Genomic DNA, 144,179 nt, shown 5'->3' on the forward strand with positions numbered 1-144,179 from the left:
TCAATAAGAAGGTCCAAGGGATACAGAAACCTGAAGTGAAGCATCGGAATCTAAAACTGGACTCACAGGAGAGGTTCAAATCATAGAATGTGAGAGTGTCAGTCCTCTTGTACTTAAGTCGGCATTGTGCCATTTGTATTAAATTCGGGTGCAATTTCTGTGTTTCTCGTCAATAAGAAGGTCCAAGGGATACAGTAAACCTGAAGTGAAGCATCTGAATCTAAAACTGGACTCACAGGAGAGGTTCGAATCATAGAAAGTGAGAGTGTCAGTCCTCTTTTACTTAAGTCGGCATTGTGCCTTTTGAATTTAATTCCGATGCAATTTGTGTGTTTCATCGTCAATAAGAAGGTACAAGGTATACAGTTAACCTGAAGTGAAGCATCAGAATCTAAAACTGGACTCACAGGAAAGGTTCAATTCACAGAAAGTGAAAGTGTCAGTCCTCTTGTACTTAAGTCGGCATTGTGGCATTTGTATTAAATTCGCATGCAATTTCTGTGTTTCATTGTCAATAAGAAGGTCCAAGGGAATGAGTATACCTGAAGTGAAGCATCGGAATCTAAAACTGGACTCACAGGAAAAGGTCAAATCATAGACAGTGAGAGTATCAGTGCTCTTTTACTTTAGTCAGCATTGTGCGTTTGAATTTAATTCCGATGCAATTTCTGTGTTTCATCGTCAATAGGAAGGTCCAAGGGATACAGAAACCTGAAGTGAAGCATCGGAATCTAAAACTGGACTCACAGGAGAGGTTCAAATCATAGAAAGTGAGAGTGTCAGTCCTCTTGTAATTAAGTCGGCATTGTGCCATTTGTATTAAATTCGGGTGCAATTTCTGTGTTTCATCATCAATAAGAAGGTCCAAGGGATACAGTAAACCTGAAGTGAAGCATCGGAATCAAAAACTGGACTCACAGGAGAGATTCAAATCATAGAAAGTTAGAGTGTCACTCCTCTTGTACTTGAGTCGGTATTGTGCCTTTTGTTGAAATTCGGGTGCAATTTCTGTGTTTTATCGTCAATAAGAACGACCAAGGGATACAGTGAACCTAAAGTGAAGCATCGGAATCTAAAACTGGACTCACAGGAGAGGTTCAAATCATAGAGAGTTAGAGTGTCACTCCTCTTGTGTCAAGTCGGTATTGTTCCATTTGTATTAAATTCCGATGCAATTTCTGTGTTTCATCGTCATTAAGAAGGTCCAAGTGATACAGTAAACCTGAAGTGAAGCATCGGAATCTAAAACTGGACTTACAGGTGAGGTTCAAATCATAGAAAGTTTGAGTGTCAGTCCTCTTGTACTTAAGTCGGCATTGTGCCTTTTGAAATTAACTCCGATGCAATTTCTGTGTTTCATCGTCAATAAGCAGGTGCAAAGTATACAGTAAACCTTAAGTGAAGCATCGGAATCTGAAACTGGACTCACAGGAATGGTTCAAATCATAGAAAGTGAGAGTGTCAGTCCTCTTGTACTTGAGTCGCCATTGTGCTTTTTGTATTAAATTCGGAAGCAGTATCTGTGTTTCATCGTCATTAAGAAGGTCCAAGGGTTACAGTAAACCTGAAGTGAAGCATCGGAATCTAAAACTGGACTCACAGGAGAGGTTCAAATCATAGAAAATTATAAAGTCAGTCCTCTTGTCCTTAAGTCGGCATTGTGCCTTTTGTATTAAATTCGGATGCATACTCTGTGTTTCATCTTCAATAAGAAGGTCCAAGAGATACAGTATACTTGAAGTGAAGCATCTGAATGTAAAACTGGACTCACAGGAGAGGATCAAATCATAGAATGTTAGAGTGTCAGTCCTCTTGTACTTAAGTCGGCATTGTGATTTTTGAATTTAATTCAGATGCAATTTCTGCGTTTCATCGTCAATAAGAAGGTCCAAGGGATCCAGTAAACCTGAAGTTAAGCATCGGAATCTAAAACTGGACTCACAGGAGAGGTTCAAATCATAGAAACTTAGAGTGTCAGTCCTCTTTTCCTAAAGCCGGCATTGTGCGTTTTGAATTTAATTCCGATGCAATTTTATGTGTTTCATCGTCAATAAGAATGTCCAAGGGATACAGTAAACCTGAAGTGAAGCATCGGAATCTAAAACTGGACCCACAGGAGAGGTTCAAATCATATAAAGTGAGAGTGTCAGTCCTCTTGTACTTAAGTTGGCATTGTGCCATTTGTATTAAATTCGGGTGCAATTTCTGTGTTTCATCATCAATAAGAAGGTATAAGGGATACAGTAAACCTGAAGTGAAGCATCGGAATCAAAAACTGGACTCACAAGAGGGATTCAAATCATAGAAAGGTAGAGTGTCACTCCTCTTGTACTTGAGTCGGTATTGTGCATTTTGTATTAAATTCGCGTGCAATTTCTGTGTTTCATCGTCAATAAGAAGGTCCATGGGATACAGTGAACCTAAAGTGAAGCATCGCAATCTAAAACTGGACTCACAGGAGAGTTCAAATCATAGAAAGTTAGAATGTCAGTACTCTTTTACTTAAGTCGGCATTGTGCCTTTTGTATTAAATTCGGATTCAATTTCTGTGTTTCATCGTCAATAAGAAGGTGCAAGGTATACAGTAAACCTGAAGAGAAGCATCAGAATCTAAAACTGGACTCACAGGAGAGGTTCAAATCATAGGAAGTGAGGGTGTCAGGCCTCTTGTACTTAAGTCGGCATTGTGGCATTTGTATTAAATTCGGATGCAATTTCAGTGTTTCATCGTCAATAAGAAGGTCCAAGGGATACAGAAACCTGAAGTGAAGCATCGGAATCTAAAACTGGACTCACAGGAGAGGTTCAAATCATAGAATGTGAGAGTGTCAGTCCTCTTGTACTTAAGTCGGCATTGTGCCATTTGTATTAAATTCGGGTGCAATTTCTGTGTTTCTCGTCAATAAGAAGGTCCAAGGGATACAGTAAACCTGAAGTGAAGCATCTGAATCTAAAACTGGACTCACAGGAGAGGTTCGAATCATAGAAAGTGAGAGTGTCAGTCCTCTTTTACTTAAGTCGGCATTGTGCCTTTTGAATTTAATTCCGATGCAATTTGTGTGTTTCATCGTCAATAAGAAGGTACAAGGTATACAGTTAACCTGAAGTGAAGCATCAGAATCTAAAACTGGACTCACAGGAAAGGTTCAATTCACAGAAAGTGAAAGTGTCAGTCCTCTTGTACTTAAGTCGGCATTGTGGCATTTGTATTAAATTCGCATGCAATTTCTGTGTTTCATTGTCAATAAGAAGGTCCAAGGGAATGAGTATACCTGAAGTGAAGCATCGGAATCTAAAACTGGACTCACAGGAAAAGGTCAAATCATAGACAGTGAGAGAATCAGTGCTCTTTTACTTTAGTCAGCATTGTGCGTTTGAATTTAATTCCGATGCAATTTCTGTGTTTCATCGTCAATAGGAAGGTCCAAGGGATACAGAAACCTGAAGTGAAGCATCGGAATCTAAAACTGGACTCACAGGAGAGGTTCAAATCATAGAAAGTGAGAGTGTCAGTCCTCTTGTACTTAAGTCGGCATTGTGCCATTTGTATTAAATTCGGGTGCAATTTCTGTGTTTCATCATCAATAAGAAGGTCCAAGGGATACAGTAAACCTGAAGTGAAGCATCGGAATCAAAAACTGGACTCACAGGAGAGATTCAAATCATAGAAAGTTAGAGTGTCACTCCTCTTGTACTTGAGTCGGTATTGTGCCTTTTGTTGAAATTCGGGTGCAATTTCTGTGTTTTATCGTCAATAAGAACGACCAAGGGATACAGTGAACCTAAAGTGAAGCATCGGAATCTAAAACTGGACTCACAGGAGAGTTCAAACCATAGAAAGTTACAGTGTCGGTCCTCTTGTACTTAAGTCGGCATTGTGCCTTTTATATTATATTCGGATGCAAACTCTGTGTTTCATCGTCAATAAGAAGGTCGAAGGGATACAGTAAACCTGAAGTGAAGCATCGGAACCTAAAACCGGACTCACAGGAGAGGTTCAAATCATAGAAAGTTTGAGTGTCAGTCCTGTTGTACTTAACTCGGCATTGTGCCTTTTGAATTTAATTCCGATGCAATTTCTGTGTTTCATCGTCAATAAGATGGTCCAAGGGATACAGTAAACCTGAAGCGAAGCTTCGGAATCTAAAACTGGACTCACAGGAGAGGTTCAAATCATAGAAAATGAGACTGTCAGTCCTCTTTTACTTAAGTCGGCATTGTGCCATTTCAATTTAATTCCGATGCAATTTCTGTGATTCATCGTCAATAAGAAGGGCCAAGGGATACAGTAAACCTGAAGTGAAGCATCGGAATCGAAAACTGGACTCACGGGAGAGTTTCAGATCATAGACTGTGAGAGTGTCGGTCCTCTTGTACTTAAGTCGGCATTGTGCCATTTGTATTAAATTCTGATGCAATTTCTGTGTTTCATCGTCAATAAGCACGTCCAAGGGATACAGTAAACCTGAAGTGAAGCATCGGAATCTAAAACTGGACTCACAGGAGAGATTCAAATCATAGATAGTTAGAGTGTCACTTCTCTTGTACTTAAGTCGGTATTGTGCCTTTTTTATTAAATTCGGATGCAATTTATGTGTTTCATCGTCAATAAGAAGGTCCAAGGGATACAGTAAACCTGCAGTGAAGCATCGGAATCTAAAACTGGACTCACAGGAGAGGTTCAAATCATAGAAAGTGAGAGTGTCAGTCCTTTTGTACTTAAGTCGGCATTGTGCCATTTGTATTAAATTCGGATGCAATTTCTGTGTCTCATTTTCAATAAGAAGGTCCAAGGGATACAGTAAACCTGAAGTGAAGCATCGGAATCTAAAACTAGACTCACAGGAGAGGTTCCAATCATAGAAAGTGAGAGTGTCAGTCCTGTTGTACTTAAGTCGGCTTTGTGCCTTTTGTATTAAATTCGGATGCAATTTCTGTGATTCTTCGTTAATAAGAAGGTTTAAGGGATACAGTAAACCTGAAGTGAAGCATCAGAATCTAAAACTGGACTCACAGGAGAGGTTCAAATCATAGAGAGTTAGAGTGTCACTCCTCTTGTACCATGTCGGTATTGTGCCATTTGTATTAAATTCGGATGCAATTTCTGTGATTCATCGTCATTAATAAGGTCCAAGTGATACAGTAAACCTGAAGTGAAGCATCGGAATCTAAAACTGGACTTACAGGTGAGGTTCAAATCATAGAAAGTTTCAGTGTCAGTCCTCTTGTACTTAAGTCGGCATTGTGCCTTTTGAAATTAACTCCGATGCAATTTCTGTGTTTCATCGTCAATAAGAAGGTGCTAAGTATACAGTAAACCTGAAGTGAAGCATCGGAATCTGAAACTGGACTCACAGGAAAGGTTCAAATCATAGAAAGTGAGAGTGTCAGTCCTCTTGTACTTGAGTCGCCATTGTGCTTTTTGTATTAAATTCGGATGCAGTATCTGTGTTTCATCGTCAATAAGAAGGTCCAATGGTTACAGTAAACCTTAAGTGAAGCATCGGAATCTAAAACTGGACTCACAGGAGAGGTTCAAATCATAGAAAATTATAATGTCAGTCCTCTTGTCCTTAAGTCGGCATTGTGCCTTTTGTATTAAATTCGGATGCATACTCTGTGTTTCATCTTCAATAAGAAGGTCCAAGGGATACAGTATACTTGATGTGAAGCATCGGAATCTAAAACTGGACTCACAGGAGAGGATCAAATCATAGAATGTTAGAATGTCAGTCCTCTTGTACTTATGTCGGCATTGTGATTTTTGAATTTAATTCAGATTCAATTTCTGCGTTTCATCGTCAATAAGAAGGTCCAAGGGATCCAGTAAACCTGAAGTTAAGCATCGGAATCTAAAACTGGACTCACAGGAGAGGTTCAATACATAGAAACTTAGAGTGTCAGTCCTCTTTTACTTAAGTCGGCATTGTGCGTTTTGAATTTAATTCCGATGCAATTTCTGTGTTTCATCGTCAATAAGAAGGTCCAAGGGATACAGTAAACCTGAAGTGAAGCATCGGAATCTAAAACTGGACTCACAGGAGAGTTCAAATCATAGAAAGTTAGAATGTCAGTCCTCTTTTACTTAAGTCGGCATTGTGCCTTTTGTATTAAATTCGGATGCAATTTCTGTGTTTCATCTTCAATAAGAAGGTCCAAGGGATACAGTAAACCTGAAGTGAAGCATCGGAATCTAAAACTGGACTCACAGGAGAGGTTCAAATCAGAGGATGTGAGAGTGTCAGTCCTCTTGTACTTAAGTCGGCATTGTGCCATTTGTATTAAATTCGATTAAGAAGGTCCAAGGGATACAGTAAACCTGAAGTGATGCATCGGAATCTAAAACTGGACCCACAGGAGAGGTTCCATTCACAGAAAGTGAGAGTGTCAGTCCTCTTGTACTTAAGTCGGCTTTGTGCCTTTTGTATTAATTTCGGATTCAATTTCTGTGATTCTTCGTTAATAAGAGGGTTTAAGGGATACAGTAAACCTGAAGTGAAGCATCAGAATCTAAAACTGGACTCACAGGAGAAGTTCAAATCATAGAGAGTTAGAGTGTCACTCCTCTTGTACCAAGTTGGTATTGTGCCATTTGTATTAAATTCGGATGCAATTTCTGTGTTTCATTGTCAATAAGAAGGTCCAAGGGATACAGTAAACCTGAAGAGAAGCATCGGAATCTAAAACTGGACTCACAGGAGAGGTTTAAATCATAGAAAGTTAGAGTGTCAGTCCTCTTGTACTTAAGTCGGCATTGTGCCTTTTGAAATTAATTCCGATGCAATTTCTGTGTTTCATCGTCAATAAGAAGGTACAAGGTATACAGTTAACCTGAAGTGAAGCATCGGAATCTGAAACTGGACTCACGGGAAAGGTTCAAATCTTAGAAAGTGAGAGTGTCAGTCCTCTTGTACTTAAGTCGCCATTGTGCCTTTTGTATTATATTCGGATGCAGTATCTGTGTTTCATCGTCAATAAGAAGGTCCAAGGGATACAGTAAACCTGAAGTGAAGCATCGGAATCTAAAACTGGACTCACAGGAGAGGTTCAAATCATAGAAAGTTAGAGTGTCAGTCCTCTTGTACTTAAGTCGGCATTGTGCCTTTTGTATTAAATTCGGATGCATACTCTGTGTTTCATCTTCAATAAGAAGGTCCAAGGGATACAGTAAACCTGAAGTGAAGCATCGGAATCGTAAACTGGACTCACAGGCGAGGATCAAATCATAGATTGTTAGAGCGTCTGTCCTCTAGTACTTAAGTCGGCATAGTGATTTTTGAATTTAATTCAGATGCGATTTCTGTGTTTCATCGTCAATAAGAAGGTGCAAGGGATACAGTAAACCTGAAATTAAGCATCGGAATCTAAAACTGGACTCACAGGAGAGGTTCAAATCATAGAAAGTTAGAGTGTCAGTCCTCTTGTACTTAAGTCGGCATTGTGCCATTTGTATTAAATTCGGGTGCAATTTCTGTACTTCATCATCAATAAGATAGTCCAAGGGATACAGTAAACCTGAAATTAAGCATCGGAATCAAAAACTGGACTCACAGGAGAGATTCAAATCATAGAAGGTTAGAGTGCCACTCCTCTTGTACTTGAGTCGGTATTGTGCATTTTGTTGAAATTCGGGTGCAATTTCTGTGTTTCATCGTCAATAAGGTGGTCCAAGGGATACAGTAACCTAAAGTGAAGCATCGGAATCTAAAACTGGACTCACAGGAGAGTTCAAATAATAGAAAGTTAGAATGTCAGTCCTCTTGTTCTTAAGACGGCATTGTGCCTTTTGTATAAAATTCGGATTCAATTTCTGTGTTTCATCGTCAATAAGAAGGTGCAAGGGATACAGTAAACCTGAAGTGAAGCATCGGAAACTAAAACTGGACTCACAGGAGAGGTTCAAATCATAGAAAGTGAGAGTGTCAGTACTCTTGTACTTGAGTGGGCATTGTAGCATTTGTATTAAATTCGGATGCAATTTCTGTGTTTCATCATCAATAAGAAGGCCCAAGCGATACAGTAAACCTGAAGTAAAGCATCGGAATCTAAAACTGGACTCACAAGAGAGATTCAAATCATAGAAAGGTAGAGTGTCACTCATCTTGTACTTGAGTCGGTATTGTGCCTTTTGTATTAAATTCGCGTGCAATTTCTGTGTTTCATCGTCAATAAGAAGGTCCATGGGATACAGTGAACCTAAAGTGAAGCATCGCAATCTAAAACTGGACTCACAGGAGAGTTCAAATCATAGAAAGTAAGAATGTCAGTCCTCTTTTACTTAAGTCGGCATTGTGCCTTTTGTATTAAATTCGGATGCAATTTCTGTGTTTCATCTTCAATAAGAAGGACCAAGGGATACAGTAAACCTGAAGTGAAGCATCGGAATCTAAAACTGGACTCACAGGAGAGGTTCAAATCAGAGGATGTGAGAGTGTCAGTCCTCTTGTACTTAAGTCGGCATTGTGCCATTTGTATTAAATTCGGATGCAATTTCTGTGTTTCATCTTCAATAAGAAGGTCCAAGGGATACAGTAAACCTGAAGTGAAGCATCGGAATCTAAAACTGGACTCACAGGAGAGGTTGCAATCACAGAAAGTGAGAGTGTCAGTCCTCTTGTACTTAAGTCGGCTTTGTGCCTTTTGTATTAATTTCGGATTCAATTTCTGTGATTCTTCGTTAATAAGAGGGTTCAAGGGATACAGTAAACCTGAAGTGAAGCATCAGAATCTAAAACTGGACTCACAGGAGAAGTTCAAATCATAGAGAGTTAGAGTGTCACTCCTCTTGTACCAAGTTGGTATTGTGCCATTTGTATTAAATTCGGATGCAATTTCTGTGTTTCATTGTCAATATGAAGGTCCAAGGGATACAGTAAACCTGAAGAGAAGCATCGGAATCTAAAACTGGACTCACAGGAGAGGTTCAAATCATAGAAAGTTAGAGTGTCAGTCCTCTTGTACTTAAGTCGGCATTGTGCCTTTTGAAATTAATTCCGATGCAATTTCTGTGTTTCATCGTCAATAAGAAGGTACAAGGTATACAGTTAACCTGAAGTGAAGCATCGGAATCTGAAACTGGACTCACGGGAAAGGTTCAAATCATAGAAAGTGAGAGTGTCAGTCCTCTTGTACTTAAGTCGCCATTGTGCCTTTTGTATTATATTCGGATGCAGTATCTGTGTTTCATCGTCAATAAGAAGGTCCAAGGGATACAGTAAACCTGAAATTAAGCATCGGAATCTAAAACTGGACTCACAGGAGAGATTCAAATCATAGAAGTTTAGAGTGCCACTCCTCTTGTACTTGAGTCGGTATTGTGCATTTTGTTGAAATTCGGGTGCAATTTCTGTGTTTCATCGTCAATAAGGTGGTCCAAGGGATACAGTAACCTAAAGTGAAGCATCGGAATCTAAAACTGGACTCACAGGAGAGTTCAAATAATAGAAAGTTAGAATGTCAGTCCTCTTGTACTTAAGACGGCATTGTGCCTTTTGTATTAAATTCGGATTCAATTTCTGTGTTTCATCGTCAATAAGAAGGTGCAAGGGATACAGTAAACCTGAAGTGAAGCATCGGAAACTAAAACTGGACTCACAGGAGAGGTTCAAATCATAGAAAGTGAGAGTGTCAGTACTCTTGTACTTGAGTCGGCATTGTAGCATTTGTATTAAATTTGGATGAAATTTCTGTGTTTCATCATCAATAAGAAGGCCCAAGCGATACAGTAAACCTGAAGTAAAGCATCGGAATCTAAAACTGGACTCACAGGAGAGGTTCAAATCATAGGAAGTGAGGGTGTCAGGCCTCTTGTACTTAAGTCGGCATTGTGGCATTTGTATTAAATTCGGATGCAATTTCAGTGTTTCATCGTCAATAAGAAGGTCCAAGGGATACATAAACCTGAAGTGAAGCATCGGAATCTAAAACTGGACTCACAGGAGAGGTTCAAATCATAGAAAGTGAGAGTGTCAGTCCTCTTGTACTTAAGTCGGCATTGTGCCTTTTGTATTAAATTCGGATGCATACTCTGTGTTTCATCTTCAATAAGAAGGTCCAAGGGATACAGTAAACCTGATGTGAAACATCGGAATCTAAAACTGGACTCACAGGAGAGGTTCGAATCATAGAAAGTGAGAGTGTCAGTCCTCTTTTAGTTAAGTCGGCATTGTGCCTTTTGAATTTAATTCCGATGCAATTTGTGTGTTTCTTCGTCAATAAGAAGGTCCAAGGGATACAGTAAACTTGAAGTGAAGCATCGGAAACTAAAACTGGACTCACAGGAGAGGTTTAAATCATAGAAAGTGAGAGTGTCAGTCCTCTGGTACTTAAGTCGGCATTGTGCCATTTGTATTAACTTCGGGTGCAATTTCAGTGTTTTATCGTCATTAAGAAGGTCCAAGGGATACAGTAAACCTGAAGTGAAGCATCGGAATCTAAACCTGGACTCACAGGAAAGGTTCAAATCATAGAAAGAGAGAACGTTAGTCCTCTTGTACTTAAGTCGGCATTGTGGCATTTGTATTAAATTCAGATGCAATTTCTGTGTTTCATCGTCAATAAGAAGGTCCAAGGGATACAGTAAACCTGAAGTGAAGCATCGGAATCTAAAACTGGACTCGCAGGAGAGGTTCAAATCATAGAAAGTTAGAGTGTCACTCCTCTTGTACTTGAGTTGGTATTGTGATTGTTGTATTGAATTCGGGTGCAATTTCTGTGTTTCATCGTCAATACGAAGCTGCAAGGGCTACAGTAAACCTGAAGTGAAGCATCGGAATCTAAACCTGGACTCACAGGAGTTGTTCAAGTCATAGAAAATGAGAGTGTCAGTCCTCTTGTACTTAAGCCGCAATTGTGATTTTAGTATTAAATTCGGATGCAATTTCTGTGTTTCATCGTCAATAAGAAGGTCCAAGGGATATAATAAACCTGAAGTGAAGCATCGGAATCTTAAACTGGACTCACAGGAGAGGTTCAAATCATAGAAAGTTAGAGTGTCTGTCCTCTTGTACTTTAGTCGGCATTGTGCTTTTTGTATTAAATTCGGATGCAATTTCTGTGTTTCATCGTAAATAAGAAGGTGCAAGGTATACAGTAAACCGAAGTGAAACATCGGAATCTAAATCTGGACTCACAGGAGAGGTTCAAATCATAGAAAATGAGAGTGTCAGTCCTCTTGTACATAAGTCGGCATTGTGGCATTTGTATTAAATTCGGATGCAATTCCTGTGTTTCATCGTCAATAAGCAGGTCGTAGGGATACAGTAAACCTGAAGTGAAGCATCGGAATCTAAAACTGGACTCACAGGAGAGGTTCAAATCATAGAAAGTGAGAGTGTCAGTCCTCTTGTACTTAAGCCGCCATTGTGATTTTTGTATTAACTTCGGATGCAATTTCTGTGTTTCATCGTCAATAAGAAGGTCCAAGGGATACAGTAAACCTGAAGAGAAGCATCGGAATCTTAAACTGGACTCACAGGAGAGGTTTAAATCATAGAAAGTTAGAGTGTCTGTCCTGTTGTACTTAAGTCGGCATTGTACCTTTTGTATTAAATTCGGTTGCAAACTCTGTGTTTCATCGTCAATTAGAAGGTCCAAGGGATACAGCAAACCTGAAGTGAAACATCGGAATCTAAACTGGACTCACAGGAGAGGTTCAAATCATAGAAAGTGAGAGTGTCAGTCCTCTTTACTTAAGTCGGCATTGTGCCTTTTGAATTTAATTCCGATGCAATTTCTGTGTTTCATCGTCAATAAGAAGGTGCAAGGTATACAGTAAACCTGAAGTGAAGCATCGGAATCTAAAACCGGACTCACAGGAGAGGTTCAAATCATAGAAAGTGAGAGTGTCAGTCCTCTTCTACTTAGGTCGGCATTGTGCATTTTGAATTTAATTCCGATGCAATTTCTGTGTTTCAACGTCAATAAGAAGGTCCAAGGGTTACAGTAAACCTAAAGTGAAGCATCGGAACCTAAAACTGGACTCACAGGAGAGTTTCAAATCATAGAAAGTGAGAGTGTCAGTCCTCTTGTACTTAGGCCGGCATTGTGCATTTTGAATTTAATTCCGATGCAATTTCTGTGTTTCAACGTCAATAAGTAGGTCCAAGGGTTACAGTAAACCTAAAGTGAAGCATCGGAATCTAAAACTGTACTCACAGGAGAGATTCAAATCATAGAAAGTTAGAGTGTCACTCCTCTTGTACTTAAATCGGTATTGTGCCTTTTCTATTAAATTCGGATGCAATTTCTGTGTTTCATCGTCAATAAGAAGGTCCAAGGGATACAGTAAACCTTAACTGAAGCATCGGAATCTAAAACTTGACTTGCAGGAGAGGTTTAAATCATAGAATGTTAGAGTGTCAGTCCTCTTTTACTTAAGTCGGCATTGTGCCTTTTGTATTAATTTCGGATGCAATATCTGTGTTTCATCGTCTATAAGAAGGTCCAAGGAATACAGTAAACCTGAAGTGAAGCATCAGAATCTAAAACTGGACTCACAGGAGAGGTTCAAATCATAGAAAGTGAGAGTGTCAGTCCTTTTTTACTTAAGTCGGCATTGTGAGTTTCGAATTTAATTCCGATGCAATTGCAGTGTTTCATCGTCAATAAGATGGTCCAAGGGATACAGTAAACCTGAAGTGAAGCATCGGAATCTAAAACTGGACTCACAGGAGAGGTTCAAATCATAGAAAGTGAGAGTGTCGGTCCTCTTGTACTTAAGTCGCCATTGTGATTTTTGGATTAAATTCGGATGCAATTTCTGTGTTTCATCGTCAATAAGAAGGTCCAAGGGATACAGTAAACCTGAAGTGAAGCATCGGAATCTTAATCTGAACTCACAGGACAGGTTCAAAACATAGAAAGTTAGAGTGTCAGTCCTCTTGTACTTAAGTCGGCATTGTACCTTTTGCATTAAATTCGGATGCAAACACTGTGTTTCATCGTCAGTAAGAAGGTCCAAGGGATACAGCAAACATGAAGTGAAGCATCGGAATCTAAAACTGGACTCACAGGAGAGTTTCAAATCATAGAAAGTGAGAGTGGCAGTCCTCTTGTACTTAAGTCGGCATTGTGCTTTTTGAATTTAATTCTGATGCAATTTCTGTGTTTCCTCGTCAATAAGAAGGTGCAAGGTATACAGTAAACCTGAAGTGAACTGTCGGAATCTAAAACTGGACTCACAGGAGGGGTTCAAATAATAGAAAGTGAGAGTGTCAGTCCTCTTCTACTTAGGTCGGCATTGTGCCTTTTGAATTAAATTCCGATGCAATTTCTGTGTTTCATCGTCAATAAGTAGGTCCAAGGGATACAGTAAACATGAAGTGAAGCATCGGAATCTAAAACTGGACTCACAGGAGAGATTCAATCATAGAAAGTTAAAGTGTCACTCCTCTTGTACATAAGTCGGTATTGTGCCTTTTGTATTAAATTCGGATGCAATTTCTGTGTTTCATCGTCAATAAGAAGGTCCAAGGGATACAGTAAACCTTATGTGAAGCATTGGAATCTAAAACTGGACTCACTGGACAGGTTCAAATCATAGAAAGTTAGAGTGTCAGTCCTCTTTTACTTAGGTCGGCATTGTGCCTTTTGTATTAAATTCCGATGCAATTTCAGTGTTTCATCGTCAATCAGAAGGTGCAAGGTATACAGTAAACCTGAAGTGAAGCATCGGAATCTAAAACTGCACTCAAAGGAGGGGTTCAAATCATAGAAAGTGAGTGTGTCAGTCCTCTTGTACTTAAAACGGCATTGTGATATTTGTATTAAATTTGGATAAAATTTCTGTGTTTCATCGTCAATCAGATGGTCAAAGGTATACAGAAAACCTGAAGTGAAGCATCGGAATCTGAAACTAAACTCACAGGAGAGGTTCAAATCATTGAAAGTGAGAGTGTCAGTCCGCTTGTACTTAAGTCGCCATTGTGCCTTTTGTATTAAATTCGGATCCAATTTCTGTGTTTCATCGTCAATAGGAAGTTCCAAGGGATACAGTAAACCTGAAGTGAAGCATCGGAATCTAAAACTGGACTCACAGGAGGGTTTCAAATCATAGAAAGTTAGAGTGTCATTACTCTTGTACTTAAGTCGGCATTGTGCCTTTTGTATTAAATTCGGATACAAACTCTGTGTTTCATCGTCAATAAGAAGTTCCAAGTGATACAGTAAACCTGAAGTGAAGCATTGGAATCTAAAACTGGTCTCACATTAGAGGTTAAAATCATAGATAGTGAGAGTGTAAGTCCTCTTGTACTTAAGTCGGTATTGTGCCATTTGTATTAAATTAGGGTGCAATTTCTGTGTTTCATCGTCAATAAGAAGGTCCAAGGAATTCAGTAAACCTGAAGTGAAGCATCGTAATCTAAAACTGGACTCACAGGAAAGGTTCAAATCATAGAAAGTGACAGTGTCAGTCCTCTTGTACTTAAGTCGGCATTGTGGCATTTGTATTAAATTCGGATGCAATTTCTGTGTTTCATCGTCAATAAGAATGTCCAAGGGATATAGTAAACCTGAAGTGAAGCATCGGAATTAAAACTGGACTCACGGGAGAGGTTCAAATCATAGAAAGTTAGAGTGTCAGTCCTCTTGTACTTAAGTCGGCATTGTGCCTTTTGTATTAAATTCGGATGCAATTTCTGTGTTTCATCGTCAATAAGAAAGTCCAAGGGATACAGTAAACCTGAAGTGAAGCATCGGAATCTAAAACTAGACTCACAGGAGAGGTTCAAATCATAGAAAGTTAGAGTGATTGTCCTCTTTTACTTAAGTCGGCATTGTGCCTTTTGTATTAAATTCCGATGCAATTTCTATGTTTCATCGTCAATAGGAAGGTGCAAGGTATACAGTAAACCTGGAGTGAAGCATCGGAAATCAAAACCGGACTCACAGGAGAGGTTCAAATCATAGAAAGAGAGAGTGTCAGTCCTCTTGTTCTTAAGTCGGCATTGTGCCATTTGTATTAATTTCGGATGCAATTCCTGTGTTTCATAGTCAATAAGAAGGTCCAAGGGATACAGGAAACCTGAAGTGAAACATCGGAATCTAAAACTGGACTCACAGGTGAGATTCAAATCATAGAAAGTTAGAGTGTCACTCCTCTTGTACTTAAGTCGGTATTGTGCCTTTTGTTAAAAATTCGGATGCAATTTCTGTGTTTTAACGTCAATAAGGAGGTCCAAGGTATACAGTAAACCTGAAGTGAAGAATCGGAATCTAAAACTGGACTTGCAGGAGAGGTTCAAATCATAGAAAGTTAGAGTGTCAGTCCTCTTTTACTTAAGTCGTCATTGTGCCTTTTGTATTAAATTTGGATGAAATTTCTGTGTTTCATCGTCAATAAGAAGGTCCAAGGGATACAGTAAACCTGAAGTGAAGCATCAGAATCTAAAACTGGACTCACAGGAGAGGTTCAAATCATAGAAAGAGAGTGTGTCAGTCCTCTTGTACTTAAGTCGGCATTGTGCCTTTTGAATTTAATTCCGATGCAATTTCTGTGTTTCATCGTCAATAAGAATTTGCAAGGTATACAGTAAACCTGAAGTGAAGCATCGGAATCTGAAACTGGACTCACAGGAGAGGTTCAAATCATTGAAAGTGAGAGTGTCAGTCCTCTTGTACTTAAGTCGCCATTGTGCCTTTTGTATTAAATTCGGATCCAATTTCTGTGTTTCATCGTCAATAAGAAGGTCCAAGGGATACAGTAAACCTGAAGTGAAGCATCGGAATCTAAAACTGGACTCACAGGAGGGTTTCAAATCATAGAAAGTTAGAGTGTCATTACTCTTGTACTTAAGTCGGCATTGTGCCTTTTGTATTAAATTCGGATACAAACTCTGTGTTTCATCGTCAATAAGAAGGTCCAAGTGATACAGTAATCCTGAAGCGAAGCATCGGAATCTAAAACTGGTCTCACATTAGAGGTTAAAATCATAGATAGTGAGAGTGTCAGTCCTCTTGTATTTAAGTCGGTATTGTGCCGTTTGTATTAAATTCGGGTGCAATTTCTGTGTTTCATCGTCAGTAAGAAGGTCCAAGGGATACAGTAAACCTGAAGTGAAGCATCGGAATCTAAAACTGGACTCACAGGAAAGGTTCAAATCATAGAAAGTGACAGTGTCAGTCCTCTTGTACTTAAGGCGGCATTGTTGCATTTGTATTAAATTCCGATGCAATTTCTGTGTTTCATCGTCAATAAGAAGGTCCAAGGGATATAGTAAACCTGAAGTGAAGCATCGGAATCTAAAACTGGACTCACGGGAGAGGTTCAAATCATAGAAAGTTAGAGTGTCAGTCCTCTTGTACTTAAGTCGGCATTGTGCCTTTTGTATTAAATTCGGATGCAATTTCTGTGTTTCATTGTCAATAAGAAGGTCCAAGGGATACAGTAAACCTGAAGTGAATCATCGGAATCCAAAACTAGACTTACACGAGAGTTTCAAATCATAGAAAGTTAGAGTGTTTGTCCTCTTTTACTTAAGTCGGCATTGTGCCTTTTGTATTAAATTCCGATGCAATTTCTATGTTTCATCGTCAATACGAAGGTGCAAGGTATACAGTAAACCTGGAGTGAAGCATCGGAAATTAAAACCGGACTCCCAGGAGAGGTTCAAATCATAGAAAGAGAGAGTGTCAGTCCTCTTGTACTTAAGTCGGCATTGTGCCATTTGTATTAAATTCGGATGCAATTCCTGTGTTTCATAGTCAATAAGAAGGTCCAAGGGATACAGGAAACCTGAAGTGAAACATCGGAATCTAAAACTGGACTCACAGGAGAGATTCAAATCATTGAAAGTTAGAGTGTCACTCCTCTTGTACTTAAGTCGGTATTGTGCCTTTTGTATTAAATTCGGATGCAATTTCTGTGTTTTATCGTCAATAAGACGGTCCAAGGTATACAGTAAACCTAAAGTGAAGCATCGGAATCTAAAACTGGACTCAAAGGAGAGGTTCAAATCATAGAAAGTTAGAGTGTCAGTCCTCTTTTACTTAAGTCGGCATTGTGCCGTTTGCATTAAATTCGGATGAAATTTCTGTGTTTCATCGTCAATAAGAAGGTCCAAGGGATACAGTAAACCTGAAGTGAAGCATCAGAATCTAAAACTGGACTCACAGGAGAGGTTCAAATCATAAAAAAGAGAGTGTGTCAGCCCTCTTGTACTTAAGCCGCCATTGTGCCTTTTGTATTAAATTCGGATGCAATTACTGTGCTTCATCGTCAATAAGAAGGTCCAAGGATACAGTAAACCTGACGTGAAGCATCGGATTCTCAAACTGGACTCACAGGAGAGGTTCAAATCATAGAAAGTTAGTGTGTCAGTCCACTTGTACTTAAGTCGGCATTGTACCTTTTGTATTTAATTCGTATGTAAACTCTGTGTTTCATCGTCAGTAAGAAGGTCCAAGGGATACAGCAAACCTGAAGTGAAGCATCGGAATCTAAAACTGAACTCACAGGAGAGGTTCAAATCATAGAAAGTGAGAGTGTCAGTCCTCTTGTACTTAAGTCGGCATTGTGCCTTTCTAATTTAATTCCGATGTAATTTCTGTGTTTCTTCGTCAATAAGAAGGTGCAAGGTATACAGTAAACCTGAGGTGAAGCATCGGAATCTAAAACTGGACTCACAGGAGAGGTACAAATACTAGAAAGTGAGAGTGTCAGTCCTCTTCTACTTAGGTCGCATTGTGACTTTTGAATTAAATTCCGATGCAATTTCTGTGTTTCATCGTCAATAAGTAGGTCCAAGAGATACAGTAAACATGAAGTGAAGCATCGGAATCTAAAACTGGACTCACAGGAGAGATTCAAATCACAGAATGTTAAAGTGTCACTCCTCTTGTACATAAGTCGGTATTGTGCCTTTTGTATTAAATTCGGATGCAATTTCTGTGTTTCATCGTCAATAATATGGTCCAAGGGATACAGTAAACCTGAAGTGAAGCATCGGAATCTAAAACTGGACTCACAGGAGAGGTTCAAATCATAGAAAGTGAGAGTGTCAGTCCTCTTGTACTTAAGTCGGTATTGTGCCATTTGTATTACATTCGGATGCAATATCTGTGTTTCATCGTCAATAAGAAAGTCCAAGGGATACAGTAAACATGAAGTGAAGCATCTGAATCTAAAACTGGACTCACAGGATAGGTTCAAATCATAGAAAGTTAGAGTGTCACTCCTCTTGTACTTAAGTCGCTATTGTGCCATTTGTATTACATTCGGATGCAATTTCTGTGTTTTATCGTCAATAAGAAAGTCCAAGGGATATAGTAAACCTGAAGTGAAGCATCGGAATCTAAAACTGGACTCACAGGATAGGTTCAAATCATAGAAAGTTAGAATCTCAGTCCTCTTGTACTTAAGTCGGCATTGTGCCTTTTGTATTAAATTTGGATGCAATTTCTGTGTTTGATCGTCAATAAGAAGAACCAAGGGATACAGTAAACCTGAAGTGATGCATCGGAATCTAACACTGGACTCAGAGAAGAGTTTCAAATCATAGAAATTGAGAGTGTCAGTCCTCTTGTACTTAAGTCGCCATTGTGATTTTTGTATTAAATTCGGATGCAATTTTTGTGTTTCATCGTCATTAAGAAGGTCCAAGGGATACAGTAAACCTGTAGTGAAGCATCGGAATCTAAAACTGGACTCTCAGGAGAGTTTCAAATCATAGAATGTTGGAGTGTCAGCCCTCTTGTACTTAAGTCGGCATTGAAACTTTTGTATTAAATTCGGATGCAAACACTGTGTTTGATCGTCAATAAGAAGGTCCAAGGGATACAGTAAACCTGAAGTAAAGCTTCGGAATCTAAAACTGGACTCACAGGAGAGGTTCAAATCATAGAAAGTGAAAGTGTCAGTCCCCTTGTACTTAAGTCGGCATTGTGCCTTTTGAATTCAATTCCGATGCAATTTCTGTGTTTCATCGTCAATAAGAAGGTGCAAGGTATACAGTAAACCTGAAGTGAAGCATCGGAATCTGAAACTGGACTCACAGGAAAGGTTCATCATTGAAAGTGAGAGTGTCAGTCCTCTTGTACTTATGTCGGCATTGTGCCTTTTGTATTAAATTCCGATGCAATTCCTATGTTTCATCGTCAATATGAAGGTGCAAGGTATACAGTAAACCTGGAGTGAAGCATCGGAATTTAAAACCGGACTCACAGGAGAGGTTCAAATCATAGGAAGAGAGAGTGTCAGTCCTCTTGTACTTAAGTCGGCATTGTGCTATTTGAATTAAATTCGGATGCAAATCCTGTGTTTCATAGTCAATAAGAATGTCCAAGGGAAACAGTAAACCTGAAGTGAAACATCGGAATCTAAAACTGACTCACAGGAGAGATTCAAATCATAGAAAGTTAGAGTGGCACTCCTCTTGTACTTATGTCGGTATTGTGCCTATTGTATTAAATTCGGATGCAATTTCTGTGTTTTATCGTCAATAAGAAGGTCCAAGGTATACAGTAAACCTGAAGTGAAGCATCGGAATCTAAAACTGGACTTGCAGGAGAGGTTCAAATCATAGAAAGTTAGAAAGTCAGTCCTCTTTTACTTAAGTCGGCATTGTGCCTTTTGAATTTAATTCCGATGCATTTTCTGTGTTTCATCGTCAATAAGAAGGAGCAAGGTATACAGTAAACCTGAAGTGAAGCATCGGAATCTGAAACTGGACTCACAGGAAAGGTTCAAATCATTGAAAGTGAGAGTGTCAGTCCTCTTGTACTTATGTTGGCATTGTGCCTTTTGTATTAAATTCCGATGCAATTCCTCTTTTTCATCGTCAATAAGAAGGTGCAAGGTATACAGTAAACCTGGAGTGAAGCATCGGAATTTAAAACCGGACTCACAGGAGAGGTTCAAATAATAGAAAGAGAGAGTGTCAGTCCTCTTGTACTTAGGTCGGCATTGTGCCTTTAGAATTAAATTCCGATGCAATTTCTGTGTTTCATCGTCAATAAGTAGGTCCAAGAGATACAGTAAACATGAAGTGAAGCATCGGAATCTAAAACTGGACTCACAGGAGAGATTCAAATCATAGAATGTTAAAGTGTCACTCCTCTTGTACATAAGTCGCTATTGTGCCTTTTGTATTGAATTCGGATGCAATTTCTGTGTTTCATCGTGAATAAGAAGGTCCAAGAGATACAGTAAACCAGAAGTGAAGCATCGGAATCTAAAACTGGACTCACAGGAGAGGTTCAAATCATAGAAAGTGAGAGTGTCAGTCCTCTTGTACTTAAGTCGGTATTGTGCCATTTGTATTACATTCGGATGCAATATCTGTGTTTCATCGTCAATAAGAAAGTCCAAGGGATACAGTAAACCTGAAGTGAAGCATCTGAATCTAAAACTGGACTCACAGGATAGGTTCAAATCATAGAAAGTTAGAGTGTCACTCCTCTTGTACTTAAGTCGGTATTGTGCCATTTGTATTACATTCGGATGCAATTTCTGTGTTATATCGTCAATAAGAAAGTCCAAGGCATACAGTAAACCTGAAGTGAAGCATCGGAATCTAAAACTGGACTCACAGGATTGGTTCAAATCATAGAAAGTTAGAATCTCAGTCCTCTTGTAGTTAAGTCGGCATTGTGCCTTTTGTATTAATTTCGGATGCAATTTCTGTGTTTCATCGTCAATACGAAGGTGCAAGGTATACAGTAAACCTAAAGTGAAGCATCGGAATCTAAAACGGGACTCACAGGAGAGGTTCAAATCCTAGAAAGTGAGAGTGTCAGTCCTCTTGTACTTAAGTCGGCATTGTGACATTTGTATTAAATTCGGATGCAATTTCTGTGTTTCATCGTCAATAAGAAGGACCAAGGGGTACAGTAAACCTGAAGTGATGCATCGGAATCTAACACTGGACTCAGAGAAGAGTTTCAAATCATAGAAATTGAGAGTGTCAGTCCTCTTGTACTTAAGTCGCCATTGTGATTTTTGTATTAAATTCGGATGCAATTTCTGTGTTTCATCGTCAATAGGAAGGTCCAAGGGATACAGTAAACCTGTAGTGAAGCATCGGAATCTAAAACTGGACTCTCAGGAGAGTTTCAAATCATAGAATGTTGGAGTGTCAGCCCTCTTGTACTTAAGTCGGCATTGAAACTTTTGTATTAAATTCGGATGCAAACACTGTGTTTCATCGTCAATAAGAAGGTCCAAGGGATACAGTAAACCTGAAGTGAAGCTTCGGAATCTAAAACTGGACTCACAGGAGAGGTTCAAATCATAGAAAGTGAGAGTGTCAGTCCCCTTGTACTTTAGTCGGCATTGTGCCTTTTGAATTTAATTCCGATGCAATTTCTGTGTTTCATCGTCAATAAGAAGGTGCAAGGTATACAGTAATCCTGGAGTGAAGCATCGGAATTTAAAACCGGACTCACAGGAGAGGTTCAAATAATAGAAAGAGAGAGTGTCAGTCCTCTTGTACTTAAGTCGCCATTGTGATTTTTGTATTAAATTCGGATGCAATTTCTGTGTTTCATCGTCATAAGAAGGTCCAAGGGATACAGTAAACCTGTAGTGAAGCATCGGAATCTAAAACTGGACTCACAGGAGAGGTTCAAATCATAGAAAGTTAGAGTGTCAGTCCTCTTGTACTTAAGTCGGCATTGAACCTTTTGTGTTAAATTCGGATGCAAACACTGTGTTTCATCGTCAATAAGTAGGTCCAAGGGATACAGTAAACCTGAAGTGAAGCTTCGGAATCTAAAACTGGACTCACAGGAGAGTTTCAAATCATAGAAAGTGAGAGTGTCAGTCCTCTTGTACTTAAGTCGGCATTGTGCCTTTTGAATTTAATTCCGATGCAATTTCTGTGTTTCATCGTTAATAAGAAGGAGCGAGGTATACAGTAAACCTGAAGTGAAGCATCGGAATCTGAAACTAGACTCACATGAAAGGTTCAAATTATAGAAAGTGAGAGTGTCAGTCCTCTTGTACTTAAGTCGCCATTGTGCATTTTGTATTAAATTCAGATCCAATTTCTGTGTTTCATCGTCAATAAGAAGGTCCAAGGGATACAGTAAACCTGAAGTGAAGCATCGGAATCTAAAACTGGACGCACAGGAGGGGTTCAAATCATAGATAGTGAGAGTGTCAGTCCTCTTGTACTTAAGTCGGTATTGTGCCATTTGTATTAAATTCGGGTGCATTTTCTGTGTTTCATCGTCAATAAGAAGGTCCAAGGGATACAGTAAACCTGAAGTGAAGCATCAGAATCTAAAACTGGACTCACGGGAGAGGTTCAAATCATAGAAATTTAGAGTGTCAGTCCTCTTGTACTTAAGTTGGCATTGTGCCTTTTGTATTAAATTCGTATGCAATTTCTGTGTTTCATCGTCAATAAGAAGGTCCAAGGGATATAGTAAACCTGAAGTGAAGCATCGGACTCTAAAACTGGACTCACGGGAGAAGTTCAAATCATAGAAAGTTAGAGTGTCAGTCCTCTTGTACTTAAGTTGGCATTGTGCCTTTTGTATTAAATTCGGATGCAATTTCTGTGTTTTATCGTCAATAAGAAGGTCCAAGGTATACAGTAAACCTGAAGTGAAGCATCGGAATCTAAAACTGGACTTGCAGGAGAGGTTCAAATCATAGAAAGTTAGAAAGTCAGTCCTCTTTTACTTAAGTCGGAATTGTGCCTTTTGAATTTAATTCCGATGCATTTTCTGTGTTTCATCGTCAATAAGAAGGAGCAAGGTATACAGTAAACCTGAAGTGAAGCATCGGAATCTGAAACTGGACTCACAGGAAAGGTTCAAATCATTGAAAGTGAGAGTGTCAGTCCTCTTGTACTTATGTTGGCATTGTGCCTTTTGTATTAAATTCCGATGCAATTCCTCTTTTTCATCGTCAATAGGAAGGTGCAAGGTATACAGTAAACCTGGAGTGAAGCATCGGAATTTAAAACCGGACTCACAGGAGAGGTTCAAATAATAGGAAGAGAGAGTGTCAGTCCTCTTGTACTTAGGTCGGCATTGTGCCTTTAGAATTAAATTCCGATGCAATTTCTGTGTTTCATCGTCAATAAGTAGGTCCAAGAGATACAGTAAACATGAAGTGAAGCATCGGAATCTAAAACTGGACTCACAGGAGAGATTCAAATCATAGAATGTTAAAGTGTCACTCCTCTTGTACATAAGTCGCTATTGTGCCTTTTGTATTAAATTCGGATGCAATTTCTGTGTTTCATCGTGAATAAGAAGGTCCAAGAGATACAGTAAACCAGAAGTGAAGCATCGGAATCTAAAACTGGACTCACAGGAGAGGTTCAAATCATAGAAAGTGAGAGTGTCAGTCCTCTTGTACTTAAGTCGGTATTGTGCCATTTGTATTACATTCGGATGCAATATCTGTGTTTCATCGTCAATAAGAAAGTCCAAGGGATACAGTAAACCTGAAGTGAAGCATCTGAATCTAAAACTGGACTCACAGGATAGGTTCAAATCATAGAAAGTTAGAGTGTCACTCCTCTTGTACTTAAGTCGGTATTGTGCCATTTGTATTACATTCGGATGCAATTTCTGTGTTATATCGTCAATAAGAAAGTCCAAGGGATACAGTAAACCTGAAGTGAAGCATCGGAATCTAAAACTGGACTCACAGGATAGGTTCAAATCATAGAAAGTTAGAATCTCAGTCCTCTTGTAGTTAAGTCGGCATTGTGCCTTTTGTATTAATTTCGGATGCAATTTCTGTGTTTCATCGTCAATACGAAGGTGCCAGGTATACAGTAAACCTAAAGTGAAGCATCGGAATCTAAAACGGGACTCACAGGAGAGGTTCAAATCCTAGAAAGTGAGAGTGTCAGTCCTCTTGTACTTAAGTCGGCATTGCGACATTTGTATTAAATTCGGATGCAATTTCTGTGTTTCATCGTCAATAAGAAGGACCAAGGGGTACAGTAAACCTGAAGTGATGCATCGGAATCTAACACTGGACTCAGAGAAGAGTTTCAAATCATAGAAATTGAGAGTGTCAGTCCTCTTGTACTTAAGTCGCCATTGTGATTTTTGTATTAAATTCGGATGCAATATCTGTGTTTCATCGTCAATAGGAAGGTCCAAGGGATACAGTAAACCTGTAGTGAAGCATCGGAATCTAAAACTGGACTCTCAGGAGAGTTTCAAATCATAGAATGTTGGAGTGTCAGCCCTCTTGTACTTAAGTCGGCATTGAAACTTTTGTATTAAATTCGGATGCAAACACTGTGTTTCATCGTCAATAAGGAGGTCCAAGGGATACAGTAAACCTGAAGTGAAGCTTCGGAATCTAAAACTGGACTCACAGGAGAGGTTCAAATCATAGAAAGTGAGAGTGTCAGTCCCCTTGTACTTTAGTCGGCATTGTGCCTTTTGAATTTAATTCCGATGCCATTTCTGTGTTTCATCGTCAATAAGAAGGTGCAAGGTATACAGTAATCCTGGAGTGAAGCATCGGAATTTAAAACCGGACTCACAGGAGAGGTTCAAATAATAGAAAGAGAGAGTGTCAGTCCACTTGTACTTAAGTCGCCATTGTGATTTTTGTATTAAATTCGGATGCAATTTCTGTGTTTCATCGTCATAAGAAGGTCCAAGGGATACAGTAAACCTGCAGTGAAGCATCGGAATCTAAAACTGGACTCACAGGAGAGGTTCAAATCATAGAAAGTTAGAGTGTCAGTCCTCTTGTACTTAAGTCGGCATTGAACCTTTTGTGTTAAATTCGGATGCAAACACTGTGTATCATCGTCAATAAGAAGGTCCAAGGGATACAGTAAACCTGAAGTGAAGCTTCGGAATCTAAAACTGGACTCACAGGAGAGTTTCAAATCATAGAAAGTGAGAGTGTCAGTCCTCTTGTACTTAAGTCGGCATTGTGCCTTTTGAATTTAATTCCGATGCAATTTCTGTGTTTCATCGTTAATAAGAAGGAGCAAGGTATACAGTAAACCTGAAGTGAAGCATCGGAATCTGAAACTAGACTCACATGAAAGGTTCAAATCATAGAAAGAGAGAGTGTCAGTCCTCTTGTACTTAAGTCGCCATTGTGCATTTTGTATTAAATTCAGATCCAATTTCTGTGTTTCATCGTCAATAAGAAGGTCCAAGGGATACAGTAAACCTGAAGTGAAGCATCGGAATCTAAAACTGGACGCACAGGAGGGGTTCAAATCATAGATAGTGAGAGTGTCAGTCCTCTTGTACTTAAGTCGGTATTGAGCCATTTGTATTAAATTCGGGTGCATTTTCTGTGTTTCATCGTCAATAAGAAGGTCCAAGGGATACAGTAAACCTGAAGTGAAGCATCAGAATCTATAACTGGACTCACGGGAGAGGTTCAAATCATAGAAATTTAGAGTGTCAGTCCTCTTGTACTTAAGTTGGCATTGTGCCTTTTGTATTAAATTCGTATGCAATTTCTGTGTTTCATCGTCAATAAGAAGGTCCAAGGGATATAGTAAACCTGAAGTGAAGCATCGGACTCTAAAACTGGACTCACGGGAGAAGTTCAAATCATAGAAAGTTAGAGTGTCAGTCCTCTTGTACTTAAGTTGGCATTGTGCCTTTTGTATTAAATTCGGATGCAATTTCTGTGTTTCATTGTCAATAAGAAGGTCCAAGGGATACAGTAAACCTGTAGTGAAGCATCGGAATCTAAAACTGGACTCCCAGGAGAGTTTCAAATCATAGAATGTAGGAGTGTCAGCCCTCTTGTACTTAAGTCGGCATTGAACCTTTTGTATTAAATTCGGATGCAAACACTGTGTTTCATCGTCAATAAGAAGGTCCAAGGGATACAGTGAACCTGAAGTGAAGCTTCGGAAACTAAAACTGGACTCACAGGAGAGGTTCTAATCATAGAAAGTGAGAGTGTCAGTCCCCTTGTACTTAAGTCGGCATTGTGCCTTTTGAATTTAATTCCGATGCAATTTCTGTGTTTCATCGTCAATAAGAAGGTGCAAGGTATACAGGAAACCTGAAGTGAAGCATCGGAATCTGAAACTGGACTCACAGGAAAGGTTCAAATCATTGAAAGTGAGAGTGTCAGTCCTGTTGTACTTACGTCGGCATTGTGCCTTTTGTATTAAATTCCGATGCAATTCCAATGTTTCATCGTCAATAAGAAGGTGCAAGGTATACAGTAAACCTGGAGTGAAGCATCGGAACTTAAAACCGGACTCACAGGAGAGGTTCAAATCATAGAAAATTAGAGTGTCAGTCCTCTTGTACTTAAGTCGGCATTGTGCTATTTGTATTAAATTCGTATTCAATTCCTGTGTTTCATAGTCAATAAGAAGGTCCAAGGGATACTGTAAACCTGAGGTGAAACATCGGAATCTAAAACTGGACTCACAGGAGAGATTCAAATCATAGAAAGTTAGAGTGTCACTCCTCTTGCTCTTAAGTCGGTTTTGTGCCTTTTGTATTAAGTTCGGATGCAATTTCTGTGTTTTATCGTCAATAATAAGGTCCAAGGTATACAGTAAACCTGAAGTGAAGCATCGGAATCTAAAACTGGACTTGTAGGAGAGGTTCAAATCATAGAATGTTAGAGTGTCAGTCCTCTTTTACTTAAGTCGGCATTGTGCTTTTTGTATTAAATTCGGATGAAATTTCTGTGTTTCATCGTCAATAAGGAGGTCCAAGGGATACAGTAAACCTGAAGTGGATCATCAGAATCTAAAACTGGACTCACAGGAGAGGTTCAAATCATAGAAAGAGAGAGTGTCAGTCCTCTTGTACTTAAGTCGCCATTGTGCCTTTTGTATTAAATTCGGATGCAATTTCTGTGTTTCATCGTCATTAAGAAGGTCCAAGGGATACAGTAAACCTGAAGTGAAGCATCGGATTCTTAAACTGGACTCACAGCAGAGGTTCAAAACATAGAAAGTTAGTGTGTCAGTCCTCTTGTACTTAAGTCGGCATTGTACCTTTTGTATTAAATTCGGATGCAAACTCTGTGTTTCATCGTCAATAAGAAGGTCCAAGGGATACAGTAAACCTGAAGTGAGGCATCGGATTCTTAAACTGGACTCACAGGAGAGGTTCAAATCATAGACAGTTAGTGTGTCAGTCCTCTTGTACTTAAGTCGGCATTGTGCCTTTTGAATTTAATTCCGATGCAATTTCTGTCTTTCATCGTCAATAAGAAGGTGCAGGGTATACAGTAAACCTGAAGTGAAGCATCGGAATCTAAAACTGGACTCACAGGAGAGGTTCAAATCATAGAAAGTTAGAGTGTCAGTCCTCTTTTACTTAAGTCGGCATTGTGCCTTTTGTATTAAATTCGGATGCAAACTCTGTGTTTCATCGTCAATAAGAAGGTCCAAGGGATACAGTAAACCTGAAGTGAAGCATCGGAATCTAAAACTGGACTCACAGGAGAGGTTCAAATCATAGAAAGTTATAGTGACAGTCCTCTTGTACTTAAGTCGGCATTGTGATTTTTGAATTTAATTCCGATGCAATTTCTGTGTTTCATTGTCAATAAGTAGGTCTAAGTGATACAGTAAACCTGAAGTTAAGAATCAGAATCTACAACTGGGCTCACAGGAGTGGTTCAAATCATACAAAGTTAGAGTGTCAGTCCTCTTTTACTTAAGTCGGCATTGTGAGTTTCGAATTTAATTCCGATGCAATTTCTTTGTTTCATCGTCAATAAGAAGGTCCAAGGGATACAGGAAACCTGAAGTGAAGCATTGGAATCTAAAACTAGACTCACAGGAGAGGTTCAAATCATAGAAAGTGAGAGTGTCAGTCCTCTTGTACTTAAGTCGGTATTGTGCCATTTCTATTACATTCGGATGCAATTTCTGTGTTTCATCATCAATAAGAAAGTCCAAGGGATACAGTAAACCTGAAGTGAAGCATCGGAATCTAAAACTGGACTCACAGGATAGGTTCAAATCATAGAAAGTTAGAGAGTCACTCCTCTTGTACTTAAGTCGGTATTGTGCCATTTGTATTACATTCGGATGCAATTTCTGTGTTTCATCGTCAATAAGAAAGTCCAAGGGATACAGTAAACCCGAAGTGAAGCATCGGAGTCTAAAACTGGACTCACAGGATAGGTTCAAATCATAGAAAGTTAGAATGTCAGTCCTCTTGTACTTAAGTTGGCATTGTGCCTTTTGTATTAAATTCGGATGCAATTTCTGTGTTTCATCGTCAATAAGAAGGTGCAAGGTATACAGTAAACCTAAAGTGAAGCATCGGAATCTAAAACTGGACTCACAGGAGAGGTTCAAATCATAGAAAGTGAGAGTGTCAGTCCTCTTGTACTTAAGTCGGCATTGTGGCATTTATATTAAATTCGGATGCAATTTCTGTGTTTCATCGTCAATAAGAAGGTCCAAGGGATACAGTAAACCTGAAGTGATGCATCGGAATCTAACACTGGACTCACAGAAGAGTTTCAAATCATAGGAAGTGAGAGTGTCAGTCCTCTTGTACTTAAGTCGCCATTGTGATTTTTGTATTAAATTCGGATGCAATTTGTGTGTTTCATCGTCAATAAGAAGCTCCAAGGGATACAGTAAACCTGAAGTGAAGCATCGGAATCTAAAACTGGACTCACAGGAGAGTTTCAAATCATAGAATGTTGGAGTGTCAGCCCTCTTGTACTTAAGTCGGCATTGAACCTGTTGTATTAAATTCGGATGCAAACACTGTGTTTCATCGTCAATAAGAAGGTCCAAGGGATACAGTAAACCTGAAGTGAAGCTTCGGAAGCTTAAACTGGAATCACAGGAGAGGTTCAAATCATAGAAAATGAGAGTGTCAGTCCCCTTGTACTTAAGTCGGCATTGTGCCTTTTGAATTTAATTCCGATGCAATTTCTGTGTTTCATCGTCAATAAGAAGGTGCAAGGTATACAGTAAACCTGAAGTGAAGCATCGGAATCTGAAACTGGACTCACAGGAAAGGTTCAAATCATTGATAGTGAGAGTGTCAGTCCTCTTGTACTTATGTCGGCATTGTGCCTTTTGTATTAAATTCCGATGCAATTCCTATGTTTCGTCGTCAATAAGAAGGTGCAAGGTATACAGTAAACCTGGAGTGAAGCATCGGAATTTAAAACCGGACTCACAGGAGAGGTTCAAATCATAGAAAGTTAGAGTGTCACTCCTCTTGTACTTAAGTCGGTATTGTGCCTTTTGTATTAAATTCGGATGCAATTTCTGTGTTTTATCGTCAATAAGAAGATCCAAGGTATACAGTAAACCTGAAGTAAAGCATCGGAATCTAAAACTGGACTTGCAGGAGAGGTTCAAATCATAGAAAGTTAGAAAGTCAGTCCTCTTTTACTTAAGTCGGCATTGTGCCTTTTGTATTAAATTCGGATGAAATTTCTGTGTTTCATCGTCTATAAGAAGGTCCAAGGGATACAGTAAACCTGAAGTGAAGCATCAGAATCTAATACTGGACTCACAGGAGAGGTTCAAATCATAGAAAGTTAGTGTGTCAGTCCTCTTGTACTTAAGTCGGCATTGTACCTTTTGTATTAAATTCGGATGCAAACTCTGTGTTTCATCGTCAATAAGAAGGTCCAAGGGATACAGTAAACCTGAAGTGAAGCATCAGAATCTAAAACTGGACTCACAGGAGAGGTTCAAATCATAGAAAGTTAGAGTGTCAGTCCTCTTGTACTTAAGTCGCCATTGTGATTTTTGTATTAAATTCGGATGCAATTTCTGTGTTTCATCGTCAATGAGAATGTCCAAGGGATACAGTAAACCTGAAGTGAAGATTCGGAATCTAAAACTGGACTAACAGGAGAGTTTCAAATCATAGAAAGTGAGAGTGTCAGTCCTCTTGTACTTAAGTCGGCATTGTGCCTTTTGTATTAAATTCGGATCCAATTTCTGTGTTTCATCGTCAATAAGAAGGTCCAAGGGATACAGTAAACCTGAAGTGAAGCATCGGAATCTTAAACTGGACGCAAAGGAAGGGTTCAAATCATAGATAGTGAGAGTGTCAGTCCTCTTGTACTTAAGTCGGTATTGTGCCGTTTGTATTAAATTCGGGTGCATTTTCTGTGTTTCATCGTCAATAAGAAGGTCCAAGGGATACAGTAAACCTGAAGTGAAGCATCAGAATCTAAAACTGGACTCACAGGAAAGGTTCAAATCGTAGAAAGTGACAGTGTCAGTCCTCTTGTACTAATGTCGGCAATGTGGCATTTGTATTAAATTCGGATGCAATTTCTGTGTTTCATCGTCAACAAGAAGGTCCAATGGATATAGTAAACCTGAAGTGAAGCATCGGAATCTAAAACTGGACTCACGGGAGAGGTTCAAATCATAGAAAGTTAGAGTGTCAGTCCTCTTGTACTTAAGTCGGCATTGTGCCTTTTGTAATAAATTCGGATGCAATTTCTGTGTTTCATCGTCGATAAGAAGGTCCAAGGGATACAGTAAACCTGAAGTGAAGCATCAGAATCTAAAACTAGACTCACAGGAGAGGTTCAAATCATAGAAAGTTAGAGTGTTTGTCCTCTTTTACTTAAGTCGTCATTGTGCCTTTTGTATTAAATTCCGATGCAATTTCTATGTTTCATCGTCAATAAGAAGGTGCAAGGTATACAGTAAACCTGGAGTGAAGCATCGGAATGTAAAACCGGACTCACAGGGGAGCTTCAAATCATAGAAAGAGAGAGTGTCAGTCCTCTTGTACTTAAGTCGGCATTGTGCTATTTGTATTAAATTCGGATGCAATTCCTGTGTTTCATAGTCAATAAGAAGGTCCAGGGAATACAGTAAACCTGAAGTGAAACATCGGAATCTAAAACTGGACTCACAGGAGAGATTCAAATCATAGAAAGTTAGAGTGTCACTCCTCTTGTACTTATGTCGGTATTGTGCCTTTTGTATTAAATTCGGATGCAATTTCTGTGTTTTATCGTCAATAAGAAGGTCCAAGGTATACAGTAAACCTGAAGTGAAGCATCGGAATCTAAAACTGGACTTGTAGGAGAGGTTCAAATCATAGAAAGTTAGAGTGTCAGTCCTCTTGTACTTAAGTCGTCATTGTGATTTTTGTATTAAATTCGGAAGCAATTTCTGTGTTTCATCGTCAATAAGAAGGTCCAAGGGATACAGTAAACCTGAAGTTAGGCATCGGAATCTTAAACTGGACTCACAGGAGAGGTTAAAATCTTAGAAAGTTAGTGTGTCAGTCCTCTTGTACTAAGTCGGCATTGTACCTTTTGTATTAAGTTCGGATGCAAACTCTGTGTTTCATCGCCAATAAGAAGATCCAAAGGATACAGTAAACCTAAAGTGAAGCATCGGAATCTAAAACTGGATTCACAGGAGAGGTTCAAATCATAGAAAGTGAGAGTGTCTGTCCTCTTGTACTTAACTCGGCATTGTGCCTTTTGAATTTAATTCCGATGCAATTTCTGTCTTTCATCGTCGATAAGAAGGTGCAGGGAATACAGTAAACCTGAAGTGAAGCATCGGAATCTAAAACTGGACTCACAGGAGAGGTTCAAATCATAGAAAGTTAGAGTGTCAGGTCTCTTGTAGTTAAGTCGGCATTGTGCCTTTTGTATTAAATTCGGATGAAAACTCTGTGTTTCATCGTCAATAAGAAGGTCCAAGGGATACAGTAAACCTGAAGTGAAGCATCGGAATCTAAAACTGGACTCACAGGAGAGGTTCAAATCATAGAAAGTTATATTGTCAGTCCTCTTGTACTTAAGTCGGCATTGTGATTTTTGAATTTAATTCCGATGCAATTTCTGTGTTTCATTGTCAATAAGTAGGTCTAAGTGATACAGTAAACCTGAAGTTAAGCATCGGAATCTAAAACTGGGTTCACAGGAGTGGTTCAAATCATAGAAAGTGAGAGTGTGAGTCCTCTTTTGCTTAAGTCGGCATTGTGAGAATAGAATTTAATTCCGATGAAATTTCATTGCTTCATCGTCAATAAGAAGGTCCAAGGGATACAGCAAACCTTAAGTGAAGCATCGGAATCTAAAACTGGACTCACAGGAGAGGTTCAAATCATAGAAAGTGCGAGTGTCAGTCCTCTTTTACTTAAGTCGGCATTGGGAGTTTCGAAATTAATTCCGATGCAATTTCTGTGATTCATCGTCAATAAGAAGGTCCAAGGGATACAGTAAACCTGAAGTGAAGCATCGGAATCTGAAACTGGACTCCCAGGAGAGGTTCAAATCATAGAAAGTGAGAGTGTCAGTCCTCTTGTACTTAAGTCGGCATTGTGCCTTTTGAATTTAATTCCGATGCAATTTCTGTGTTTCATCGTCAATAACAAGGTGCCAGGTATACAGTAAACCTGAAGTGAAGCATCGGAATCTGAAACTGGACTCACAGGAGAGGATCAAATCATTGAAAGTGAGAGTGTCAATCCTCTTGTAGTTAAGTCGGCATTGTGCCTTTTGTATTAAATTCGGATGAAAACTCTGTGTTTCATCGTCAATAAGAAGGTCCAAGGGATACAGTAAACCTGAAGTGAAGCATCGGAATCTAAAACTGGACTCACAGGAGGGGTTCAAATCATAGAAAGTTAGAGTGTCATTACTCTTGTACTTAAGTCGGCATTGTGCCTTTTGTATTAAATTCGGATGCATTTTCTGTGTTTCATCGTCAATAAGAAGGGCCAAAGGATACAGTAAACCTGAAGTGAATCATCGGAATCTAAAACTGGACTCACGGGAGAGGTTCAAATCATAGAAAGTTAGAGTGTCAGTCCTCTTGTACTTAAGTCGGCATTGTGCCTTTTGTATTAAATTCGGATGCAATTACTGTGTTTCATCGTCGATAAGAAGGTCCAAGGGATACAGTAAACCTGAAGTGAAGCATCAGAATCTAAAACTAGACTCACAGGAGAGGTTCAAATCATAGAAAGTTAGAGTGTTTGTCCTCTTTTACTTAAGTCGGCAGTGTGCCTTTTGTATTAAATTCCGATGCAATTTCTAAGTTTCATCGTCAATAAGAAGGTGCAAGGTATACCGTAAACCTGGAGTGAAGCATCGGAATTTAAAACCGGACTCACAGGGGTGGTTCAAATCATAGAAAGAGAGAGTGTCAGTCCTCTTGTACTTAAGTCGGCATTGTGCTATTTGTATTAATTTCGGATGCAATTCCTGTGTTTCCTAGTCAATAAGAAGGTCCAAGGGATACAGTAAACGTGAAGTGAAACATCGGAATCTAAAACTGGACTCACAGGAGAGATTCAAATCATAGAAAGTTAGAGTGTCACTCCTCTTGTACTTATGTCGGTATTGTGCCTTTTGTATTAAATTCGGATGCAATTTCTGTGTTTTATCGTCAATAAGAAGGTCCAAGGTATACAGTAAACCTGAAGTGAAGCATCGGAATCTAAATCTGGACTTGTAGGAGAGGTTCAAATCATAGAAAGTTAGAAAGTCATTCCTCTTTTACTTAAGTCGGCATTGTGACTTTTGTATTAAATTCGGATGCAAACTCTGTGTTTCATCGTCAATAAGAAGGTCCAAGGGATACAGTAAACCTGAAGTGAAGCATCAGAATCTAAAACTGGACTCACAGGAGAGTTTCAAATCATAGAAAGTGAGAGTGTCACTCCTCTTGTACTTAAGTCGGTATTGTGCCTTTTGTATTAAATTCGGATGCAATTTCTGTGTTTTATCGTCAATAAGAAGATCCAAGGTATACAGTAAACCTGAAGTGAAGCATCGGAATCTAAAACTGGACTTGCAGGAGAGATTCAAATCATAGAAAGTTAGAATGTCAGTCCTCTTTTACTTAAGTCGGCATTGTGCCTTTTGTATTAAATTCGGATGAAATTTCTGTGTTTCATCGCCTATAAGAAGGTCAAAGGGATACAGTAACCCTGAAGTGAAGCATCTGAATCTAATACTGGACTCACAGGAGAGGTTCAAATCATAGAAAGTTAGTGTGTCAGTCCTCTTTTGCTTAAGTCGGCATTGTGAGTTTAGAATTTAATTCCGATGCAATTTCATTGTTTCATCGTCAATAAGAAGGTCCAAGGGATACAGCAAACCTTAAGTGAAGCATCGGAATCTAAAACTGGACTCACAGGAGAGGTTCAAATCATAGAAAGTGCGAGTGTCAGTCCTCTTTTACTTAAGTCGGCATTGTGAGTTTCGAAATTAATTCCGATGCAATTTCTGTGTTTCATCGTCAATATGAAGGTCCAAGGGATACAGTAAACCTGAAGTGAAGCATCGGAATCTGAAACTTGACTCCCAGGAGAGGTTCAAATCATTGAAAGTTAGAGTGTCAGTCCTCTTGTACTTAAGTCGGCATTGTGCCTTTTGTATTAAATTCGGAATCAATTACTGTGTTTCATCGTCGATAAGAAGGTCCAAGGGATACAGTAAACCTGAAGTGAAGCATCAGAATCTAAAACTAGACTCACAGGAGAGGTTCAAATCATAGAAAGTTAGAGTGTTTGTCCTCTTTTACTTAAGTCGGCATTGTGCCTTTTGTATTAAATTCCGATGCAATTTCTAAGTTTCATCGTCAATAAGAAGGTGCAAGGTATACCGTAAACCTGGAGTGAAGCATCGGAATTTAAAACCGGACTCACAGGGGTGGTTCAAATCATAGAAAGAGAGAGTGTCAGTCCTCTAGTACTTAAGTCGGCATTGTGCTATTTGTATTAAATTCGGATGCAATTCCTGTGTTTCCTAGTCAATAAGAAGGTCCAAAGGATACAGTAAACGTGAAGTGAAACATCGGAATCTAAAACTGGACTCACAGGAGAGATTCAAATCATAGAAAGTTAGAGTGTCACTCCTCATGTACTTATGTCGGTATTGTGCCTTTTGTATTAAATTCGGATGCAATTTCTGTGTTTTATCGTCAATAAGAAGGTCCAAGGTATACAGTAAACCCTTAAGTGAAGCATCAGAATCTAAAACTAGACTCACAGGAGAGGTTCAAATCATAGAAAGTTAGAGTGTTTGTCCTCTTTTACTTAAGTCGGCATTGTGCCTTTTGTATTAAATTCCGATGCAATTTCAAAGTATCATCTTCAATAAGAAGGTGCAAGGTATACCGTAAACCTGGAGTGAAGCATCGGAATTTAAAACCGGACTCACAGGGGAGGTTCAAATCATAGAAAGAGAGAGTGTCAGTCCTCTTGTGCTTAAGTCGGCATTGTGCTATTTGTATTAAATTCGGATGCAATTCCTGTGTTTCCTAGTCAATAAGAAGGTCCAAGGGATACAGTAAACGTGAAGTGAAACATCGGAATCTAAAACTGGACTCACAGGAGAGATTCAAATCATAGAAAGTTAGAGTGTCACTCCTCTTGTACTTATGTCGGTATTGTGCCTTTTGTATTAAATTCGGATGCAATTTCTGTGTTTTATCGTCAATAAGAAGGTCCAAGGTATACAGTAAACCTGAAGTGAAGCATCGGAATCTAAAACTGGACTTGTAGGAGAGGTTCAAATCATAGAAAGTTAGAGTGTCAGTCCTCTTTTACTTAAGTCGGCATTGTGACTTTTGTATTAAATTCGGTTGCAAACTCTGTGTTTCATCGTCAATAAGAAGGTCCAAGGGATACAGTAAACCTGAAGTGAAGCATCAGAATCTAAAACTGGACTCACAGGAGAGTTTCAAATCATAGAAAGTGAGAGTGTCAGTCCTCTTGTACTTAAGTCGTCATTGTGATTTTTGTATTAAATTCGGAAGCAATTTCTGTGTTTCATCGTCAATAAGAAGGTCCAAGGGATACAGTAAACCTGAAGTGAGGCATCGGATTCTTAAACTGGACTCACAGGAGAGGTTCAAATCATAGTAAGTTAGAAAGTCAGTCCTCTTTTACTTAAGTCGGCATTGTGCCTTTTGTATTAAATTCGGATGAAATTTCTGTGTTTCATCGCCTATAAGAAGGTCCAAGGGATACAGTAAACCTGAAGTGAAGTATCAGAATCTAATACTGGACTCACAGGAGAGGTTCAAATCATAGAAAGTTAGTGTGTCAGTCCTCTTGTACTTAAGTCGGCATTGTACCTTTTGTATTAAATTCGGATGCAAACTCTGTGTTTCATCGTCAATAAGAAGGTCCAAGGGATACAGTAAACCTGAAGTGAAGCATCAGAATCTAAAACTGGACTCACAGGAGAGGTTCAAATCATAGAAAGTGAGAGTGTCAGTCCTCTTGTACTTAAGTCGCCATTGTGATTTTTGTATTAAATTCGGATGCAATTTCTGTGTTTCATCGTCAATGAGAGGGTCCAAGGGATACAGTAAACCTGAAGTGAAGCTTCGGAATCTAAAACTGGACTAACAGGAGAGGTTCAAATCATAGAAAGTGAGAGTGTCAGTCCTCTTGTACTTAAGTCGGCATTGTGGCTTTTGAATTTAATTCCAATGCAATTTCTGTGTTTCATCGTCAATAAGAAGGTGCAAAGTATACAGTAAACCTGAAGTGAAGCATCGGAATCTGAAACTAGATTCACAGGAAAGATTCAAATCATTGAAAGTGAGAGTGTCAGTCCTCTTGTACTTAAGTCGGCAATGTGGCATTTGTATTAAATTCGGATGCAATTTCTGTGTTTCATCGTCAATAAGAAGGTCCAACGGATATAGTAAACCTGAAGTGAAGCATCGGAATCTAAAACTGGACTCACGGGAGAGGTTCAAATCATAGAAAGTTAGAGTGTCAGTCCTCTTGTACTTAAGTCGGCATTGTGCCTTTTGTAATAAATTTAGATGCAATTTCTGTGTTTCATCGTCGATAAGAAGGTCCAAGGAATACAGTAAACCTGAAGTGAAGCATCAGAATCTAAAACTAGACTCACAGGAGAGGTTCAAATCATTGAAAGTTAGAGTGTTTGTCCTCTTTTACTTAAGTCGGCATTGTGCCTTTTGTATTAAATTCGGATGCAATTCCTGTGTTTCTTAGTCAATAAGAAGGTCCAAGGAATACAGTAAACCTGAAGTGAAACATCGGAATCTAAAACTGGACTCACAGGAGAGATTCAAATCATAGAAAGTTAGAGTGTCACTCCTCTTGTACTTATGTCGGTATTGTGCCTTTTGTATTAAATTCGGATGCAATTTCTGTGTTTTATCGTCAATAAGAAGGTCCAAGGTATACAGTAAACCTGAAGTGAAGAATCGGAATCTAAATCTGGACTTGTAGGAGAGGTTCAAATCATAGAAAGTTAGAGTGTCAGTTCTCTTGTACTTAAGTCGTCATTGTGATTTTTGTATTAAATTCGGAAGCAATTTCTGTGTTTCATCGTCAATAAGAAGGTCCAAGGGATACAGTAAACCTGAAGTGAAGCATCAGAATCTAAAACTGGACTCACAGGAGAGGTTCAAATCATAGAAAGTTAGTGTGTCAGTCCTCTTGTACTTAAGTCGGCATTGTACCTTTTGTATTAAATTCGGATGCAAACTCTGTGTTTCATCGCCAATAAGAAGGTCCAAGGGATACAGTAAACCTGAAGTGAGGCATCGGATTCTTAAACTGGACTCACAGGAGAGGTTCAAATCATAGAAAGTAAGAGTGTCAGTCCTCTTTTGCTTAAGTCGGCATTGTGAGTTTAGAATTTAATTCCGATGCAATTTCATTGTTTCATCGTCAATAAGAAGGTCCAAGGGATACAGCAAACCTTAAGTGAAGCATCGGAATCTAAAACTGGACTCACAGGAGAGGTTCAAATCATAGAAAGTGCGAGTGTCAGTCCTCTTTTACTTAAGTCGGCATTGTGAGTTTCGAAATTAATTCCGATGCAATTTCTGTGTTTCATCGTCAATAAGAAGGTCCAAGGGATACAGTAAACCTGAAGTGAAGCATCGGAATCTGAAACTTGACTCCCAGGAGAGGTTCAAATCATTGAAAGTTAGAGTGTCAGTCCTCTTGTACTTAAGTCGGCATTGTGCCTTTTGTATTAAATTCGGAATCAATTACTGTGTTTCATCGTCGATAAGAAGGTCCAAGGGATACAGTAAACCTGAAGTGAAGCATCAGAATCTAAAACTAGACTCACAGGAGAGGTTCAAATCATAGAAAGTTAGAGTGTTTGTCCTCTTTTACTTAAGTCGGCATTGTGCCTTTTGTATTAAATTCCGATGCAATTTCTAAGTTTCATCGTCAATAAGAAGGTGCAAGGTATACCGTAAACCTGGAGTGAAGCATCGGAATTTAAAACCGGACTCACAGGGGTGGTTCAAATCATAGAAAGAGAGAGTGTCAGTCCTCTTGTACTTAAGTCGGCATTGTGCTACTTGTATTAAATTCGGATGCAATTCCTGTGTTTCCTAGTCAATAAGAAGGTCCAAAGGATACAGTAAACGTGAAGTGAAACATCGGAATCTAAAACTGGACTCACAGGAGAGATTCAAATCATAGAAAGTTAGAGTGTCACTCCTCATGTACTTATGTCGGTATTGTGCCTTTTGTATTAAATTCGGATGCAATTTCTGTGTTTTATCGTCAATAAGAAGGTCCAAGGTATAAAGTAAACCTGAAGTGAAGCATCGGAATCTAAAACTGGAATTGTAGGAGAGGTTCAAATCATAGAAAGTTAGAGTGTCAGTCCTCTTTTACCTAAGTCGGCATTGTGACTTTTGTATTAAATTCGGATGCAAACTCTGTGTTTCATCGTCAATAAGAAGGTCCAAGGGATACAGTAAACCTGAAGTGAAGCATCAGAATGTAAAACTGGACTCACAGCAGAGTTTCAAATCATAGAAAGTGAGAGTGTCAGTCCTCTTGTACTTAAGTCGTCATTGTGATTTTTGTATTACATTCGGAAGCAATTTCTGTGTTTCATCGTCAATAAGAAGGTCCAAGGGATACAGTAAACCTGAAGTGAGGCATCGGATTCTTAAACTGGACTCACAGGAGAGGTTCAAATCATAGAAAGTTAGTGTGTCAGTCCTCTTGTACTTAAGTCGGCATTGTACCTTTTGTATTAAATTCGGATGCAAACTCTGTGTTTCATCGTCAATAAGAAGGTCCAAGAGATACAGTAAACCTGAAGTGAAGCATCAGAATCTAAAACTGGACTCACAGGAGAGTTTCAAATCATAGAAAGTTAGAGTGTCACTCCTCTTGTACTTAAGTCGGTATTGTGCCATTTGTATTAAATTCGGATGCAATTTCTGTGTTTTATCGTCAATAAGAAGATCCAAGGTATACAGTAAACCTGAAGTGAAGCATCGGAATCTAAAACTGGACTTGCAGGAGAGGTTCAAATCATAGAAAGTTAGAAAGTCAGTCCTCTTTTACTTAAGTCGGCATTGTGCATTTTGTATTAAATTCGGATGAAATTTCTGTGTTTCATCGCCTATAAGAAGGTCCAAGGGATACAGTAAACCTGAAGTGAAGCATCAGAATCTAATACTGGACTCACAGGAGAGGTTCAAATCATAGAAAGTTAGTGTGTCAGTCCTCTTGTACTTAAGTCGGCATTGTACCTTTTGTATTAAATTCGGTTGCAAACTCTGTGTTTCATCGTCAATAAGAAGGTCCAAGGGATACAGTAAACCTGAAGTGAAGCATCAGAATCTAAAACTGGACTCACAGGAGAGGTTCATATCATAGAAAGTGAGAGTGTCAGTCCTCTTGTACTTAAGTCGCCATTGTGATTTTTGTATTAAATTCGGATGCAATTTCTGTGTTTCATCGTCAATGAGAAGGTCGAAGGGATACAGTAAACCTGAAGTGAAGCTTCGGAATCTAAAACTGGACTAACAGGAGAGGTTCAAATCATAGAAAGTGAGAGTGTCAGTCCTCTTGTACATAAGTCGGCATTGTGGCTTTTGAATTTAATTCCAATGCAATTTCTGTGTTTCATCGTCAATAAGAAGGTGCAAAGTATACAGTAAACCTGAAGTGAAGCATCGGAATCTGAAACTAGATTCACAGGAAAGATTCAAATCATTGAAAGTGAGAGTGTCAGTCCTCTTGTACTTAAGTCGGCAATGTGGCATTTGTATTAAATTCGGATGCAATTTCTGTGTTTCATCGTCAATAAGAAGGTCCAACGGATATAGTAAACCTGAAGTGAAGCATCGGAATCTAAAACTGGACTCACGGGAGAGGTTCAAATCATAGAAAGTTAGAGTGTTTGTCCTCTTTTACTTAAGTCGGCATTGTGCCTTTTGTATTAAATTCGGATGCAATTCCTGTGTTTCTTAGTCAATAAGAAGGTCCAAGGAATACAGTAAACCTGAAGTGAAACATCGGAATCTAAAACTGGACTCACAGGAGAGATTCAAATCATAGAAAGCTAGAGTGTCACTCCTCTTGTACTTATGTCGGTATTGTGCCTTTTGTATTAAATTCGGATGCAATTTCTGTGTTTTATCGTCAATAAGAAGGTCCAAGGTATACAGTAAACCTGAAGTGAAGAATCGGAATCTAAATCTGGACTTGTAGGAGAGGTTCAAATCATAGAAAGTTAGAGTGTCAGTTCTCTTGTACTTAAGTCGTCATTGTGATTTTTGTATTAAATTCGGAAGCAATTTCTGTGTTTCATCGTCAATAAGAAGGTCCAAGGGATACAGTAAACCTAAAGTGAGGCATCGGATTCTTAAACTGGACTCACAGGAGAGGTTCAAATCATAGAAAGTTAGTGTGTCAGTCCTCTTGTACTAAGTTGGCATTGTACCTTTTGTATTGAGTTCGGATGCAAACTCTGTGTTTCATCGCCAATAAGAAGGTCCAAGGGATACAGTAAACCTGAAGTGAGGCATCGGATTCTTAAACTGGACTCACAGGAGAGGTTCAAATCATAGAAAGTAAGAGTGTCAGTCCTCTTTTGCTTAAGTCGGCATTGTGAGTTTAGAATTTAATTCCGATGCAATTTCATTGTTTCATCGTCAATAAGAAGGTCCAAGGGATACAGCAAACCTTAAGTGAAGCATCGGAATCTAAAACTGGACTCACAGGAGAGGTTCAAATCATAGAAAGTGCGAGTGTCAGTCCTCTTTTACTTAAGTCGGCATTGTGAGTTTCGAAATTAATTCCGATGCAATTTCTGTGTTTCATCGTCAATAAGAAGGTCCAAGGGATACAGTAAACCTGAAGTGAAGCATCGGAATCTGAAACTTGACTCCCAGGAGAGGTTCAAATCATTGAAAGTTAGAGTGTCAGTCCTCTTGTACTTAAGTCGGCATTGTGCCTTTTGTATTAAATTCGGAATCAATTACTGTGTTTCATCGTCGATAAGAAGGTCCAAGGGATACAGTAAACCTGAAGTGAAGCATCAGAATCTAAAACTAGACTCACAGGAGAGGTTCAAATCATAGAAAGTTAGAGTGTTTGTCCTCTTTTACTTAAGTCGGCATTGTGCCTTTTGTATTAAATTCCGATGCAATTTCTAAGTTTCATCGTCAATAAGAAGGTGCAAGGTATACCGTAAACCTGGAGTGAAGCATCGGAATTTAAAACCGGACTCACAGGGGTGGTTCAAATCATAGAAAGAGAGAGTGTCAGTCCTCTTGTACTTAAGTCGGCATTGTGCTACTTGTATTAAATTCGGATGCAATTCCTGTGTTTCCTAGTCAATAAGAAGGTCCAAAGGATACAGTAAACGTGAAGTGAAACATCGGAATCTAAAACTGGACTCACAGGAGAGATTCAAATCATAGAAAGTTAGAGTGTCACTCCTCATGTACTTATGTCGGTATTGTGCCTTTTGTATTAAATTCGGATGCAATTTCTGTGTTTTATCGTCAATAAGAAGGTCCAAGGTATACAGTAAACCTGAAGTGAAGCATCGGAATCTAAAACTGGAATTGTAGGAGAGGTTCAAATCATAGAAAGTTAGAGTGTCAGTCCTCTTTTACCTAAGTCGGCATTGTGACTTTTGTATTAAATTCGGATGCAAACTCTGTGTTTCATCGTCAATAAGAAGGTCCAAGGGATACAGTAAACCTGAAGTGAAGCATCAGAATGTAAAACTGGACTCACAGCAGAGTTTCAAATCATAGAAAGTGAGAGTGTCAGTCCTCTTGTACTTAAGTCGTCATTGTGATTTTTGTATTACATTCGGAAGCAATTTCTGTGTTTCATCGTCAATAAGAAGGTCCAAGGGATACAGTAAACCTGAAGTGAGGCATCGGATTCTTAAACTGGACTCACAGGAGAGGTTCAAATCATAGAAAGTTAGTGTGTCAGTCCTCTTGTACTTAAGTCGGCATTGTACCTTTTGTATTAAATTCGGATGCAAACTCTGTGTTTCATCGTCAATAAGAAGGTCCAAGAGATACAGTAAACCTGAAGTGAAGCATCAGAATCTAAAACTGGACTCACAGGAGAGTTTCAAATCATAGAAAGTTAGAGTGTCACTCCTCTTGTACTTAAGTCGGTATTGTGCCATTTGTATTAAATTCGGATGCAATTTCTGTGTTTTATCGTCAATAAGAAGATCCAAGGTATACAGTAAACCTGAAGTGAAGCATCGGAATCTAAAACTGGACTTGCAGGAGAGGTTCAAATCATAGAAAGTTAGAAAGTCAGTCCTCTTTTACTTAAGTCGGCATTGTGCATTTTGTATTAAATTCGGATGAAATTTCTGTGTTTCATCGCCTATAAGAAGGTCCAAGGGATACAGTAAACCTGAAGTGAAGCACCAGAATCTAATACTGGACTCACAGGAGAGGTTCAAATCATAGAAAGTTAGTGTGTCAGTCCTCTTGTACTTAAGTCGGCATTGTACCTTTTGTATTAAATTCGGTTGCAAACTCTGTGTTTCATCGTCAATAAGAAGGTCCAAGGGATACAGTAAACCTGAAGTGAAGCATCAGAATCTAAAACTGGACTCACAGGAGAGGTTCATATCATAGAAAGTGAGAGTGTCAGTCCTCTTGTACTTAAGTCGCCATTGTGATTTTTGTATTAAATTCGGATGCAATTTCTGTGTTTCATCGTCAATGAGAAGGTCGAAGGGATACAGTAAACCTGAAGTGAAGCTTCGGAATCTAAAACTGGACTAACAGGAGAGGTTCAAATCATAGAAAGTGAGAGTGTCAGTCCTCTTGTACATAAGTCGGCATTGTGGCTTTTGAATTTAATTCCAATGCAATTTCTGTGTTTCATCGTCAATAAGAAGGTGCAAAGTATACAGTAAACCTGAAGTGAAGCATCGGAATCTGAAACTAGATTCACAGGAAAGATTCAAATCATTGAAAGTGAGAGTGTCGGTCCTCTTGTACTTAAGTCGGCAATGTGGCATTTGTATTAAATTCGGATGCAATTTCTGTGTTTCATCGTCAATAAGAAGGTCCAACGGATATAGTAAACCTGAAGTGAAGCATCGGAATCTAAAACTGGACTCACGGGAGAGGTTCAAATCATAGAAAGTTAGAGTGTCAGTCCTCTTGTACTTAAGTCGGCATTGTGCCTTTTGTAATAAATTTAGATGCAATTTCTGTGTTTCATCGTCGATAAGAAGGTCCAAGGAATACAGTAAACCTGAAGTGAAGCATCAGAATCTAAAACTAGACTCACAGGAGAGGTTCAAATCATTGAAAGTTAGAGTGTTTGTCCTCTTTTACTTAAGTCGGCATTGTGCCTTTTGTATTAAATTCGGATGCAATTCCTGTGTTTCATAGTCAATAAGAAGGTCCAAGGAATACAGTAAACCTGAAGTGAAACATCGGAATCTAAAACTGGACTCACAGGAGAGATTCAAATCATAGAAAGTTAGAGTGTCACTCCTCTTGTACTTATGTCGGTATTGTGCCTTTTGTATTAAATTCGGATGCAATTTCTGTGTTTTATCGTCAATAAGAAGGTCCAAGGTATACAGTAAACCTGAAGTGAAGAATCGGAATCTAAATCTGGACTTGTAGGAGAGGTTCAAATCATAGAAAGTTAGAGTGTCAGTTCTCTTGTACTTAAGTCGTCATTGTGATTTTTGTATTAAATTCGGAAGCAATTTCTGTGTTTCATCGTCAATAAGAAGGTCCAAGGGATACAGTAAACCTGAAGTGAGGCATCGGATTCTTAAACTGGACTCACAGGAGAGGTTCAAATCATAGAAAGTAAGAGTGTCAGTCCTCTTTTGCTTAAGTCGGCATTGTGAGTTTAGAATTTAATTCCGATGCAATTTCATTGTTTCATCGTCAATAAGAAGGTCCAAGGGATACAGCAAACCTTAAGTGAAGCATCGGAATCTAAAACTGGACTCACAGGAGAGGTTCAAATCATAGAAAGTGCGAGTGTCAGTCCTCTTTTACTTAAGTCGGCATTGTGAGTTTCGAAATTAATTCCGATGCAATTTCTGTGTTTCATCGTCAATAAGAAGGTCCAAGGGATACAGTAAACCTGAAGTGAAGCATCGGAATCTGAAACTTGACTCCCAGGAGAGGTTCAAATCATTGAAAGTTAGAGTGTCAGTCCTCTTGTACTTAAGTCGGCATTGTGCCTTTTGTATTAAATTCGGAATCAATTACTGTGTTTCATCGTCGATAAGAAGGTCCAAGGGATACAGTAAACCTGAAGTGAAGCATCAGAATCTAAAACTAGACTCACAGGAGAGGTTCAAATCATAGAAAGTTAGAGTGTTTGTCCTCTTTTACTTAAGTCGGCATTGTGCCTTTTGTATTAAATTCCGATGCAATTTCTAAGTTTCATCGTCAATAAGAAGGTGCAAGGTATACCGTAAACCTGGAGTGAAGCATCGGAATTTAAAACCGGACTCACAGGGGTGGTTCAAATCATAGAAAGAGAGAGTGTCAGTCCTCTTGTACTTAAGTCGGCATTGTGCTATTTGTATTAAATTCGGATGCAATTCCTGTGTTTCCTAGTCAATAAGAAGGTCCAAAGGATACAGTAAACGTGAAGTGAAACATCGGAATCTAAAACTGGACTCACAGGAGAGATTCAAATCATAGAAAGTTAGAGTGTCACTCCTCATGTACTTATGTCGGTATTGTGCCTTTTGTATTAAATTCGGATGCAATTTCTGTGTTTTATCGTCAATAAGAAGGTCCAAGGTATACAGTAAACCTGAAGTGAAGCATCGGAATCTAAAACTGGAATTGTAGGAGAGGTTCAAATCATAGAAAGTTAGAGTGTCAGTCCTCTTTTACCTAAGTCGGCATTGTGACTTTTGTATTAAATTCGGATGCAAACTCTGTGTTTCATCGTCAATAAGAAGGTCCAAGGGATACAGTAAACCTGAAGTGAAGCATCAGAATGTAAAACTGGACTCACAGCAGAGTTTCAAATCATAGAAAGTGAGAGTGTCAGTCCTCTTGTACTTAAGTCGTCATTGTGATTTTTGTATTACATTCGGAAGCAATTTCTGTGTTTCATCGTCAATAAGAAGATCCAAGGGATACAGTAAACCTGAAGTGAGGCATCGGATTCTTAAACTGGACTCACAGGAGAGGTTCAAATCATAGAAAGTTAGTGTGTCAGTCCTCTTGTACTTAAGTCGGCATTGTACCTTTTGTATTAAATTCGGATGCAAACTCTGTGTTTCATCGTCAATAAGAAGGTCCAAGAGATACAGTAAACCTGAAGTGAAGCATCAGAATCTAAAACTGGACTCACAGGAGAGTTTCAAATCATAGAAAGTTAGAGTGTCACTCCTCTTGTACTTAAGTCGGTATTGTGCCATTTGTATTAAATTCGGATGCAATTTCTGTGTTTTATCGTCAATAAGAAGATCCAAGGTATACAGTAAACCTGAAGTGAAGCATCGGAATCTAAAACTGGACTTGCAGGAGAGGTTCAAATCATAGAAAGTTAGAAAGTCAGTCCTCTTTTACTTAAGTCGGCATTGTGCATTTTGTATTAAATTCGGATGAAATTTCTGTGTTTCATCGCCTATAAGAAGGTCCAAGGGATACAGTAAACCTGAAGTGAAGCATCAGAATCTAATACTGGACTCACAGGAGAGGTTCAAATCATAGAAAGTTAGTGTGTCAGTCCTCTTGTACTTAAGTCGGCATTGTACCTTTTGTATTAAATTCGGTTGCAAACTCTGTGTTTCATCGTCAATAAGAAGGTCCAAGGGATACAGTAAACCTGAAGTGAAGCATCAGAATCTAAAACTGGACTCACAGGAGAGGTTCATATCATAGAAAGTGAGAGTGTCAGTCCTCTTGTACTTAAGTCGCCATTGTGATTTTTGTATTATATTCGGATGCAATTTCTGTGTTTCATCGTCAATGAGAAGGTCGAAGGGATACTGTAAACCTGAAGTGAAGCTTCGGAATCTAAAACTGGACTAACAGGAGAGGTTCAAATCATAGAAAGTGAGAGTGTCAGTCCTCTTGTACTTAAGTCGGCATTGTGGCTTTTGAATTTAATTCCGACTCAATTTCTGTGTTTCATCGTCAATAAGAAGGTGCAAAGTATACAGTAAACCTGAAGATAAGCATCGGAATCTGAAACTAGATTCACAGGAAAGATTCAAATCATTGAAAGTGAGAGTGTCAGTCCTCTTGTACTTAAGTCGCCATTGTGCCTTTTGTATTAAATTCGGATCCAATTTCAGTGTTTCATCGTCAATAAGAAGGTCCAAGGGATACAGTAAACCTGAAGTGAAGCATCGGAATCTTAAACTGGACGCAAAGGAGGGGTTCAAATCATAGATAGTGAGAGTGTCAGTCCTCTTGTACTTAAGTCGGTATTGTGCCATTTGTATTAAATTCGGGAGCATTTTCTGTGTTTCATCGTCAATAAGAAAGTCCAAGGGATACAGTAAACCTGAAGTGAAGCATCAGAATCTAAAACTGGACCCACAGGAAAGGTTCAAATAGTAGAAAGTGACAGTGTCAGTCCTCTTGTACTTAAGTCGGCAATGTGGCATTTGTATTAAATTCGGATCCAATTTCTGTGTTTCATCGTCAATAAGAAGGTCCAATGGATATAGTAGACCTGAAGTGAAGCATCGGAATCTAAAACTGGACTCACGGGAGAGGTTCAAATCATAGAAAGTTAGAGTGTCAGTCCTCTTGTACTTAAGTCGGCATTGTGCCTTTTGTAATAAATTTAGATGCAATTTCTGTGTTTCATCGTCAATAAGAAGGTCCAAGAGATACAGTAAACCTGAAGTGAAGCATCAGAATCTAAAACTGGACTCACAGGAGAGTTTCAAATCATAGAAAATTAGAGTGTCACTCCTCTTGTACTTAAGTCGGTATTGTGCCTTTTGTATTAAATTCGGATGCAATTTCTGTGTTTTATCGTCAATAAGAAGATCCAAGGTATACAGTAAACCTGAAGTGAAGCATCGGAATCTAGAACTGGACTTGCAGGAGAGGTTCAAATCATAGAAAGTTAGAAAGTCAGTCCTCTTTTACTTAAGTCGGCATTGTGCATTTTGTATTAAATTCGGATGAAATTTCTGTGTTTCATCGCCTATAAGAAGGTCCATGGGATACAGTAAACCTGAAGTGAAGCATCAGAATCTAATACTGGACTCACAGGAGAGGTTCAAATCATAGAAAGTTAGTGTGTCAGTCCTCTTGTACTTAAGTCGGCATTGTACCTTTTGTATTAAATTCGGTTGCAAACTCTGTGTTTCATCGTCAATAAGAAGGTCCAAGGGATACAGTAAACCTGAAGTGAAGCATCAGAATCTAAAACTGGACTCACAGGAGAGGTTCATATCATAGAAAGTGAGAGTGTCAGTCCTCTTGTACTTAAGTCGCCATTGTGATTTTTGTATTAAATTCGGATGCAATTTCTGTGTTTCATCGTCAATGAGAAGGTCGAAGGGATACAGTAAACCTGAAGTGAAGCTTCGGAATCTAAAACTGGACTAACAGGAGAGGTTCAAATCATAGAAAGTGAGAGTGTCAGTCCTCTTGTACTTAAGTCGGCATTGTGGCTTTTGAATTTAATTCCGACTCAATTTCTGTGTTTCATCGTCAATAAGAAGGTGCAAAGTATACAGTAAACCTGAAGATAAGCATCGGAATCTGAAACTAGATTCACAGGAAAGATTCAAATCATTGAAAGTGAGAGTGTCAGTCCTCTTGTACTTAAGTCGCCATTGTGCCTTTTGTATTAAATTCGGATCCAATTTCAGTGTTTCATCGTCAATAAGAAGGTCCAAGGGATACAGTAAACCTGAAGTGAAGCATCGGAATCTTAAACTGGACGCAAAGGAGGGGTTCAAATCATAGATAGTGAGAGTGTCAGTCCTCTTGTACTTAAGTCGGTATTGTGCCATTTGTATTAAATTCGGGTGCATTTTCTGTGTTTCATCGTCAATAAGAAAGTCCAAGGGATACAGTAAACCTGAAGTGAAGCATCAGAATCTAAAACTGGACCCACAGGAAAGGTTCAAATCGTAGAAAGTGACAGTGTCAGTCCTCTTGTACTTAAGTCGGCAATGTGGCATTTGTATTAAATTCGGATCCAATTTCTGTGTTTCATCGTCAATAAGAAGGTCCAATGGATATAGTAAACCTGAAGTGAAGCATCGGAATCTAAAACTGGACTCACGGGAGAGGTTCAAATCATAGAAAGTTAGAGTGTCAGTCCTCTTGTACTTAAGTCGGCATTGTGCCTTTTGTAATAAATTTAGATGCAATTTCTGTGTTTCATCGTCGATAAGAAGGTCCAAGGGATACAGTAAACCTGAAGTGAAGCATCAGAATCTAAAACTAGACTAACAGGAGAGGTTCAAATCATAGAAAGTTAGAGTGTTTGTCCTCTTTTACTTAAGTCGGCATTGTGCCTTTTGTATTAAATTCGGATGCAATTCCTGTGTTTCATAGTCAATAAGAAGGTCCAAGGAATACAGTAAACCTGAAGTGAAACATCGGAATCTAAAACTGGACTCACAGGAGAGATTCAAATCATAGAAAGTTAGAGTGTCACTCCTCTTGTACTTATGTCGGTATTGTGCCTTTTGTATTAAATTCGGATGCAATTTCTGTGTTTTATCGTCAATAAGAAGGTCCAAGGTATACAGTAAACCTGAAGTGAAGCATCGGAATCTTAATCTGGACTTGTAGGAGAGGTTCAAATCATAGAAAGTTAGAGTGTCAGTCCTCTTGTACTTAAGTCGTCATTGTGATTTTTGTATTAAATTCAGATGCAATTTCTGTGTTTCATCGTCAATAAGAAGGTCCAAGGGATACAGTAAACCTGAAGTGAGGCATCGGATTCTTAAACTGGACTCACAGGAGAGGTTCAAATCATAGAAAGTTAGTGTGTCAGTCCTCTTGTACTAAGTCGGCATTGTACCTTTTGTATTGAGTTCGGATGCAAACTCTGTGTTTCATCGCCAATAAGAAGGTCCAAGGGATACAGTAAACCCAAAGTGAAGCATCGGAATCTAAAACTGGATTCACAGGAGAGGTTCAAATCATAGAAAGTGAGAGTGTCAGTCCTCTTGTACTTAAGTCGGCATTGTGCCTTTTGAATTTAATTCCGATGCAATTTCTGTGTTTCATCGTCGATAAGAAGGTGCAGGGAATACAGTAAACCTGAAGTGAAGCATCGGAATCTAAAACTGGACTCACAGGAGAGGTTCAAATCATAGAAAGTTAGAGTGTCAATCCTCTTGTAGTTAAGTCGGCATTGTGCCTTTTGTATTAAATTCGGATGCAAACTCTGTGTTTCATCGTCAATAAGAAGGTCCAAGGGATACAGTAAACCTGAAGTGAGGCATCGGATTCTTAAACTGGACTCACAGGAGAGGTTCAAATCATAGAAAGTTAGTGTGTCAGTCCTCTTGTACTTAAGTCGGCATTGTACCTTTTGTATTAAATTCGGATGCAAACTCTGTGTTTCATCGTCAATAAGAAGGTCCAAGAGATACAGTAAACCTGAAGTGAAGCATCAGAATCTAAAACTGGACTCACAGGAGAGTTTCAAATCATAGAAAGTTAGAGTGTCACTCCTCTTGTACTTAAGTCGGTATTGTGCCATTTGTATTAAATTCGGATGCAATTTCTGTGTTTTATCGTCAATAAGAAGATCCAAGGTATACAGTAAACCTGAAGTGAAGCATCGGAATCTAAAACTGGACTTGCAGGAGAGGTTCAAATCATAGAAAGTTAGAAAGTCAGTCCTCTTTTACTTAAGTCGGCATTGTGCATTTTGTATTAAATTCGGATGTAATTTCTGTGTTTCATCGCCTATAAGAAGGTCCAAGGGATACAGTAAACCTGAAGTGAAGCATCAGAATCTAATACTGGACTCACAGGAGAGGTTCAAATCATAGAAAGTTAGTGTGTCAGTCCTCTTGTACTTAAGTCGGCATTGTACCTTTTGTATTAAATTCGGTTGCAAACTCTGTGTTTCATCGTCAATAAGAAGGTCCAAGGGATACAGTAAACCTGAAGTGAAGCATCAGAATCTAAAACTGGACTCACAGGAGAGGTTCATATCATAGAAAGTGAGAGTGTCAGTCCTCTTGTACTTAAGTCGCCATTGTGATTTTTGTATTATATTCGGATGCAATTTCTGTGTTTCATCGTCAATGAGAAGGTCGAAGGGATACAGTAAACCTGAAGTGAAGCTTCGGAATCTAAAACTGGACTAACAGGAGAGGTTCAAATCATAGAAAGTGAGAGTGTCAGTCCTCTTGTACTTAAGTCGGCATTGTGGCTTTTGAATTTAATTCCGACTCAATTTCTGTGTTTCATCGTCAATAAGAAGGTGCAAAGTATACAGTAAACCTGAAGATAAGCATCGGAATCTGAAACTAGATTCACAGGAAAGATTCAAATCATTGAAAGTGAGAGTGTCAGTCCTCTTGTACTTAAGTCGCCATTGTGCCTTTTGTATTAAATTCGGATCCAATTTCAGTGTTTCATCGTCAATAAGAAGGTCCAAGGGATACAGTAAACCTGAAGTGAAGCATCGGAATCTTAAACTGGACGCAAAGGAGGGGTTCAAATCATAGATAGTGAGAGTGTCAGTCCATTTGTACTTAAGTCGGTATTGTGCCATTTGTATTAAATTCGGGAGCATTTTCTGTGTTTCATCGTCAATAAGAAAGTCCAAGGGATACAGTAAACCTGAAGTGAAGCATCAGAATCTAAAACTGGACCCACAGGAAAGGTTCAAATCGTAGAAAGTGACAGTGTCAGTCCTCTTGTACTTAAGTCGGCAATGTGGCATTTGTATTAAATTCGGATCCAATTTCTGTGTTTCATCGTCAATAAGAAGGTCCAATGGATATAGTAGACCTGAAGTGAAGCATCGGAATCTAAAACTGGACTCACGGGAGAGGTTCAAATCATAGAAAGTTAGAGTGTCAGTCCTCTTGTACTTAAGTCGGCATTGTGCCTTTTGTAATAAATTTAGATGCAATTTCTGTGTTTCATCGTCAATAAGAAGGTCCAAGAGATACAGTAAACCTGAAGTGAAGCATCAGAATCTAAAACTGGACTCACAGGAGAGTTTCAAATCATAGAAAATTAGAGTGTCACTCCTCTTGTACTTAAGTCGGTATTGTGCCTTTTGTATTAAATTCGGATGCAATTTCTGTGTTTTATCGTCAATAAGAAGATCCAAGGTATACAGTAAACCTGAAGTGAAGCATCGGAATCTAGAACTGGACTTGCAGGAGAGGTTCAAATCATAGAAAGTTAGAAAGTCAGTCCTCTTTTACTTAAGTCGGCATTGTGCATTTTGTATTAAATTCGGATGAAATTTCTGTGTTTCATCGCCTATAAGAAGGTCCAAGGGATACAGTAAACCTGAAGTGAAACATCGGAATCTAAAACTGGACTCACAGGAGAGATTCAAATCATAGAAAGTTAGAGTGTCACTCCTCTTGTACTTATGTCGGTATTGTGCCTTTTGTATTAAATTCGGATGCAATTTCTGTGTTTTATCGTCAATAAGAAGGTCCAAGGTATACAGTAAACCTGAAGTGAAGCATCGGAATCTAAATCTGGACTTGTAGGAGAGGTTCAAATCATAGAAAGTTAGAGTGTCAGTCCTCTTGTACTTAAGTCGTCATTGTGATTTTTGTATTAAATTCGGATGCAATTTCTGTGTTTCATCGTCAATAAGAAGGTCCAAGGGATACAGTAAACCTGAAGTGAGGCATCGGATTCTTAAACTGGACTCACAGGAGAGGTTCAAATCATAGAAAGTTAGTGTGTCAGTCCTCTTGTACTAAGTCGGCATTGTACCTTTTGTATTGAGTTCGGATGCAAACTCTGTGTTTCATCGCCAATAAGAAGGTCCAAGGGATACAGTAAACCCAAAGTGAAGCATCGGAATCTAAAACTGGATTCACAGGAGAGGTTCAAATCATAGAAAGTGAGAGTGTCAGTCCTCTTGTACTTAAGTCGGCATTGTGCCTTTTGAATTTAATTCCGATGCAATTTCTGTGTTTCATCGTCGATAAGAAGGTGCAGGGAATACAGTAAACCTGAAGTGAAGCATCGGAATCTAAAACTGGACTCACAGGAGAGGTTCAAATCATTGAAAGTGAGAGTGTCAGTCCTCTTGTACTTAAGTCGCCATTGTGCTTTTTGTATTAAATTCGGATCCAATTTCAGTGTTTCATCGTCAATAAGAAGGTCCAAGGGATACAGTAAACCTGAAGTGAAGCATCGGAATCTTAAACTGGACGCAAAGGAGGGGTTCAAATCATAGATAGTGAGAGTGTCAGTCCTCTTGTACTTAAGTCGGTATTGTGCCATTTGTATTAAATTCGGGTGCATTTTCTGTGTTCCATCGTCAATAAGAAAGTCCAAGGGATACAGTAAACCTGAAGTGAAGCATCAGAATCTAAAACTGGACCCACAGGAAAGGTTCAAATCGTAGAAAGTGACAGTGTCAGTCCTCTTGTACTTAAGTCGGCAATGTGGCATTTGTATTAAATTCGGATCCAATTTCTGTGTTTCATCGTCAATAAGAAGGTCCAATGGATATAGTAAACCTGAAGTGAAACATCGGAATCTAAAACTGGACTCACAGGAGAGGTTCAAATCATAGAAAGTTAGAGTGTCAGTCCTCTTGTACTTAAGTCGGCATTGTGCCATTTGTAATAAATTTAGATGCAATTTCTGTGTTTCATCGTCGATAAGAATGTCCAAGGGATACAGTAAACCTGAAGTGAAGCATCAGAATCTAAAACTAGACTAACAGGAGAGGTTCAAATCATAGAAAGTTAGAGTGTTTGTCCTCATTTACTTAAGTCGGCATTGTGCCTTTTGTATTAAATTCGGATGCAATTCCTGTGTTTCATAGTCAATAAGAAGGTCCAAGGAATACAGTAAACCTGAAGTGAAACATCGGAATCTAAAACTGGACTCACAGGAGAGATTCAAATCATAGAAAGTTAGAGTGTCACTCCTCTTGTACTTATGTCGGTATTGTGCCTTTTGTATTAAATTCGGATGCAATTTCTGTGTTTTATCGTCAATAAGAAGGTCCAAGGTATACAGTAAACCTGAAGTGAAGCATCGGAATCTAAATCTGGACTTGTAGGAGAGGTTCAAATCATAGAAAGTTAGAGTGTCAGTCCTCTTGTACTTAAGTCGTCATTGTGATTTTTGTATTAAATTCGGATGCAATTTCTGTGTTTCATCGTCAATAAGAAGGTCCAAGGGATACAGTAAACCTGAAGTGAGGCATCGGATTCTTAAACTGGACTCACAGGAGAGGTTCAAATCATAGAAAGTTAGTGTGTCAGTCCTCTTGTACTAAGTCGGCATTGTACCTTTTGTATTGAGTTCGGATGCAAACTCTGTGTTTCATCGCCAATAAGAAGGTCCAAGGGATACAGTAAACCCAAAGTGAAGCATCGGAATCTAAAACTGGATTCACAGGAGAGGTTCAAATCATAGAAAGTGAGAGTGTCAGTCCTCTTGTACTTAAGTCGGCATTGTGCCTTTTGAATTTAATTCCGATGCAATTTCTGTGTTTCATCGTCGATAAGAAGGTGCAGGGAATACAGTAAACCTGAAGTGAAGCATCGGAATCTAAAACTGGACTCACAGGAGAGGTTCAAATCATTGAAAGTGAGAGTGTCAGTCCTCTTGTACTTAAGTCGCCATTGTGCCTTTTGTATTAAATTCGGATCCAATTTCAGTGTTTCATCGTCAATAAGAAGGTCCAAGGGATACAGTAAACCTGAAGTGAAGCATCGGAATCTTAAACTGGACGCAAAGGAGGGGTTCAAATCATAGATAGTGAGAGTGTCAGTCCTCTTGTACTTAAGTCGGTATTGTGCCATTTGTATTAAATTCGGGTGCATTTTCTGTGTTCCATCGTCAATAAGAAAGTCCAAGGGATACAGTAAACCTGAAGTGAAGCATCAGAATCTAAAACTGGACCCACAGGAAAGGTTCAAATCGTAGAAAGTGACAGTGTCAGTCCTCTTGTACTTAAGTCGGCAATGTGGCATTTGTATTAAATTCGGATCCAATTTCTGTGTTTCATCGTCAATAAGAAGGTCCAATGGATATAGTAAACCTGAAGTGAAACATCGGAATCTAAAACTGGACTCACAGGAGAGGTTCAAATCATAGAAAGTTAGAGTGTCAGTCCTCTTGTACTTAAGTCGGCATTGTGCCTTTTGTAATAAATTTAGATGCAATTTCTGTGTTTCATCGTCGATAAGAATGTCCAAGGGATACAGTAAACCTGAAGTGAAGCATCAGAATCTAAAACTAGACTAACAGGAGAGGTTCAAATCATAGAAAGTTAGAGTGTTTGTCCTCATTTACTTAAGTCGGCATTGTGCCTTTTGTATTAAATTCGGATGCAATTCCTGTGTTTCATAGTCAATAAGAAGGTCCAAGGAATACAGTAAACCTGAAGTGAAACATCGGAATCTAAAACTGGACTCACAGGAGAGATTCAAATCATAGAAAGTTAGAGTGTCACTCCTCTTGTACTTATGTCGGTATTGTGCCTTTTGTATTAAATTCGGATGCAATTTCTGTGTTTTATCGTCAATAAGAAGGTCCAAGGTATACAGTAAACCTGAAGTGAAGCATCGGAATCTAAATCTGGACTTGTAGGAGAGGTTCAAATCATAGAAAGTTAGAGTGTCAGTCCTCTTGTACTTAAGTCGTCATTGTGATTTTTGTATTAAATTCGGATGCAATTTCTGTGTTTCATCGTCAATAAGAAGGTCCAAGGGATACAGTAAACCTGAAGTGAGGCATCGGATTCTTAAACTGGACTCACAGGAGAGGTTCAAATCATAGAAAGTTAGTGTGTCAGTCCTCTTGTACTAAGTCGGCATTGTACCTTTTGTATTGAGTTCGAATGCAAACCCTGTGTTTCATCGCCAATAAGAAGGTCCAAGGGATACAGTAAACCCAAAGTGAAGCATCGGAATCTAAAACTGGATTCACAGGAGAGGTTCAAATCATAGAAAGTGAGAGTGTCAGTCCTCTTGTACTTAAGTCGGCATTGTGCCTTTTGAATTTAATTCCGATGCAATTTCTGTGTTTCATCGTCGATAAGAAGGTGCAGGGAATACAGTAAACCTGAAGTGAAGCATCGGAATCTAAAACTGGACTCACAGGAGAGGTTCAAATCATAGAAAGTTAGAGTGTCAATCCTCTTGTAGTTAAGTCGGCATTGTGCCTTTTGTATTAAATTCGGATGCAAACTCTGTGTTTCATCGTCAATAAGAAGGTCCAAGGGATACAGTAAACCTGAAGTGAAGCATCGGAATCTAAAACTGGACTCACAGGAGAGGTTCAATTCATAGAAAGTTATAGTGTCAGTCCTCTTGTACTTAAGTCGGCATTGTGATTTTTGAATTTAATTCCGATGCAATTTCTGTGTTTCATTGTCAATAAGTAGGTCTAAGTGATACTGTAAACCTGAAGTTAAGCATCGGAATCTAAAACTGGGCTCACAGGAGGGGTTCAAATCATAGAAAGTAAGAGTGTCAGTCCTCTTTTGCTTAAGTCGGCATTGTGAGTTTAGAATTTAATTCCGATGCAATTTCATTGTTTCATCGTCAATAAGAAGGTCCAACGGATACAGCAAACCTTAAGTGAAGCGTCGGAATCTAAAACTGGACTCACAGGAGAGGTTCAAATCATAGAAAGTGCGAGTGTCAGTCCTCTTTTACTTAAGTCGGCATTGTGAGTTTCGAAATTAATTCCGATGCAATTTCTGTGTTTCATCGTCAATAAGAAGGTCCAAGGGATACAGTAAACCTGAAGTGAAGCATCGGAATCTGAAACTGGACTCCCAGGAGAGGTTCAAATCATTGAAATTGAGAGTGTCAGTCCTCTTGTACTTAAGTCGGCATTGTGCCTTTTGTATTAAATTCGGATGCAATTCCTGTGTTTCCTAGTCAATAAGAAGGTCCAAGGTATACAGTAAACCTGAAGTGAAGCATCGGAATCTAAAACTGGACTCACAGGAGAGATTCAAATCATAGAAAGTTAGAGTGTCACTCCTCTTGTACTTAAGTCGCCTTTGTGCCTTTTGTATTAAATTCGGATGCAATTTCTGTGTTTCATCGTCATTAAGAAGGTCCAAGGGAAACAGTAAACCTGAAGTGAAGCATCGGATTCTTAAACTGGACTCACAGGAGAGGTTCAAATCATAGAAAGTTAGTGTGTCAGTCCTCTTGTACTTAAGTCGGCATTGTACCTTTTGTATTAAATTCGGATACAAACTCTGTGTTTCATCGTCAATAAGAAGGTCCAAGGGATACAGTAAACCTGAAGTGAAGCATCAGAATCTAAAACTGGACTCACAGGAGAGTTTCAAAGCATAGAAAGTGAGAGTGTCAATCCTCTTGTACTTAAGTCGTCATTGTGATTTTTGTATTAAATTCGGAAGCAATTTCTGTGTTTCATCGTCAATAAGAAGGTCCAAGGGATACAGTAAACCTGAAGTGAGGCATCGGATTCTTAAACTGGACTCATAGGAGAGGTTCAAATCATAGAAAGTTAGTGTGTCAGTCCTCTTGTACTTTAGTCGGCATTGTACCTTTTGTATTAAATTCGGATGCAAACTCTGTGTTTCATCGCCAATAAGAAGGTCCAAGAGATACAGTAAACCTAAAGTGAAGCATCGGAATCTAAAACTGGATTCACAGGAGAGGGTCAAATCATAGAAAGTGAGAGTGTCAGTCCTCTTGTACTTAAGTCGCCATTGTGCCTTTTGAATTTAATTCCGATGCAATTTCTGTCTCTCATCGTCGATAAGAAGGTGCAGGGTATACAGTAAACCTGAAGTGAAGCATCGGAATCTATACCTGGACTCACAGGAGAGGTTCAAATTATAGAAAGTTAGAGTGTCAGTCCTCTTGTAGTTAAGACGGCATTGTGCCTTTTGTATTAAATTCGGATGCAAACTCTGTGTTTCATCGTCAATAAGAAGGTCCAAGGGATACAGTAAACCTGAAGTGAAGCATCGGAATCTAGAACTGGACTCACAGGAGAGGTTCAAATCATAGAAAGTTATAGTGTCAGTCCTCTTGTACTTAAGTCGGCATTGTGATTTTTGAATTTAATTCCGATGCAATTTCTGTGTTTCATTGTCAATAAGTAGGTCTAAGTGATACTGTAAACCTGAAGTTAAGCATCAGAATCTAAAACTGGGCTCACAGGAGTGGTTCAAATCATAGAAAGTGAGAGTGTCAGTCCTCTTGTACTTAAGTCGTCATTGTGATTTTTGTATTAAATTCGGAAGCAATTTCTGTGTTTCATCGTCAATAAGAAGGTCCAAGGGATACAGTAAACCTGAAGTGAGGCATCGGATTCTTAAACTGGACTCACAGGAGAGGTTCAAATCATAGAAAGTTAGTGTGTCAGTCCTCTTGTACTTAAGTCGGCATTGTACCTTTTGTATTAAATTCGGATGCAAACTCTGTGTTTCATCGTCAATAAGAAGGTCCAAGGGATACAGTAAACCTGAAGTGAAGCATCAGAATCTAAAACTGGACTCACAGGAGAGTTTAAAATCATAGAAAGTTAGAGTGTCACTCCTCTTGTACTTAAGTCGGCATTGTGCCTTTTGTATTAAATTCGGATGAAATTTCTGTGTTTCATCGCCTATAAGAAGGTCCAAGGGATACAGTAAACCTGAAGTGAAGCATCAGAATCTAATACTGGACTCACAGGAGAGGTTCAAATCATAGAAAGTTAGTGTGTCAGTCCTCTTGTACTTAAGTCGGCATTGTACCTTTTGTATTAAATTCGGATGCAAACTCTGTGTTTCATCGTCAATAAGAAGGTCCAAGGGATACAGTAAACCTGAAGTGAAGCATCAGAATCTAAAACTGGACTCACAGGAGAGGTTCAAATCATAGAAAGTGAGAGTGTCAGTCCTCTTGTACTTAAGTCGCCATTGTGATTTTTGTATTAAATTCGGATGCAATTTCTGTGTTTCATCGTCAATGAGAAGGTCCAAGGGATACAGTAAACCTGAAGTGAAGCTTCGGAATCTAAAACTGGACTAACAGGAGAGGTTCAAATCATAGAAAGTGAGAGTGTCAGTCCTCTTGTACTTAAGACGGCATTGTGGCTTTTGAATTTAATTCCGATGCAATTTCTGTGTTTCATCGTCAATAAGAAGGTGCAAAGTATACAGTAAACCTGAAGTGAAGCATCGGAATCTGAAACTAGATTCACAGGAAAGATTCAAATCATTGAAAGTGAGAGTGTTAGTCCCCTTGTACTTAAGTCGCCATTGTGCCTTTAGTATTAAATTCGGATCCAATTTCAGTGTTTCATCGTCAATAAGAAGGTCCAAGGGATACAGTAAACCTGAAGTGAAGCATCGGAATCTTAAACTGGACGCAAAGGAGGGGTTCAAATCATAGATAGTGAAAGTGTCAGTCCTCTTGTACTTAAGTCGATATTGTGCCATTTGTATTAAATTCGGGTGCATTTTCTGTGTTTCATCGTCAATAAGAAGGTCCAAGGGTTACAGTAAACCTGAAGTGAAGCATCAGAATCTAAAACTGGACCCACAGGAAAGGTTCAAATCGTAGAAAGTGACAGTGTCAGTCCTCTTGTACTTAAGTCGGCAATGTGGCATTTGTATTAAATTCGGATGCAATTTCTGTGTTTCATCGTCAATAAGAGGGTCCAATGGATATAGTAAACCTGATGTGAAGCATCGGAATCTAAAACTGGACTCACGGGAGAGGTTCAAATCATAGAAAGTTAGAGTGTCAGTCCTCTTGTACTTAAGTCGGCATTGTGCCTTTTGTAATAAATTTAGATGCAATTTCTGTGTTTCATCGCCGATAAGAAGGTCCAAGGGATACAGTAAACCTGAAGTGAAGCATCAGAATCTAAAACTAGACTCGCAGCAGAGGTTCAAATCATAGAAAGTTAGAGTGTTTGTCCTCTTTTACTTAGGTCGGCATTGTGCCTTTTGTATTAAATTCGGATGCAATTCCTGTGTTTCATAGTCAATAAGAAGGTCCAAGGAATACAGTAAACCTGAAGTGAAACATCGGAATCTAAAACTGGACTCACAGGAGAGATTCAAATCATAGAAAGTTAGAGTGTCACTCCTCTTGTACTTATGTCGGTATTGTGCCTTTTGTATTAAATTCGGATGCAATTTCTGTGTTTTATCGTCAATAAGAAGGTCCAAGGTATACAGTAAACCTGAAGTGAAGCATCGGAATCTAAATCTGGACTTGTAGGAGAGGTTCAAATCATAGAAAGATAGAGGGTCAGTCCTCTTGTACTTAAGTCGTCATTGTGATTTTTGTATTAAATTCGGAAGCAATTTCTGTGTTTCATCGTCAATAAGAAGGTCCAAGGGAAACAGTAAAATTGAAGTGAGGCATCGGATTCTTAAACTGGACTCACAGGAGAGGTTCAAATCATAGAAAGTTAGTGTGTCAGTCCTCTTGTACTAAGTCGGCAATGTACCTTCTGTATTGAGTTCGGATGCAAACTCTGTGTTTCATCGCCAATAAGAAGGTCCAAGGGATACAGTAAACCTAAAGTGAAGCATCGGAATCTAAAACTGGATTCACAGGAGAGGTTCAAATCATAGAAAGTGAAAGTGTCAGTCCTCTTGTACTTAAGTCGGCATTGTGCCTTTTGAATTTAATTCCGATGCAATTTCTGTCTTTCATCGTCGATAAGAAGGTGCAGGGAATACAGTAAACCTGAAGTGAAGCATCGGAATCTAAAACTGGACTCACAGGAGAGGTTCAAATCATAGAAAGTTATAGTGTCAGTCCTCTTTTGCTTAAGTCGGCATTGTGAGTTTAGAATTTAATTCCGATGCAATTTCATTGTTTCATCGTCAATAAGAAGGTCCAAGGGATACAGCAAACCTTAAGTGAAGCATTGGAATCTAAAACTGGACTCACAGGAGAGGTTCAAATCATAGAAAGTGCGAGTGTCAGTCCTCTTTTACTTAAGTCGGCATTGTGAGTTTCGAAAATAATTCCGATGCAATTTCTGTGTTTCATCGTCAATAAGAAGGTCCAAGGGATACAGTAAACCTGAAGTGAAGCATCGGAATCTGAAACTGGACTCCCAGGAGAGGTTCAAATCATTGAAAGTGAGAGTGTCAGTCCTCGTGTACTTAAGTCGGCATTGTGCCTTTTGTATTAAATTCGGATCCAATTTCTGTGTCTCATCGACAATAAGAAGGTCCAAGGGATACTGTAAACCTGAAGTGAAGCATCGGAATCTAAAACTGGACTCACAGGAGGGGTTCAAATCATAGAAAGTTAGAGTGTCATTACTCTTGTACTTAAGTCGGCATTGTGCCTTTTGTATTAAATTCGGATGCATTTCCTGTGTTTCCTAGTCAATAAGAAGGTCCAAGGTATACAGTAAACCTGGAGTGAAACATCGGAATCTAAAACTGGACTCACAGGAGAGATTCAAATCATAGAAAGTTAGAGTGTCACTCCTCTTGTACTTATGTCGGTATTGAGCCTTTTGTATTAAATTCGGATGCAATTTCTGTGTTTTATCGTCAATAAGAAGGTCCAAGGTATACAGTAAACCTGAAGTGAAACATCGGAATCTAAAACTGGACTTGTAGGAGAGGTTCAAATCATAGAAAGTTAGAGTGTCAGTCCTCTTTTACATAAGTCGGCATTGTGACTTTTGTATTAAATTCGGTTGAAATTTCTGTGTTTCATCGTCAATAAGAAGGTCCAAGGGATACAGTAAACCTGAAGTGAAGCATCAGAATCTAAAACTGGCCTCACAGGAGAGGTTCAAATCATAGAAAGAGAGAGTGTCAGTCCTCTTGTACTTAAGTCGCCATTGTGCTTTTTGTATTAAATTCGGATGCAATTTCTGTGTTTCATCGTCATTAAGAAGGTCCAAGGGATACAGTAAACCTGAAGTGAAGCATCGGATTCTTAAACTGGACTCACAACAGAGGTTCAAATCATAGAAAGTTAGTGTGTCAGTCCTCTTGTACTTAAGTCGGCATTGTACCTTTTGTATTAAATTCGGATACAAACTCTGTGTTTCATCGTCAATAAGGAGGTCCATGGGATACAGTAAACCTGAAGTGAAACATCAGAATCTAAAACTGGACTCACAGGAGAGTTTCAAATCATAGAAAGTGAGAGTGTCAATCCTCTTGTACTTAAGTCGTCATTGTGATTTTTGTATTAAATTCGGAAGCAATTTCTGTGTTTCATCGTCAATAAGAAGGTCCAAGGGATACAGTAAACCTGAAGTGAGGCATCGGATTCTTAAACTGGACTCATAGGAGAGGTTCAAATCATAGAAAGTTAGTGTGTCAGTCCTCTTGTACTTAAGTCGGCATTGTACCTTTTGTATTAAATTCGGATGCAAACTCTGTGTTTCATCGCCAATAAGAAGGTCCAAGAGATACAGTAAACCTAAAGTGAAGCATCGGAATCTAAAACTGGATTCACAGGAGAGGTTCAAATCATAGAAAGTGAGAGTGTCAGTCCTCTTGTACTTAAGTCGGCATTGTGCCTTTTGAATTTAATTCCGATGCAATTTCTGTCTTTCATCGTCGATAAGAAGGTGCAGGGTATACAGTAAACCTGAAGTGAAGCATCGGAATCTATACCTGGACTCACAGGACAGGTTCAAATCATAGAAAGTTATAGTGTCAGTCCTCTTGTACTTAAGTCGGCATTGTGATTTTTGAATTTAATTCCGATGCATTTCTTTGTTTCATCGTCAATAAGAAGGTCCAAGGGATACAGCAAACCTGAAGTGAAGCATCGGAATCTAAAACTGGACTCACAGGAGAGGTTCAAATCATAGAAAGTGCGAGTGTCAGTCCTCTTATACTTAAGTCGGCATTGTGAGTTTCGAAATTAATTCCGATGCAATTTCTGTGTTTCATCGTCAATAAGAAGGTCCAAGGGATACAGTAAACCTGAAGTGAAGCATCGGAATCTAAAACTGGACTCCCAGGAGAGGTTCAAATCATAGAAAGTGAGAGTATCAGTCCTCTTGTACTTAAGTCGGCATTGTGCCTTTTGAATTTAATTCCGATGCAATTTCTGTGTTTCATCGTCAATAACAAGGTGCAAGGTATACAGTAAACCTGAAGTGAAGCATCGGAATCTGAAACTGGACTCACAGGAGAGGATCAAATCATTGAAAGTGAGAGTGTCAGTCCTCTTGTACTTAAGTCGCCATTGTGCCTTTTGTATTAAATTCGGATCCAATTTCTGTGTCTCATCGTCAATAAGAAGGTCCAAGGGATACAGTAAACCTGAAGTGAAGCATCGGAATCTAAAACTGGACTCACAGGAGGGGTTCAAATCATAGAAAGGTAGAGTGTCATTACTCTTGTACTTAAGTCGGCATTGTGCATTTTGTATTAAATTCGGATGCAAACTCTGTGTTCCATCGTCAGAAAGAAGGTCCAATGGATACAGTAAACCTGAAGTGGAGCATCGGAATCTAAAACTGGACTCACAGGAGAGGTTCAAATCATAGATTGTGAGTGTGTCAGTCCTCTTGTACTCAAGTCGGCATTGTGCCATTTGTATTAAATTCGGATGCAATTTCTGTGTTTCATCGTCAATAAGAAGGTCCAAGGGATACAGTAAACCTGAAGTGAAGCATCGGATTCTTTAACTGGACTCACAGGAGAGGTTCAAATCATAGAAAGTTAGTGTGTCAGTCCTCTTGTACTTAAGTCGGCATTGTACCTTTTGTATTAAATTCGGATGCAAACTCTGTGATTCATCGTCAATAAGAAGGTCCAAGGGATACAGTAAACCTGAAGTGAAGCATCAGAATCTAAAACTGGACTCACAGGAGAGGTTCAAATCATAGAAAGTGAGAGTGTCAGTCCTCTTGTACTTAAGTCGGCATTGTGATTTTTGAATTTAATTCCGATGCAATTTCTGTGTTTCATTGTCAATAAGTAGGTTTAAGTGATACTGTAAACCTGAAGTTAAGCATCGGAATCTAAAACTGGGCTCACAGGAGTGGTTCAAATCATAGAAAGTGAGAGTGTCAGTCCTCTTTTGCTTAAGTCGGCATTGTGAGTTTAGAATTTAATTCCGATGCAATTTCATTGTTTCATCGTCAATAAGAAGGTCCAAGGGATGCAGCAAACCTTAAGTGAAGCATCGGAATCTAAAACTGGACTCACAGGAGAGGTTCAAATCATAGAAAGTGCGAGTGAAAGTCCTCTTTTACTTAAGTCGGCATTGTGAGTTTCGAAATTAATTCCGATGCAATTTCTGTGTTTCATCGTCAATAAGAAGGTCCAAGGGATACAGTAAACCTGAAGTGAAGCATCGGAATCTGAAACTGGACTCCCAGGAGAGGTTCATATAATTGAAAGTGAGAGTGTCAGTCCTCTTGTACTTAAGTCGGCATTGTGCCTTTTGAATTTAATTCCGATGCAATTTCTGTGTTTCATCGTCAATAACAAGGTGCAAGGTATACAGTAAACCTGAAGTGAAGCATCGGAATCTGAAACTGGACTCACAGGAGAGGATCAAATCATTGAAAGTGAGAGTGTCAGTCCTCTTGTACTTAAGTCGCCATTGTGCCTTTTGTATTAAATTCGGATGCAATTCCTGTGTTTCCTAGTCAATAAGAAGGTCCAAGGGATACAGTAAACCTGAAGTGAAACATCGGAATCTAAAACTGGACTCACAGGAGAGATTCAAATCATAGAAAGTTAGAGTGTCACTCCTCTTGTACTTATGTCGGTATTGTGCCTTTTGTATTAAATTCGGATGCAATTTCTGTGTTTTATCGTCAATAAGAAGGTCCAAGGTATACAGTAAACCTGAAGTGAAGCATCGGAACCTAAAACTGGACTTGTAGGAGAGGTTAAAATCATAGAAAGTTAGAGTGTCAGTCCTCTTTTACTTAAGTCGGCATTGTGACTTTTGTATTAAATTCGGATGAAATTTCTGTGTTTCATCGTCAATAAGAAGGTCCAAGGGATACAGTAAACCTGAAGTGAAACATCGGAATCTAAAACTGGACTCACAGGAGAGATTCAAATCATAGAAAGTTAGAGTGTCACTCCTCTTGTACTTATATCGGTATTGTGCCTTTTGTATTAAATTCGGATGCAATTTCTGTGTTTTATCGTCAATACGAAGGTCCAAGGGATACAGTAAACCTGAAGCGAGGCATCGGATTCTTAAACTGGACTCACAGGAGAGGTTCAAATCATAGAAAGTTAGTGTGTCAGTCCTCTTGTACTTAAGTCGGCATTGTACCTTTTGTATTAAATTCGGATGCAAACTCTGTGTTTCATCGCCAATAAGAAGGTCCAAGGGATACAGTAAACCTAAAGTGAAGCATCGGAATCTGAAACTGGATTCACAGAAGAGGTTCAAATCATAGAAAGTGAGAGTGTCAGTCCTCTTGTACTTAAGTCGGCATTGTGCCTTTTGAATTTAATTCCGATGCAATTTCTGTCTTTCATCGTCGATAAGAAGGTGCAGGGTATACAGTAAACCTGAAGTGAAGCATCGGAATCTATACCTGGACTCACAGGAGAGGTTCAAATTATAGAAAGTTAGAGTGTCAGTCCTCTTGTAGTTAAGTCGGCATTGTGCCTTTTGTATTAAATTCGGATGCAAACTCTGTGTTCCATCGTCAATAAGAAGGTCCAAGGGATACAGTAAACCTGAAGTGAAGCATCGGAATCTAAAACTGGACTCACAGGAGAGGTTCAAATCATAGAAAGTTATAGTGTCAGTCCTCTTGTACTTAAGTCGGCATTGTGATTTTTGAATTTAATTCCGATGCAATTTCTGTGTTTCATTGTCAATAAGTAGGTCTAAGTGATACTGTAAACGTGAAGTTAAGCATCAGAATCTAAAACTGGGCTCACAGGAGTGGTTCAAATCATAGAAAGTGAGAGTGTCAGTCATCTTTTGTTTAAGTCGGCATTGTGAGTTTAGAATTTAATTCCGATGCAATTTCTTTGTTTCATCGTCAATAAGAAGGTCCAAGGGATACAGCAAACCTGAAGTGAAGCATCGGAATCTAAAACTGGACTCACAGGAGAGGTTCAAATCATAGAAAGTGCGAGTGTCAGTCCTCTTATACTTAAGTCGGCATTGTGAGTTTCGAAATTAATTCCGATGCAATTTCTGTGTTTCATCGTCAGTAAGAAGGTCCAAGGGATACAGTAAACCTCAAGTGAAGCATCGGAATCTAAAACTGGACTCCCAGGAGAGGTTCAAATCATAGAAAGTGAGAGTGTCAGTCCTCTTGTACTTAAGTCGGCATTGTGCCTTTTGAATTTAATTCCGATGCAATTTCTGTGTTTCATCGTCAATAACAAGGTGCAAGGTATACAGTAAACCTGAAGTGAAGCATCGGAATCTGAAACTGGCCTCACAGGAGAGGATCAAACCATTGAAAGTGAAGTGTCAGTCCTCTTGTACTTAAGTCGCCATTGTGCCTTTTGTATTAAATTCGGATCCAATTTCTGTGTCTCATCGTCAATAAGAAGGTCCAAGGGATACAGTAAACCTGAAGTGAAGCATCGGAATCTAGAACTGGACTCACAGGAGGGGTTCAAATCATAGAAAGTTAGAGTGTCATTACTCTTGTACTTATGTCGGCATTGTGCCTTTTGTATTAAATTCGGATGCAAACTCTATGTTTCATCGTCAAAAAGAAGGTCCAAGGGATACAGTAAACCTGAAGTGGAGCCTCGGAATCTAAAACTGGACTCACAGGAGAGGTTCAAATCATAGATAGTGGGAGTGTCAGTCCTCTTGTACTTAAGTCGGCATTGTGCCATTTGTATTAAATTGGGATGCAATTTCGGTGTTTCATCGTCAATAAGAAGGTCCAAGGGATACAGTAAACCTGAAGTGAAGCATCGGATTCTTAAACTGGACTCACAGGAGAGGTTCAAATCATAGAAAGTTAGTGTGTCGGTCCTCTTGTACTTAAGTCGGCATTGTACCTTTTGTATTAAATTCGGATGCAAACTCTGTGTTTCATCGTCAATAAGTAGGTCCAAGGGATACAGTAAACCTGAAGTGAAGCATCAGAATCTAAAACTGGACTCACAGGAGAGGTTCAAATCATAGAAAGTGAGAGTGTCAGTCCTCTTGTACTTAAGTCGCCATTGTGATTTTTGTATTAAATTTGGAATCAATTTCTGTGTTTCATCGTCAATAGGAAGGTCCAAGGGATACAGTATACCTGAAGTGAAGCATCGGATTCTTAAACTGGACTCACAACAGAGGTTCAAATCATAGAAAGTTAGTGTGTCAGTCCTCTTGTACTTAAGTCTGCATTGTACCTTTTGTATTAAATTCGGAAGCAAACTCTGTGTTTCATCGTTAATAAGAAGGTCCAAGGGATACAGTAAACCTGAAGTGAAGCATCGGAATCTAAAACTGGACTCACAGGCGAGGTCCAAATCATAGAAAGTGAGAGTGTCATTCCTCTTGTACTTAAGTCGGCATTGTGCCTTTTGAATTTAATTCCGATGCAATTTCTGTGTTTCATCGTCAATAAGAAGGTGCAGGGTATACAGTAAACCTGAAGTGAAGCATCGGAATCTAAAACTGGACACACAGTTGAGGTTCAAATCATAGAAAGTTAGTGTGTCAGTCCTCTTGTACTTAAGTCGGCATTGTTCCTTTTGTATTAAATTCGGATGCAAACTCTGTGTTTCATCGTCAATAAGAAGGTCTAAGTGATACAGTAAACCTGAAGTGAAGCATCGGAATCTAAAACTAGACTCACAGGAGAGGTTCAAATCATAGAAAGTGAGAGTGTCAGTCCTCTTTTACTTAAGTCGGCATTGTGAGTTTCGGATATAATTCCGATGCAATTTCTGTGTTTCATCGTCAATAGGAAGGTCCAAGGGATACACTAGACCTGTAGTGGAGCATCGGAATCTAAAACTGGACCCACAGGAGAGGCTCAAATCATAGAAAGTGAAAGTGTCATTCCTCTTGTACTTAAGTTGGCATTGTGCCATTTGTATTAAATTCAGGTGCAATGTTAGTGTTTCATCGTCAATAAGAAGGTCCAAGGGATACAGTAAACCTGAAGTGAAGCATCGGAACCTAAAACTGGACTCACAGGAAATGTTCACATCATAGAAATTGGGGGTGTCAATCCTCTTGTACTTAAGTCGGCATTGTGGCATTTGTATTAAATTTGGATGCAATTTCTGTGTTTCATCGTCATTAAGAAGGTGCAAGGTATACAGTAAACCTGAAGTGAGGCATCGGAATCTAAAACTGGACTCACAGGAGAGGTTCAAATCATAGAAAGTGAGAGTGTCAGTCCTCTTGTACTTAAGTCGTCATTGTGATTTTTGTATTAAATTCAGAAGTAATTTCTGTGTTTCATCGTCAATAAGAAGGTCCAAGGGATACAGTAAACGTGAAGTGAGGCATCGGATTCTTAAACTGGAGTCACAGGAGAGGTTCAAATCATAGAAAGTTAGTGTGTCAGTCCTCTTGTACTTAAGTCGGCATTGTACCTTTTGTATTATATTCGGATGCAAACTCTGTGTTTCATCGCCAATAAGAAGGTCCAAGGGATACAGTAAACCTAAAGTGAAGCATCGGAATCTAAAACTGGATTCACAGGAGAGGTTCAAATCATAGAAAGTGAGAGTGTCAGTCCTCTTGTACTTAAGCCGGCATTGTGCCTTTTGAATTTAATTCCGATGCAATTTCTGTGTTTCATCGTCAATAAGAAGGTGCAGGGTATACAGTAAACCTGAAGTGAAGCATCGGAATCTAAAACTGGACTCACAGGAGAGGTTCAAATCATAGAAAGTTAGAGAGTCAGTCCTCTTGTACTTAAGTCGGCATTGTGCCTTTTGTACTATATTCGGATGCAAAGTCTGTGTTTCATCGTCAGTAAGAAGGTCCAAGGGATACAGTAAACCTGAAGTGAAGCATCGGAATCTAAAACTGGACTCACAGGAGAGGTTCAAATCATAGAAAGTTATAGTGTCAGTCCTCTTTTGCTTAAGTCGGCATTGTGAGTTTCGAATTTAATTCCGATGCAATTTCTTTGTTTCATCGTCAATAAGAAGGTCCAAGGGATACAGCAAACCTGAAGTGAAGCATCGGAATCTAAAACTGGACTCCCAGGAGAGGTTCAAATCATAGAAAGTGCGGGTGTCAGGCCTCTTTTACTTAAGTCGGCATTGTGAGTTTCGAATTTAATTCCGATGCAATTTCTGTGTTTCATCGTCAATAAGAAGGTCCAAGGGATACAGTAAACCTGAAGTGTAGCATCGGAATCTAAAACTGGACTCCCAGGAGAGGTTCAAATAATAGAAATTGAGAGTGTCAGTCCTCTTGAACTTAAGTCGGCATTGTGCCTTTTGAATTTAATTCCCATGCAATTTCTGTGTTTCATCGTCAATAACAAGGTGCAAGGTATACAGTAAACCTGAAGTGAAGCATCGGAATCTGAAACTGGACTCACAGGAGAGGATCAAATCATTGAAAGTGAGAGTGTCAGTCCTCTTCTACTTAAGTCGCCAATGTGCCTTTTGTATTAAATTCGGATCCAATTTCTGCGTCTCATCGTCAATAAAATGGTCCTAGGGATACAGTAAACCTGAAGTGAAGCATCGGAATCTAAAACTGGACTCACAGGAGGGGTTCAAATCATAGAAAGTTAGAGTGTCATTACTCTTGTACTTAAGTCGGCATTGTGCCTATTGTATTAAATTCGGATGCAAACTCTGTGTTTCATCGTCAATAAGAAGGTCCAAGGGATACAGTAAACCTGAAGTGGAGCATCGGAATCTAAAACTGGACTCACAGGAGAGGTTCAAATCATAGAAAGTGAGAGTGTCAGTCCTCTTGTACTTAAGTCTGCATTGTGCCATTTATATTAAATTCGGGTGCAATTTCTGTGTTTCATCGTCAATAAGAAGGTCCAAGGGATACAGTAAACCTGAAGTGAAGCGTCGGATTCTTAAACTGGACTCACAGGACCGGTTCAAATCATAGAAAGTTAGTGTGTCAGTCCTCTTGTACTTAAGTCGGCATTGTACATTTTGTATTAAATTCGGATGCAAACTCTGTGTTTCATCGTCAATAAGAAGGTCCAAGGGATACAGTAAACCTGAAGTGAAGCATCAGAATCTAAAACTGGACTCACAGGAGAGGTTCAAATCATAGAAAGTGAGAGTGTCAGTCCTCTTGTACTTAAGTCGCCATTGTGATTTATGTATTAAATTTGGAATCAATTTCTGTGTTTCATCGTCAATAAGAAGGTCCAAGGGATACAGTATACCTGAAGTGAAGCATCGGATTCTTAAACTGGACTCACAACAGAGGTTCAAATCATAGAAAGTTAGTGTGTCAGTCCTCTTGTACTTAAGTCTGCATTGTACCTTTTGTATTAAATTCGGATGCAAACTCTGTGTTTCATCGTTAATAAGAAGGTCCAAGGGATACAGTAAACCTGAAGTGAAGCATCGGAATCTAAAACTGGACTCACAGGCGGGTTCAAATCATAGAAAGTGAGAGTGTCAGTCCTCTTGTACTTAAGTCGGCATTGTGCCTTTTGAATTTAATTCCGATGCAATTTCTGTGTTTCATCGTCAATAAGAAGGTGCAGGGTATACAGTAAACCTGAAGTGAAGCATCGGAATCTAAAACTGGACACACAGTTGAGGTTCAAATCATAGAAAGTTAGAGTGTCAGTCCTCTTGTACTTAAGTCGGCATTGGTCCTTTTGTATTAAATTCGGATGCAAACTCTGTGTTTCATCGTCAATACGAAGGTCCAAGGGATACAGTAATCCTGAAGTAATGCATCGGAATCTAAAACTGGACTCACAGGAGAGGTTCAAATCATAGAAAGTTATAGTGTCAGTCCTCTTGTACTTAAGTCGGCATTGTGATTTTTGAATTTAATTCCGATGCAATTTCTGTGTTTCATCGTCAATAAGAAGGTCTAAGTGATACAGTAAACCTGAAGTGAAGCATCGGAATCTAAAACTAGACTCACAGGAGAGGTTCAAATCATAGAAAGTGAGAGTGTCAGTCCTCTTTTACTTAAGTCGGCATTGTGAGTTTCGAATTTAATTCCGATGCAATTTCTGTGTTTCATCGTCAATACGAAGGTCCAAGGGATACACTAGACCTGAAGTGGAGCATCGGAATCTAAAACTGGACTCACAGGAGAGGCTCAAATCATAGAAAGTGAAAGTGTCAGTCCTCTTGTACTTAAGTTGGCATTGTGCCATTTGTATTAAATTCAGGTGCAATGTTAGTGTTTCATCGTCAATAAGAAGGTCCAAGGGATACAGTAAACCTGAAGTGAAGCATCGGAATCTAAAACTGGACTCACAGGAAATGTTCACATCATAGAAAGTGGGGGTGTCAGTCCTCTTGTACTTAAGTCGGCATTGTGGCATTTGTATTAAATTTGGATGCAATTTCTGTGTTTCATCGTCAATAAGAAGGTGCAAGGTATACAGTAAACCTGAAGTGAAGCATCGGAATCTAAAACTGGACTCACAGGAGAGGTTCAAATCATAGAAAGTGAGAGTGTCAGTCCTCTTGTACTTAAGTCGTCATTGTGATTTTTGTGTTAAATTCGGAAGTAATTTCTGTGTTTCATCGTCAATAAGAAGGTCCAAGGGATACAGTAAACCTGAAGTGAAGCATCGGATTCTTAAACTGGAGTCACAGGAGAGGTTCAAATCATAGAAAGTTAGTGTGTCAGTCCTCTTGTACTTAAGTCGGCATTGTACCTTTTGTATTATATTCGGATGCAAACTCTGTGTTTCATCGCCAATAAGAAGGTCCATGGGATACAGTAAACCTAAAGTGAAGCATCGGAATCTAAAACTGGATTCACAGGAGAGGTTCAAATCATAGAATGTGAGAGTGTCAGTCCTCTTGTACTTAAGTCGGCATTGTGCCTTTTGAATTTAATTCCGATGCAATTTCTGTCTTTCATCGTCAATAAGAAGGTGCAGGGTATACAGTAAACCTGAAGTGAAGCATCGGAATCTAAAACTGGACTCACAGGAGAGGTTCAAATCATAGAAAGTTAGAGAGTCAGTCCTCCTGTATGTAAGTCGGCATTGTGCCTTTTGTACTATATTCGGATGCAAACTCTGTGTTTCATCGTCGGTAAGAAGGTCCAAGGGATACAGTAAACCTGAAGTGAAGCATCTGAATCTAAAACTGGACTCACAGGAGAGGTTCAAATCATAGAAAGTTATAGTGTCAGTCCTCTTTTGCTTAAGTCGGCATTGTGAGTTTCGAATTTAATTCCGATGCAATTTCTTTGTTTCATCGTCAATATGAAGGTCCAAGGGATACAGCAAACCTGAAGTGAAGCATCGGAATCTAAAACTGGACTCACAGGAGAGGTTCAAATCATAGAAAGTGCGGGTGTCAGTCCTCTTTTACTTAAGTCGGCATTGTGAGTTTCGAATTTAATTCCGATGCAATTTCTGTGTTTCATCGTCAATAAGAAGGTCCAAGGGATACAGTAAACCTGAAGTGTAGCATCGGAATCTAAAACTGGACTCCCAGGAGAGGTTCAAATAATAGAAATTGAGAGTGTCAGTCCTCTTGAACTTAAGTCGACATTGTGCCTTTTGAATTTAATTCCGATGCAATTTCTGTGTTTCATCGTCAATAACAAGGTGCAAGGTATACAGTAAACCTGAAGTGAAGCATCGGAATCTGAAACTGGACTCACAGGAGAGGATCAAATCATTGAAAGTGAGAGTGTCAGTCCTCTTCTACTTAAGTCGCCATTGTGCCTTTTGTATTAAATTCGTATCCAATTTCTGCGTCTCATCGTCAATAAGAAGGTCCAAGGGATACAGTAAACCTGAAGTGAAGCATCGGAATCTAAAACTTGACTCAGAGGAGGGGTTCAAATCATAGAAAGTTAGAGTGTCATTACTCTTGTACTTAAGTCGGCATTGTGCCTTTTGTATTAAATTCGGATGCAAACTCTGTGTTTCATCGTCAATAAGAAGGTCCAAGGGATACAGTAAACCTGAAGTGGAGCATCGGAATCTAAAACTGGACTCACAGGAGAGGTTCAAATCATAGAAAGTGAGAGTGTCAGTCCTCTTTTACTTAAGTCTGCATTGTGCCATTTGTATTAAATTCGGGTGCAATTTCTGTGTTTCATCGTCAATAAGAAGGTCCAAGGGATACAGTAAACCTGAAGTGAAGCATCGGATTCTTAAACTGGACTCACAGGACCGGTTCAAATCATAGAATATAAGTGTGTCAGTCCTCTTGTACTTAAGTCGGCATTGTACATTTTGTATTAAATTCGGATGCAAACTCTGTGTTTCATCGTCAATAAGAAGGTCCAAGGGATACAGTAAACCTGAAGTGAAGCAACAGAATCTAAAACCGGACTCACAGGAGAGGTTCAAATCATAGAAAGTGAGAGTGTCAGTCCTCTTGTACTTAAGTCGCCATTGTGATCTTTGTATTAAATTCGGAAGCAATTTCTGTGTTTCATCGTCAATAAGAAGGTCCGGGGGATTACAGTATACCTGAAGTGAAGCATCGGATTCTTAAACTGGACTCATAGGAGAGGTTCAAATCATAGAAAGTTAGTGTGTCAGTCCTCTTTTACTTAAGTCGGCATTGTGAGTTTCGAATTTAATTCCGATGCAATTTCTTTGTTTCATCGTCAATAAGAAGGTCCAAGGGATATAGTAAACCTGAAGTGATGCATGGGAATCTAAAACTAGACTCACAGGAGAGGTTCAAATCAAAGAAAGTTATAGTGTCAGTCCTCTTGTACTTAAAACGGCATTGTGATTTTTGAATTTAATTCCGATGCAATTTCTGTGTTTCATCGTCAATAAGAAGGTCTAAGTGATACAGTAAACCAGAAGTGAAGCATCGGAATCTAAAACTAGACTCACAGGAGAGGTTCAAATCATAGAAAGTGAGAGTGTCAGTCCTCTTTTACTTAGGTCGGCATTGTGAGTTTCGAATTTAATTCCGATGCAATTTCTGTGTTTCATCGTCAATACGAAGGTCCAAGGGATACACTAGACCTGAAGCGGAGCATCGGAATCTAAAAATGGACTCACAGGAGAGGTTCAAATCATAGAAAGTGAAAGTGTCAGTCCTCTTGTACTTAAGTTGGCATTGTGCCATTTGTATTAAATTCAGGTGCAATGTTAGTGTTTCATCGTCAATAAGAAGGTCCAAGGGATACAGTAAACCTGATGTGAAGCATCGGAATCTAAAACTGGACTCCCAGGAGAGGTTCAAATAATAGAAATTGAGAGTGTCAGTCCTCTTGAACTTAAGTCGGCATTGTGCCTTTTGAATTTAATTCCGATGCAATTTCTGTGTTTCATCGTCAATAACAAGGTGCAAGGTATACAGTAAACCTGAAGTGAAGCATCGGAATCTGAAACTGGACTCACAGGAGAGGATCAAATCATTGAAAGTGAGAGTGTCAGTTCTCTTCTACTTAAGTCGCCATTGTGCCTTTTGTATTAAATTCGGATCCAATTTCTGCGTCTCATCGTCAATAAGAAGGTCCAAGGGATACAGTAAACCTGAAGTGAAGCATCGGAATCTAAAACTGGACTCACAGGAGGGGTTCAAATCATAGAAAGTTAGAGTGTCATTACTCTTGTACTTAAGTCGGCATTGTGCCTTTTGTATTAAATTCGGATGCAAACTCTGTGTTTCATCGTCAATAAGAAGGTCCAAGGGATACAGTAAACCTGAAGTGGAGCATCGGAATCTAAAACTGGACTCACAGGAGAGGTTCAAATCATAGAAAGTGAGAGTGTCAGGCCTCTTGTACTTAAGTCTGCATTGTGCCATTTATATTAAATTCGGGTGCAATTTCTGTGTTTCATCGTCAATAAGAAGGTCCAAGGGATACAGTAAACCTGAAGTGAAGCATCAGAATCTAAAACTGGACTCACAGGAGAGGTTCAAATCATAGAAAGTGAGAGTGTCAGTCCTCTTGTACTTAAGTCGCCATTGTGATTTATGTATTAAATTTGGAATCAATTTCTGTGTTTCATCGTCAATAAGAAGGTCCAAGGGATACAGTATACCTGAAGTGAAGCATCGGATTCTTAAACTGGACTCACAACAGAGGTTCAAATCATAGAAAGTTAGTGTGTCAGTCCTCTTGTACTTAAGTCTGCATTGTACCTTTTGTATTAAATTCGGATGCAAACTCTGTGTTTCATCGTTAATAAGAAGGTCCAAGGGATACAGTAAACCTGAAGTGAAGCATCGGAATCTAAAACTGGACTCACAGGCGGGTTCAAATCATAGAAAGTGAGAGTGTCAGTCCTCTTGTACTTAAGTCGGCATTGTGCCTTTTGAATTTAATTCCGATGCAATTTCTGTGTTTCATCGTCAATAAGAAGGTGCAGGGTATACAGTAAACCTGAAGTGAAGCATCGGAATCTAAAACTGGACACACAGTTGAGGTTCAAATCATAGAAAGTTAGAGTGTCAGTCCTCTTGTACTTAAGTCGGCATTGGTCCTTTTGTATATTCGGATGCAAACTCTGTGTTTCATCGTCAATAAGAAGGTCCAAGGGATACAGTAATCCTGAAGTAATGCATCGGAATCTAAAACTGGACTCACAGGAGAGGTTCAAATCATAGAAAGTTATAGTGTCAGTCCTCTTGTACTTAAGTCGGCATTGTGATTTTTGAATTTAATTCCGATGCAATTTCTGTGTTTCATCGTCAATAAGAAGGTCTAAGTGATACAGTAAACCTGAAGTGAAGCATCGGAATCTAAAACTAGACTCACAGGAGAGGTTCAAATCATAGAAAGTGAGAGTGTCAGTCCTCTTTTACTTAAGTCGGCATTGTGAGTTTCGAATTTAATTCCGATGCAATTTCTGTGTTTCATCGTCAATACGAAGGTCCAAGGGATACACTAGACCTGAAGTGGAGCATCGGAATCTAAAACTGGACTCACAGGAGAGGCTCAAATCATAGAAAGTGAAAGTGTCAGTCCTCTTGTACTTAAGTTGGCATTGTGCCATTTGTATTAAATTCAGGTGCAATGTTAGTGTTTCATCGTCAATAAGAAGGTCCAAGGGATACAGTAAACCTGAAGTGAAGCATCGGAATCTAAAACTGGACTCACAGGAAATGTTCACATCATAGAAAGTGGGGGTGTCAGTCCTCTTGTACTTAAGTCGGCATTGTGGCATTTGTATTAAATTTGGATGCAATTTCTGTGTTTCATCGTCAATAAGAAGGTGCAAGGTATACAGTAAACCTGAAGTGAAGCATCGGAATCTAAAACTGGACTCACAGGAGAGGTTCAAATCATAGAAAGTGAGAGTGTCAGTCCTCTTGTACTTAAGTCGTCATTGTGATTTTTGTGTTAAATTCGGAAGTAATTTCTGTGTTTCATCGTCAATAAGAAGGTCCAAGGGATACAGTAAACCTGAAGTGAAGCATCGGATTCTTAAACTGGAGTCACAGGAGAGGTTCAAATCATAGAAAGTTAGTGTGTCAGTCCTCTTGTACTTAAGTCGGCATTGTACCTTTTGTATTATATTCGGATGCAAACTCTGTGTTTCATCGCCAATAAGAAGGTCCAAGGGATACAGTAAACCTAAAGTGAAGCATCGGAATCTAAAACTGGATTCACAGGAGAGGTTCAAATCATAGAATGTGAGAGTGTCAGTCCTCTTGTACTTAAGTCGGCATTGTGCCTTTTGAATTTAATTCCGATGCAATTTCTGTCTTTCATCGTCAATAAGAAGGTGCAGGGTATACAGTAAACCTGAAGTGAAGCATCGGAATCTAAAACTGGACTCACAGGAGAGGTTCAAATTATAGAAAGTTAGAGAGTCAGTCCTCCTGTATGTAAGTCGGCATTGTGCCTTTTGTACTATATTCGGATGCAAACTCTGTGTTTCATCGTCGGTAAGAAGGTCCAAGGGATACAGTAAACCTGAAGTGAAGCATCTGAATCTAAAACTGGACTCACAGGAGAGGTTCAAATCATAGAAAGTTATAGTGTCAGTCCTCTTTTGCTTAAGTCGGCATTGTGAGTTTCGAATTTAATTCCGATGCAATTTCTTTGTTTCATCGTCAATAAGAAGGGCCAAGGGATACAGCAAACCTAAAGTGAAGCATCGGAATCTAAAACTGGACTCACAGGAGAGGTTCAAATCATAGAAAGTGCGGGTGTCAGTCCTCATATACTTAAGTCGGCATTGTGAGTTTCGAATTTAATTCCGATGCAATTTCTGTGTTTCATCGTCAATAGGAAGGTCCAAGGGATACAGTAAACCTGAAGTGTAGCATCGGAATCTAAAACTGGACTCCCAGGAGAGGTTCAAATAATAGAAATTGAGAGTGTCAGTCGTCTTGAACTTAAGTCGGCATTGTGCCTTTTGAATTTAATTCCGATGCAATTTCTGTGTTTCATCGTCAATAACAAGGTGCAAGGTATACAGTAAACCTGAAGTGAAGCATCGGAATCTGAAACTGGACTCACAGGAGAGGATCAAATCATTGAAAGTGAGAGTGTCAGTCCTCTTCTACTTAAGTCGCCATTGTGCCTTTTGTATTAAATTCGGATCCAATTTCTGCGTCTCATCGTCAATAAGAAGGTCCAAGGGATACAGTAAACCTGAAGTGAAGCATCGGAATCTAAAACTGGACTCACAGGAGGGGTTCAAATCATAGATAGTTAGAGTGTCATTACTCTTGTACTTAAGTCGGCATTGTGCCTTTTGTATTAAATTCGGATGCAAACTCTGTGTTTCATCGTCAATAAGAAGGTCCAAGGGATACAGTAAACCTGAAGTGGAGCATCGGAATCTAAAACTGGACTCACAGGAGAGGTTCAAATCATAGAAAGTGAGAGTGTCAGTCCTCTTTTACTTAAGTCTGCATTGTGCCATTTGTATTAAATTCGGGTGCAATTTCTGTGTTTCATCGTCAATAAGAAGGTCCAAGGGATACAGTAAACCTGAAGTGAAGCATCGGATTCTTAAACTGGACTCACAGGACCGGTTCAAATCATAGAAAGTAAGTGTGTCAGTCCTCTTGTACTTAAGTCGGCATTGTACATTTTGTATTAAATTCGGATGCAAACTCTGTGTTTCATCGTCAATAAGAAGGACCAAGGGATACAGTAAACCTGAAGTGAAGCATCAGAATCTAAAACTGGTCTCACAGGAGAGGTTCAAATCATAGAAAGTGAGAGTGTCAGTCCTCTTGTACTTAAGTCGCCATTGTGATTTTTGTATTAAATTCGGAAGCAATTTCTGTGTTTCATGGTCAATAAGAAGGTCCGGGGGATTACAGTATACCTGAAGTGAAGCATCGGATTCTTAAACTGGACTCACAGGAGAGGTTCAAATCATAGAAAGTTAGTGTGTCAGTCCTCTTGTACTTAAGTCGGCATTGTGCCTTTTGTATTAAATTCGGATGCAAACTCTGTGTTTCATCGTCAATAAGAAGGTCCAAGGGATATAGTAAACCTGAAGTGATGCATGGGAATCTAAAACTAGACTCACAGGAGAGGTTCAAATCAAAGAAAGTTATAGTGTCAGTCCTCTTGTACTTAAAACGGCATTGTGATTTTTGAATTTAATTCCGATGCAATTTCTGTGTTTCATCGTCAATAAGAAGGTCTAAGTGATACAGTAAACCAGAAGTGAAGCATCGGAATCTAAAACTAGACTCACAGGAGAGGTTCAAATCATAGAAAGTGAGAGTGTCAGTCCTCTTTTACTTAAGTCGGCATTGTGAGTTTCGAATTTAATTCCGATGCAATTTCTGTGTTTCATCGTCAATACGAAGATCCAAGGGATACACTAGACCTGAAGCGGAGCATCGGAATCTAAAAATGGACTCACAGGAGAGGTTCAAATCATAGAAAGTGAAAGTGTCAGTCCTCTTGTACTTAAGTTGGCATTGTGCCATTTGTATTAAATTCAGGTGCAATGTTAGTGTTTCATCGTCAATAAGAAGGTCCAAGGGATACAGTAAACCTGAAGTGAAGCATCGGAATCTAAAACTGGACTCACAGGAAATGTTCAAATCATAGAAAGTGCGGGTGTCAGTCCTCTTGTACTTAAGTCGGCATTGTGGCATTTGTATTAAATTTGGATGCAATTTCTGTGTTTCATCGTCAATAAGAAGGTTCAAGGTATACAGTAAACCTGAAGTGAAGCATCGGAATCTAAAACAGGACTCACAGGAGAGGTTCAAATCATGGAAAGGGAGAGTGTCAGCCCTCTTGTAATTAAGTCGGCATTGTGGCATTTGTATTAAACTCGTGTGAATTTCTGTGTTTCATCGTCAATAAGAAGGTCCAAGGGATACAGTAAACCTGAAGTGAAGCATCGGATTCTTAAACTGGACTCACAGGAGAGGTTCAAATCATAGAAAGTTAGTGTGTCAGTCCTCTTGTACTTAAGTCGGCATAGTACCTTTTGTATTAAATTCGGATGCAAACTCTGTGTTTCATCGTCAATAAGAAGGTCCAAGGGATACAGTAAAACTGAAGTGAAGCATCGGATTCTTAAACTGGACTCACAGGAGAGGTTCAAATCATAGAAAATTAGTGTGTCAGTCCTCTTTTTACTTAAGTCGGAATTGTACCTTTTGTATTAAATTCGGATGCAAAGTCTGTGTTTCATCGTCAATAAGAAGGTCCAAGGGATACAGTAAACCTGAAGTGAAGCATCAGAATCTAAAACTGGACTCACTGGAGAGGTTCAAATCATAGAAAGTGAGAGTGTCAGTCCTCTTGTACTTAAGTCGCCATTGTGATTTTTGTATTAAATTCGGAAGCAATTTCTGTGTTTCATCGTCAATAAGAAGGTCCAAGGGATACAGGATACCTGAAGTGAAGCATCGGATTCTTAAACTGGACTCACAGGAGAGGTTCAAATCATAGAAAGTTAGTGTGTCAGTCCTCTTGTACTTAAGTCGGCATTGTACCTTTTGTATTAAATTCGGATGCAAACTCTGTGTTTCATCGTTAATAAGAAGGTCCAAGGGATACAGTAAAGCTGAAGTGAAGCATCGGAATCTAAAACTGGACTCACAGGAGAGGTTCAAATCATAGAAAGTGAGAGTGTCAGTCCTCTTGTACTTAAGTCGGCATTGTGATTTCTGAATTTAGTTCCGATGCAATTTCTGTGTTTCATCGTCAATAAGAAGGTCTAAGTGATACAGTAAACCTGAAGTGAAGCATCGGAATCTAAAACTGGACTCACAGGAGAGGTTCAAATCATAGAAAGTTATAGTGTCAGTCCTCTTGTACTTAAGTCGGCTTTGTGAGTTTTGAATTTAATTCCGATGCAATTTCTGTGTTTCATTGTCAATAAGTAGGTCTAAGTGATACAGTAAACCTGAAGTTAAGCATCGGAATCTGAAGCTGGGCTCACAGGAGTGGTTCAAATCATAGAAAGCGAGAGTGTCAGTCCTCTTTTGCTTAAGTCGGCATTGTGAGTTTCGAATTTAATTCCGATGCAATTTCTTTGTTTCATCGTCAATAAGAAGGTCCAAGGGATACAGCAAACCTGAAGTGAAGCATCGGAATCTAAAACTGGACTCACAGGAGAGGTTCAAATCATAGAAAGTGAGAGTGTCAGTCCTCTTGTACTTAAGTCGTCATTGTGATTTTTGTGTTAAATTCGGAAGTAATTTCTGTGTTTCATCGTCAATAAGAAGGTCCAAGGGATACAGTAAACCTGAAGTGAAGCATCGGATTCTTAAACTGGAGTCACAGGAGAGGTTCAAATCATAGAAAGTTAGTGTGTCAGTCCTCTTGTACTTAAGTCGGCATTGTACCTTTTGTATTATATTCGGATGCAAACTCTGTGTTTCATCGCCAATAAGAAGGTCCAAGGGATACAGTAAACCTAAAGTGAAGCATCGGAATCTAAAACTGGATTCACAGGAGAGGTTCAAATCATAGAATGTGAGAGTGTCAGTCCTCTTGTACTTAAGTCGGCATTGTGCCTTTTGAATTTAATTCCGATGCAATTTCTGTCTTTCATCGTCAATAAGAAGGTGCAGGGTATACAGTAAACCTGAAGTGAAGCATCGGAATCTAAAACTGGACTCACAGGAGAGGTTCAAATCATAGAAAGTTAGAGAGTCAGTCCTCCTGTATGTAAGTCGGCATTGTGCCTTTTGTACTATATTCGGATGCAAACTCTGTGTTTCATCGTCGGTAAGAAGGTCCAAGGGATACAGTAAACCTGAAGTGAAGCATCTGAATCTAAAACTGGACTCACAGGAGAGGTTCAAATCATAGAAAGTTATAGTGTCAGTCCTCTTTTGCTTAAGTCGGCATTGTGAGTTTCGAATTTAATTCCGATGCAATTTCTTTGTTTCATCGTCAATAAGAAGGTCCAAGGGATACAGCAAACCTGAAGTGAAGCATCGGAATCTAAAACTGGACTCACAGGAGAGGTTCAAATCATAGAAAGTGCGGGTGTCAGTCCTCTTTTACTTAAGTCGGCATTGTGAGTTTCGAATTTAATTCCGATGCAATTTCTGTGTTTCATCGTCAATAACAAGGTGCAAGGTATACAGTAAACCTGACGTGAAGCATCGGAATCGGAAACTGGACTCACAGGAGAGGATCAAATCATTGAAAGTGAGAGTGTCAGTCCTCTTGTACTTAAGTTGCCATTGTGCCTTTTGTATTAAATTCGGATCCAATTTCTGTGTCTCATCGTCAATAAGAAGGTCCAAGGGATACAGTAAACCTGAAGTGAAGCATCGGAATCTAAAACTGGACTCACAGGAGGGGTTCAAATCATAGAAAGTTAGAGTGTCATTACTCTTGTACTTAAGTCGGCATTGTGCCTTTTGTATTAAATTCGGATGCAAACTCTGTGTTTCATCGTCAATAAGAAGGTCCAAGGGATACAGTAATCCTGAAGTGCAGCATCGGAATCTGAAACTGGACTCACAGGAGAGGTTCAAATCATAGAAAGTGAGAGTGTCAGTCCTCTTGTACTTAAGTCGCCATTGTGATTTTTGTATTAAATTCGGAAGCAATTTCTGTGTTTCATCGTAAATTAGAAGGTCCAAGGGATACAGTATACCTGAAGTGAAGCATCGGATTCTTAAACTGGACTCACAGGAGAGGTTCAAATCATAGAAAGTTAGTGTGTCAGTCCTCTTGTACTTAAGTCGGCATTGTACCTTTTGTATTAAATTCGGATGCAAACTCTGTGTTTCATCGTTAACAAGAAGGTCCAAGGGATACAGTAAACCTGAAGTGAAGCACCGGAATCTAAAACTGGACTCACAGGAGAGGTTCAAATCATAGAACGTGAGAGTGTCAGTCCTCTTGTACTTAAGTCGGCATTGTGATTTCTGAATTTAGTTCCGATGCAGTTTCTGTGTTTCATCGTCAATAAGAAGGTCTAAGTGATACAGTAAACCTGAAGTGAGCATCGGAATCTAAAACTAGACTCACAGGAGAGGTTCAAATCATAGAAAGTGAGAGTGTCAGTCCTCTTTTACTTAAGTCGGCATTGTGAGTTTCGAATTTAATCCCGATGCAATCTCTGTGTTTCATCGTCAATACGAAGGTCCAAGGGATACAGTAGACCTGAAGTGGAGCATCGGAATCTAAAACTGGACTCACAGGAGAGGTTCAAATCATAGAAAGTGAAAGTGTCAGTCCTCTTGTACTTAAGTCGGCATTGTGCCATTTGAATTAAATTCAGGTGCAATGTTAGTGTTTCATCGTCAATAAGAAGGTGCAAGGGATACAGTAAACCTGAAGTGAAGCATCGGAATCTAAAACTGGACTCACAGGAAATGTTCAAATCATAGAAAGAGGGGGTGTCAGTCCTCTTGTACTTAAGTCGGCATTGTGGCATTTGTATTAAATTCGGATGCAATTTCTGTGTTTCATCGTCAATAAGAAGGTTCAAGGGATACAGTAATCCTGAAGTGAAGCATCGGAATCTAAAACTGGACTCACAGGAGACGTTCAAATCTAATAAAGTTAGAGTGTCACTCCTCTTGTACTTGAGTCTGTATTGTGCATTTTGTATTAAATTCGGGTGCAATTTCTGTGTTTCATCTTCAATAAGAAGGTCCAAGGGATACAGTAATCTGAAGTGAGCATCGGAATCTAGAACTGGACTCACAGGAGAGGTTCAAATCATAGATAGTTAGAATGTCTGTCCCCCTGTACTTTAGTCGGCATTGTGCCTTTTGCATTAAATTTGGATGCAATTTCTGTGTCTCATCGTCAATAAGAAGGTGCAAGGTATACAGTAAACCTGAAGTGAAGCATCGGAATCTAAAACTTGACTCACAGGAGAGGTTCAAATCATAGAAAGTGAGAGTGTCTGTCGTCTTGTAATTAAGTCGGCATTGTGCCATTTGTATTAAATTCGGGTGCAATTTCTGTGTTTCATCGTCAATAAGAAGGTCCAAGGGATACAGTAAACCTGAAGTGAAGCATCGGATTCCTAAACTGGACTCACAGGACAGGTTCAAATCATAGAAAGAGGGGGTGTCAGTCCTCTTGTACTTAAGTCGGCATTGTGGCATTTGTATTAAATTCGGATGCAATTTCTGTGTTTCATCGTCAATAAGAAGGTCCAAGGGATACAGTAATCCTGAAGTGAAGCATCAGAATCTAAAACTGGACTCACAGGAGAGGTTCAAATCATAGAAAGTGAGAGTGTCAGTTTTCTTGTACTTAAGTCGCCATTGTGATTTTTGTATTAAATTCGGAAGCAATTTCTGTGTTTCATCGTCAATAAGAAGGTCCGGGGGATTACAGTATACCTGAAGTGAAGCATCGGATTCTTAAACTGGACTCACAGGAGAGGTTCAAATCATAGAAAGTTAGTGTGTCAGTCCTCTTGTACTTAAGTCGGCATTGTGCCTTTTGTATTACATTCGGATGCAAACTCTGTTTTTCATCGTCAATAAGAAGGTCCAAGGTATATAGTAAACCTGAAGTGATGCATCGGAATCTAAAACTGGATTCACAGGAGAGGTTCAAATCATAGAACGTGAGAGTGTCAGTCCTCTTGTACTTAAGTCGGCATTGTGCCTTTTGAATTTAATTCCGATGCAATTTCTGTCTTTCATCGTCAATAATAAGGTGCAGGGTATACAGTAAACCTTAAGTGAAGCATCGGAATCTAAAACTAGACTCACAGGAGAGGTTCAAATCATAGAAAGTTAGAGTGTCAGTCCTCTTGTACTTAAGTCGGCATTGTGCCTTTTGTATTAAATTCGGATGCAAACTCTGTGTTTCATCGTCAGTAAGAAGGTCCAAGGGATACTGTAAACCTGAAGTGAAGCATCGGAATCTAAAACTGGACTCACAGGAGAGGTTCAAATCATAGAAAGTTATAGTGTCAGTCCTCTTGTACTTAAGTCGCCATTGTGATTTTTGTATTAAATTCGGAAGCAATTTCTGTGTTTCATCGTCAATAAGAAGGTCCAAGGGATACAGGATACCTGAAGTGAAGCATCGGATTCTTAAACTGGACTCACAGGAGAGGTTCAAATCATAGAAAGTTAGTGTGTCAGTCCTCTTGTACTTAAGTCGGCATTGTACCTTTTGTATTAAATTCGGATGCAAACTCTGTGTTTCATCGTTAATAAGAAGGTCCAAGGGATACAGTAAAGCTGAAGTGAAGCATCGGAATCTAAAACTGGACTCACAGGAGAGGTTCAAATCATAGAAAGTGAGAGTGTCAGTCCTCTTGTACTTAAGTCGGCATTGTGATTTCTGAATTTAGTTCCGATGCAATTTCTGTGTTTCATCGTCAATAAGAAGGTCTAAGTGATACAGTAAACCTGAAGTGAAGCATCGGAATCTAAAACTGGACTCACAGGAGAGGTTCAAATCATAGAAAGTTATAGTGTCAGTCCTCTTGTACTTAAGTCGGCATTGTGAGTTTTGAATTTAATTCCGATGCAATTTCTGTGTTTCATTGTCAATAAGTAGGTCTAAGTGATACAGTAAACCTGAAGTTAAGCATCGGAATCTGAAGCTGGGCTCACAGGAGTGGTTCAAATCATAGAAAGCGAGAGTGTCAGTCCTCTTTTGCTTAAGTCGGCATTGTGAGTTTCGAATTTAATTCCGATGCAATTTCTTTGTTTCATCGTCAATAAGAAGGTCCAAGGGATACAGCAAACCTGAAGTGAAGCATCGGAATCTAAAACTGGACTCACAGGAGAGGTTCAAATCATAGAAAGTGCGAGTGTCAGTCCTCTTTTACTTAAGTCGGCATTATGAGTTTCGAATTTAATTCCGATGCAATTTCTGTGTTTCATCGTCAATAACAAGGTGCAAGGTATACAGTAAACCTGACGTGAAGCATCGGAATCGGAAACTGGACTCACAGGAGAGGATCAAATCATTGAAAGTGAGAGTGTCAGTCCTCTTGTACTTAAGTTGCCATTGTGCCTTTTGTATTAAATTCGGATCCAATTTCTGTGTCTCATCGTCAATAAGAAGGTCCAAGGGATACAGTAAACCTGAAGTGAAGCATCGGAATCTAAAACTGGACTCACAGGAGGGGTTCAAATCATAGAAAGTTAGAGTGTCATTACTCTTGTACTTAAGTCGGCATTGTGCCTTTTGTATTAAATTCGGATGCAAACTCTGTGTTTCATCGTCAATAAGAAGGTCCAAGGGATACAGTAAACCTGAAGTGCAGCATCGGAATCTGAAACTGGACTCACAGGAGAGGTTCATATCATAGAAAGTGAGTGTGTCAGTCCTCTTGTACTTAAGTCGCCATTGTGATTTTTGTATTAAATTCGGAAGCAATTTCTGTGTTTCATCGTAATTTAGAAGGTCCAAGGGATACAGTATACCTGAAGTGAAGCATCGGATTCTTAAACTGGACTCACAGGAGAGGTTCAAATCATAGAAAGTTAGTGTGTCAGTCCTCTTGTACTTAAGTCGGCATTGTACCTTTTGTATTAAATTCGGATGCAAACTCTGTGTTTCATCGTTAACAAGAAGGTCCAAGGGATACAGTAAACCTGAAGTGAAGCACCGGAATCTAAAACTGGACTCACAGGAGAGGTTCAAATCATAGAACGTGAGAGTGTCAGTCCTGTTGTACTTAAGTCGGCATTGTGATTTCTGAATTTAGTTCCGATGCAGTTTCTGTGTTTCATCGTCAATAAGAAGGTCTAAGTGATACAGTAAACCTGAAGTGAGCATCGGAATCTAAAACTAGACTCACAGGAGAGGTTCAAATCATAGAAAGTGAGAGTGTCAGTCCTCTTTTACTTAAGTCGGCATTGTGAGTTTCGAATTTAATCCCGATGCAATCTCTGTGTTTCATCGTCAATACGAAGGTCCAAGGGATACAGTAGACCTGAAGTGGAGCATCGGAATCTAAAACTGGACTCACAGGAGAGGTTCAAATCATAGAAAGTGAAAGTGTCAGTCCTCTTGTACTTAAGTCGGCATTGTGCCATTTGAATTAAATTCAGGTGCAATGTTAGTGTTTCATCGTCAATAAGAAGGTGCAAGGGATACAGTAAACCTGAAGTGAAGCATCGGAATCTAAAACTGGACTCACAGGAAATGTTCAAATCATAGAAAGAGGGGGTGTCAGTCCTCTTGTACTTAAGTCGGCATTGTGGCATTTGTATTAAATTCGGATGCAATTTCTGTGTTTCATCGTCAATAAGAAGGTTCAAGGGATACAGTAATCCAGAAGTGAAGCATCGGAATCTAAAACTGGACTCACAGGAAATGTTCAAATCATAGAAAGAGGGGGTGTCAGTCCTCTTGTACTTAAGTCGGCATTGTGGCATTTGTATTAAATTCGGATGCAATTTCTGTGTTTCATCGTCAATAAGAAGGTCCAAGGGATACAGTAATCTGAAGTGAGCATCGGAATCTAGAACTGGACTCACAGGAGAGGTTCAAATCATAGATAGTTAAAATGTCTGTCCCCCTGTACTTTAGTCGGCATTGTGCCTTTTGCATTAAATTTGGATGCAATTTCTGTGTCTCATCGTCAATAAGAAGGTGCAAGGTATACAGTAAACCTGAAGTGAAGCATCGGAATCTAAAACTTGACTCACAGGAGAGGTTCAAATCATAGAAAGTGAGAGTGTCTGTCGTCTTGTAATTAAGTCGGCATTGTGCCATTTGTATTAAATTCGGGTGCAATTTCTGTGTTTCATCGTCAATAAGAAGGTCCAAGGGATACAGTAAACCTGAAGTGAAGCATCGGATTCCTAAACTGGACTCACAGGACAGGTTCAAATCATAGAAAGAGGGGGTGTCAGTCCTCTTGTACTTAAGTCGGCATTGTGGCATTTGTATTAAATTCGGATGCAATTTCTGTGTTTCATCGTCAATAAGAAGGTCCAAGGGATACAGTAATCCTGAAGTGAAGCATCAGAATCTAAAACTGGACTCACAGGAGAGGTTCAAATCATAGAAAGTGAGAGTGTCAGTTTTCTTGTACTTAAGTCGCCATTGTGATTTTTGTATTAAATTCGGAAGCAATTTCTGTGTTTCATCGTCAATAAGAAGGTCCGGGGGATTACAGTATACCTGAAGTGAAGCATCGGATTCTTAAACTGGACTCACAGGAGAGGTTCAAATCATAGAAAGTTAGTGTGTCAGTCCTCTTGTACTTAAGTCGGCATTGTGCCTTTTGTATTACATTCGGATGCAAACTCTGTGTTTCATCGTCAATAAGAAGGTCCAAGGTATATAGTAAACCTGAAGTGATGCATCGGAATCTAAAACTGGATTCACAGGAGAGGTTCAAATCATAGAAAGTCAGAGTGTCAGTCCTCTTGTACTTAAGTCGGCATTGTGCCTTTTGAATTTAATTCCGATGCAATTTCTGTCTTTCAACATCAATAATAAGGTGCAGGGTATACAGTAAACCTTAAGTGAAGCATCGGAATCTAAAACTAGACTCACAGGAGAGGTTCAAATCATAGAAAGTTAGAGTGTCAGTCCTCTTGTACTTAAGTCGGCATTGTGCCTTTTGTATTAAATTCGGATGCAAACTCTGTGTTTCATCGTCAGTAAGAAGGTCCAAGGGATACTGTAAACCTGAAGTGAAGCATCGGAATCTAAAACTGGACTCACAGGAGAGGTTCAAATCATAGAAAGTTATAGTGTCAGTCCTCTTGTACTTAAGTCGGCATTGTGAGTTTTGAATTTAATTCCGATGCAATTTCTGTGTTTCATTGTCAATAAGTAGGTCTAAGTGATACAGTAAAACTGAAGTTATGCATCGGAATCCAAAGCTGGGCTCACAGGAGTGGTTCAAATCATAGAAAGTGCGAGTGTCAGTCCTCTTTTACTTAAGTCGGCATTGTGAGTTTCGAATTTAATTCCGATGCAATTTCTGTGTTTCATCGTCAATAAGAAGGTCCAAGGGATACAGTAAACCTGAAGTGAAGCATCGGAATCTAAAACTCGACTCCCAGGAGAGGTTCAAATAATAGAAAGTGAGAGTGTCAGTCCTCTTGTACTTAAGTCGGCATTGTGCCTTTTGAATTTAATTCCGATGCAATTTCTGTGTTTCATCGTCAATAACAAGGTGCAAGGTATACAGTAAACCTGAAGTGAAGCATCGGAATCTGAAACTGGACTCACAGGAGAGGATCAAATCATTGAAAGTGAGAGTGTCAGTCCTCTTCTACTTAAGTCGCCATTGTGCCTTTTGTATTAAAGTCGGATCCAATTTCTGTGTCTCATCGTCAATAAGAAGGTCCAAGGGATACAGTAAACCTGAAGTGAAGCATCGGAATCTAAAACTGGACTCACAGGAGGGGTTCAAATCATAGAAAGTTAGAGTGTCATTACTCTTGTACTTAAGTCGGCATTGTGCCTTTTGTATTAATTTCGGATGCAAACTCTGTGTTTCATCGTCAATAAGAAGGTCCAAGGGATACAGTAAACCTGAAGTGCAGCATCGGAATCTAAAACTGGACTCACAGGAGATGTTCAAATCATAGATAGTGAGAGTGTCAGTCCTCTTGTACTTAAGTCAGCATTGTGCCATTTGTATTAAATTCGGGTGCAATTTCTGTGTTTCATCGTCAATAAGAAGTTCCAAGGGATACAGTAAACCTGAAGTGAAGCATCGGATTCTTAAACTGGACTCACAGGAGAGGTTCAAATCATAGAAAGTTAGTGTGTCAGTGCTCTTTTTACTTAAGTCGGCATTGTACCGTTTGTATTAAATTCGGATGCAAACTCTGTGTTTCATCGTCAATAAGAAGGTCCAAGGGATACAGTAAACCTGAAGTGAAGCATCAGAATCTAAAACTGGACTCACTGGAGAGGTTCAAATCATAGAAAGTGAGAGTGTCAGTCCTCTTGTACTTAAGTCGCCATTGTGATTTTTGTATTAAATTCGGAAGCAATTTCTGTGCTTCATCGTCAATAAGAAGGTCCAAGGGATACAGTATACCTGAAGTGAAGCATCGGATTCTTAAACTGGACTCACAGGAGAGGTTCAAATCATAGAAAGTTAGTGCGTCAGTCCTCTTGTACTTAAGTCGGCATTGTACCTTTTGTATTAAATTCGGATGCAAACTCTGTGTTTCATCGTTAATAAGAAGGTCCAAGGGCTCCAGTAAACCTGAAGTGCAGCATCAGAATCTAAAACTGGACTCACAGGAGAGGTTCAAATCATAGAAAGTGAGAGTGTCAGTCCTCTTGTACTTAACTCGGCATTGCGCCTTTTGAATTTAATTCCGATGCAATTTCTGTGTTTCATCGTCAATAAGAAGGTGCAGGTTATACAGTAAACCTGAAGTGAAGCATCGAAATCTAAAACTGGACACACAGGAGAGGTTCAAATCATAGAAAGTTAGAGTGTCAATCCTCTTGTACTTAAGTCGGCATTGTGCCTTTTGTATTAAATTCGGGTGCAATTTCTGTGTTTCATCGTCAATAAGAAGGTCCAAGGGATACAGTAAAACTGAAGTGAAGCATCGGATTCTTAAACTGGACTCACAGGAGAGGTTCTAATCATAGAAAATTAGTGTGTCAGTCCTCTTTTTACTTAAGTCGGCATTGTACCTTTTGTATTAAATTCGGAGGCAAAGTCTGTGTTTCATCGTCAATAAGAAGGTCCAAGGGATACAGTAAACCTGAAGTGAAGCATCAGAATCTAAAACTGGACTCACTGGAGAGGTTCAAATCATAGAAAGTGAGAGTGTCAGTCCTCTTGTACTTAAGTCGCCATTGTGATTTTTGTATTAAATTCGGAAGCAATTTCTGTGTTTCATCGTCAATAAGAAGGTCCAAGGGATACAGGATACCTGAAGTGAAGCATCGGATTCTTAAACTGGACTCACAGGAGAGGTTCAAATCATAGAAAGTTAGTGTGTCAGTCCTCTTGTACTTAAGTCGGCATTGTACCTTTTGTATTAAATTCGGATGCAAACTCTGTGTTTCATCGTTAATAAGAAGGTCCAAGGGATACAGTAAACCTGAAGTGAAGCATCGGAATCTAAAACTGGACTCACAGGAGAGGTTCAAATCATAGAAAGTGAGAGTGTCAGTCCTCTTGTACTTAAGTCGGCATTGTGATTTCTGAATTTAGTTCCGATGCAATTTCTGTGTTTCATCGTCAATAAGAAGGTCTAAGTGATACAGTAAACCTGAAGTGAAGCATCGGAATCTAAAACTAGACTCACAGGAGAGGTTCAAATCATAGAAAGTGAGAGTGTCAGTCCTCCTTTACTTAAGTCGGCATTGTGAGTTTCGAATTTAATCCCGATGCAATCTCTGTGTTTCATCGTCAATACGAAGGTCCAAGGGATACAGTAGACCTGAAGTGGGGCATCGGAATCTAAAACTGGACTCACAGGAGAGGTTCAAATCATAGAAAGTGAAAGTGTCAGTCCTCTTGTACTTAAGTCGGCATTGTGCTATTTGTATTCAATTCAGGTGCAATGTTAGTGTTTCATCGTCAATAAGAAGGTCCAAGGGATACAGTAAGCCTGAAGTGAAGCATCGGAATCTAAAACTGGACTCACAGGAAATGTTCAAATCATAGAAAGTGGGGGTGTCAGTCCTCTTGTACTTAAGTCGGCATTGTGCCTTTTGAATTTAATTCCGAAGCAAGTTCTGTGTTTCATCGTCAATAACAAGGTGCAAGGTATACAGTAAGACTGAAGTGAAGCATCGGAATCTGAAACTGGACTCACAGGAGAGGATCAAATCATTGAAAGTGAGAGTGTCAGTCCTCTTGTACTTAAGTCGCCATTGTGCCTTTTGTATTAAATTCGGATCCAATTTCTGTGTCTCATCGTCAATAAGAAGGTCCAAGGGATACAGTAAACCTGAAGTGAAGCATCGGAATCTAAAACTGGACTCACATCAGGGGTTCAAATCATAGAAAGTTAGAGTGTCATTACTATTGTACTTAAGTCGGCATTGTGCCTTTTGTATTAAATTCGGATGCAAACTCTGTGTTTCATCGTCAATTAGAAGGTCCAAGGGATACAGTATACCTGAAGTGCAGCATCGGAATCTAAAACTGGACTCACAGGAGAGGTTCAAATCATAGATAGTGAGAGTGTCAGTCCTCTTGTACTTAAGTCAGCATTGTGCCATTTGTATTAAATTCGGGTGCAATTTCTGTGTTTCATCGTCAATATGAAGTTCCAAGGGATACAGTAAACCTGAAGTGAAGCATCGGATTCTTAAACTGGACTCACAGGAGAGGTTCAAATCATAGAAAGTTAGTGAGTCAGTGCTCTTTTTACTTAAGTCGGCATTGTACCGTTTGTATTAAATTCGGATGCAAACTCTGTGTTTCATCGTCAATAAGAAGGTCCAAGGGATACAGTAAACCTGAAGTGAAGCATCAGAATCTAAAACTGGACTCACTGGAGAGGTTCAAATCATAGAAAGTGAGAGTGTCAGTCCTCTTGTACTTAAGTCGACATTGTGATTTTTGTATTAAATTCGGAAGCAATTTCTGTGTTTCATCGTCAATAAGAAGGTACAAGGGATACAGGATACCTGAAGTGAAGCATCGGATTCTTAAACTGGACTCACAGGAGAGGTTCAAATCATAGAAAGTTAGTGTGTCAGTCCTCTTGTACTTAAGTCGGCATTGTACCTTTTGTATTAAATTCGAATGCAAACTCTGTGTTTCATCGTTAATAAGAAGGTCCAAGGGATACAGTAAACCTGAAGTGAAGCATCGGAATCTAAAACTGGACTCACAGGAGAGGTTCAAATCATAGAAAGTGAGAGTGTCAGTCCTCTTGTACTTAAGTCGGCATTGTGATTTCTGAATTTAGTTCCGATGCAATTTCTGTGTTTCATCGTCAATAAGAAGGTCTAAGTGATACAGTAAACCTGAAGTGAAGCATCGGAATCTAAAACTAGACTCACAGGAGAGGTTCAAATCATAGAAAGTGAGAGTGTCAGTCCTCTTTTACTTAAGTCGGCATTGTGAGTTTCGAATTTAATCCCGATGCAATCTCTGTGTTTCATCGTCAATACGAAGGTCCAAGGGATACAGTAGGCCTGAAGTGGGGCATCGGAATCTAAAACTGGACTCACAGGAGAGGTTCAAATCATAGAAAGTGAAAGTGTCAGTCCTCTTGTACTTAAGTCGGCATTGTGCTATTTGTATTAAATTCAGGTGCAATGTTAGTGTTTCATCGTCAATAAGAAGGTCCAAGGGATACACTAAATCTGAAGTGAAGCATCGGAATCTAAAACTGGACACACAGGAAATGTTCAAATCATAGAAAGTGGGGGTGTCAGTCCTCTTGTACTTAAGTCGGCATTGTGGCATTTATATTAAATTCGGATGCAATTTCTGTGTTTCATCGTCAATAAGAAGGTCCAAGGGATACAGTAAACCTGAAGTGAAGCATCGGAATCTAAAACTGGACTCACAGGAGACGTTCAAATCTTATAAAGTTAGAGTGTCACTCCTCTTGTACTTGAGTCTGTATTGTGCCTTTTGTATTAAATTCGGGTGCAATTTCTGTGTTTCATCTTCAATAAAAAGGTCCAAGGGATACAGTAACCTGAAGTGAGCATCGGAATTTAGAACTGGACTCACAGGAGAGGTTCAAATCATAGATAGTTAGAATGTCAGTCCTCCTGTACTTTAGTCAGCATTGTGCCTTTTGTATTAAATTTGGATGCAATTTCTGTGTTTCATCGTCAATAATAAGGTGCAGGGTATACAGTAAACCTTAAGTGAAGCATCGGAATCTAAAACTAGACTCACAGGAGAGGTTCAAATCATAGAAAGTTAGAGTGTCAGTCCTCTTGTACGTAAGTCGGCATTGTGCCTTTTGTATTAAATTCGGATGCAAACTCTGTGTTTCATCGTCAGTAAGAAGGTCCAAGGGATACTGTAAACCTGAAGTGAAGCATCGGAATCTAAAACTGGACTCACAGGAGAGGTTCAAATCATAGAAAGTGAGAGTGTCAGACCTCTTGTACTTAAGTCGGCATTGTGAGTTTTGAATTTAATTCCGATGCAATTTCTGTGTTTCATTGTCAATAAGTAGGTCTAAGTGATACAGTAAACCTGAAGTTAAGCATCGGAATCCAAAGCTGGGCTCACAGGAGTGGTTCAAATCATAGAAAGTGCGAGTGTCAGTCCTCTTTTACTTAAGTCGGCATTGTGAGTTTCGAATTTAATTCCGATGCAATTTCTGTGTTTCATCGTCAATAAGAAGGTCCAAGGGATACAGTAAACCTGAAGTGAAGCATCGGAATCTAAAACTCGACTCCCAGGAGAGGTTCAAATAATAGAAAGTGAGAGTGTCAGTCCTCTTGTACTTAAGTCGGCATTGTGCCTTTTGAATTTAATTCCGATGCAATTTCTGTGTTTCATCGTCAATAACAAGGTGCAAGGTATACAGTAAACCTGAAGTGAAGCATCGGAATCTGAAACTGGACACACAGGAGAGGATCAAATCATTGAAAGTGAGAGTGTCAGTCCTCTTGTACTTAAGTCGCCATTGTGCCTTTTGTATTAAATTCAGATCCAATTTCTGTGTCTCATCGTCAATAAGAAGGTCCAAGGGATACAGTAAAACTGAAGTGAAGCATCGGAATCTAAAACTGGACTCACAGGAGGGGTTCAAATCATAGAAAGTTAGAGTGTCATTACTATTGTACTTAAGTCGGCATTGTGCCTTTTGTATTAAATACGGATGCAAACTCTGTGTTTCATCGTCAATTAGAAGGTCCAAGGGATACAGTAAACCTGAAGTGCAGCATCGGAATCTAAAACTGGACTCACAGGAGAGGTTCAAATCATAGTTAGTGAGAGTGTCAGTCCTCTTGTACTTAAGTCAGCATTGTGCCATTTGTATTAAATTCGGGTGCAATTTCTGTGTTTCATCGTCAATAAGAAGTTCCAAGGGATACAGTAAACCTGAAGTGAAGCATCGGATTCTTAAACTGGACTCACAGGAGAGGTTCAAATCATAGAAAATTAGTGTGTCAGTGCTCTTTTTACTTAAGTCGGCATTGTACCGTTTGTATTAAATTCGGATGCAAACTCTGTGTTTCATCGTCAATAAGAAGGTCCAAGGGATACAGTAAACATGAAGTGAAGCATCAGAATCTAAAACTGGACTCACTGGAGAGGTTCAAATCATAGAAAGTGAGAGTGTCAGTCCTCTTGTACTTAAGTCGCCATTGTGATTTTTGTATTAAATTCGGAAGCAATTTCTGTGTTTCATCGTCAATAAGAAGGTCCAAGGGATACAGGATACCTGAAGTTAAGCATCGGATTCTTAAACTGGACTCACAGGAGAGGTTCAAAACATAGAAAGTTAGTGTGTCAGTCCTCTTGTACTTAAGTCGGCATTGTACCTTTTGTATTAAATTCGGATGCAAACTCTGTGTTTCATCGTTAATAAGAAGGTCCAAGGGATACAGTAAACCTGAAGTGAAGCATCGGAATCTAAAACTGGACTCACAGGAGAGGTTCAAATCATAGAAAGTGTGAGTGTCAGTCCTCTTGTACTTAAGTCGGCATTGTGATTTCTGAATTTAGTTCCGATGCAATTTCTGTGTTTCATCGTCAATAAGAAGGTCTAAGTGATACAGTAAACCTGAAGTGAAGCATCGGAATCTAAAACTAGACTCACAGGAGAGGTTCAAATCATAGAAAGTGAGAGTGTCAGTCCTCTTTTACTTAAGTCGGCATTGTGAGTTTCGAATTTAATCCCGATGCAATCTCTGTGTTTCATCGTCAATACGAAGGTCCAAGGGATACAGTAGACCTGAAGTGGGGCATCGGAATCTAAAACTGGACTCACAGGAGAGGTTCAAATCATAGAAAGCGAAAGTGTCAGTCCTCTTGTACTTAAGTCGGCATTGTGCTATTTGTATTAAATTCAGGTGCAATGTTAGTGTTTCATCGTCAATAAGAAGGTCCAAGGGATACAGTAAACCTGAAGTGAAGCATCGGAATCTAAAACTGGACTCACAGGAGACGTTCAAATCTTTTAAAGTTAGAGTGTCACTCCTCTTGTAATTGAGTCTGTATTGTGCCTTTTGTATTAAATTCGGGTGCAATTTCTGTGTTTCATCTTCAATAAGAAGGTCCAAGGGATACAGTAACCTGAAGTGAGCATCGGAATCTAGAACTGGACTCACAGGAGAGGTTCAAATCATAGATAGTTAGAATGTTAGTCCTCCTGTACTTTAGTCGGCATTGTGCCTTTTGTATTAAATTTGGATGCAATTTCTGTGTTTCATCGTCAATAAGAAAGTGCAAGGTATACAGTAAACCTGAAGTGAAGCATCGGAATCTAAAACTGGACTCACAGGAGAGGTTCAAATCATAGAAAGTGAGAGTGTCAGTCCTCTTGTAATTAAGTCGGCATTGTGGCATTTGTATTAAATTCGGGTGAATTTCTGTGTTTCATCGTCAATAAGAAGGTCCAAGGGATACAGTAAACCTGAAGTGAAGCATCGGAATTTAAAACTGGACTCACAGGAGAGATTCATATCATAGAAAGTTAAAGTGTCACTCCTCTTGTACTTAAGTCGCTATTGTGCCTTTTGTATTAAATTCGGATGCAATTTCTGTGTTTCTTCGTCAATAAGAAGGTCCAAGGGATACAGTAATCCTTAAGTGAAGCATCGGAATCTAAAACTGGACTCACTGGAGAGGTTCAAATCATAGAAAGTTATAGTGTCAGTCCTCTTTTACTTAGGTCGGCATTGTGCATTTTGTATTAAATTCCGATGCAATTTCTGTGTTTCATCGTCAATCAGAAGTGCAAGGTATACAGTAAAACTGAAGTGAAGCATCGGAATCTAAAATTGGACTCACAGGAGAGGTTCAAATCATAGAAAGTTAGAATGTCAGTCCTCTTGTACTTAAGTCGGCATTGTGCTTTTTGTATTAAATTCGGTTGCAATTTCTGTGTTTCATCGTCAGTAAGAAGGTGCAAGGTATACAGTAAACCTAAAGTGAAGCATCGGAATCTAAAACTGGACTCACAGGAGAGGTTCAAATAATAGAAAGTGAGAGTGTCAGTCCTCCTGTACTTAAGTCGCCGTTGTGATTTTTGTATTGAATTTGGATGCAACGTCTGTGTTTCATCATCAATAAGAAGGTCCAAGGGATACTGTAAACCTGAAGTGAAGCATCGGAATCTAAAACTGGACTCACAGGAGAGGCTCAAATCATAGAAAATTAGAGTGTCAGTCCTCTTGTACTTAAGTTGGCATTGTGCCTTTTGAATTTAATTCCGATGCAATATCTGTGTTTCATCGTCAATAAGAAGTTGCAAGGTATACAGTAAAGCTGAAGTGAAGCATCGGAATCTAAAACTGGACTCCCAGGAGAGGTTCAAATAATAGAAAGTGAGAGTATCAGTCCTCTTGTACTTAAGTCGGCATTGTGCCTTTTGAATTTAATTCCGATGCTATTTCTGTGTTTCATCATCAATAACAAGGTGCAAGGTATACGGTAAACCTGAAGTGAAGCATCGGAATCTGAAACTGGACTCACAGGAGAGGATCAAATCATTGAAAGTGAGAGTGTCAGTCCTCTTGTACTTAAGTCGCCATTGTGCCTTTTGTATTAAATTCGGATCCAATTTCTGTGTCTCATCGTCAATATGAAGGTCCAAGGGATACAGTAAACCTGAAGTGAAGCATCGGAATCTAAAACTAGACTCACAGGAGGGATTCAAATCATAGAAAGTTAGAGTGTCATTAATCTTGTACTTAAGTCGGCATTGTGCCTTTTGTATTAAATTCGGATGCAAACTCTGTGTTTCATAGTCAATAAGAAAGTCCAAGGGATACAGTAAACCTGAAGTGGAGCATCGGAATCTAAAACTGGTCTCACAGGAGAGGTTCAAATCATAGATAGTAAGAGTGTCAGTCCTCTTGTACTTAAGTCAGCATTGTGCCATTTGTATTAAATTCGGGTGCAATTTCTGTGTTTCATCGTCAATAAGAAGGTCCAAGGGATACAGTAAACCGAAAGTGAAGCATCGGAATCTTAAACTGGACTCACAGGAGAGGTTCAAATCATAGAAAGTTAGTGTGTCAGTCCTCTTGTACTTAAGTCGGCATTGTACCTTTTGTATTAAATTCGGATGCAAACTCTGTGTTTCATCGTCAATAAGAAGGTCCAAGGGATACAGTAAACCTGAAGTGAAGCATCAGAATCTAAAACTGGACTCACAGGAGAGGTTCAAATCATAGAAAGTGAGAGTGTCAGTCCTCTTGTACTTAAGTCGCCATTGTGATTTTTGTATTAAATTCGGAAGCAATTTCTGTGTTTCATCGTCAATAAGAAGGTCCAAGAGATACAGTATACCTGAAGTGAAGCATCGGATTCTTAAACTGGACTCACAGGAGAGGTTCAAATCATAGAAAGTTAGTGTGTCCGTCCTCTTGTACTTAAGTCGGCATTGTACCTTTTGTATTAAATTCGGATGCAAACTCTGTGTCTCATCGTTAATAAGAAGGTCCAAGGGATACAGAAAACCTGAAGTGAAGCATCGGAATCTAAAACTGGACTCACAGGAGAGGTTCAAATCATAGAAAGTGAGAGTGTCAGTCCTCTTGTACTTAAGTCGGCATTGTGCCTTTTGAATTTAATTCCGATGCAATTTCTGTGTTTCATCATCAATAAGAAGGTGCAGGGTATACAGTAAACCTAAAGTGAAGCATCGGAATCTAAAACTGGACACACAGGAGAGGTTCAAATCATAGAAAGTTAGAGTGTCAGTCCTCTTGTACTTAAGTCGGAATTGTGCCTTTTGTATTAAATTCGGATGCAAACTCTGTGTTTCATCGTCAATAAGAAGGTCCAAAGGATACAGTAAACCTGAATCGATGCATCGGAATCTAAAACTGGACTCACAGGAGAGGTTCAATTCATAGAACGTTATAGTGTCAGTCCTCTTGTACTTAAGTCGGCATTGTGATTTTTGAATTTAGTTCCGATGCAATTTCTGTGTTTCATCGTCAATAAGAAGGTCTAAGTGATACAGTAAACCTGAAGTGAAGCATCGGAATCTAAAACTAGACTCACAGGAGAGGTTCAAATCATAGAAAGTGAGAGTGTCAGTCATCTTTTACTTAAGTCGGCATTGTGAGTTTCGAATTTAATTCCGATGCAATTTCTGTGTTTCATCGTAAATACGAAGGCCCAAGGGATACATTAGACCTGAAGTGGAGCATCGGAATCTAAAACTGGACTCACAGGAGAGGTTCAAATCATAGAAAGTGAATGTGTCAGTCCTCTTGTACTTAAGTCGGCATTGTGCCATTTGTATTAAATTCAGGTGCAATGTTAGTGTTTAATCGTCAATAATAAGGTCCAAGGGACACTGTAAACCTTAAGTGAAGCATCGGAATCTGAAACTGGACTCACTGGAGAGGTTCAAATCATAGAAAGTTATAGTGTCAGTCCTCTTTTACTTAGGTCGGCATTGTGCATTTTGTATTAAATTCCGATGCAATTTCTGTGTTTTATCGTCAATCGGAAGGTGCAAGGTATACAGAAAAACTGAAGTGAAGCACCAGAATCTAAAACTGGACTCACAGGAGAGGTTCAAATCATAGAAAGTTAGAATGTCAGTCCTGTTGTACTTAAGTCGGCATTGTGCCTTTTGTATTAAATTCGGGTGCAATTTCTGTGTTTCATCGTCAATAAGAAGGTGCAAGGTATACAGTAAACCTAAAGTGAAGCATCGAAATCTAAAACTAGACTCACAGGAGAGGTTCAAATCATAGAAAGTTAGAGTGTCAGTCCTCTTGTACTTAAGTCGGCATTGTGGCATTTGTATTAAATTCGGATGCAATTTCTGTGTTTCATCGTCAATAAGAAGGTCCAAGGGATACAGTAACCTGAAGTGAAGCATCGGAATCTAACACTGGACTCACAGGAGAGGTTCAAATCTTAGAAAGTGAGAGTGTCAGTCCTCTTGTACTTAAGTCGGTATTGTGCATTTTGAATTTAATTCCGATGCAATTTATGTGTTTCATCGTCAATAAGATGGTGCAAGGTATGCAGTAAACCTGAAGTGAAGCATCGGAATCTGAAACTGGACTCACAGGAGAGGTTCACATCATAGAAATAGAGAGTGACAGTAGTCTTGTACTTAAGTCGCCATTGTGCCTTTTGTATTAAATTCGGATGCAATTTCTATGTTTCATCGTCAATAAGAAGGTCCAAGGGATACAGTAAACCTGAAGTGAAGCTTCGGAATCTAAAACTGGACTCACAGGAGAGGTTCAAATCATAGAAAGTTGGAGTGTCAGTCCTTTTGTACTTAAGTCGGCATTGTGATTTTTGAATTTAATTCGGATGCAATTTCTGTGTTTCATCGTCAATAAGAAGGTCCAAGGGATACAATAAACCTGAAGTGAAGCATCGGAATCTAAAACTGGAGTCACAGGAGAGGTTCAAATCATAGAAAGTTAGAGTGTCACTCCTGTTGTACTTGAGACGGTATTGTGCTTTTGTATTAAATTGGGGAGCAATTTCTGTGTTTCATTGTCAATAAGAATGTCCAAGGGATACAGTAAACCTGAAGTGAAGCATCGGAATCTAAAATTGGATTCACATGAGAGGTTCACATCATAGAAAGTTAGAATGTCCGTCCTCTTTTACTTATGTCGGCATTGTGCCTTTAGTATTAAATTCGGATGCAATTTCTGTGTCTCATCGTCAATAAGAAGGAGCAAGGTATACAGTAAACCTGAAGTGAAGCATCGGAATCTAAAACTGGTCTCACAGAAGAGGTTCAAATCATAGAAAGTTAGAGTGTCGGTCCTCTTGTACTTAAGTCGGCATTGTACCTTTTGTATTAAATTCGGATGCAAACTCTGTGTTTCATCGTCAATAAGCAGGTCCAAGGGATACAGTAAACCTGAAGTGAAGCATCGGAATCTAAAACTGGACTCACAGGAGAGGTTCACATCATAGCAAGTGAGAGTGTCAGTCCTCTTGTACTTAAGTCGGCATTGTGTCTTTTGAATTTATTTCCGATGCAATTTCTGTGTTTCATCGTCAATAAGAAGGTGCAAGGTATACAGTAAACCTGAAGTGAAACATCGGAATCTAAAACTGGACTCACAGGAGAGGTTCAATTCATAGAAAATGAGAGTGTCAGTCCACTTCTACTAAGGTCGGCATTGTGCCTTTTGAATTTAATTCCGATGCATTTTCTGCGTTTCATCGTGAAAAAGAAGGTGCAAAGGATACAGTAAACCCTAAGTGGAGCATCGGAATCTAAGACTGGACTCGCAGGAGTAGTTAAAATCATAGAATGTTAGAGTGTCAGTCCTCTTTCACTTGAGTCGGCATCGTGCCTTTTGTATTAAATTCGGATGCAATTTCTGTGTTTCATCGTCAATAAGAAGGTCCAAGGGATACAGTAAACCTGAAGTGAAGCATCGGAAACTAAAACTGGACTCACAGGAGAGGTTCAAATCACAGAAAGTTAGAATGTCAGTCCTCTTGTACTTAAGTCGGCATTGTGCCTTTTGTATTAAATTCGGATGCAATTTCTGTGTTTCATCGTCAATAAGAAGGTGCAAGGTATACTGTAAACCTGAAGTGAAGCATCGGAATCTAAAACTGGACTCACAGGAGAGGTTCAAATCATAGAAAGTGAGAGTGTCAGTCCTCTTGTACTTAAGTCGACATTGTGCCATTTGTATTAAATTCGGATGCAATTTCTGTGTTTCATCGTCAATAAGTAGGTCCAAGGGATACAGTAAACCTGAAGTGAAGCATCGGAATCTAAAACTGGACTCACATGATTGGTTCAAATCATAGAATGTTAGAGTGTCAGTCCTCTCTTACTTAAGTCGGCAATGTGCCTTTTGTATTAAATTCGGATGCAATTTCTGTGTTTCATCGTCAATAAGAAGGTCCCAGGGATACAGTAACCCTGAAGTGAAGCATCGGAAACTAAAACTGGACTAACAGGAGAGGTTCAAATCATAGAAAGTTAGAATGTCAGTCCTCTTGTACTTAAGTCGGCATTGTGCCATTTGTATTACATTCGGATGCAATTTCTGTGATTCATCGTCAATAAGAAGGTGCAAGATATATTGTAAACCTTAAGTGAAGCATCGGAATCTGAAACTGGACTCACTGGAGAGGTTCAAATCATAGAAAGTTATAGTGTCAGTCCTCTTTTACTTAGGTCGGCATTGTGCATTTTGTATTAAATTCCGATGCAATTTCTGTGTTTCATCGTCAATCGGAAGGTGCAAGGTATACAGTAAAACTGAAGTGAAGCATCGGAATCTAAAACTGGACTCACAGGAGAGGTTCAAATCATAGAAAATTAGAGTGTCAGTCCTCTTGTACTTAAGTCATCATTGTGCCTTTTGAATTTAATTCCGATGCAAGATCTGTGTTTCATCGTCAATAAGAAGTTGCAAGGTATACAGTAAAGCTGAAGTGAAGCATCGGAATCTAAAACTGGACTCACAGGAGAGGTTCAAATCATTGAAAGTGAGAGTGTCAGTCCTCTTGCACTTAAGTCGCCATTGTGCCTTTTGGATTAAATTTGGATCCAATTTCTGTGTTTCATCGTCAATAAGAAGGTCCCAGGGATACAGTGAACGTGATGTGAAGCATCGGAATCTAAAACTGGACTCACAGGAGGGGTTCAAATCATAGAAAGTTAGAGTGTCAGTCCTCTTGTACTTAAGTCGGCATTGTGCCTTTTGTATTAAATTCCGATGCAAACTCTCTGTTTCATCGTCAATAAGAGGGTCCAAGGGATACAGTAAACCTGAAGTGAAGCATCGGAATCTAAAACTGGACTCACAGGAGAGGTTCAAAGCATAGAAAGTGAGAGAGTCAGTCCTGTTGTACTTAAGTCGGCATTGTGCTATTTGTATTAAATTCGGGTGCAATTTCTGTGTTTCATCGTCAATAAGAAGGTCCAAGGGATACAGTAAACCAGAAGTGAAGCATCGGAATCTAAAACTGGACCGCAGGAAAAGTTCAAATCATAGAAAGTGACAGTGTCAGTCCTCTTGTACTTAAGTCGGCATTGTGCCATTTGTATTAAATTCGGATGCAATTCCTGAGTTTCATAGTCAATAAGAAGGTCCAAGGGATAAGTAAACCTGAAGTGAAACATCGGAATCTAAAACTGGACTCACAGGAGAGGTTCAAATCATAGAAAGTGTGAGTGTCAGTCCTCTTGTACTTAAGTCGGCATTGTGATTTCTGAATTTAGTTCCGATGCAATTTCTGTGTTTCATCGTCAATAAGAAGGTCTAAGTGATACAGTAAACCTGAAGTGAAGCATCGGAATCTAAAACTAGACTCACAGGAGAGGTTCAAATCATAGAAAGTGAGAGTGTCAGTCCTCTTTTACTTAAGTCGGCATTGTGAGTTTCGAATTTAATCCCGATGCAATCTCTGTGTTTCATCGTCAATACGAAGGTCCAAGGGATACAGTAGACCTGAAGTGGGGCATCGGAATCTAAAACTGGACTCACAGGAGAGGTTCAAATCATAGAAAGCGAAAGTGTCAGTCCTCTTGTACTTAAGTCGGCATTGTGCTATTTGTATTAAATTCAGGTGCAATGTTAGTGTTTCATCGTCAATAAGAAGGTCCAAGGGATACAGTAAACCTGAAGTGAAGCATCGGAATCTAAAACTGGACTCACAGGAGACGTTCAAATCTTTTAAAGTTAGAGTGTCACTCCTCTTGTAATTGAGTCTGTATTGTGCCTTTTGTATTAAATTCGGGTGCAATTTCTGTGTTTCATCTTCAATAAGAAGGTCCAAGGGATACAGTAACCTGAAGTGAGCATCGGAATCTAGAACTGGACTCACAGGAGAGGTTCAAATCATAGATAGTTAGAATGTTAGTCCTCCTGTACTTTAGTCGGCATTGTGCCTTTTGTATTAAATTTGGATGCAATTTCTGTGTTTCATCGTCAATAAGAAAGTGCAAGGTATACAGTAAACCTGAAGTGAAGCATCGGAATCTAAAACTGGACTCACAGGAGAGGTTCAAATCATAGAAAGTGAGAGTGTCAGTCCTCTTGTAATTAAGTCGGCATTGTGGCATTTGTATTAAATTCGGGTGAATTTCTGTGTTTCATCGTCAATAAGAAGGTCCAAGGGATACAGTAAACCTGAAGTGAAGCATCGGAATTTAAAACTGGACTCACAGGAGAGATTCATATCATAGAAAGTTAAAGTGTCACTCCTCTTGTACTTAAGTCGCTATTGTGCCTTTTGTATTAAATTCGGATGCAATTTCTGTGTTTCTTCGTCAATAAGAAGGTCCAAGGGATACAGTAATCCTTAAGTGAAGCATCGGAATCTAAAACTGGACTCACTGGAGAGGTTCAAATCATAGAAAGTTATAGTGTCAGTCCTCTTTTACTTAGGTCGGCATTGTGCATTTTGTATTAAATTCCGATGCAATTTCTGTGTTTCATCGTCAATCAGAAGTGCAAGGTATACAGTAAAACTGAAGTGAAGCATCGGAATCTAAAATTGGACTCACAGGAGAGGTTCAAATCATAGAAAGTTAGAATGTCAGTCCTCTTGTACTTAAGTCGGCATTGTGCTTTTTGTATTAAATTCGGTTGCAATTTCTGTGTTTCATCGTCAGTAAGAAGGTGCAAGGTATACAGTAAACCTAAAGTGAAGCATCGGAATCTAAAACTGGACTCACAGGAGAGGTTCAAATAATAGAAAGTGAGAGTGTCAGTCCTCCTGTACTTAAGTCGCCGTTGTGATTTTTGTATTGAATTTGGATGCAACGTCTGTGTTTCATCATCAATAAGAAGGTCCAAGGGATACTGTAAACCTGAAGTGAAGCATCGGAATCTAAAACTGGACTCACAGGAGAGGCTCAAATCATAGAAAATTAGAGTGTCAGTCCTCTTGTACTTAAGTTGGCATTGTGCCTTTTGAATTTAATTCCGATGCAATATCTGTGTTTCATCGTCAATAAGAAGTTGCAAGGTATACAGTAAAGCTGAAGTGAAGCATCGGAATCTAAAACTGGACTCCCAGGAGAGGTTCAAATAATAGAAAGTGAGAGTATCAGTCCTCTTGTACTTAAGTCGGCATTGTGCCTTTTGAATTTAATTCCGATGCTATTTCTGTGTTTCATCATCAATAACAAGGTGCAAGGTATACGGTAAACCTGAAGTGAAGCATCGGAATCTGAAACTGGACTCACAGGAGAGGATCAAATCATTGAAAGTGAGAGTGTCAGTCCTCTTGTACTTAAGTCGCCATTGTGCCTTTTGTATTAAATTCGGATCCAATTTCTGTGTCTCATCGTCAATATGAAGGTCCAAGGGATACAGTAAACCTGAAGTGAAGCATCGGAATCTAAAACTAGACTCACAGGAGGGATTCAAATCATAGAAAGTTAGAGTGTCATTAATCTTGTACTTAAGTCGGCATTGTGCCTTTTGTATTAAATTCGGATGCAAACTCTGTGTTTCATAGTCAATAAGAAAGTCCAAGGGATACAGTAAACCTGAAGTGGAGCATCGGAATCTAAAACTGGTCTCACAGGAGAGGTTCAAATCATAGATAGTAAGAGTGTCAGTCCTCTTGTACTTAAGTCAGCATTGTGCCATTTGTATTAAATTCGGGTGCAATTTCTGTGTTTCATCGTCAATAAGAAGGTCCAAGGGATACAGTAAACCGAAAGTGAAGCATCGGAATCTTAAACTGGACTCACAGGAGAGGTTCAAATCATAGAAAGTTAGTGTGTCAGTCCTCTTGTACTTAAGTCGGCATTGTACCTTTTGTATTAAATTCGGATGCAAACTCTGTGTTTCATCGTCAATAAGAAGGTCCAAGGGATACAGTAAACCTGAAGTGAAGCATCAGAATCTAAAACTGGACTCACAGGAGAGGTTCAAATCATAGAAAGTGAGAGTGTCAGTCCTCTTGTACTTAAGTCGCCATTGTGATTTTTGTATTAAATTCGGAAGCAATTTCTGTGTTTCATCGTCAATAAGAAGGTCCAAGAGATACAGTATACCTGAAGTGAAGCATCGGATTCTTAAACTGGACTCACAGGAGAGGTTCAAATCATAGAAAGTTAGTGTGTCCGTCCTCTTGTACTTAAGTCGGCATTGTACCTTTTGTATTAAATTCGGATGCAAACTCTGTGTCTCATCGTTAATAAGAAGGTCCAAGGGATACAGAAAACCTGAAGTGAAGCATCGGAATCTAAAACTGGACTCACAGGAGAGGTTCAAATCATAGAAAGTGAGAGTGTCAGTCCTCTTGTACTTAAGTCGGCATTGTGCCTTTTGAATTTAATTCCGATGCAATTTCTGTGTTTCATCATCAATAAGAAGGTGCAGGGTATACAGTAAACCTAAAGTGAAGCATCGGAATCTAAAACTGGACACACAGGAGAGGTTCAAATCATAGAAAGTTAGAGTGTCAGTCCTCTTGTACTTAAGTCGGAATTGTGCCTTTTGTATTAAATTCGGATGCAAACTCTGTGTTTCATCGTCAATAAGAAGGTCCAAAGGATACAGTAAACCTGAATCGATGCATCGGAATCTAAAACTGGACTCACAGGAGAGGTTCAATTCATAGAACGTTATAGTGTCAGTCCTCTTGTACTTAAGTCGGCATTGTGATTTTTGAATTTAGTTCCGATGCAATTTCTGTGTTTCATCGTCAATAAGAAGGTCTAAGTGATACAGTAAACCTGAAGTGAAGCATCGGAATCTAAAACTAGACTCACAGGAGAGGTTCAAATCATAGAAAGTGAGAGTGTCAGTCATCTTTTACTTAAGTCGGCATTGTGAGTTTCGAATTTAATTCCGATGCAATTTCTGTGTTTCATCGTAAATACGAAGGCCCAAGGGATACATTAGACCTGAAGTGGAGCATCGGAATCTAAAACTGGACTCACAGGAGAGGTTCAAATCATAGAAAGTGAATGTGTCAGTCCTCTTGTACTTAAGTCGGCATTGTGCCATTTGTATTAAATTCAGGTGCAATGTTAGTGTTTAATCGTCAATAATAAGGTCCAAGGGACACTGTAAACCTTAAGTGAAGCATCGGAATCTGAAACTGGACTCACTGGAGAGGTTCAAATCATAGAAAGTTATAGTGTCAGTCCTCTTTTACTTAGGTCGGCATTGTGCATTTTGTATTAAATTCCGATGCAATTTCTGTGTTTTATCGTCAATCGGAAGGTGCAAGGTATACAGAAAAACTGAAGTGAAGCACCAGAATCTAAAACTGGACTCACAGGAGAGGTTCAAATCATAGAAAGTTAGAATGTCAGTCCTGTTGTACTTAAGTCGGCATTGTGCCTTTTGTATTAAATTCGGGTGCAATTTCTGTGTTTCATCGTCAATAAGAAGGTGCAAGGTATACAGTAAACCTAAAGTGAAGCATCGAAATCTAAAACTAGACTCACAGGAGAGGTTCAAATCATAGAAAGTTAGAGTGTCAGTCCTCTTGTACTTAAGTCGGCATTGTGGCATTTGTATTAAATTCGGATGCAATTTCTGTGTTTCATCGTCAATAAGAAGGTCCAAGGGATACAGTAACCTGAAGTGAAGCATCGGAATCTAACACTGGACTCACAGGAGAGGTTCAAATCTTAGAAAGTGAGAGTGTCAGTCCTCTTGTACTTAAGTCGGTATTGTGCATTTTGAATTTAATTCCGATGCAATTTATGTGTTTCATCGTCAATAAGATGGTGCAAGGTATGCAGTAAACCTGAAGTGAAGCATCGGAATCTGAAACTGGACTCACAGGAGAGGTTCACATCATAGAAATAGAGAGTGACAGTAGTCTTGTACTTAAGTCGCCATTGTGCCTTTTGTATTAAATTCGGATGCAATTTCTATGTTTCATCGTCAATAAGAAGGTCCAAGGGATACAGTAAACCTGAAGTGAAGCTTCGGAATCTAAAACTGGACTCACAGGAGAGGTTCAAATCATAGAAAGTTGGAGTGTCAGTCCTTTTGTACTTAAGTCGGCATTGTGATTTTTGAATTTAATTCGGATGCAATTTCTGTGTTTCATCGTCAATAAGAAGGTCCAAGGGATACAATAAACCTGAAGTGAAGCATCGGAATCTAAAACTGGAGTCACAGGAGAGGTTCAAATCATAGAAAGTTAGAGTGTCACTCCTGTTGTACTTGAGACGGTATTGTGCTTTTGTATTAAATTGGGGAGCAATTTCTGTGTTTCATTGTCAATAAGAATGTCCAAGGGATACAGTAAACCTGAAGTGAAGCATCGGAATCTAAAATTGGATTCACATGAGAGGTTCACATCATAGAAAGTTAGAATGTCCGTCCTCTTTTACTTATGTCGGCATTGTGCCTTTAGTATTAAATTCGGATGCAATTTCTGTGTCTCATCGTCAATAAGAAGGAGCAAGGTATACAGTAAACCTGAAGTGAAGCATCGGAATCTAAAACTGGTCTCACAGAAGAGGTTCAAATCATAGAAAGTTAGAGTGTCGGTCCTCTTGTACTTAAGTCGGCATTGTACCTTTTGTATTAAATTCGGATGCAAACTCTGTGTTTCATCGTCAATAAGCAGGTCCAAGGGATACAGTAAACCTGAAGTGAAGCATCGGAATCTAAAACTGGACTCACAGGAGAGGTTCACATCATAGCAAGTGAGAGTGTCAGTCCTCTTGTACTTAAGTCGGCATTGTGTCTTTTGAATTTATTTCCGATGCAATTTCTGTGTTTCATCGTCAATAAGAAGGTGCAAGGTATACAGTAAACCTGAAGTGAAACATCGGAATCTAAAACTGGACTCACAGGAGAGGTTCAATTCATAGAAAATGAGAGTGTCAGTCCACTTCTACTAAGGTCGGCATTGTGCCTTTTGAATTTAATTCCGATGCATTTTCTGCGTTTCATCGTGAAAAAGAAGGTGCAAAGGATACAGTAAACCCTAAGTGGAGCATCGGAATCTAAGACTGGACTCGCAGGAGTAGTTAAAATCATAGAATGTTAGAGTGTCAGTCCTCTTTCACTTGAGTCGGCATCGTGCCTTTTGTATTAAATTCGGATGCAATTTCTGTGTTTCATCGTCAATAAGAAGGTCCAAGGGATACAGTAAACCTGAAGTGAAGCATCGGAAACTAAAACTGGACTCACAGGAGAGGTTCAAATCACAGAAAGTTAGAATGTCAGTCCTCTTGTACTTAAGTCGGCATTGTGCCTTTTGTATTAAATTCGGATGCAATTTCTGTGTTTCATCGTCAATAAGAAGGTGCAAGGTATACTGTAAACCTGAAGTGAAGCATCGGAATCTAAAACTGGACTCACAGGAGAGGTTCAAATCATAGAAAGTGAGAGTGTCAGTCCTCTTGTACTTAAGTCGACATTGTGCCATTTGTATTAAATTCGGATGCAATTTCTGTGTTTCATCGTCAATAAGTAGGTCCAAGGGATACAGTAAACCTGAAGTGAAGCATCGGAATCTAAAACTGGACTCACATGATTGGTTCAAATCATAGAATGTTAGAGTGTCAGTCCTCTCTTACTTAAGTCGGCAATGTGCCTTTTGTATTAAATTCGGATGCAATTTCTGTGTTTCATCGTCAATAAGAAGGTCCCAGGGATACAGTAACCCTGAAGTGAAGCATCGGAAACTAAAACTGGACTAACAGGAGAGGTTCAAATCATAGAAAGTTAGAATGTCAGTCCTCTTGTACTTAAGTCGGCATTGTGCCATTTGTATTACATTCGGATGCAATTTCTGTGATTCATCGTCAATAAGAAGGTGCAAGATATATTGTAAACCTTAAGTGAAGCATCGGAATCTGAAACTGGACTCACTGGAGAGGTTCAAATCATAGAAAGTTATAGTGTCAGTCCTCTTTTACTTAGGTCGGCATTGTGCATTTTGTATTAAATTCCGATGCAATTTCTGTGTTTCATCGTCAATCGGAAGGTGCAAGGTATACAGTAAAACTGAAGTGAAGCATCGGAATCTAAAACTGGACTCACAGGAGAGGTTCAAATCATAGAAAATTAGAGTGTCAGTCCTCTTGTACTTAAGTCATCATTGTGCCTTTTGAATTTAATTCCGATGCAAGATCTGTGTTTCATCGTCAATAAGAAGTTGCAAGGTATACAGTAAAGCTGAAGTGAAGCATCGGAATCTAAAACTGGACTCACAGGAGAGGTTCAAATCATTGAAAGTGAGAGTGTCAGTCCTCTTGCACTTAAGTCGCCATTGTGCCTTTTGGATTAAATTTGGATCCAATTTCTGTGTTTCATCGTCAATAAGAAGGTCCCAGGGATACAGTGAACGTGATGTGAAGCATCGGAATCTAAAACTGGACTCACAGGAGGGGTTCAAATCATAGAAAGTTAGAGTGTCAGTCCTCTTGTACTTAAGTCGGCATTGTGCCTTTTGTATTAAATTCCGATGCAAACTCTCTGTTTCATCGTCAATAAGAGGGTCCAAGGGATACAGTAAACCTGAAGTGAAGCATCGGAATCTAAAACTGGACTCACAGGAGAGGTTCAAAGCATAGAAAGTGAGAGAGTCAGTCCTGTTGTACTTAAGTCGGCATTGTGCTATTTGTATTAAATTCGGGTGCAATTTCTGTGTTTCATCGTCAATAAGAAGGTCCAAGGGATACAGTAAACCAGAAGTGAAGCATCGGAATCTAAAACTGGACCGCAGGAAAAGTTCAAATCATAGAAAGTGACAGTGTCAGTCCTCTTGTACTTAAGTCGGCATTGTGCCATTTGTATTAAATTCGGATGCAATTCCTGAGTTTCATAGTCAATAAGAAGGTCCAAGGGATAAGTAAACCTGAAGTGAAACATCGGAATCCTAAACTGGGCACACAGGAGAGCTTCAAATCATAGAAAGTTAGTGTCGCACGTCTTGTACTTAACTCGGAATTGTGCCTCTTGTATTAAATTCGGACGCAATGTATGTGTTTTATCGTCAATAAGAAGGTCCAAGGGATACAGTAAACCTGAAGTGAAGCATCGGAATCTTAAACCGGACTCACAGGAGAGGTTCAAATCATAGAAAGTTAGAGTGTCAGTCCTTTTCTACTTAAGTTGGCATTGTACCTTTTGTAATAAATTCGGATGCAAACTCTGTGTTTCATCGTCAATAAAAATGTCCAAGGGATACAGTAAACCTGAAGTGAAGCATCGGAATCTAAAACTGGTCTCACAGGAGAGGTTCAAATCATAGAAAGTGAGAGTGTCAGTCCTCTTGTATTTAAGTCGGCATTGTGCCTTTTGAATTTAATTCCGATGCATTTTCTGTGTTTCATCGTCAATAAGAAGGTGCAAGGTATACAGTAAACCTGAAGTGACGCATCGGAATCTGAAACTGGACTCAGAGGAGAGGTTCAAATCATAGAAAGTGAGAGTGTAAGTCCTCTTCTACTTAGGTCGGCATTCTGCCTTTTGAATTAAATTCCGATGCAATTTCTGTGTTTCTTCGTCAATAAGTAGGTCCAAGGGATACAGTAAACATGAAGTGAAGCATCGGAATCTAAAACTGGACTCACAGGAGAGGTTCAAATCATAGAAAGTTAGGGTGTCACTCCTCTTGTACTTAAGTTGGTATTACGCCATTTGTATTACATTCGGAAGCAATTTTTGTGTTTCATCGTCAGTAAGAAAATCCAAGGGATACAGTAAACCTGAAGTGAAGCATCGGAATCTAAAACTGGACTCACAGGACAGGTTCAAATCATAGAAAGTTAGGGTGTCACTCCTCTTGTACTTATGTCGGCATTGTGCCTTTAGAATTACATTCGAATGCAATATCTGTGTTTCATCGTCAATAAGAAGGTGCAAGGTGTACAGTAAACCTAAACTGAAGCATCGGAATCTATAACTGGACTCACAGGAGAGGTTCAAATTATAGAAAGAGAGAGTGACAGCCCTCATGTACTTAAGTCGGCATTGTGTCTTTTGAATTTAATTCCGATGCAATTTCTGTGTTTCATCGTCATTAAGAAGTTGCAAGGTATACAGTAAACCTGAAGTGACGCATCGGAATCTGAAACTGGACTCACAGAAGAGGCTCAAATCATAGAAAGTGAGAGTGTCAGTCCTCTTGTACTTAAGTCGGTATTGTGCCTTTTATATTAAATTCGGATGCAAACTCTGTGTTTCATCGGCAATAAGAATGTCCAAGGGATACAGTAAACCTGAAGTGAAGCATCGGAATCTAAAACTGGACTCACAGGAGAGGTTCAAATCATAGAAAGTGAGAGTGTCAGTCCTCTTTTACTTAAGTTGGCATTGTGCGTTTTGAATTTAATTCCGATGCAATTTCTGTGTTTCATCTTCAATAAGAAGGTCCAAGGGATACAGTAAACCTGAAGTGAAGCATCGGAATCTAAAACTGGACTCTTAGGAGAGGTTTAAATCATAGAAAGTGAGAGTGTCAGTCATCTTGTACTTAAGTCAGCATTGTGTCATTTGTATTAAATTCGGGTGGGATTTCAGTGTTTCATCGGCAATAAGAAGGTCCAAGGGATACAGTAAACCTGAAGTGAAGCATCGGAATCGAAAACTGGACTCACAGGAAAGGTTCAAATCATAGAAAGTGAGAGTGTCTGTCCTCTTGTACTTATGTCGGCATTGTGGCATTTGTATTAAATTGGGATGCAATTTCTGTGTTTCATCGTCAATAAGAAGGTCCAAGGGATACAGTAAACCTGAAGTGAAGCATCGGAATCTAAAACTGGACTCACTGGAGAGGTTCACATCATAGAAAGTGAGAGTGTCAGTCCTCTTGTACTTAAGTCGGCATTGTGTCTTTTGAATTTATTTCCGATGCAATTTCTGTGTTTCATCGTCAATAAGAAGGTGCAACGTATACAGTAAACCTGATGTGAAGCATCGGAATCTGAAACTGGACTCACAGGAGAGATTCAAATCATAGAAAGTTAGAGTGCACTCCTCTTGTACTTAAGTCGGTATTGTGGCTTTTGTATTAAATTCGGATGCAATTTCTGTGTTTCATCGTCAATAAGAAGGTCCAAGGGATACAGTAAACCTTAAGTGAAGCATTTTAATCTAAAACTGGACTCGCAGGAGAGGTTCAAATCATAGAATGTTTGAGTGTCAGTCCTGTTTTACTTAAGTCGGCATTGTGCCTTTTGTATTAAATTGGGGTGCAATTTCTGTGTTTCATCGTCAATAAGAAGGTCCCAGGGATATAGTAAACCTGAAGTGAAGTATCGGAAACTAAAACTGGGTCCAAGGGATACAGTAAACCTTAAGTGAAGCATCGGAATCTAAAACTGGACTCGCAGGAGAGGTTCAAAACATAGAATGTTAGAGTGTCGGTCCTCTTTTACTTAAGTCGGCATTGTGCCTTTTGTATTAAATTCGGATGCAATTTCTGTGTTTCATCGTCAATAAGAAGGTCCAAGGGATACAGTAAACCTGAAGTGAAGCATCGGAAACTAAAACTGGACTCACAGGAGAGGTTCAAATCATAGAAAGTTAGAATGTCAGTCCTCTTGTACTTAAGTCGGCATTGTGCCTTTTGTATTAAATTCGGATGCAATTTCTGCGTTTCATCGTCAATAAGAAGGTGCAAGCTATACTGTAAACCTGAAGTGAAGCATCGGAATCTAAAACTGGACTCACAGGAGAGGTTCAAATCATAGAAAGTTAGAGTGTTAGTCCTCTTTTATTTAAGTCGGCATTGTGGCTTTTGCATTAAATTCCGATGCAATTTCTATGTTTCATCGTCAATAAGAAGGTGCAAGGTATACAGTAAAACTGAAGTGAAGCATCGGAATTTTAAACCGGACTCACAGGAGAGGTTCAAATCATAGAAAGAGGAGTGTCAGTCCTCTTGTACTTAAGTTGGCATTGTGCCATTTGTATTAAATTCGGATGCAATTCCTGTGTTTCATAGTCAATAAGATGGTCCAAGGAATTGAGTAAACCTGATGTGAAACATAGGAATCTAAAACTGGACTCACAGGAGAGGTTCAAATCATAGAAAGTAAGAGTGTATGTCCTCTTGTACTTAAGTCGGCATTGTACCTTTTGTATTAAATTTGGATGCAAACTCTGTGTTTCATCGTCAATAAAAAGGTCCAAGGGATACAGTAAACCTGAAGTGAAGCATCGCAGTCTAAAACTGGACCTACATGAGAGGTTCAAATCATAGAAAGTTACAGTGTTAGTCATCTGTTATTTAAGTCGGCATTGTGGCTTTTGCATTAAATTCCGATGCAATTTCTATGTTTCATCGTCAATAAGAAGGTGCAAGGTATACAGTAAACCTGAAGTGAAGCATCGGAATTTAAAACCGGTCTCACAGGAGAGGTTCAAATCATAGAAAGAGAGAGTGCCAGTCCTCTTGTACTTAAGTTGGCATTGTGCCATTTGTATTAAATTCGGATGCAATTCCTGTGTTTCATAGTCAATAAGATGGTCCAAGGAATACAGTAAACCCGAAGTGAAACATCGGAATCTAAAACCGGACTCACAGGAGAGGTTCAAACACAGAAAGTAAGAGTGTATGTCCTTTTGTACTTAAGTCGGCATTGTGCCTTTTGAATTTAATTCCGATGCAATATCTGTGTTTCATCGTCAATAAGATGGTGCAAGGTATGCAGTAAACCTGAAGTGAAGCATCGGAATCTGAAACTGGACTCACAGGAGAGGTTCACATCATAGAAATTGAGAGTGACAGTAGTCTTGTACTTAAGTTGCCATTGTGCCTTTTGTATTAAATTCGGATGCAATTTCTATGTTTCATCGTCAATAAGGAGGTCCAAGGGATACAGTAAACCTGAAGTGAAGCTTCGGAATCTAAAACTGGACTCACAGGAGAGGTTCAAATCATAGAAAGTTAGAGTGTCAGTCCTTTTGTACTTAAGTCGGCATTGTGATTTTTGAATTTAATTCGGATGCAATTTCTGTGTTTCATCGTCAATAAGAAGGCCCAAGGGATACAATAAACCTGAAGTGAAGCATCGGAATCTAAAACTGGACTCACAGGAGAGGTTCAAATCATAGAAAGTTAGAGTGTCACTCCTGTTGTACTTGAGTCGGTATTGTGCTTTTGTATTAAATTGGGGAGCAATTTCTGTGTTTCATTGTCAATAAGAATGTCCAAGGGATAAAGTAAACCTGAAGTGAAGCATCGGAATCTAAAATTGGATTCACATAGGAGGTTCATATCATAGAAAGTTAGAATGTCCGTCCTCTTGTACTTATGTCGGCATTGTGCCTTTTGTATTAAATTCGGATGCAATATCTGTGTTTCATCGTCAATACGAAGGTCCAAGGGATACAGTAAACCTCTAGTGAAGCATCGGAATCTAAAACTGGACTCACAGGAGAGGTTCAAATCATAGAAAGTGAGAGTGTCAGTCCTCTTGTCCTTAGGTCGGAATTGTGCCTATTGAATTTATTTCCGATGCAATTTCTGTGTTTCATCGTCAATAAGAAGGTGCAAGGTATACAGTAAACCTGAAGTGAAACATCGGAATCTAAAACTGGACTCACAGGAGAGGTTCAATTCATAGAAAATGAGAGTGTCAGTCCACTTCTACTAAGGTCGGCATTGTGCCTTTTGAATTTAATTCCGATGCATTTTCTGCGTTTCATCGTCAAAAAGAAGGTGCAAAGGATACAGTAAACCTTAATTGGAGCATCGGAATCTAAGACTGGACTCACATGATTGGTTCAAATCATAGAATGTTAGAGTGTCAGTCCTCTCTACCTTAAGTCGGCAATGTACCTTTTGTATTAAATTCAGATGCAATTTCTGTGTTTCATCGTCAATAAGAAGGTCCCAGGGATACAGTAAACCTGAAGTGAAGCATCGGAAACTAAAACTGGACTAACAGGAGAGGTTCAAATCACAGAAAGTTAGAATGTCAGACCTCTTGTACATAAGTCGGCATTGTGCCTTTTGTATTAAATTCGGATGCAATTTCTGTGTTTCATCGTCAATAAGAAGGTGCAAAGTATACTGTAAACCTGAAGTGAAGCATCGGAATCTAAAACTGGACTCACAGGAGAGGTTCAAATCATAGAAAGTGAGAGTGTCAGTCCTCTTGTACTTAAGTCGACATTGTGCCATTTGTATTAAATTCGGATGCAATTTCTGTGTTTCATCGTCAATAAGTAGGTCCAAGGGATACAGTAAACCTGAAGTGAAGCATCGGAATCTAAAACTGGACTCACATGATTGGTTCAAATCATAGAATGTTAGAGTGTCACTCCTCTCTTACTTAAGTCGGCAATGTACCTTTTGTATTAAATTCGGATGCAATTTCTGTGTTTCATCGTCAATAAGAAGGTCCCAGGGATACAGTAAACCTGAAGTGAAGCATCGGAAACTAAAACTGGACTAACAGGAGAGGTTCAAATCATAGAAAGTTAGAATGTCAGTCCTCTTGTACTTAAGTCGGCATTGTGCCTTTTGTATTAAATTCGGATGCAATTTCTGTGTTTCATCGTCAATAAGAAGGTGCAAGATATATTATAAACCTGAAGTGAAGCATCAGAATCTAAAACTGGACTCACAGGAGAGGTACAAATCATTGAAAGTGAGAGTGTCAGTCATCTTCTACTTAGGTCGGCATTGTGCCTTTTGAATTTAATTCCGATGCAATTTCTGTGTTTCATCGTCAATAAGAAGGTCCAAGGGATACAGTAAACCTGAAGTGAAGCATCGGAGTCTAAAACTGGACTCACAGGTGAGATTCAAATCATTGAAAATTAGAGTGTCACTCCTCTGGTACTTGAGTAGGTATTGTGCCTTTTGTATTAAATTCGGATGCAATTTCTGTGTTTCATCGTCAATAAGAAAGTCCAAGGGATACAGTAAACCTTAAGTGAAGCATCGGAATCTAAAACTGCACTCGCAGGAGAGGTTCAAATCATAGAATGTTAGAGTGTCAGTCCTCTTTTACTTAAGTCGGCATTGTGCCTTTTGTATTAAATTCGGATGCATTTTCTCTGTTTCATCGTCAATAAGAAGGTCCAAGCGATACAGTAAACCTGAAGTGAAGCATCGGAAACTAAAACTGGACTCACAGGAGAGGTTCAAATCATAGAAAGTTAGAATGTCAGTCCTCTTGTACTTAAGTCGGCATTGTGCCTTTTGTATTAAATTCGGATGCAATTTCTGTGTTTCATCGTCAATAAGAAGGTGCAAGGTATACTGTAAACCTGAAGTGAAGCATCGGAATCTAAAACTGGACTCACAGGAGAGGTTCAAATCATAGAATGTTAGAGTGTCAGTCCTCTTTTAGTTTAGTCGGCATTGTGCCTTTTGTATTAAATTCGGATGCAATTTCTGTGTTTCATCGTCAATAAGAAGGTCCAAGGGATACAGTAAACCCGAAGTGAAGCATCGGAAACTAAAACTGGACTCACAGGAGAGGTTCAAATCATAGAAAGTTAGAATGTCAGTCCTCTTGTACTTAAGTTGGCATTGTGCCTTTTGTATTACATTCGGATGCAATTTCTGTGTTTCATCGTCAATTAGAAGGTGCAAGGAATACTGTAAACCTGAAGTGAAGCATCGGAATCTAAAACTGGACTCACAGGAGAGGTTCAAATCATAGAAAGTGAGAGTGTCAGTCCTCTTGTACTTAAGTCGACATTGTGCCATTTGTATTAAATTCGGATGCAATTTCTGTGTTTCATCGTCAATAAGTAGGTCCAAGGGATACAGTAAAGCTGAAGTGAAGCATCGGAATCTAAAACTGGACTCACATGAGAGGTTCAAATCATACAATGTTAGAGTGTCAGTCCTCTTTTACTTAAGTCGGCATTGTGCCTTTTGTATTCAATTCGGATGCAATTTCTGTGTTTCATCGTCAATAAGAAGGTCCAAGGGATACAGTAAACCTTAAAGAAGCATCGGAATCTAAAACTGGACTCGCAGGAGAGGTTCAAATCATAGAATGTTAGAGTGTCAGTCCTCTTTTACTTAAGTTGGCATTGAGCCTTTTGTATTAAATTCGGATGCAATTTCTGTGTTTCATCGTCAATAAGAAGGTCCAAGGGATACTGTAAACCTGAAGTGAAGCATCGGAAACTAAAACTGGACTCACAGGAGAGGTTCAAATCATAGATAGTTAGAATGTCAGTCCTCTTGTACTTAAGTCGGCATTGTGCCTTTTGTGTTAAATTCGGATGCAATTTCTGTGCTTCATCGTCAATAAGAAGGTGCAAGGTATACTGTAAACCTGAAGTGAAGCATCGGAATCTAAAACTGGACTCACAGGAGAGGTTCAAATCACAGAAAGTGAGAGTGTCAGTCCTCTTGTACTTAAGTCGACATTGTGCCATTTGTATTAAATTCGGATGCAATTTCTGTGTTTCATCGTCAATAAGAAGGTCCAAGGGATACAGTAAACCTGAAGTGAAGCATCGGAATCTAAAACTGGACTCACATGAGAGTTTCAAGTCATAGAAAGTTAGACTGTTAGTCTTCTTTCATTTAAGTCGGTATTGTGGCTATGGCATTAAATTCCGTTGCAATTTCTATGTTTCGTCGTCAATAAGAAGGTGCAAGGTATACAGTAAACATGAAGTGAAGCATCGGAATTTAAAACCGGACTCACAGGAGAGGTTCAAATCATAGAAAGAGAGAGTGTCAGTCCTCTTGTACTTAAGTTGGCAAATAATCCATTTGTATTAAATTCGGATGCAATTCCTGTGTTTCATAGTCAATAAGATGGTCCAAGGAATACAATAAACCTGAAGTGAAACATCGGAATCTAAAACTGGACTCACAGGAGAGGTTCAAATCATAGAAAGTAAGAGTGTATGTCCTCTTGTACTTAAGTCGGCATTGTACCTTTTGTATTAAATTTTGATGCAAACTCTGTGTATCATCGTCAATAAAAAGGTCCTTGGGATACAGTAAACCTGAAGTGATGCATCGGGATCTAAAACTGGATTCATAGGAGAGGTTCAAATCACAGAAAGTGAGAGTGTCAGTCCTCTTGTACTTAAGTCGGTATTGTGTATTTTGAATTTAATTCCGATGCAATTTCTGTGTTTCATCGTCAATAACATGGTGCAAGGTATGCAGTAAACCTGAAGTGAAGCATCGGATTCTGAAACTGGACTCACAGGAGAGGTTCACATCATAGAAATTGAGAGTGTCAGTAGACTTGTACTTAAGTCGCCATTGTGCCTTTTGGATTACATTCGGATGCAATTTCTGTGTTTCATCGTCAATAAGAAGGTCCATGGGATACAGTAAACCTGAAGTGAAGCTTCGGAATCTAAAACTGGACTCACAGGAAAAGTTCAAATCACAGAAAATTAGAGTGTCAGTCCTTTTGTACTTAAGTCGGCATTGTGATTTTTGAATTTAATTCGGATGCAATTTCTGTGTTTCATCGTCAATAAGAAGGTCCAAGGGATACAATAAACCTGAAGTGAAGCATCGGAATCTAAAACTGGACTCACAGGAGAGATTCAAATCATAGAATGTTAGAGTGTCACTCCTGTTGTACTTGAGTCGGTAATGTGCTTTTGTATTAAATTGGGGAGCAATTTCTGCGTTTCATCGTCAATAAGAATGTCCAAGGGATACAGTAAACCTGAAGTGAAGCAATGGAATCTAAAATTGGATTCACATGAGAGGTTCAAATCATAGAAAGTTAGAATGTCAGTCCCCTTGTACTTAAGTCGGCATTGTGCCTTTTGTATTAAATTCGGATGCAATTTCTGTGTCTCATCGTCAATAAGAAGGAGCAAGGTATACAGTAAACCTGAAGTGAAGCATCGGAAACTAAAACTGGACTCACAGGAGAGGTTCAAATCATAGAAAGTTAGAATGTCAGTCCTCTTGTACTTAAGTCGGCATTGTGCCTTTTGTATTAAATTCGGATGCAATTTCTGTGTTTCATCGTCAATACGAAGGTGCAAGGTATACTGTAAACCTTAAGTGAAGCAACGGAATCTAAAACTGGACTCACAGGAGAGGTTCAAATCATAGAATGTTAGAGTGTCAGTCCTCTTTTAGTTTAGACGGCATTGTGCCTTTTGTATTAAATTCGGATGCAATTTCTGTGTTTCATCGTCAATAAGAAGGTCCAAGGAATACAATAAACCTGAAGTGAAACATCGGAATCTAAAACTGGACTCACATGAGAGTTTCAAGTCATAGAAAGTTAGACTGTTAGTCTTCTTTCATTTAAGTCGGTATTGTGGCTTTGGCATTAAATTCCGTTGCAATTTCTATGTTTCGTCGTCAATAAGAAGGTGCAAGGTATACAGTAAACATGAAGTGAAGCATCGGAATTTAAAACCGGACTCACAGGAGAGGTTCAAATCATAGAAAGAGAGAGTGTCAGTCCTCTTGTACTTAAGTTGGCAAATAATCCATTTGTATTAAATTCGGATGCAATTCCTGTGTTTCATAGTCAATAAGATGGTCCAAGGAATACAATAAACCTGAAGTGAAACATCGGAATCTAAAACTGGACTCACAGGAGAGGTTCAAATCATAGAAAGTAAGAGTGTATGTCCTCTTGTACTTAAGTCGGCATTGTACCTTTTGTATTAAATTTTGATGCAAACTCTGTGTATCATCGTCAATAAAAAGGTCCTTGGGATACAGTAAACCTGAAGTGATGCATCGGGATCTAAAACTGGATTCATAGGAGAGGTTCAAATCACAGAAAGTGAGAGTGTCAGTCCTCTTGTACTTAAGTCGGTATTGTGTATTTTGAATTTAATTCCGATGCAATTTCTGTGTTTCATCGTCAATAACATGGTGCAAGGTATGCAGTAAACCTGAAGTGAAGCATCGGATTCTGAAACTGGACTCACAGGAGAGGTTCACATCATAGAAATTGAGAGTGTCAGTAGACTTGTACTTAAGTCGCCATTGTGCCTTTTGGATTACATTCGGATGCAATTTCTGTGTTTCATCGTCAATAAGAAGGTCCATGGGATACAGTAAACCTGAAGTGAAGCTTCGGAATCTAAAACTGGACTCACAGGAAAAGTTCAAATCACAGAAAATTAGAGTGTCAGTCCTTTTGTACTTAAGTCGGCATTGTGATTTTTGAATTTAATTCGGATGCAATTTCTGTGTTTCATCGTCAATAAGAAGGTCCAAGGGATACAATAAACCTGAAGTGAAGCATCGGAATCTAAAACTGGACTCACAGGAGAGATTCAAATCATAGAATGTTAGAGTGTCACTCCTGTTGTACTTGAGTCGGTAATGTGCTTTTGTATTAAATTGGGGAGCAATTTCTGCGTTTCATCGTCAATAAGAATGTCCAAGGGATACAGTAAACCTGAAGTGAAGCAATGGAATCTAAAATTGGATTCACATGAGAGGTTCAAATCATAGAAAGTTAGAATGTCAGTCCCCTTGTACTTAAGTCGGCATTGTGCCTTTTGTATTAAATTCGGATGCAATTTCTGTGTCTCATCGTCAATAAGAAGGAGCAAGGTATACAGTAAACCTGAAGTGAAGCATCGGAAACTAAAACTGGACTCACAGGAGAGGTTCAAATCATAGAAAGTTAGAATGTCAGTCCTCTTGTACTTAAGTCGGCATTGTGCCTTTTGTATTAAATTCGGATGCAATATCTGTGTTTCATCGTCAATACGAAGGTGCAAGGTATACTGTAAACCTTAAGTGAAGCAACGGAATCTAAAACTGGACTCACAGGAGAGGTTCAAATCATAGAATGTTAGAGTGTCAGTCCTCTTTTAGTTTAGACGGCATTGTGCCTTTTGTATTAAATTCGGATGCAATTTCTGTGTTTCATCGTCAATAAGAAGGTCCAAGGGATACAGTAAACCTGAAGTGAAGCATCGGAAACTAAAACTGGACTCACAGGAGAGGTTCAAATCATAGAAAGTTAGAATGTCAGTCATCTTGTACTTAAGTCGGAATTGTGCCTTTTGTATTACATTCGGATGCAATTTCTGTGTTTCATCGTCAGTTAGAAGGTGCAAGGAATACTGTAAACCTGAAGTGAAGCATCGGAATCTAAAACTGGACTCACAGGAGAGGTTCAAATCATTGAAAGTGAGAGTGTCAGTCCTCTTGTACTTAAGTCGACATTGTGCCATTTGTATTAAATTCGGATGCAATTGCTGTGTTTCATCGTCAATAAGTAGGTCCAAGGGATACAGTAAACCTGAAGTGAAGCATCGGAATCTAAAACTGGACTCACATGAGAGGTTCAAATCATAGAATGTTAGAGTGTCAGTCCTCTTTTACTTAAGTCGGCATTGTGCCTTTTGTAGTAAATTCGGATGCAATTTCTGTGTTTCATCGTCAATAAGAAGGTCCCAGGGATACAGTAAACCTGAAGTGAAGCTTCGGAAACTAAAACTGGACTCACAGGAGAGGTTCAAATCATAGAAAGTTAGAATGTCAGTCCTCTTGTACTTAAGTCGGCATTGTGCCTTTTGTATTAAATTCGGATGCAATTTCTGTGTTTCATCGTCAATAAGAAGGTGCAAGGTATACTGTAAGCCTGAAGTGAAGCATCAGAATCTAAAACTGGACTCACAGGAGAGGTTAAAATCATAGAAAGTGAGAGTGTCAGTCCTCTTCTACTTAGGTCGGCATTGTGCCTTTTGAATTTAATTCCGATGCAATTTCTGTGTTTCATCGTCAATAAGAAGGTCCAAGGGATACAGTAAACCTGAAGTGAAGCATCGGAGTCTAAAACTGGACTCACAGGAGAGATTCAAATCATTGAAAATTAGAGTGTCACTCCGCTGGTACTTGAGTCGATATTGTGCCTTTTGTATTAAATTCGGATGCAATTTCTGTGTTTCATCGTCAATAAGAAGGTCCAAGGGATACAGTTAACCTTAAGTGAAGCATAGGAATCTAAAACTGGACTCGCAGGAGAGGTTCAAATCATAGAATGTTAGAGTGTCAGTCCTCTTTTACTTAAGTCGGCATTGAGCCTTTTGTATTAAATTCGGATGCAATTTCTGTGTTTCATCGTCAATAAGAAGGTCCAAGGGATACAGTAAACCTGAAGAGAAGCATCGGAAACTAAAACTGGACTCACAGGAGAGGTTCAAATCATAGAAAGTTAGAATGTCAGTCCTCTTGTACTTAAATCGGCATTGTGCCTTTTGTGTTAAATTCGGATGCAATTTCTGTGTTTCATCGTCAATAAGAAGGTGCAAGGTATACTGTAAACCTGAAGTGAAGCATCGGAATCTAAAACAGGACTCACAGGAGAGGTTCAAATCACAGAAAGTGAGAGTGTCAGTCCTCTTGTACTTAAGTCGACATTGTGAGATTTGTATTAAATTCGGATGCAATTTCTGTGTTTCATCGTCAATAAGAAGGTCCAAGGGATACTGTAAACCTGAAGTGAAGCATCGGAATCTAAAACTGGACTCACATGAGAGTTTCAAGTCATAGAAAGTTAGAGTGTTAGTCCTCTTTTATTTAAGTCGGTGTTGTGGCTTTTGCATTAAATTCCGATGCAATTTCTATGTTTCGTCGTCAATAAGAAGGTGCAAGGGATACAGTAAACCTGAAGTCAAGCATCGGAAACTAAAACTGGACTCACAGGAGAGGTTCTAATCATAGAAAGTTAGAATGTCAGTCCTCTTGTACTTAAGTCGGCATTGTGCCTTTTGTATTACATTCGGATGCAATTTCTGTGTTTCATCGTCAATTAGAAGGTGCAAGGAATACTGTAAACCTGAAGTGAAGCATACGAATCTAAAACTGGACTCACAGGAGAGGTTCAAATCATAGAAAGTAAGAGTGTCAGTCCTCTTGTACTTAAGTCGACATTGTGCCATTCGTATTAAATTCGGATGCAATTTCTGTGTTTCATCGTCAATAAGTAGGTCCAAGGGATACAGTAAACCTGAAGTGAAGCATCGGAATCTAAAACTGGACTCACATGAGAGGTTCAAATCATAGAATGTTAGAGTGTCAGTCCTCTTTTACTTAAGTCGGCATTGTGCCTTTTGTATTAAATTCGGATGCAATTTCTGTGTTTCATCGTCAATAAGAAGGTCCCAGGGATACAGTAAACCTGAAGTGAAGCATCGGAATCTAAAACTGGACTAACAGGAGAGGTTCAAATCATAGGAAGTGAGAGTGTCAGTCCTCTTGTACTTAAGTCGGCATTGTTCCATTTGTATTAAATTCGGGTGCAATATCTGTGTTTCATCGTCAATTGGAAGGTCCTAGGGATACAGTAAACCTGAAGTGAAGCATCGGAATTTAAAACCGGACTCACAGGAGAGGTTCAAATCATAGAAAGAGAGAGTGTCAGTCCTCTTGTACTTAATTTGGCAAATAATCCAATTGTATTAAATTCGGATGCAATTCCTGTATTTCATAGTCAATAAGATGGTCCAAGGAATACAATAAACCTGAAGTGAAACATCGGAATATAAAACTGGACTCACAGGAGAGGTTCAAATCATAGAAAGTAAGAGTGTATGTCCTCTTGTACTTAAGTCGGCATTGTACCTTTTGTATTAAATTTGGATGCAATTTCTGTGTTTCATCGTCAATAAGAAGGTCCAAGGGATACAGTAAACCTGAAGTGAAGCTTCAGAATCTAAAACTGGACTCACAGGAAAAGTTCAAATCATAGAAAGTTAGAGTGTCAGTCCTTTTGTACTTAAGTCGGAATTGTGATTTTAGAATTTAATTCAGATGCAATTTCTGTGTTTCATCGTCAATATTAAGGTCCAAGGGATTCAATAAACCTGAAGTGAAGCATCGGAATCTAAAACTGGACTCACAGGAGAGGTTCAAATCAAAGAATGTTAGAGTGTCACTCCTGTTGTACTTGAGTCGGTATTGTGCTTTTGTATTAAATTGGGGAGCAATTTCTGCGTTTCATCGTCAATAAGAATGTCCAAGGGATACAGTAAACCTGAAGTGAAGCATCGGAATCTAAAATTGGATTCACATGAGAGGTTCAAATCATAGAAAGTTAGAATGTCAGTCCTCTTGTACTTAAGTCGGCATTGTGCCTTTTGTATTAAATTCGGATGCAATTTCTGTGTCTCATCGTCAATAAGGAGGAGCAAGGTATACAGTAAACCTGAAGTGAAGCATCGGAAACTAAAACTGGACTCACAGGAGAGGTTCAAATCATAGAATGTTAGAGTGTCAGTCCTCTTTTAGTTTAGTCGGCATTGTGCCTTTTGTATTACATTCGGATGCAATTTCTGTGTTTCATCGTCAATTAGAAGGTGCAAGGAATACTGTAAACCTGAAGTGAAGCATCGGAATCTAAAACTGGACTCACAGGAGAGGTTCAAATCTTAGAAAGTGAGAGTGTCAGTCCTCTTGTACTTAAGTCGACATTGTGCCGTTTGTATTAAATTCGGATGCAATTTCTGTGTTTCATCGTCAATAAGAAAGTCCCAGGGATACAGTAAACATGAAGTGAAGCATCGGAAACTAAAACTGGACTCACAGGAGAGGTTCAAATCGTAGAAAGTTAGAATGTCAGTCCTCTTGTACTTAAGTCGGCATTGTGCCTTTTCTATTAAATTCGGATGCAATTTCTGTGTTTCATCGTCAATAAGAAGGTGCAAGGGATACAGTAAACCTGAAGTGAAGCATCGGAAACTAAAACTGGACTCACAGGAGAGGTTCAAATCATAGAAAGTGAGAGTGTCAGTACTCTTGTACTTGAGTCGGCATTGTAGCATTTGTATTAAATTCGGATGCAATTTCTGTGTTTCATCATCAATAAGAAGGCCCAAGCGATACAGTATACCTGAAGTAAAGCATCGGAATCTAAAACTGGACTCACAGGAGAGGTTCAAATCATAGGAAGTGAGGGTGTCAGGCCTCTTGTACTTAAGTCGGTATTGTGCCTATTGTATTAAATTCGGATGCAATTTCTGTGTTTCATCGTCAATAAGAAGGTCCAAGGGATACAGTAAACCTTAAGTGAAGCATCGGAATTTAAAACCGGACTCACAGGAGAGGTTCAAATCATAGAAAGAGAGAGTGTCAGTCCTCCTGTACTTAAGTTGGCAAATAATTTATTTGTATTAAATTCGGATGCAATTCCTGTGTTTCATAGTCAATAAGATGGTCCAAGGAATACAATAAACCTGAAGTGAAACATCGGAATCTAAAACTGGACTCACAGGAGAGGTTCAAATCATAGAAAGTAAGAGTGTATGTCCTCTTGTACTTAAGTCGGCATTGTACCTTTTGTATTAAATTTGGATGCAAACTCTGTGTATCATCGTCAATAAAAAGGTCCAAGGGATACAGTAAACCTGAAGTGATGCATCGGGATCTAAAACTGGATTCATAGGAGAGGTTCAAATCACAGAAAGTGAGAGTGTCAGTCCTCTTGTACTTAAGTCGGCATTGTGCATTTTGAATTTAATTCCGATGCAATTTCTGTGTTTCATCGTCAATAACATGGTGCAAGGTATGTAGTAAACCTGAAGTGAAGCATCGGATTCTGAAACTGGACTCACAGGAGAGGTTCACATCATAGAAATTGAGAGTGTCAGTAGACTTGTACTTAAGTCGCCATTGTGCCTTTTGTATTACATTCGGATGCAATTTCTGTGTTTCATCGTCAATAAGAAGGTCCAAGGGATACAGTAAACCTGAAGTGAAGCTTCGGAATCTAAAACTGGATTCACAGGAAAAGTTCAAATCATAGAAAGTTAGAGTGTCAGTCCTTTTGTACTTAAGTCGGCATTGTGATTTTTGAATTTAATTCGGATGCAATTTCTGTGTTTCATCGTCAATAAGAAGGTCCAAGGGATACAGTAAACCTGAAGTGAAGCATCGGAATCTAAAATTGGATTCACATGAGAGGTTCAAATCATAGAAAGTGAGAGTGTCAGTCCTCTTGTACTTAAGTCGGCATTGTGTCTTTTGAATATTTTTGCGATGCAATTTCTGTGTTTCATCGTCAATAAGAAGGTGCAAGGTATACAGTAAACCTGAAGTGAAGCATCGGAATCTAAAACTGGACTCACAGGAGAGGTTCAAATCATAGAAAATGAGAGTGTCAGTCCACTTCTACTTAGGTCGGAATTGTGCCTTTTTAATTTAATTCCGATGCATTTTCTGCGTTTCATCGTCAAAAAGAAGGTGCAAAGGATACAGTAAACCTTAAGTGAAGCATCGGAATCTAAGACTGGACTCGCAGGAGAAGTTCAAAACTTTGAATGTTAGAGTGTCAGTCCTCTTTTACTTGAGTCGGCATTGTGCCTTTTGTATTAAATTCGGATGCAATTTCTGTTTTTCATCGTCAATAAGAAGGTCCAAGGGATACAGTAAACCTGAAGTGAAGTATCGGAAACTAAAACTGGACTCACAGGAGAGGTTCAAATCACAGAAAGTTAGAATGTCAGTCCTCTTGTACTTAAGTCGGCATTGTGATTTTTGTATTAAATTCGGATGCAATTTCTGTGTTTCATCGTCAATAAGAAGGTCCAAGGGATACAGTAAACCTTATGTGAAGCATCGGAATCTAAAACTTGACTCGCAGGAGAGGTTCAAATCATAGAATGTTAGAGTGTCAGTCCTCTTTTACTTAAGTCGGCATTGTGCCTTTTGTATTAAATTCGGATGCAATATCTGTGTTTCATCGTCAATAAGAAGGTCCAAGGGATACAGTAAACCTGAAGTGAAGCATCGGAAACTAAAACTGGACTCACAGGAGAGGTTCAAATCATAGAAAGTTAGAATGTCAGTCCTCTTGTACTTAAGTCGGCATTGTGCCTTTTGTATTAAATTCGGATGCAATTTCTGTGTTTCATCGTCAATAAGAAGGTGCAAGGTATACTGTAAACCTGAAGTGAAGCATCGGAATCTAAAACTGGACTCACAGGAGAGGTTCAAATCATAGAATGTTAGAGTGTCAGTCCTCTTTTACTTAAGTCGGCATTGTGCATTTTGTATTAAATTCGGATGCAAGTTCTGTGTTTCATCGTCAATAAGCATGTCCAAGGGATACAGTAAACCTGAAGTGAAGCATCGGAATCTAAAACTGGACTCACAGGAGAGGTTCACATCATAGAAAGTGAGAGTGTCAGTCCTCTTGTACTTAAGTCGGCATTGTGTCTTTTGAATTTATTTCCAATGCAATTTCTGTGTTTCATCGTCAATAAGAAGGTGCAAGGTATACAGTAAACCTCAAGTGAAACATCGGAATCTAAAACTGGACACACAGGAGAGGTTCAAATCATAGAAAATGAGAGTGTCAGTCCCTTCTACTTAGGTCGGCATTGTGCCTTTTGAATTTAATTCCGATGCATTTTCTGCGTTTCTTCGTCAAAAAGAAGGTGCAAAGGATACAGTAAACCTTAAGTGAAGCATCGGAATCTAAGACTGGACTCGCAGGAGTAGTTCAAATAATAGAATGTTAGAGTGTCAGTCCTCTTTTACTTGAGTCGGCATTGTGCCTTTTGTATTAAATTGTGCTGCAATTTCTGTGTTTCATCGTCAATAAGAAGGTCCAAGGGATACAGAAAACCTGAAGTGAAGCATCGGAAACTAAAACTGGACTCACAGGAGAGTTTCAAATCACAAAAAGTTAGAATGTCAGTCCTCTTGTACTTAAGACGACATTGTGCCATTTGTATTAAATTCGGATGCAATTTCTGTGTTTCATCGTCAATAAGTAGGTCCAAGGGATACAGTAAACCTGAAGTGAAGCATCGGAATCTAAAACTGGACTCACATGAGAGGTTCAAATCATAGAATGTTAGAGTGTCAGTCCTCTTTTACTTATGTCGGCATTGTGCCTTTTGTATTAAATTCGGATGCAATTTCTGTGTTTCATCGTCAATAAGAAGGTCCCAGGGATACAGTAAACCTGAAGTGAAGCATCGGAAACTAAAACTGGACTCACAGGAGAGGTTCAAATCATAGAAAGTTAGAATGTCAGTCCTCTTATACTTAAGTCGGCATTGTGCCTTTTGTATTAAATTCGGATGCAATTTCTGTGTTTCATCGTCAATAAGAAGGTGCAAGGTAAACTGTAAACCTGAAGTGAAGCATCAGAATCTAAAACTGGACTCACAGGAGAGGTTCAAATCATAGAAAGTGAGAGTGTCAGTCATCTTCTACTTAGGTCGGCATTGTGCCTTTGGAATTTAATTCCGATGCAAGTTCTGTGTTTCATCGTCAATAAGAAGGTCCAAGGGATACAGTAAACCTGAAGTGAAGCATCGGATTCTGAAACTGGACTCAAAGGAGAGGTTCACATCATAGAAATTGAGAGTGTCAGTAGACTTGTACTTAAGTCGCCATTGTGCCTTTTGTATTACATTCGGATGCAATTTCTGTGTTTCATCGTCAATAAGAAGGGCCAAGGGATACAGTAAACCTGAAGTGAAGCTTCGGAATCTAAAACTGGACTCACAGGAAAAGTTCAAATCATAGAAAGTTAGAGTGTCAGTCCTTTTGTACTTAAGTCGGCATTGTGATTTTTGAATTTAATTCGGATGCAATTTCTGTGTTTCATCGTCAATAAGAAGCTCCAAGAAATACAATAAACCTGAAGTGAAACATCGGAATCTAAAACTGGACTCACAGGAGAGGTTCAAATCATAGAAAGTGAGAGTGTCAGTCCTCTTGTACTTAAGTCGGCATTGTGCCATTTGTATTAAATTCGGGTGCAATTTCTGTGTTTCATCGTCAATAGGAAGGTCCTAGGTATACAGTAAACCTGAAGTGAAGCATCGGAATCTAAAACTGGTCTCACAGGAGAGGTCCTATTCATAGAAAGTGAGAGTGTCAGTCCTCTTGTACTTACGTCGCCATTGAACCTATTGTATTAAATTCGGATGCAAACTCTGTGTTTCATCGTCAATAAGCAGGTCCAAGGGATACAGTAAACCTGAAGTGAAGCATCGGAATCTAAAACTGGACTAACAGGAGAGGTTCAAATCATAGAAAGTGAGAGTGTCAGTCCTCTTGTACTTAAGTCGGCATTGTGCCATTTGTATTAAATTCGGGTGCAATTTCTGTGTTTCATCGTCAATAGGAAGGTCCTAGGTATACAGTAAACCTGAAGTGAAGCATCGGAATTTAAAACCGGACTCACAGGAGAGGTTCAAATCATAGAAAGAGAGAGTGTCAGTCCTCTTGTACTTAAGTTGGCAAATAATCCATTTGTATTAAATTCGGATGCAATTCCTGTGTTTCATAGTCAATAAGATGGTCCAAGGAATACAATAAACCTGAAGTGAAACATCGGAATATAAAACTAGACTCACAGGAGAGGTTCAAATCATAGAAAGTAAGAGTGTATGTCCTCTTGTACTTAAGTCGGCATTGTACCTTTTGTATTAAATTTGGATGCAATTTCTGTGTTTCATCGTCAATAAGAAGGTCCAAGGGATACAGTAAACCTGAAGTGAAGCTTCAGAATCTAAAACTGGACTCAGGTGAAAAGTTCAAATCATAGAAAGTTAGAGTGTCAGTCCTCTTTTAGTTTAGTCGGCATTGTGCCTTTTGTATTATATTCGGATGCAATTTCTGTGTTTCATCGTCAATAAGAAGGTCCAAGGGATACAGTAAACCTGAAGTGAAGCATCGGAAACTAAAACTGGACTCACAGGAGAGGTTCAAATCTTAGAAAGTTAGAATGTCAGTCCTCTTGTACTTAAGTCGGCATTGTGCCTTTTGTATTACATTCGGATGCAATTTCTGTGTTTCATCATCAATTAGAAGGTGCAAGGAATACTGTAAACCTGAAGTGAAGCATCGGAATCTAAAACTGGACTCACAGGAGAGGTTCAAATCATAGAAAGTGATAGTGTCAGTCCTCTTGTACTTAAGTCGACATTGTGCCGTTTGTATTAAATTCGGATGCAATTTCTGTGTTTCATCGTCAATAAGAAGGTCCCAGGGATACAGTAAACCTGAAGTGAAGCATCGGAAACTAAAACTGGACTCACAGGAGAGGTTCAAATCGTAGAAAGTTAGAATGTCAGTCCTCTTGTACTTAAGTCGGCATTGTGCCTTTTGTATTAAATTCGGATGCAATTTCTGTGTTTCATCGTCAATAAGAAGGTGCAAGGGATACAGTAAACCTGAAGTGAAGCATCGGAAACTAAAACTGGACTCACAGGAGAGGTTCAAATCATAGAAAGTGAGAGTGTCAGTACTCTTGTACTTGAGTCGGCATTGTAGCATTTGTATTAAATTCGGATGCAATTTCTGTGTTTCATCATCAATAAGAAGGCCCAAGCGATACAGTATACCTGAAGTAAAGCATCGGAATCTAAAACTGGACTCACAGGAGAGGTTCAAATCATAGGAAGTGAGGGTGTCAGGCCTCTTGTACTTAAGTCGGTATTGTGCCTATTGTATTAAATTCGGATGCAATTTCTGTGTTTCATCGTCAATAAGAAGGTCCAAGGGATACAGTAAACCTTAAGTGAAGCATCGGAATTTAAAACCGGACTCACAGGAGAGGTTCAAATCATAGAAAGAGAGAGTGTCAGTCCTCTTGTACTTAAGATGGCAAATAATCCATTTGTATTAAATTCGGATGCAATTCCTGTGTTTCATAGTCAATAAGATGGTCCAAGGAATACAATAAACCTGAAGTGAAACATCGGAATCTAAAACTGGACTCACAGGAGAGGTTCAAATCATAGAAAGTAAGAGTGTATGTCCTCTTGTACTTAAGTCGGCATTGTACCTTTTGTATTAAATTTGGATGCAAACTCTGTGTATCATCGTCAATAAAAAGGTCCAAGGGATACAGTAAACATGAAGTGATGCATCGGGATCTAAAACTGGATTCATAGGAGAGGTTCAAATCACAGAAAGTGAGAGTGTCAGTCCTCTTGTACTTAAGTCGGTTTGTGCATTTTGAATTTAATTCCGATGCAATTTCTGTGTTTCATCGTCAATAACATGGTGCAAGGTATGCAGTAAACCTGAAGTGAAGCATCGGATTCTGAAACTGGACTCACAGGAGAGGTTCACATCATAGAAATTGAGAGTGTCAGTAGACTTGTACTTAAGTCGCCATTGTGCCTTTTGTATTACATTCGGATGCAATTTCTGTGTTTCATCGTCAATAAGAAGGTCCAAGGGATACAGTAAACCTGAAGTGAAGCTTCGGAATCTAAAACTGGATTCACAGGAAAAGTTCAAATCATAGAAAGTTAGAGTGTCAGTCCTTTTGTACTTAAGTCGGCATTGTGATTTTTGAATTTAATTCGGATGCAATTTCTGTGTTTCATCGTCAATAAGAAGGTCCAAGGGATACAATAAACCTGAAGTGAAGCATCGGAATCTAAAACTGGACTCACAGGAGAGGTTCAAATCATAGAATGTTAGAGTGTCACTCCTGTTGTACTTGAGTCGGTATTGTGCTTTTGTATTAAATTGGGGAGCAATTTCTGCGTTTCATCGTCAATAAGAATGTCCAATGGATACAGTAAACCTGAAGTGAAGCATCGGAATCTAAAATTGGATTCACATGAGAGGTTCAAATCATAGAAAGTGAGAGTGTCAGTCCTCTTGTACTTAAGTCGGCATTGTGTCTTTTGAATTTTTTTGCGATGCAATTTCTGTGTTTCATCGTCAATAAGAAGGTGCAAGGTATACAGTAAACCTGAAGTGAAGCATCGGAATCTAAAACTGGACTCACAGGAGAGGTTCAAATCATAGAAAATGAGAGTGTCAGTCCACTTCTACTTAGGTCGGAATTGTGCCTTTTTAATTTAATTCCAATGCATTTCCTGCGTTTCATCGTCAAAAAGAAGGTGCAAAGGATACAGTAAACCTTAAGTGAAGCATCGGAATCTAAGACTGGACTCGCAGGAGAAAATCAAAACATTGAATGTTAGAGTGTCAGTCCTCTTTTACTTGAGTCGGCATTGTGCCTTTTGTATTAAATTCGGATGCAATTTCTGTTTTTCATCGTCAATAAGAAGGTCCAAGGGATACAGTAAACATGAAGTGAAGCATCGGAAACTAAAACTGGTCTCACAGGAGAGGTTCAAATCATAGAAAGTTAGAATGTCAGTCCTCTTGTACTTAAGTCGGCATTGTGCCTTTTGTATTAAATTCGGATGCAATTTCTGTGTTTCATCGTCAATAAGAAGGGGCAAGGTATACTGTAAACCTGAAGTGAAGCATCAGAATCTAAAACTGGACTGACAGGAGAGGTTCAAATCATAGAAAGTGAGAGTGTCAGTCCTCTTCTACTTAGGTCGGCATTGTGCCTTTTGAATTTAATTCCGATGCAATTTCTGTGTTTCATCGTCAACAAGAAGGTCCAAGGGATACAGTAAACCTGAAGTGAAGGATCGGAGTCTAAAACTGGACTCACAGGAGAGATTCAAATCATTGAAAATTAGAGTGTCACTCCTCTGGTACTTGAGTCGGTATTGTGCCTTTTGTATTAAATTCGGATGCAATTTCTGTGTTTCATCGTCAATAAGAAGGTCCAAGGGATACAGTAAACCTTAAGTGAAGCATCGGAATCTAAAACTGGACTCGCAGGAGAGGTTCAAATCATAGAATGTTAGAGTGTCAGTCCTCTTTTACTTAAGTCGGCATTGTGCCTTTTGTATTAAATTCGGATGCAATTTCTGTGTTTCATCGTCAATAAGAAGGTCCAAGGGATACAGTAAACCTGAAGTGAAGCATCGGAAACTAAAACTGGACTCACAGGAGAGGTTCAAATCATAGAAAGTTAGAATGTCAGTCCTCTTGTACTTAAGTCGGCATTGTGCCTTTTGTATTAAATTCGGATGCAATTTCTGTGCTTCATCGTCAATAAGAAGGTGCAAGGTATACTGTAAACCTGAAGTGAAGCATCGGAATCTAAAACTGGACTCACAGGAGAGGTTCAAATCATAGAATGTTAGAGTGTCAGTCCTCTTGTACTTAAGTCGGCATTGTGCCTTTTGTATTAAATTCGGATGCAAGTTCTGTGTTTCATCGTCAATAACCATGTCCAAGGGATACAGTAAACCTGAAGTGAAGCATCGGAATCTAAAACTGGACTCACAGGAGAGGTTCACATCATAGAAAGTGAGAGTGTCAGTCCTCTTGTACTTAAGTCGGCATTGTGTCTTTTGAATTTATTTCCAATGCAATTTCTGTGTTTCATCGTCATTAAGAAGGTGCAAGGTATACAGTAAACCTCAAGTGAAACATCGGAATCTAAAACTGGACTCACAGGACAGGTTCAAATCATAGAAAATGAGAGTGTCAGTCCCTTCTACTTAGGTCGGCATTGTGCCTTTTGAATTTAATTCCGATGCATTTTCTGCGTTTCATCGTCAAAAAGAAGGTGCAAAGGATACAGTAAACCTTAAGTGAAGCATCGGAATCTAAGACTGGACTCGCAGGAGTAGTTCAAATAATAGAATGTTAGAGTGTCAGTCCTCTTTTACTTGAGTCGGCATTGTGCCTTTTGTATTAAATTGGGCTGCAATTTCTGTGTTTCATCGTCAATAAGAAGGTCCAAGGGATACAGTAAACCTGAAGTGAAGCATCGGAAACTAAAACTGGACTCACAGGAGAGTTTCAAATCACAAAAAGTTAGAATGTCAGTCCTCTTGTACTTAAGTCGACATTGTGCCATTTGTATTAAATTCGGATGCAATTTCTGTGTTTCATCGTCAATAAGTAGGTCCAAGGGATACAGTAAACCTGAAGTGAAGCATCGGAATCTAAAACTGGACTCACATGAGAGGTTCAAATCATAGAATGTTAGAGTGTCAGTCCTCTTTTACTTATGTCGGCATTGTGCCTTTTGTATTAAATTCGGATGCAATTTCTGTGTTCCATCGTCAATAAGAAGGTCCCAGGGATACAGTAAACCTGAAGTGAAGCATCGGAAACTAAAACTGGACTCACAGGAGAGGTTCAAATCATGGAAAGTTAGAATGTCAGTCCTCTTATACTTAAGTCGGCATTGTGCCTTTTGTATTAAATTCGGATGCAATTTCTGTGTTTCATCGTCAATAAGAAGGTGCAAGGTAAACTGTAACCCTGAAGTGAAGCATCAGAATCTAAAACTGGACTCACAGGAGAGGTTCAAATCATAGAAAGTGAGAGTGTCAGTCATCTTCTACTTAGGTCGGCATTGTGCCTTTGGAATTTAATTCCGATGCAAGTTCTGTGTTTCATCGTCAATAAAAGGTCCAAGGGATACAGTAAACCTGAAGTGAAGCATCGGATTCCGAAACTGGACTCACAGGAGAGGTTCTCATCATAGAAATTGAGAGTGTCAGTAGACTTGTACTTAAGTCGCCATTGTGCCTTTTGTATTACATTCGGATGCAATTTCTGTGTTTCATCGTCAATAAGAAGGTCCAAGGGATACAGTAAACCTGAAGTGAAGCTTCGGAATCTAAAACTGGACTCACAGGAAAAGTTCAAATCATAGAAAGTTAGAGTGTCAGTCCTTTTGTACTTAAGTCGGCATTGTGATTATTGAATTTAATTCGGATGCAATTTCTGTGTTTCATCGTCAATAAGAAGGTCCAAGAAATACAATAAACCTGAAGTGAAGCATCGGAATCTAAAACTGGACTCACAGGAGAGGTTCAAATCATAGAATGTTAGAGTGTCACTCCTGTTGTACTTGAGTCGGTATTGTGCTTTTGTATTAAATTGGGGAGCAATTTCTGCGTTTCATCGTCAATAAGAATGTCCAAGGGATACAGTAAACCTGAAGTGAAGCATCGGAATCTAAAATTGGATTCACATGAGAGGTTCAAATCATAGAAAGTTAGAACGTCAGTCCTCTTGTACTTAAGTCGGCATTGTGCCTTTTGTATTAAATTCGGATGCAATTTCTGTGTCTCATCGTCAATAAGAAGGAGCAAGGTATACAGTAAACCTGAAGTGAAGCATCGGAATCTAAAACTGGTCTCACAGGAGAGGTTCTATTCATAGAAAGTAAGAGTGTCAGTCCTCTTGTACTTACGTCGCCATTGTACCTTTTGTATTAAATTCGGATGCAAACTCTGTGTTTCATCGTCAATAAGCAGGTCCAAGGGATACAGTAAACCTGAAGTGAAGCATCGGAATCTAAAACTGGACTCACAGGAGAGGTTCAAATCATAGAAAATGAGAGTGTCAGTCCACTTCTACTTAGGTCGGAATTGTGCCTTTTGAATTTAATTCCGATGCATTTTCTGCCTTTCATCGTCAAAAAGAAGGTGCAAAGGATACAGTAAAACTTAAGTGAAGCATCGGAATCTAAGACTGGACTCGCAGGAGAAGTTCAAAACATTGAATGTTAGAGTGTCAGTCCTCTTTTACTTGAGTCGGCATTGTGCCTTTTGTATTAAATTCGGATGCAATTTCTGTTTTTCATCGTCAATAAGAAGGTCCAAGGGATACAGTAAACCTGAAGTGAAGTATCGGAAACTAAAACTGGACTCACAGAAGAGGTTCAAATCACAGAAAGTTAGAATGTCAGTCCTCTTGTACTTAAGTCGGCATTGTGATTTTTGTATTAAATTCGGATGCAATTTCTGTGTTTCATCGTCAATAAGGAGGTGCAAGGTATACTGTAAACCTGAAGTGAAGCATCGGAAACTAAAACTGGACTCACAGGACAGGTTCAAATCATAGAAAGTGAGAGTGTCAGTCCTCTTGTACTTAAGTCAACATTGTGCCATTTGTATAAAATTCGGATGCAATTTCTGTGTTTCATCGTCAATAAGAAGGTCCAAGGGATACAGTAAACCTGAAGTGAAGCATCGGAATCTAAAACTGGACTCACATGGGAGGTTCTAATCATAGAATGTTAGTGTGTCAGTCCTCTTTTACTTAAGTCGGCATTGTGGCTTTTGCATTAAATTCGGATGCAATTTCTGTGTTTCATCGTCATTAAGAAGGTCCCAGGGATACAGTAATCCTGAAGTGAAGCATCGGAAACTAAAACTGGTCTCACAGGAGAGGTTCAAATCATAGAAAGTTAGAATGTCAGTCCTCTTGTACTTAAGTCGGCATTGTGCCTTTTGTATTAAATTCGGATGCAATTTCTGTGTTTCATCGTCAATAAGAAGGTGCAAGGTATACTGTAAACCTGAAGTGAAGCATCAGAATCTAAAACTGGACTCACAGGAGAGGTTCAAATCATAGAAAGTGAGAGTGTCAGTCCTCTTCTACTTAGGTCGGCATTGTGCCTTTTGAATTTAATTCCGATGCAATTTCTGTGTTTCATCGTCAACAAGAAGGTCCAAGGGATACAGTAAACCAGAAGTGAAGCATCGGAGTCTAAAACTGGACTCACAGGAGAGATTCAAATCATTGAAAACTAGAGTGTCACTCCTCTGGTACTTGAGTCGGTATTGTGCCTTTTGTATTAAATTCGGATGCAATTTCTGTGTTTCATCGTCAATAAGAAGGTCCAAGGGATACAGTAAACCTGAAGTGAAGCATCGGAAACTAAAACTGGACTCACAGGAGAGTTTCAAATCACAAAAAGTTAGAATGTCAGTCCTCTTGCACTTAAGTCGACATTGTGCCATTTGTATTAAATTCGGATGCAATTTCTGTGTTTCATCGTCAATAAGTAGGTCCAAGGGATACAGTAAACCAGAAGTGAAGCATCGGAATCTAAAACTGGACTCACATGAGAGGTTCAAATCATAGAATGTTAGAGTGTCAGTCCTCTTTTACTTATGTCGGCATTGTGCCTTTTGTATTAAATTCGGATGCAATTTCTGTGTTTCATCGTCAATAAGAAAGTCCCAGGGATACAGTAAACCTGAAGTGAAGCATCGGAAACTAAAACTGGACTCACAGGAGAGGTTCAAATCATAGAAAGTTAGAATGTCAGTCCTCTTATACTTAAGTCGGCATTGTGCCTTTTGTATTAAATTCGGATGCAATTTCTGTGTTTCATCGTCAATAAGAAGGTGCAAGGTAAACTGTAAACCTGAAGTGAAGCATCAGAATCTAAAACTGGACTCACAGGAGAGGTTCAAATCATAGAAAGTGAGAGTGTCAGTCATCTTCTACTTAGGTCGGCATTGTGCCTTTGGAATTTAATTCCGATGCAAGTTCTGTGTTTCATCGTCAATAAGAAGGTCCAAGGGTTACAGTAAACCTGAAGTGAAGCATCGGAGTCTAAAACTGGACTCGCAGGAGAGATTCAAATCATAGAATTTTAGAGTGTCAGTCCTCTTTTACTTAAGTCGGCATTTTGCCTTTTGTATTAAATTCGGATGCAATTTCTGTGTTTCATCGTCAATATGAAGGTCCAAGGGATACAGTAATCCTGAAGTGAAGCATCGGAAACTAAAACTGGACTCACAGGAGAGGTTCAAATCATAGAAAGTTAGAATTTTAGTCCTCTTGTACTTAAGTCGGCATTGTGCCCTTTGTATTAAATTCGGATGCAATTTCTGTGTTTCATCGTCAATAAGAAGGACCCAGGGATACAGTAAACCTGAAGTGAAGCATCGGTAACTAAAACTGGACTCACAGGAGAGGTTCAAATCATAGAAAGTTAGAATGTCAGTAATCTTGTACTTAAGTCGGCATTGTGCCTTTTGTATTAAATACGGATGCAATTTCTGTGTTTCATCGTCAATAAGAATGTGCAAGGTATACTGTAAACCTGAAGTGAAGCATCGGAATCTGAAACTGGACTCACAGGAGAGGTTCACATCATAGGAATTGAGAGTGTCAGTAGACTTGTACTTAAGTCGCCAATGTGCCTTTTGTATTGAATTCGGATACAATTTCTGTGTTTCATCGTCAATAAGAAGGTCCAAGGGATACAGTAAACCTGAAGTGAAGCTTCGGAATCTAAAACTGGACTCACAGGAAAGGTTCAAATCATGGAAAGTTAGAGTGTCAGTCCTTTTGTACTTAAGTCGGCGTTGTGATTTTTGAATTAAATTCGGATGCAATTTCTGTGTTTCATCGTCAATAAGAAGGTCCAAGGGATACAATAAACCTGAAGTGAAGCATCGGAATCTAAAACTGGACTCACAGGAGAGGTTCAAATCATAGAAAGTTAGAGTGTCACTCCTGTTGTACTTGAATCGGTATTGTGCTTTTGTATGAAATTGGGGAGCAATTTCTGTGTTTCATCGTCAATAACAATGTCCAAGGGATACAGTAAACCTGACGTGAAGTATCGGAATCTAAAATTGGATTCACATGAGAGGTTCAAATCACAGAAAATTAGAATGTCAGTCCTCTTGTACTTAAGTCGGCATTGTGCCTTTTGTATTAAATTCGGATGCAATTTCTGTGTCTCATCGTCAATAAGAAGGAGCAAGGTATACAGTAAACCTGAAGTGAAGCATCGGAATCTAAAACTGGTCTCACAGGAGAGGTTCAAATCATAGAAAGTTAGAGTGTCAGTCCTCTTGTACTTAAGTCGCCATTGTACCTCTTGTATTAAATTCGGATGCAAACTCTGTGTTTCATCGTCAATAAGCAGGTCCACGGGATACAGTAAACCTGAAGTGAAGCATCGGAATCTAAAACTGGACTCACAGGAGAGGTTCACATCATAGAAAGTGAGAGTGTCAGTCCTCTTGTACTTAAGTCGGCATTGTGTCTTTTGAATTTATTTCCGATGCAATTTCTGTGTTTCATCGTCAATAAGAAGGTGCAAGGTATACAGTAAACCTGATGTGAAACATCGGAATCTAAAGTGAAGCATCGGAATCTAAGACTGGACTCGCAGGAGAAGTTCAAATCATAGAATGTTAGAGTGTCAGTCCTCTTATACTTGAGTCGGCATTGTGCCTTTTCTATTAAATTCGGATGCAATTTCTGTTTTTCATCGTCAATAAGAAGGTCCAAGGGATACAGTAAACCTGAAGTGAAGCATCGGAAACTAAAACTGGACTCACAGGAGAGGTTCAAATCACAGAAAGTTAGAATGTCAGTCCTCTTGTACTTAAGACGGCATTGTGATTTTTGTATTAAATTCGGATGCAATTTCTGTGTTTCATCGTCAATAAGAAGATGCAAGGTATACTGTAAACCTGAAGGGAAGCATCGGAATCTAAAACTGGACTCACAGAAGAGGTTCAAATCATAGAAAGTGAGAGTGTCAGTCCTCTTGTACTTAAGTCGACATTGTGCCATTTGTATTAAATTCGGATGCAATTTCTGTGTTTCATCGTCAATAAGAAGGTCCAAGGGATACAGTAAACCTGAAGTGAAGCATCGGAATCTAAAACTGGACTCACATGGGAGGTTCAAATCATAGATGTTAGAGTGTCAGTCCTCTTTTACTTAAGTCGGCATTGTGCCTTTTGCATTAAATTCGGATGCAATTTCTGTGTTTCATCGTCAATAAGAAGGTCCCAGGGATACAGTAAACCTGAAGTGAAGCATCGGAAACTAAAACTGGACTCACAGGAGAGGTTCAAATCATAGAAAGTTAGAATGTCAGTCCTCTTATACTTAAGTCGGCATTGTGCCTTTTGTATTAAATTCGGATGCAATTTCTGTGTTTCATCGTCAATAAGAAGGTGCAAGGTAAACTGTAAACTTGAAGTGAAGCATCAGAATCTAAAACTGGACTCACAGGAGAGGTTCAAATCATAGAAAGTTAGAATTTTAGTCCTCTTGTACTTAAGTCGGCATTGTGCCCTTTGTATTAAATTCGGATGCAATTTCTGTGTTTCATCGTCAATAAGAAGGAGCAAGGTATACTGTAAACCTGAAGTGAAGCATCGGAATCTAAAACTGGACTCACAGGAGAGGTTCAAATCGTAAAATGTTAGAGTGTCAGTCCTCTTTTACTTAAGTCGGCATTGTGCCTTTTGTATTAAATTCGGATGCAATTTCTGTGTTTCATCGTCAATAAGAAGGTCCCAGGGATACAGTAAACCTGAAGTGAAGCATCGGAAACTAAAACTGGACTCACAGGAGAGGTTCAAATCATAGAAAGTTAGAATGTCAGTCCTCTTGTACTTAAGTCGGCATTGTGCCTTTTGTATTACATTCGGATGCAATTTCTGTGTTTCATCGTCAATAAGAAGGTGCAAGGTATACTGTAAACCTGAAGTGAAGCATCGGAATCTAAAACTGGACTCACAGAGAGGTTCAAATCATAGAAAGTGAGAGTGTCAGTCCTCTTGTACTTAAGTCGACATTGTGCTATTTGTATTAAATTCGGATGCAATTTCTGTGTTTCATCGTCAATAAGTAGGTCCAAGGGATACAGTAAACCTGAAGTGAAGCATCGGAATCTAAAACTGGACTCACATGACAGGTTCAAATCATAGAATGTTAGAGTGTCAGTCCTCTTTTACTTAAGTCGGCATTGTGCCTTTTTATTAAATTTGGATGCAATTTCTGTGTTTCATCGTCAATAAGAAGGACCCAGGGATACAGTAAACCTGAAGTGAAGCATCGGTAACTAAAACTGGACTCACAGGAGAGGTTCAAATCATAGAAAGTTAGAATGTCAGTCCTCTTGTACTTAAGTCGGCATTGTGCCTTTTGTATTAAATACGGATGCAATTTCTGTGTTTCATCGTCAATAAGAATGTGCAAGGTATACTGTAAACCTGAAGTGAAGCATCGGAATCTGAAACTGGACTCACAGGAGAGGTTCACATCATAGGAATTGAGAGTGTCAGTAGACTTGTACTTAAGTCGCCAATGTGCCTTTTGTATTGAATTCGGATACAATTTCTGTGTTTCATCGTCAATAAGAAGGTCCAAGGGATACAGTAAACCTGAAGTGAAGCTTCGGAATCTAAAACTGGACTCACAGGAAAGGTTCAAATCATGGAAAGTTAGAGTGTCAGTCCTTTTGTACTTAAGTCGGCGTTGTGATTTTTGAATTAAATTCGGATGCAATTTCTGTGTTTCATCGTCAATAAGAAGGTCCAAGGGATACAATAAACCTGAAGTGAAGCATCGGAATCTAAAACTGGACTCACAGGAGAGGTTCAAATCATAGAAAGTTAGAGTGTCACTCCTGTTGTACTTGAGTCGGTATTGTGCTTTTGTATGAAATTGGGGAGCAATTTCTGTGTTTCATCGTCAATAACAATGTCCAAGGGATACAGTAAACCTGACGTGAAGTATCGGAATCTAAAATTGGATTCACATGAGAGGTTCAAATCACAGAAAATTAGAATGTCAGTCCTCTTGTACTTAAGTCGGCATTGTGCCTTTTGTATTAAATTCGGATGCAATTTCTGTGTCTCATCGTCAATAAGAAGGAGCAAGGTATACAGTAAACCTGAAGTGAAGCATCGGAATCTAAAACTGGTCTCACAGGAGAGGTTCAAATCATAGAAAGTTAGAGTGTCAGTCCTCTTGTACTTAAGTCGCCATTGTACCTCTTGTATTAAATACGGATGCAAACTCTGTGTTTCATCGTCAATAAGCAGGTCCAAGGGATACAGTAAACCTGAAGTGAAGCATCGGAATCTAAAACTGGACTCACAGGAGAGGTTCACATCATAGAAAGTGAGAGTGTCAGTCCTCTTGTACTTAAGTCGGCATTGTGTCTTTTGAATTTATTTCCGATGCAATTTCTGTGTTTCATCGTCAATAAGAAGGTGCAAGGTATACAGTAAACCTGATGTGAAACATCGGAATCTAAAGTGAAGCATCGGAATCTAAGACTGGACTCGCAGGAGAAGTTCAAATCATAGAATGTTAGAGTGTCAGTCCTCTTTTACTTGAGTCGGCATTGTGCCTTTTCTATTAAATTCGGATGCAATTTCTGTTTTTCATCGTCAATAAGAAGGTCCAAGGGATACAGTAAACCTGAAGTGAAGCATCGGAAACTAAAACTGGACTCACAGGAGAGGTTCAAATCAGAGAAAGTTAGAATGTCAGTCCTCTTGTACTTAAGACGGCATTGTGATTTTTGTATTAAATTCGGATGCAATTTCTGTGTTTCATCGTCAATAAGAAGATGCAAGGTATACTGTAAACCTGAAGGGAAGCATCGGAATCTAAAACTGGACTCACAGAAGAGGTTCAAATCATAGAAAGTGAGAGTGTCAGTCCTCTTGTACTTAAGTCGACATTGTGCCATTTGTATTAAATTCGGATGCAATTTCTGTGTTTCATCGTCAATAAGAAGGTCCAAGGGATACAGTAAACCTGAAGTGAAGCATCGGAATCTAAAACTGGACTCACATGGGAGGTTCAAATCATAGATGTTAGAGTGTCAGTCCTCTTTTACTTAAGTCGGCATTGTGCCTTTTGCATTAAATTCGGATGCAATTTCTGTGTTTCATCGTCAATAAGAAGGTCCCAGGGATACAGTAAACCTGAAGTGAAGCATCGGAAACTAAAACTGGTCTCACAGGAGAGGTTCAAATCATAGAAAGTTAGAATGTCAGTCCTCTTGTACTTAAGTCGGCATTGTGGCTTTTGTATTAAATTCGGATGCAATTTCTGTGTTTCATCGTCAATAAGAAGGTGCAAGGTATACTGTAAACCTGAAGTGAAGCATCAGAATCTAAAACTGGACTCACAGGTGAGGTTCAAATCATAGGAAGTGCGAGTGTCAGTCCTCTTCTACTTAGGTCGGCATTGTGCCTTTTGAATTTAATTCCGATGCAATTTCTGTGTTTCATCGTCAATAAGAAGGTCCAAGGTATACAGTAAACCTGAAGTGAAGCATCGGAGTCTAAAACTGCACTCACAGGAGAGATTCAAATCATTGAAAATTAGAGTGTCACTCCGCTGGTACTTGGGTCGGTATTGTGCCTTTTGTATTAAATTCGGATGCAATTTCTGTGTTTCATCGTCAATAAGAAGGTCCAAGGGATACAGTAAACCTTAAGTGAAGCATCGGAATCTAAAACTGGACTCGCATGAGAGGTTCAAATCATAGAATGTTAGAGTGTCAGTCCTCTTTTACTTAAGTCGGCATTGTGCCTTTTGTATTAAATTCGGATGCAACTTCTGTGTTTCATCGTCAATAAGAAGGTCCAAGGGATACAGTAAACCTGAAGTGAAGCATCGGAAACTAAAACTGGACTCACAGGAGAGGTTCAAATCATAGAAAGTTAGAATGTCAGTCCTCTTGTACTTAAGTCGGCATTGTGCCTTTTGTATTAAATTCGGATGCAATTTCTGTGTTTCATCGTCAATAAGAAAGTGCAAGGTATACTGTAAACCTGAAGTGAAGCATCGGAATCTAAAACTGGACTCACAGGAGAGGTTCAAATCATAAATTGTTAAAGTGTCAGTCCTCTTTTACTTAAGTCGGCATTGTGCCTTTTGTATTAAATTCGGATGCAATTTCTGTGTTTCATCGTCAATAAGAAGGTCCAAGGGATACAGTAAACCTGAAGTGAAGCATCGGAAACTAAAACTGGACTCACAGGAGAGGTTCAAATCATAGAAAGTTAGAATGTCAGTCCTCTTGTACTTAAGTCGGCATTGTGCTTTTTGTATTACATTCGCATGCAATTTCTGTGTTTCATCGTCAATAAGAAGGTGCAAGGGATACAGTAAACCTGAAGTGAAGCATCGGAAACTAAAACTGGACTCACAGGAGAGGTTCAAATCATAGAAAGTTAGAATGTCAGTCCTCTTGTACTTAAGTCGGCATTGTGCCTTTTGTATTAAATTCGGATGCAATTTCTGTGTTTCATCGTCAATAAGAAGATCCAAGGGATACAGTAAACCTGAAGTGAAGCATCGGAATCTAAAACTGGACTCACATGAGAGGTTCAAATCATAGAATGTTAGAGTGTCAGTCCTCTTTTACTTAAGTCGGCATTGTGCCTTTTGTATTAAATTCGGATGCAATTTCTGTGTTTCATCGTCAATAAGAAGGTCCCAGGGATACAGTAAACCTGAAGTGAAGCATCGGAAACTAAAACTGGACTCACAGGAGAGGTTCAAATCATAGAAAGTTAGAATGTCAGTCCTCTTGTACTGAAGTCGGCTTTGTGCCTTTTGTATTAAATACGGATGCAATTTCTGTGTTTCATCGTCAATAAGAATGTGCAAGGTATACTGTATACCTGAAGTCCAGCATCGGAATCTGAAACTGGACTCACAGGAGAGGTTCACATCATAGAAATTGAGAGTGTCAGTAGACTTGTACTTAAGTCGCCAATGTGCCTTTTGTATTAAATTCGGATGCAATTTCTGTGTTTCATCGTCAATAAGAATGTCCAAGGGATACAGTAAACCTGAAGTGATGCTTCGGAATCTAAAACTGGACTCACAGGAAAGGTTCAAATCATAGAATGTTAGAGTGTCAGTCCTTTTGTACTTAAGTCGGCATTGTGATTTTTGAATTTAATTCGGATGCAATTTCTGTGTTTCATCGTCAATAAGAAGGTCCAAGGGATACAATAAACCTGAAGTGAAGCATCGGAATCTAAAACTGGACTCACAGGAGAGGTTCAAATCATAGAAAGTTAGAGTGTCACTCCTGTTGTACTTGAGTCGGTATTGTGCTTTTGTATTAAATTGGGGAGCAATTTCCTTGTTTCATCGTCAATAACAATGTCCAAGGGATACAGTAAACCTGAAGTGAAG

This window comes from Schistocerca serialis, chromosome 11 (assembly GCF_023864345.2).
Source record: "Schistocerca serialis cubense isolate TAMUIC-IGC-003099 chromosome 11, iqSchSeri2.2, whole genome shotgun sequence".
Lineage (NCBI taxonomy): Eukaryota > Metazoa > Arthropoda > Insecta > Orthoptera > Acrididae > Schistocerca > Schistocerca serialis.